At 44.3% G+C, this 144179-nt stretch overlaps 2 long non-coding RNA genes and 1 pseudogene across 3 annotated transcripts; 1 reads left to right on the top strand and 2 right to left on the bottom strand.

Moving 5' to 3' along the window:
- Positions 1-8680: 8680 nt before the first annotated feature.
- LOC133376181 (uncharacterized) lies at positions 8681-18070 on the bottom strand. 2 transcript variants are annotated; one of them, XR_009760421.1, is made up of 3 exons: positions 17908-18070; positions 14327-14430; positions 8681-8953 (listed from the first exon to the last, which is right to left on the bottom strand). It is a non-coding gene; the product is annotated as an uncharacterized LOC133376181 (long non-coding RNA). The 2 variants fall into 2 exon arrangements; XR_009760422.1 differs by lacking the exon at positions 14327-14430 and adding an exon at positions 14194-14298 and having other exon boundaries at positions 17908-18068.
- A 26679-nt stretch (positions 18071-44749) lies between these two features.
- On the bottom strand, positions 44750-137726 carry LOC133376180 (uncharacterized). Its single transcript, XR_009760420.1, has 4 exons — positions 137576-137726; positions 135285-135398; positions 49199-49261; positions 44750-44962 (listed from the first exon to the last, which is right to left on the bottom strand). It is a non-coding gene; the product is annotated as an uncharacterized LOC133376180 (long non-coding RNA).
- Positions 134623-134731, top strand: LOC133375859 (5S ribosomal RNA; annotated as a pseudogene).
- Positions 137727-144179: the final 6453 nt, after the last annotated feature.

The raw sequence follows: 144179 nt of genomic DNA, 5'->3' as shown, positions 1-144179 counted from the left end.
AAATGTCTCTGAATTTACATATTTTTGTATAAAATTTTGGCTAATAGGCACATTTTTTGCAAAGCATTTTCCCCTACTATAATGCATTCTGGTATATTGTTTTCAGTAATATTTGCATTTTATGAACTCTTCACCCCAGTATATGCATTTTTCTGCACATTACTTGGCAGGAGAACTTCTCTGCAAAATTCAGAAAAGTGCAACTTTCAAAGGATGGCACTGTTTCAGTTTTCATATTGTTTAGGAAATTAGGCAGATTTGCCTTTAAATGCAAATTGAATTGAATTTCTCCCCCATCCCGAAGCACATTTCACAGACCAACAGCCCTTTTGCTTTAGGTTCTTTGTGGCACAGGTATGAGCTTCTGATGCCATTTCCGATGTGCCCACATGCGGTGCTCATTATACTCTTCTAGGTGCATATGCAAGGGTTTGGGGGTTCCTTTTTCCTTTGCAATTCCCTGAATATGCCTGGAAAATGTATGCTGCCTTCACTGTCCACTGAGTGGCAACAAGATGGTTTTGGACAGGGAGTTGACCTCTTTGCCCCATGCCAATTCCCTGAGGCAGGGCTGCCAGGTTCATGGCCTGAGACTGATCCTGTATCTTTAGGAGAAGAGAAAGTCAGCCAAGTGCAGGTGTTCTTGCAACCCTGTAATGAGAAAAAAACACAAGGTGGAATTCTCCCTCCCCCCTGCAGGACTTTTAAAGATACAGAAGACCTCTTGGAGGCCGGGCCTGGCAACCAAGAGGACTTCTGTATCTTTAAAAGCTGTGCAGGGAGAAGGGAGAATTCCACCTTGTGTTTTTTCCCATTACAGGGTTGCAAGAACACCTGCACTTGGCTGACTTTCTCTTACCCTAAAGATACAGGAGCAGTCTCAGGCCTTGAACCTGGCAACCCTAGGGTGTGTGAGGGTTTGCAGCAACAAGCCTAACATTTGCACCCATTGCTCTGCCCACTTTCTTATCTGGCTCCATCTACCACTGACCCCCTGGGAGAGAATGCAGTCCTCGGGATGAAAACATTCCCTAACCCTGACATAAACAGTAGTAGTTGGCCTCCATTTTTTAATGTGTAAAATGGGAATTTTGGTGGTGGCTGAGGTTAAAAAATAACAGCAGCCTTTAAGGGTGCTACATGATAAAACCAGGTCTATAAAGAATAATTATAATAAAACAATCCTTACACAGCATCTAAAAGGAAGTGTTTTAAGGTGGCTCAGCTGCCCCGAATACTTATTGTTCTGAAGCATTCTAGTTACTGGATTCCATCAAAAGCAGACACCAGCAGAAAGGCGTACAAGAGATTTCAATAAATCAATCAGTCAAGAGGCAATGAAACAATAGACAACCTTCTCTCTGGGCCGCATTCATTATTTCTCTGTAGTCATTAGGAGTGGAAAGCTGAGTGTGCATGAATTCGTAGAGAGAATTAATGGGCCACATCTGAAAAAGATAATAGCCTAGCAGGGGAGGACAGAGAGAGAGAGAGAGAGAGAGAGAGAGAAAGGAAAGCTGCGAGAGAGCAAAGAGAAATGCCAAGGAAAGATTAGAAGGGAGAACATGGCACTGTGTATTGTGAGCCGCAAACAATTTTAGTTAAGACGTATCATCTAACATTTCTATGGTGCTTTCATTTCCCAAGGACGCTGATAAAGGCATAGAAAAACTGCTGAAGTTCAGGCCTTAAATGTTACCCTTAATGGACAGAGGCACAAATTACGGCCCATTTGCACTTTGATGAACAGAAGTACGCGAAAGGGATTGTCGTCATCATTTATTACCCACCCTTCACCCAAAGATCCCAGGGCACGTTGCAACAATTTTAAAATACAACATGGAAAACAATGTAAAAACAACATAAAACCACAAAACAGAAGGATCCTAAAAATGTATATCTCGGGTGTCAACCATGTTCCTTCCAAGAGGGGAGCAATCACTCAGGGAGACCACAGGAACCTGCAGTCTGATTCACACATTACCTTTCTTGTGTGGGAACTGTTGCTGTACAGCCTGACCCCAGGGTCAGATTATCCATTAGGCTTAGTAGGCTGAAGCCTAGGGGCCCGGAGCTCTTGGGGGCCCATGGGGCACTGGCCCAATGGCCCCTAGAGCTACAGGGGGCCCTCCACTCTCCTTCTGCGATCCGCTGAAGCATCCATAGACCACCATCCCCCCGCTATCCCCCTGCTTTACCTACCTTTCCGTTGTTTTTTGCGGTGTGCAGATTTGCCATCATTAAAGATGGCAGCCGAGGTTTTCTTAAGGGGCTGAAGCCTCTGCCACCATCTTGGCTGATGGCACGCATGCGTGCTACATGTGTGCGTTGCTGACATCAACAAAGATGGCGGCAAAGGCTTCAGCTCCTTAGGGAAACCTTGGCTGCCATCTTGATTGATGGAAAACCTGTGCGCGTCGCAAAAAACAACAGAAAGGTAGGTGAAGTGTGGGGATAGGGGCCCCCAAACACCAATCAGCCTAGGGGCCCTCCTCAGCTTAATCCAGCCCTGCCTGACCCCCTGCCAATAAACGGTGTGGGTGTGAAAGGTGGCAAGGATACTTCCCATGCCAGCTGTGCTTTGCATTAGTGATATATCTGAAGAGGAATGATAAGTGTACCTTCCCTGGGCATAACATGAACAGACCTGCTGAATTAACATCATTTAGAGCTGGCACTTGACAATGTTCATTCTACACTTACAAGAAATCAATTCTTCAAAGTGACAGCACCTTTTCTTTGGAACTCCCTGCCCATTGATACTAGGCAGGTACCTTTGCTATGCTGTTTTCAGTGCACACTAAAAGCTTCTTTGTATAAGCAAGCCTACCCAGACATATAAATCTGACATATATTACATAATGTATATTTTTAAAACAACAGATATTATTTTGATTTTTCTAAGGCTAACTTGCTTTTAACATCTGATTTTACCAGTAATTTTAATGTGTATTTTATGTAAACTGTTTGTGTAAACTGATAATTCAGTGGGATATAAATCATGTATTCTACAGTTGTTCAGATTCTGTAACAATTTGTCATGCTTTCTTTTCACTGTGGAATAAGTAGCCATGCTTTCAAGAGGGTAACGGAAAAGGCAGTTATCAGAGTCTGGATATCTTGTATGCATGAGGGAAGTTGGGGCAGCAGTTGAAGCTTCTCATTGGCAGTTGTAGCTTTATATAATATAGCATCAGACCCGGCACTAGTGAGCAGACGGATTGGGCCCGGGCTGAGGGCTCTTGTGGCTGAGAAGACCCCCTGCTGCTGGGACTGAGCGGGTGTAGATCCTGCTCTGTGATCTACACTTGCATCAGATCGCAAAGCATGTGCCCCATGGCCCAATGCTGGTGCGGATCATGAGCGGAAGCCACCATTCCAGGCAACACCCCCTGGCAATGATGGTGCAAGCTGCCCATGCCACTTCCCACATCACACGGCTGACACTGGGGGGTTAAATAGGCCCAGCAGCATGCCCTGCACACGCATGCTTCCCATCACCCAAGATGGCAGCAGAGGTGTCAACATGGCCAGGTCTATTTAAGCCCCCCATTGCTGCCTTTGAAGGCCACTTCAGTCTGGTGCTAGCCCTGTACAGCTCTTGGATACTTACTAGTGGGGAGAGAAGGAATATCACAAACGTATTTCACTGGACAGCAGCAGTCCTCCTTTTTCTCACATGAACAAGAGACTGAGGAAGAACGCATTTCAAGGGGATTTCTACTCTAATATATATTTGTGTGGCTGCCCAAAGATGGTGCCAGCCCCGTGAATGACAGTGTAGTTACAATTAGGAGGACAAGCAGGAACCGGAAGAGGAAAGGAGGCTCAGGCTGCAGCACAGGAGAAACGGTGGGCGGCAGTAGGGAGACGATGATTCGACGACGAGGAGGGACAGGGACTGAAGGAGGAGAGGAGGCTGAGGCACAGGAGGAAGGACGGGTGGCTGCGGAGGCAGAGGTGGCAGCTGAGAGGGAGCCCAAGAGGAGGGAAGATGTGGGAGGAGCAATGGGAATAGCGACATTTGCTGTTGAATAATGCCGCTTAGTGCGGCTTGCGAAGGGCTCAGTTTGGCTGTGTGTCCCTGTGCCTGGGAACAGGCCTGCGTAGCTGAAGCAAGCTGGCCTTCTTCCTCCCAAGAATGGGGACCCGCTAACTCGGATTGACCTTCCCCTGCATTGCCTGATGCAAAGGAGATCAATCCTGTGTTAACTCAGGCATGTGTAAACCTCCGGGGAGCTCTCTCGTGCACCTGCATCCTGTGCTGAATAGGACTGACTTCCCCTCCCAACTAGGGTTGCCAGGTGCCTGGCAACCAAGAGGTCTTCTGGGAAAGTGGCATTCAAATAAACATGACAATATGCAAAAATACACACAAAGAAAATACATGTCAAGCAGTACTATATTTCTGCAGCGTAAGTTTATATTAATACAAACAGTATGTATTTTTATACAGCTGTATGCATTGCTTATGTATCTGTTTATGTGCTTTAGGGAACCTGGAGTGTATATGTCTATGACATGTAAATAAATATGTGAATAATAATACATATGATAGTTCAAACATGTGAGTTCATATTTTTAGCGGAAGAACCGGGCTGCATGTGGGGGACTCGCTTCTTGTTCAGATTAAGGAGCAAGATGGGAATTAGAAAAAATCTGTGCAGGTAAACTTGACATCAAGATGGTCAGAAAATTCAATTTCTATTTATTTATTTATTTCTATGTCACCATTCAGGACAAAGCCCTCAACGGCAGCTTGCATGAAACGACATGCAATACCACATTTCAGTTAAAACATGAAAATATTGGAAAATAACACGCAGGCCGGCAAAATCGGCGAAAACAAATGAGTTAAAACAATAGCAGCAATCACTTGGCCCAAAAGATTTATGCGATTAAGGGTAGGGTGGCAATATGTCCTGCTTTACAGAGGACAGTCCTCTGTTTGAAGAGTTGTCCAGTCCAAGTTGGACTTAAAGTTAAAGAACCTTAAGAAGGGAGGGCAGCAAAGTCCTTGAAATTGCCTGTTAATAATTAACAACCAGACATTAGACTGAGCAGGCAGATGGGTCACCAGGTCACAGTCTTCCCCACCATGGGGAGATGTACTGTAACGTATGTAAAATAATGACTATTTTTCACTTTCTGTCGTTCATACGAATTAGCATGTGCACGTTTTATACAAGTCTGCGGCCTCTGTTTTCCTCTTTCTTGGCAACACGTCAGTGGGTCATCATAGCCAAAAGGGGTTTTCCCCTCTTTCTTTCAGCTGCCCCCTTCATCTCTGCTTTTTCTCTCCTTGCTATCCATGTGAATTATACTAAAGGCCACATGAAATTAGACTGAGGGGCACAGGTAGCCCTAAGGCCACAGGGTGGCCCACCTCTGGTCAACACTGGCATCAGCTCTTCAGGCCTCAGAAATTTACCTGGGGACACAAGGGATTGAGCCTGATGTCTTATGTCCAAGCCCTGTGCTCTCCCTCCCATGGAGCTTCCCTGTTGATTTGCCAATGCTTGGAAGAGCTGCAGAAAAAGCCCTTTCAGTTCAAACCTGATACACAGATGACATTGCCAAGGCCACTCTTGGTCAGTTTTAAGTATTGCAATGGGTCACAGGTGGAGGTAGTATTAAAATATGAAGACTGTAAGCTGTTTAGGGCTTTAAAAGTCATGACCAGTACTGCTGAATTATGCCCAGGGGGCTAAAACTCTGCAAGTGAATAGAAACTATAGTTGCACGCCTCACCAATCTCTGAGCAGTGAGATTTCCGAGGGTCTCTGCGCTCGCCATGGGTTTGGTTTCCTTGGGAAGAAGGTCAGCGGAGACTGTGGTGTCTTTATGAAATATGGTTTATATATTTACACAACCTGAGCTTAGGATGGAGGAGTTCAAGGCATCAGCAGTCCAATATCCAGCTTTTCCATCAGAGTTACAGGAGGCATCCTAAAGCCATGCTGCAGAGAGCCAGTCTCTCTGCCTGCTTCCAGCTCCCAGACTTTTTCAGACACAACTCAAAACACAAGCCTCTCCTAGGCCCCAGGATGAGGGTTCTCCTGAAGAATTTCAGTGACAAAAGGGTCTTCCTGGCCTATTCAGTAGTTGCTGGGCACCTGGTAGACCCATTAACAAACCTGGCCACTCTATTAGCTTAACAAAAGAAACTCATCTGACCAGCAGAGCGAGTTTCTCACCCCAAGGCATAGGATTCCAAATCAGACACTGGAAGGGGTCTCATAGGAATTATCCATTCCAACCCCCAAACTCAAAACACTATGTAACACTAAGACCATAAGAAGCACTGCTAGATCAGCCTGAAAACCCATCTAGTCCAGCATCCTTATCCCACAGTGGCCAACTGCATGCCTCTGGGAAGCCCGCAAGCAGGACCTGAATGCAATAGCAATTCTCTCCACTTGTGATCCCCAGCAACTGGTATTCAGAGGCATGCTGCCTCTGGCAGTGGATGCAGAACATAGCCATCAGGGCTAGTAGCCATGATGAATGTATGACATTTTAATTGCTTCTATGAATCCTTTTCCCCACACATCACAGCCTGCGCTCCTAAGGTTTTTCTTTCATTTGGATCTCTAGTTCAAGCCATTAGGTAGTGCAGCTGACCAGGACTGATTTGTAGTCACAGAGGGAACACCCTGCAGGAAGAGACCAATGGCCCATCAAATGACGTGCTCCTCCTCTTCCTTTCATCCTAAAGAGGTCCCTGCCAAACGTTGCAGAGCAAGTTATAAAGCGATCATTATGAATCTAATTGCTCAATATGGCCCCTGAGGGAGATCCTCCTTCCAAAGTTTTCTAGTGGGCTTCAAGCTACATATTCCAAATGAGAATTGATCGCTCTCATAATCATCTCCTAACTCTCATTAACACCTGGTGCTACCTTTGTTTATATCATAGTTCAGTTCTACCCTTATAAATTATGTATGAAGTCTGGCACATTACTTGCCATTGTAAAATGGGGGCAGGGAATGGTTTTCTGCCACCCTTCGACCAAGGCACTGTAATGATTATTATTCACAGGATATATCTGATCCAAAGAGGTACTTTGTCCATGCCCAGTTTTTTTTCTAAAAAACCCCCTCAATTCCTATGCATAGATGCACCATGCCTTATTTTACCTTTCCATTTCTTTCAGATATTTCTGAATCACTTTCCCCAGAGCTTGAAGCCATGGAAAGAGCATAAATGCACAAAACCAGTGTAAAACAACATGATTTGTTGTTTTAATTGTTGTAAACCACCCAGAGAGCTTTGGCTGTGGGGCGGTATACAAATGCAATAAATAATAATTAATAAACTAACATCAAAGCAATAAAACAACATAATGCACTAGGAAGAAAGAGAACTGACCCAAAGTTTGCTGGGCAGAAGAATCTGAATCAAGCAAACATTTGCTGGCTGATTTTTATGCTTCCTCAGCTAGAAGATTCCAATGTTTAGGGGCTACTGTTGTCAAGACCCTGCTTCTAGGCACAGCCATGCTAACAGCAGGCAGGATGGACAGTGCTGGCTTTAGGTCTGCATAACAAAGATCGCCTTACCCTTTATATTCCCAGTTAATCACTGACCTCTGCAGGTAAGGGCTTCCTGCAGATACCATCTTATCAGGAGGTCTGTTCCACACAACATAGGAAGTGGACCTTTAGTGTAGTGGCACCGACACGTTGGAATTCCCTCCTCTTCAATATTAGGCAGGCGCCATATCTGTTATCCTCTGGGTACCTTCTGAAGACCTTCCTCTTTCAACAAGCCTTTTAAGTAGAGACCTTAACCCAGTCTGCGTCTGTGCTGGGATTGCTTTTTAAAGATGTTTTTAAAGCTTTTTTAAAAAATATGTTTTTAAATATGTTTTGTTTTAATATGTTTTAAAGTCTGTTTTTAAAATGTTTTAGAATGTTTTGGGTGTTTTGTTTGCTGCCCTGGGCTTTTTCTGGGAGGAATAGCAAAATATTATTGTTGTTTCTCATGATGATGATGATGATGATGTTAACCATAACAACCTACTGGCATGCCTCCTGCTGCCCTGCCCTGTGCCTCCCCCACACCCATTGCAACATGTGGCCTTGGCTCCATCCTCACCCTCCCCTCCACCCTCCCTCTTACATCCTAATAAGCCTCTGCTATTGTCGGACGGGCAAGTATTTATTTATTATTAGATGTAAATCCCGCCCTTCCTCCCAGTAGGAACCCAGTATGAGGGACCCCACCCTCCCCACAGCTGCTACTAAGCTGAGGCTGCTAATTGAATTGAATGGTACTGCATTACAGAGCGGTTTGATGGCGCATAACAGCTGTCTGTTAGAAGTGAACCCCACTCTCCTGGGAGGAGCCATAGAGTGCATTATCTGTATCAAAAACAAAAAAAAGCTTTGCAAACTGGAACTCACTCCAGCCATGTGGAAGAGAGCTTTCAGCTCCATCCATTTAAGATGGTTATCATCTAAACTGCATTTCCAACGAAGAGTCATTCTCATAGCCTCAAGAGACAGGAACAACATAGGCTAGTCCTTTTTCAGTTTTGGGGTGTGTGTGGGGAACTGCTTCATGGATAAATACTGGGAACCTAGAGATAACGTCATCCTCCACGTTTGTAGAATACCTGAATCAAGCAGAATTTCTCTAATGAAAATGCTTCCAATCAAGAAAACAACTCTGCATGCAAGCATGCAAACCATAAACTTATATTCTTCAGTCTGCAGAACACATCTATGACCATGCATAATAACTCTGATAAAACGATTTCAGAAATCACCACGTTCACAGAAAGGAGAAGGGTTGCTTTAGAGCATCAGAGGTGGAACTTGTGGCCCTCCAAACGTTGTTGGACTCCAGCTCCCATCGTCCCTTCCCATTGGCCACGCTGGTTGGGGTTGTTATTTATTTATTGTTAATTCAATTCATATGACGCTTTTCTGTACAAATGTGCCCAAACCTGCTCGAAACACAAAAGAAAAAAAATGCATATCAATGTATGTTATGAACCGCCCAGAGAGCTTCGGCTATGGGGCAGCATAAAAATCTAATTAATAATAATAATAATAACCCTACAACAAGAGTCCAATAGCCATGCAAACACAACAGTCCAAACATAGAATTCATCTTGATAATATAAATCCCACAACAGTTAAAATACATTATGAAATGAAATACATACATATATTCAGTGTGGTCATATTCAATGTATTCTTCAGGAAACAGAAGTTAACATGAGAATCACAAGTTCAAAAAAGCCCTAGCTGAGATATGGCTCTCCCTTAAAAATACCGGCTCAAATATCAAAGAAGATTCACAGTCCTTATTTAACAAATCAGGGTACTGAGGCTCTCAAAGCAACAGCTTGTTCACGGTCACACAGCAGGATGAGTGCAAAGTGGGCACTAAATTTGGATTCCCAGCCTTAGTGTTTGGGTAGCTGACAGTTGGAATCCAATGGTATCTGGACGCTTTAGACATCTCCAGTCCCCAGGTGAGGGAACATTGTCATGTACAATAAAAATGTGGATTAAACAGAAACACAGTCCTCTCATCCTGATGCAAGGTTCCCATCCATACTTCTAGCCACCCCACTGTTGCTAAACACTGAACTACTATTGTCATAAACAATTACATGGGTGCCTATGTGCTGGGTATTTTATTAATTAATTAAAAGGGTTCATATCCCACTACTCCAGGCAGCTGTCTCTCAGAGTAGCTAACGGAAAGACTAAACAACAAAATGCCACCATCAAATTAATCTAAAACAGGGGTCGCCAATGTTGCTCCTTCCATATGTTGCGGGACTCCAAATCTCATAATTCCTGACTACTGCCCACACTGGCTGGGGCTGAAGGGTGATGTAGTTCAACAATAATAATAATAATAAAATTTTATTTGTGAGTCGCCTATCTGGCCAAATTAACAACAACATCTGGGGGACACCACTTTGGCTATCCATGAAACAAAATCAGCATAATACAGCTGCAGCCACCACAGCCTCAAAAAATGATGCCAGAAATCAAAAGTTTTTAAAGGGCCAGCCAAATGAAAATGGCATGACAAAGGCATTAGAGTTGTGCCAGGCAAGCCATTTTTGGGAGTGCATTCCAAAGTTAAGGAGCCACAACCAAGATGGCTTTGTCCCAGGATAGCTTTAAAAGAGGGTTAGACAAATATATGGAGGATAAGGCTATCAATGGCTACAAGCCATGATAGGGGTGCCTGCCTCCACAGTCTGAGGTAGTATGCTGCCAAATACCAGGTGCTGGGAATCAGAAGTGGGGAGAGTGCTCTTTGCACTCAGCTGCTGTTTGCGGGCTTCCCATGGGCATCTGGTTGGCCACTGTGAAAAGAGGATGCTGGACTAAATGGACCATTGGCCTGACCCAGCAGGCTCTTAGGTTCTTATCACCACCTGATGGAAATTCTCCAGGTACTATCTGTTAAGGGGCGGTTTGACAAGGTATGAGAATTATGTATAATGGACCAAGCATCTATGCAAATTAGGGCTACATTTCACCCTATTTTCAAGGATGGAGAGATGATTCCGGTTTCTGTTATATCTTGATTCTAAAAAGGGGGATGTATAAAAGGCCTGCTAAATTCCATGAATTTGATCTCTGGTGACTCTCTGAAAAAGAAATATGCAAGTGATGGAGCAGTATTCAACAAAACATCTGCATGTGCACAAAGATCACCACTAGTGCAGTGGAACTTTATCTCCCTCTCCTCTGCCTGTACCTCCCCAAATCTGTTCCGGAAGGCTGAGGGTACCCCCAGAACAGATTTAGGGGATGCTTGGGGATCGAGGGTGGGAGAACCTGTTTTGTGGCACAAGGAGAAATCCTTGCACCAGTGGAATGTTTGCCCTAGCACTACGTTAAATACAACCCAAGGGCTTAGCTCAATGGTAAAACACATATTTTGTATGCAGAAGGTCCTATGTTCATTATTTTATTTAATTCAAGAATGTATACCCTGCTTTTCACTCAAAGCAGCTTACAGAAAAAAATGAACAATATACAAAAATTGAAAACATAGATTACATCAGAAAAGAGAATAGAACATTCATCATGCGAAAGCCTCCTGAAATAAAGTAACCTGGCTTCTGAAACTTAGCATAAACAGTGCCTGCCTGATATCTAATGGGAGTGAATGCCATACAGAACCATCAGCATCTCCAGAAAGACCTTTGTCTGAAACCTAGGGAACCTCTGGCAGTCAGCTTAGACCAGGGTGAACCAGAGTCCTTCCAGATGCTGCTGGACTGCAACTCAGACAGAATGCACAAAGGAGAAACTAGTTCTCAAAAGCACCAATGATTAAGTGTCGTTCAACCCAGTGCTATCTTGTCTTCTTGGTGGAGCCAGGGAGGCAGCAACACTTGTGTAAGCTGCTTCAGAACATCTAAGATTGCTCCTGAAGAAGGAATTTCAGTTCCAAAATGTGTTGGGCTACAATAAACATTAACGGTTGCCACTTCTGAAAATTAGCTTCCCCTTTTTTGCATTATTTTTGGTTTCTGTCCCTCTCTTCAGCTTTGTTTGTTCATCTGCTTTTGGCTGGATTACAGTTCCCACCATCCCTGACCATTGTCCATGCTGGCTCGGGCTGGTGGCCACTGGAAGTCCAATAGCATCTGAAGGGCCACCGGTTCCCTCCCCTGTGAAGACAATTCTGAGTTAGAAGGAGCAATGGTCTAAGGCAGCTCCTATGAAAATCGGTGGCTATGTTCAAAAGGAAAGCTTCATGTAGTGTTGCTTAATGAAACGTTTTCTTTGGCAACTGAAAAATCTTCAAATAAAGATGTTTTTGAGTAGGAAAAAGGAAGACGTTCTGACTTCCTGTGCCAGATCTCCCTCAACTTTTCTCCTGATGTCATTTCCTATGCTCCCTTCATTAAGTCCTTCCCTGTACCCAATTTATCCTCCCAGTACCATGTTCAGCTCCTGGGAATGTGACCACACACAAGGAGTCCTACTTTGCCCTCTGTGTTCCATCTTTCTCATTTTTCACATGACAGTTACAGAGGCTGTTGTCATTATTGTTCATCTGTCAGAAGATGTATAGCTTGGGCATATTATCAAAGTCACGCTAACGGCATAACACGGCAATGCATTCTCAGAGGACTGTTCCTTTTGATGATGTATTGCTGCAATGCATTAGAGGGGTGCCAAGCGGAAGACTCTAATACTAGACATGAACATAAATGTAGGCTAAATAGGGATGGAACTTCAGAAAGAGCAAATGAGACTCTGCTGCATGGGGCATCATTCCATTTTATGGGCTTCTGCACCCCATTCTTCAAAGAACTTTCTCACCATCTACCACTGTTAAGGTTCAAGCAGGGTGAAATTTGGTAAAGGATGATTTTGTTACCACCTGATACTGTGATCTGTGGTGCAAGGCACAAAGTGGAGAGGTGCATCAGCACAGTGTGGCAAGCCATGGTGTTGCCTGAGGGCAATAAAAATGGCCAAGATGGCTGTGCTCAGGCCCTAACTGCAGTTAAATTAGGGATGGGTAAATCTTTGGTTTCTTTCAGTTTCTAATGTTTTCAATCTTAAATTCAGTGTGCCACATTTTCACATCAGTTTGCTAAAAGTAAAGTGGGCTCCCACTGGGAGGAAGGGCGGGATATAAATCAAATAATAAATAAATTAATTAAATAAATAATGCAATAAAAATAATTAAAATTAAATCCTCATGAAAATTCAGCAGCAGCTTAGTGTGAATTTCTCCTAATACGCACAGTCTTGCATGCAATTTATACACACTTTATCCTAGTATACACATTTGAGTATATATTACTTGGCTAGAGAACTGCATTGCACAATTCAGAGGAGTGCAGATTTTGGAGGATGGCTATGTTTCACTTTGCGTATCATTTCAGGAAGTGCAAATTGGTAGGTTCCCTTTAAATGCAAAATTAATCTAATTTCTCCCACAACCCTAAGATAAACTGATGTTGTTCCACCATGCAAGGGAGTTGTGTGGGTTAGAGTGAGGACAGAGGGACAATGAGGTAAGTGGGGAACACTTTAGTGTATCTTTAAGTAATGATAGCTGTTATGGAAGCTAGGTTACAAGAAGCATATATATGTTTTGCCTCTGTGTTCCTTAATTAAATAAATATTCATGCTTCAGTTCTCCTCTGGGTGGATTCTGAAGTAAAAGTGTGCCTGCCAGTACCTCCCATGGCGTCTGTGAAAAGTCTCAGTAAGTATCCCATCAAAAATACACAATAGACTGTTCTTCCTCTCACTTCCTGTTTGCACTGGATCAGCCTCTCTTACATTGAACACGCTCCCTTAAGCATCCCCACGTTTCACTGGATGACAGGATTGGATACCAACCATATGTTTTGAACAGAGGAGAGGGGCAAAGAGCTTCTCTCAGTCCGTGACCGAGTGCAGTTGTGCCCTTTCCTCCATTTATGGGGCAGGAACATATAGGAACAACACCGGAAGCTGCCTTATACCAAGTCAAAACATTGGGTCTATCTACCTCAGTATTGTCAAATAAAATGCGGAAATTATCAGGTAAAGAAATGTCAGGAAAATGGAATAGACTGCTGCCTGAACGCAGTCTTGTTCTCTAGGAACTGACTAGGCTAGGCCTCATTTCAGATCATGACGTTAGTCCTTAATACTATATTTACTTTCTGTTTCTTTCTGTTTGGTGTCTGAGCATCAGAATCCATTAGGAGAAGAGTTAGTAGCCTGGATGCCATAGAACCATTCTCTATAGACCAGGAAGAATGAAACCCTCCAAATGTTGCTGACGTACAGCTCCCAGTATCCCTGACCATTCTGGCTGGGGCTGATGGGAGTGCTACAGGTTGCCCATCCCTGTTCTCGACCTCCCACACCAGAAGAATCAAGTTAGGTTTGGGGTTTGTTTAGGCCCAGTGCATCTCCCCTACCATGAGTCCTGGGAAGTCCTCACCAGAGCTGAACAAATTTGCAGCGGTTGCTGTGTAGGGGAACAGCTGGCTACCTATCAGCTGTTGCACTCAAGCCTCTGACAACAAAGGACATTAAAAAATGCCACCGCAAAGCAGCCAGGAGCATTAGTCAGCCTTGAAATTTGTTATAGAGTTTCCCTCCTGAAAATGCCATTAATGGCCCTAGTAATGCAAGCGACAACTACATCTGTTTTGGTGATTTATTTAGCCTTAATGTAATACCGCATTACCTGTCACAAAGGGCAGCCTCATATTTCATCTCAAATGGATCCGCAAGAAAAAATGTTTTTACAGAATTATGAATTGTCGATGGCTTCTTCCACTGAGACTGACATCTGGAAGTTTAATAGAACAGTATGTTACCTATTTCATATTTGCATAATGGGCTCTTTTGCATTCCGGGACCCGCTTGTCACTGCTTAGGCTCTCCATGCCAATTAACCTCCATGTCCAGAAAGGAAGGGATCCTTAGGATACAAGCCAGAGAAAAAAAAACGCTTGTGCAAAGTCTCATCAAAATGAACATAAGCATAATGGCACTATGGAATTTGCTCCCAGAAGACATATTGATGGCTACTAACATGGATGGCTCTAAAAGAGGATTCCACAAATTCAAACTCTATTAGCCGTGTTGGCTATGTTCTCCCTTCAGTTTTGCTGTTGTTCATCTGCTGGGCAGGTAGCGTTTTAAAGGGGAAGGTCCATAGCTCAATGGTAAAGTGTCTGCCCTGCATGCATGTTCCCAGGTTCAATCATTGGCATCTGCAGGCATTGCTGGGAGTGTTTCCTGTCTGAAATCCTGGAAGGCCACTGGCAGTCAGTGTAGCTAGATGGGCCCAATGGTCTGACTCTGCATAAGGCAGCTTCCTGTGTACCTGTTGTTCACAAGTAAATTAAAAGCTGAACCCCTCATGATTTCACCAAGAGCCACTAAGCCAGAGATTATGGCTGCATTTTCGCCACATTTCCTTACCTGGCAATTTCCACATTTTATTTGATCTTTCACATGATGTAAAAGCCACTTCTGGAACTCTAGCGGGATCTAGTGAAAGTTACATGCTCATTTCCAAGTTCATTGCTTCCAGAAAAAAAATCCATTTGCAATCCCATTAACCCAGAACATTGCAGGAGTAAAGTGATGAAATTTGAGTCAGTATAGTGGTCTATAGTTCTCTCCCACTGTTTTCATGGGGGAATCATAGGGGAACAGAAGTGTGCATGTGCGGGGAGCAAGTGGCTTCATGTTCAATAATGTTCATTGTTGAGACACACCACGCCCACTGGTGTGAATGAAATTTAGGGCAACATGGCCTAGTGGTATATTGGTGAAAAAGCCACAGTTCCATAACGCAACAGGTCCTGCAGTGCAGAGGGAATGTCAGAAATCAGGACAGAAGCACTACCATTATAATCAGTAAAACTAGTGCAATAAACCCCATGTCTTAAAGCAGCTTAGATGTGTTTAGTCAGGAATGCAGGAAAATATCTTATACTGAAAAGTTCTTCTCCCTCTCTCATAATACTAGAACTCGTGGACATTCAAAGAAGCTGAATGTTGGAAGATTCAGGACAGACAAAAGGAAGTACTTCTTTACTCAGCGCATAGTTAAACTATGGAATTTGCTCCCACAAGATGCAGTAATGGCCATCAGCTTGGACGGCTTTAAAAGAAGATTAGACAAATTCATGGAGGACAGGGCTATCAATGGCTACTAGCCATGATGGCTGTGCTCTGCCACCCTAGTCAGAGGCAGCATGCTTCTGAAAACCAGTTGCCGGAAGCCTCAGGAGGGGAGAGTGTTCTTGCACTCGGGTCCTGCTTGCGGGCTTCCCCCAGGCACCTGGTTGGCCACTGTGAGAACAGGATGCTGGACTAGATGGGCCACTGGCCTGATCCAGCAGGCTCTTCTTATGTTCTTATGTTCTTATGATATCAATAAGATGGGTCCATCTAGCTCAGGATTGCCTACATGGACAGTTAGCAGCTCTCCAGGGTCAGTGATGGGAAGCATTCACAGCCTCATGGGGTTTGAAGCAGAGATCTCCTGCGTGCAAAGTGGATGCTCTACCACTGAGCCACAGCCCTTCAGGCTCACACTCCAGGTCACGATTTGGACATACTGATCCCTGCCCCTGGCCAGTGTAACAGCCATCAGTGGGTTTTAGTCCAAACTTTCAAGGAGCTATCCAAGATGCTGAAATCACCTTGGAGAACTTGAAGGTTTGGACTAAAACCTGGAGAAGATTCATTGCCTCACTGACACTGGAGCCACCAGCCTCCCCAGGTAACAGCTGTTGCAAACAAGGGATTTTAACAGGTGTCTGTTTGCAGAACAGCTTGTAAAAAATGGGAGCCCTGCTCTGCTTTATATCATCTCCACTGAAGACATGAACGTAGGAAGCTGCCTTATGCTGAGCGAGACCCTTGGTTCACACACTGACTGGCAGCAGCTCTGGGGTTTCCGGCAGGGGCCTCGCCCAGCCCTACCCGGAGATGCCAGGGATTAAACACATGAAGCTGCATTATAACATTTGGGCCTTTTTTAATTTAGAGGAAAAAAGGTGAGTAAGAGGAGACATGATGGAAGTGTATAAAATTATGCATGATGGGGAGAAAGGGAATAGAGAAACGTTTTTCTCCCTCTCTCATATCACTAGAACTCTTGGACATCTAATGAAACTGAATACTGAAAGATTCAGGCCAGACAAAAAAAGTACTTCACATAGTGCACGGTTAAACTGTGGAACTTACTCCCACAAGGAGTAGAGATGGCCACCAACTTGGGTGGCTTTAAAAGAGGATTCAAGGAGGGTGAAGCAATTCATTACTGCTAGCCATGATGGCTATATTCTGCCTCCGCTGTTGAAGGCACTATGCCCCTGAGTGCCATTGGCTGGGAAACACAAGTGGGAAGAGTGCATTTGCTGCACTCAAGCATCTGGCTGGCCACTGTGAGAACAGGATGCTGACCTAGATGGACCACTGGCCTGATCCAGCTGGGTTATTCCTATACTGACAAAGATGCTAGATCTGCCTCATCCACTGTTGTCTATAGAAAGTAACAGTAGCTCCCCAGAGTCTTAAGCAAAAGTCTTTCCCATGTCCTGTTCTGCAGTCTGACGAGGCTCAACCCAGATGTAGGGCAAGGTAGGATTGAGACTGGACACAAGGCAAGATGTGGGTCAGACTGTGCCCTGTGAAACATAGGGCTCTGAAGTTGCTCCAACAAGGAGCAAACTGAACCTGGGCCCTTAAACAGTAATAGCAGCTGGTACAGCCTGGTGGTCATGAAATCATCTGAATGACCTCTTTCTTGTAAATCCACAGGATTGAGGGCTTTCACACTTTCCCTTTAGCCCTGTGGCTATTCAGGGTCCTTATATGTCAAACGTCATGCTCACCTAAGCTTGTGCAATCTCCAACAGCAGTTTGTCTGAACAGGCAGGCCAAAGTGGAAACCCCAGCCAAGACTTTCTCAGGACTCAGGATGCATCAGGAAAAATAATGGGAGTTCCACAGTGGAACATCTTTATAATGTTTCTTAAAATATATATTTATTCTTTATACATTCATTTCTTATTTACACAAGGTACATGTATATCTGGCTTCAGCCAGAAAATCAGAATCATATAGGTCAGGATTAAAGTCCTGACTGGTTACAAGCACATAAATGGCATACACAATGCTGACTGTAGCCTTAACTAGTAGCTCTCTTATATATTCTAGCTCAGGATTATATATTAGGCTTATACATAAGTATACATTGCAGTATACATTTAACCTATCTTAATGTATAATGTTCTATTAGTTCCCACTTATACCTTATATAAGTTACATTGCAATCATTGTGAAGTCATCTTGCAAGGAAGCAATATCAAACAAGTTACATTTCCATTTTAGTATATTTCCGTTTCTTATCCATAATAAAATGGGATCATCTCACCCTTGTGGGAGGCAGACCTCTGCTATCGGCAGCAGCACAGCATAACAGAAGTGTGTCTCCGGCCCAATCTCCAAGGAAACTGGCCAAATACTGCTCCTGAACTCCTCTATTTATTGGAATGCCTCAAGGTTGTGACCTTGCTATCTCCTTATCAGCTGTTGCCTTATCAACTGCTGTCTCTGCATGCCGCCTGCTAGAGACAGCAAGTGGGACCAGCTAACCTGTTCATCAGCAACTATTCAACTCTACCAATCAATGTAACCAGAAGCAGGTGTTGTCCACACCATATAAGGAGCTTACTCCTATGGCTCCTAGTGTTATCTCCTTTGTTGATATTAGCAAGAGGACATTGGCTGACTGCCCAGAACTGGACAGGGAAGGCAGGGACCAGAAAAACATTTCCAGTTTGAATTTTACAAGGCTTGAGGAGGTCTGCACACCTGAATATATAATATACTATACATTTGAATTAATACATACCTTATGAAGACTATTAGATGGGAATTTTACATGCATGACAGCACATAACAGTCAGCAGGCCCTGTGGACTCAGCCTGGTCCAGTAAACCCCTACTTCAACAGAGTGGGGAAGGCTCAGGCTTTTCAGGGCCTTCAACAGTGGAGTCCCTAGAGTCAGAGGATGGCAGTGCCACATCTCAGTTTGAGGTGGGGGGGCACTCGCCCCACAGGTTCCTCCAGTAGCAGCCCCTATGAGGCTGGCCCTGCACACCCTTCCCCTTCAGGTTCAGAGTCATCTGATGAATAGGAATCCGAATCCCGGTCCCTGATACCCCACCCTAATACCTGAGATCCTTTCAACTGGAAATGGTGGGAAGGCATCGAAACTGGTACCTTCTGCATGAAAAACATGTGTCCCATCATCATCATCATCATTTATTGCCTGCTCTTCAATCAAAGGTCCCAGGGCAGATTATAACAATTTTAGAAAATAACATCAAAACAATTTAAAAACAACCTAAAATCCCCAAATAAGATGTGTCCTAAAAATACATGTCTCAAGTGTCCAAGGCCAGGGTAAAGAGGTGCATCTTTTTTTTTTCTGTTGCAGGAGAAGACCTTTTCATTTGGCCAGGACCTTTAGAGCAGGGGTGGAAGTACAGCAGGCTGAATGTAGCCCTCCAGGCCTCTCTTTTTGACCCTCAGAACTCTCCTCAGGCCACACACCCTCAACCTAAGCCACACCCCTTTCTGCCCCATTTTGCACCCCAAATATTTTTCTCCTGGTTGTAACGCTCTCCCATCGCTGCTGTTCTATGCTGTTCTTTCGTGTCAGTTCTGATTTTCAAGTGTGTTGGGGGGGGGGCTCTTTCTGATTTCTCTGTGCCCAACATTGATCTTCCCTCTTTCCTTGCTGAAAATGAATAAAACATGACCTCCAAGAACTGTAGCTGTCTTTTAGCAAGCACAACCTGGTAAAATGAACCTGCTAATAAATAAGCAGTGGTTTGGGTCGGCTCCTTGTCTTGAGATGGATCCCTGCAATTAGATCTCAGTTTTAGAGCTAATCCTTTCTACTGGGAAATGAAAACGAGTGCGGTTTAAAATGATGGATTTGTTCTGGAAGTGGCAAGAGAAGTTGGAGAGGTGATATTTAAGGTGGATGATCTATGAAAGAAAGGATACCATCATGACGTTAAAAACAGGCCTTTTAACATGCTGTCGGAAGTGAAATGATAAATGCAAAATATCACTATAATACACTGCTTTGAGATGTAGTTACACAAATGTATGGTGTGACTGCTCTTGGAATACTGTGTACGGTTTTGGTTGCCTCATTTCAAAAAGGATAGTAGAGCAGGGATGGGGAGCCTATGCCTCTCCAGATGCTCCATAGGCTCCAGCCAGCATGGCCAATGATTAGAGTTGATGGGAGTTGGAGTCCAGCAGTGTCTAAAAGGCCAGAGGTTCCCCACCCCTAAAGCTGAAAGAGATTCAGAAAAGGGCAATCAAAATGATCTAAGGGTATAGCAACTCCTCTGTGAGGAGAGGTTACAATATTTGGGGCTTTCTAGTTTAGACAAAAGGGGGGAGAAAGAGAGAGGGCATGATGAAAGTGTATACAATTATGCATGGAGAAAGTAGACAGGGAGGCATTTTTCTCCCTCTCTCATGTTCGTTCTGTACAATATAGGAAATGGACCTTTAGTGTGGCAGCACATACCCTGTGGAATTCCCTCCCTTTGAATATTAGGCAGGCACCATCACTGCTATCTTTTCAGCGCCTTTTGAAGACTTTCCTCTTTCAACAAGCCTTTTAAGTTGAGACCTATCCCAATCTGCGTCTGTGTCAGAATTGCTTAATATGTTTTTTAATAATGTTTTTAACCCTTTTAAAAAAATTTAAATGTTTGTAACGCTGTTTTGTCTTAATGTATTTTAAGATTTGTTTTTATGATGTTTTAAAGTGTTTTTAGTGCCTTGTTTGCCACCCTGGGCTCCTTCTGGGAGGAAGGGCGGGATACAAATTAATTAAATAAATAAATAATAAGTGAACTTGGAGTCGTCCAAGGAACTTGACTGTTGGAAGACAGGCCAGACAAAAGAAAATACGTCTTCACACAGTGCATAGTTAAGGTGCAGAATTGGCTCCTGTGACGCCCATCCCTGGCTCTCCCTGTCAGGTTCCTACCTGCTTGTGGCTACTGCCTTTCACTAGGCACCACCAGGGACTCCACCAGTCCAGACTGTCCTTTTTTATGGTTTCTCTCTCCACTCTAGCACAGATCTCACTAGATCCCCCTGCTAGGCAGCACCACCAGTCACGTTCTATAACCAATGTTCCCAGAGACCTTGCCTGAGTCTCTCTCTCTATCCGGTTACTTTTGTGACTGCGTGCTTATGCTGTTCCCAACCCCCTTGTATCAATGTAGATAACTCATATAATTTGGGGTTGCTCTGGATACTTGTAATGTTATTATTCTCCTCTTCACCGCTGCCACCATTTGTTACTGTTGCCCTTCAGCCTTGGTAATTACCTTACCCTCCCTTCTGGTCTGTGAAACCCCAGCCAAGGATCAGGCCTTCGGTAAACCAAAATAGTATTTATTAAATAACAGAAATAACAAGATTACTTTTCTAATGGTACTTAAGCATATGGTTTCATCTATTCCTGTGATACCTGACTTATCATTAACTAGAACTCCCACTCCCTCTTTCTCCACACTCTCCTGACATCCACCACCTAACACCCACCTCCAAACACCACCAAACACCTCTCAAACAACCCACCCAGATTCAACTGTCATTCTTCCATTTATACTCTCAGCCATTCAAACGCTCAGCCAATCATCCAGCATTCTACTGCTCATCTACTCCCCCCTCCTCTTTCATTCCACTTACCATGTATCTTCTATACAAACAGCACTTACCATATTTACATTAATACAGGAACATCACATTTCCCCCACACTTAAAAATAACGGCAAAGTATTATTCCTGCTCTAGGATTCATATGTCGCGTTAACAATAAAACCAAGTCTTTATGGGGGAAATGTCTCTTTTGTTCCTACGTCTGCGTCACGTCACTGCAGTCCCGGCCACTTGCCTTGAAAGTCCATCGGCCAATACATTGTCCTTGCCTTTGATGAACTTGAAGTCCACTTGATAGTCTTGTAGACCCCAGGACCACCTCTGCAGCATAGTGTTATGATTTTTCATACTCTGTAACCATAACAAGGCCCGATGATCTGTCGTCACCGTAAATCTTCATCCCCACACGTATGGGCGCAACTTGCTCAGTCCCCACACGACCGCTAGGCCCTCATTTTGGACCGATGAATAATTCTTCTCCCTCGATGTTAGCTTGTGACTAAGATACGCCACCGGATGTCTGGTGCCTCCTCTCTCCTGCAGCAAGACGACTCCCAGCGCGAGGTCCGACGCATCCGTAGCCACGATGAATGGTTGCTCATAGTCTGGTGCTATTAATATAGGTCCTTGGCACAAGGCTTGCTTCAGAAGATCAAAAGCCTTTTGACATTCATCCGTCCATACCACATGTTCAGCACACTTCTTCTTTGTCAGCTCATGCAAGGGGGTTGCTATTTCCCCAAAATCTTTCACAAACTTTCGGTACAATCCAGCCACACCTAAAAATGCCCTAACTTGTTTCTTTGTTAAGGGGATAGGCCATGATTGTATTGCCTCAACTTTGCTCCATAAGGGGGTTATTTTCCCACTCCCCACCTTATGTCCTAAATAGATTACTTCATTCAATCCAAACTGGCATTTCTTAGCTTTTATTGTTAGCCCTGCTTTTCTTAATGCCTCTAATACTGTTGTCAGGTGTTGGACATGCTCAGGCACCGACTTGCTGAAAATGGCCACGTCATCTATATAGGCCACTACAAAATCTGACATGCCTCGCAACACAGTATTAATTAGCCTCTGAAACGAACTTGGTGAGTTCCTTAGTCCCATGGGTAAAGTCACAAACTCATATAACCCCTCTGGTGTACTGAAGGCAGTTTTGGCTCTGGATTGCTCGTCTAGTTCCATCTGCCAAAATCCTTTACAGAGGTCTATCGTAGAGATAATGGTTGCTGCCCCCAATAACTCTAACATTGCATCCACCCTAGGCATAGGATACGCATCTGGGACAGTAATTTTATTGATTAACCGATAATCAATACAAAATCTTGTGGTTCCATCTTTTTTCGGGACCAGGACAATACTTGAGGCCCAGGGACTGATGGATTCCCTGATCACTCCTAGTTCCAGCATATCTTCCACCTCCTTTTTAATTTCACTCAAAACTTTCCCATTCACACGGTACGGAACAGATCTGATTGGGGCATGATTTCCAGTATCAATGGAATGTCTGGCTATACTGGTTCGGCCAGGTTTATTGCTAAAGAGATCTCCATAGTTTTTCAAAACTCTCAGAATCTCTTCCTTTACTTCTTCTTTCACCTCCTCCGACCATCCCAATTGATCTACCCCTCCTTTGTCTTTGCTTTCCTGTACCAAATCTGGAAGTTCAGGCCCACTTCCCTCAGGGAATAAGGTAACTTGCAACACCTTTGCATCCCTGGTATGATAAGGTTTCAACATATTTACATGAACCACTTTGTGTTTGTTTAATTGGTCTGTGGTAATTACATACGTCACTGTGTCAAGCTTTTCCCTTATGGTATATGGTCCCTCCCAGTTAGCCTGTAATTTATCGTGTTTTCTGGGTATGAATGCCATAACCATATCTCCCACATCATACACACATTCCCTGGCTGTTCTGTCATACCAGTAACTTTGCTTCTCCTGAGCTTGACTCAAATTCTTTGGCACAACGTCTATCATTTGTTTCACTGGTTCACATTCATTCTCTCTCTCAGCAGGCATCCACAGTCTATATAAAATCCCATTCTCACACACAATTTGATTCCTCAGTTTGGCAGTAAAGGGAATCTTTTGTGTCAGGGCTTGGTCCTTTATTTGCTTCAAACTTGTATCTTTATCCAGCTCTTCCCTGAATTGCTCTGCCTCTTCACTAGAGACCATTTGATACAGTTTGTCTCTTTCAGCAGGCCTGCCAAGAGTTGCTATGGTGACCTTAGGCTCGATAACAGGTTCCACCCTGGTTTCTTCAGCCCCTTTTAACATGGCTTCTGTTTCTCTGCCAAGTTGTCATCTGGTTACCACATATATTTTTCCTTGTGCCCCCATTACATCTCTTCCCAGTATCACTGGTTCTTGTTGTTGGGCATTAATACCTACTCTATATTTTTCCTCTCTGCCTCTCCACTGTATGTTCACTAGGGCCATGGGTAAGCTTTCTGGTCCACCCCTCACTCCTTGGATAGTCACCATTTCCTGAGGTAATATTTCCTCAGATTTTATTAAATCTGGCCTCAGTAACGTCTGAGCGGCACCAGTATCAAGCAATGCCCAATAATTGGCCCCTTGAACACACACTTCCTCTCTTAGACTCGTATCAAAGTCTTTTACTTCTGTCCAGTTTATCTGGCAGAATTGAACCTTTTTCGTTTCCAGCTCTTTTGGTTCTGTTTTCACTGTCCTTCCCTGAGCAGGATTACTAATGGGGTTGGCAACCTCACATTGAAAACGTAGGTGCCCTGGTCTACCACATTTATAGCATAATTTCTCCTCTGTTTTAGGGTACACAGATCCACTCTGGGGTGTCCTGTGCCCTTCAGATTTTATTGGAGGACTCACTCGCTGTGGTACTACATCCCTTCTGCCACCATTATATGGTCTGGGTTTAAACTCTTTTGATGTTTTCCACACCCAGCCAGTTCTATTGGAGGCAAAGTGATCCGCCATCTCTGCGGCCTCCTGCACCGATGTAGGGGAATGGTCTTTGACAAGGAGCCTTATTTCTGGTGGTAACTGATGGAATAATTGATCCAGTATCATGAGGCTTTTCACCTCTTCCACTGACTGAGCTTTGGCACTACTCATCCACTTTCCAAATATATCCATCAACTTTGCTCCCAGTTCAACAAAAGACCTCCCTGCTTGGATCTGATAGTTTCGGAATAACTTTCTAAAATAGTCAGGTCCCAGTCTGAATCTTTTGTATACTGCCTCTTTATACTCAGCATAGGTGACGGGCTTGTCTGAGGGGAAATATTGGTATACCTCTGCCAATTCCCCTTTGATCAGGTTTGATAAATATTGCATATATTTATCCTCCGGTAGCCCCCACATTTGAGCTGCCTTTCCAAAGGTGCTGAGGTAAACCTGTGGATCTTGTCCAGGCTCAAACATTGCAAAATCTTTCGGTGTCACCTTTATTTTAGTTTCATTTCTGTCCTTTCTTGTTTCATCAGAATGAAACTTCTCTCTTTCAAACTTTAACTTTTCCACCTGTATTTCAGCATCCACTCTCATTCTCTCAAATTCCAACTCCCTCTGCTTTTCTTTCTCATCCGCCTCCCTCCTCAATCTCTCAATTTCCAACTTCCGCTGTTTTTCTTTCTCATCCGTTTCAAAGACCCTCTGCTTGTCTTTTTCCTCAGACTCCCTCCTCAATCTCTCAGTTTCCAACTCCCGCTGCTTGTCTTTCTCATCAGCCTCCCATCTTAACTTCTCTCTCAAATACTCTATATAAGCAGGATTGCTTGAACACCCTTCTGGGGTCTCTTCCCTGACAGGTTGTTTTTGCTGGACAGTTGTAAAAGCTATCAGTGCTACCCGCAATTCGTCTACTCCTTTACCCTCGTGAGATAAATTGAATGTTATGCACTTCTCCACCAGCTCCTCTCTTTTCATCTTTATATATTCAGCCATGGTGTTGGAGTTCACTCACTCTTTGCCACACACTCTTTGCCAGTCAGTCTCACAAGTAATCTTTATTTGTTATTTCTTTTTGCCACACCACTTTTAGGGACTCTCTTTTGTCCGTATCCCACCGCTACAGCCACCACCTGTGACGCCCTTCCCTGGCTCTCCCTGTCAGGTTCCTACCTGCTTGTGGCTACTGCCTTTCACTAGGCACCACCAGGGACTCCACCAGTCCAGACTGTCCTTTTTTATGGTTTCTCTCTCCACTCTAGCACAGATCTCACTAGATCCCCCTGCTAGGCAGCACCACCAGTCACGTTCTATAACCAATGTTCCCAGAGACCTTGCCTGAGTCTCTCTCTCTATCCGGTTACTTTTGTGACTGCGTGCTTATGCTGTTCCCAACCCCCTTGTATCAATGTAGATAACTCATATAATTTGGGGTTGCTCTGGATACTTGTAATGTTATTATTCTCCTCTTCACCGCTGCCACCATTTGTTACTGTTGCCCTTCAGCCTTGGTAATTACCTTACCCTCCCTTCTGGTCTGTGAAACCCCAGCCAAGGATCAGGCCTTCGGTAAACCAAAATAGTATTTATTAAATAACAGAAATAACAAGATTACTTTTCTAATGGTACTTAAGCATATGGTTTCATCTATTCCTGTGATACCTGACTTATCATTAACTAGAACTCCCACTCCCTCTTTCTCCACACTCTCCTGACATCCACCACCTAACACCCACCTCCAAACACCACCAAACACCTCTCAAACAACCCACCCAGATTCAACTGTCATTCTTCCATTTATACTCTCAGCCATTCAAACGCTCAGCCAATCATCCAGCATTCTACTGCTCATCTACTCCCCCCTCCTCTTTCATTCCACTTACCATGTATCTTCTATACAAACAGCACTTACCATATTTACATTAATACAGGAACATCACAGCTCCCACCAGACACAGTGATGGCAACCAGCTTGGATGGCTTTAAAAGACATGTGGCACCTAACCTTTGGAATTCCCTCCCCTTAAATATGAGACAGGGGCCATCTCTGTTATCTTTACGGCACCTACTGAAGATGTTCCTCTTTCAACAAGCCTTTTAAGTAGAGACCTTATCCCAGTCTGTGTCTGCGTTGGAATGGCTTTTTAAGTTGTGTTTAAAGCTTTTTTAAAGAAATGTTTTCAAATATGTTTTGTTTTAATATGTTTTAAAGTCTGTTTTTGTGATGTTTTAGAGTGTTTTTCGTGTTGTTCTTTGCCGCCCCAGGCTCCTACTGGGAGGAAGGGTAGGATCGTCAGTGGCTCTGCTTCGGACTGGAAGGAGGTTTCGAGTGGAGTGCCACAGGGTTCTGTCCTGGGGCCAATACTCTTCAACATTTTTATCAATGACTTAGATGACGGGGTGGAGGGAAGCCTTATGAAGTTTGCGGATGATACAAAACTGGGAGGGATAGCTAACACAATGGAAGACAGGAATAAAATCCAAAGGGACCTGGATAGACTAGGAAATTGGGCTGAAATTAATAAAATGACATTCAATAAAGACAAATGCAAGATTCTGCATTTAGGCCACAAAAACAAAATGCACAGGTACAGGATGGGAAATACCCGGCTTAGCAGTAGTGCATGTGAGAAGGACCTTGGAATTGTAGTGGATTGCAAGTTGAACATGACCCAGCGGTGTGATGCTGCGGCAAAAAAGGCAAACGCGGTTTTGGGCTGCATAAACAGAGCTATAGTTTCCAGGTCGAGGGAAGTAATAGTCCCACTATATTCTGCATTAGTCAGGCCTCATCTGGAATACTGCGTTCAGTTCTGGGCACCTCATTTTAAGAAAGATCCAGACAAGTTGGAGCGGGTTCAGAAGAGGGCGACGAGGATGATAGCCGGTATGGAGAACAAGTCTTATGAGGAAAGGTTGAAGGAACTTGGCATGTTCAGTCTGGTGAAGAGAAGGCTGAGGGGTGACATGATTGCACTCTGTAAGTACCTGAAGGGCTGTCACATAGAGGAGGGTACAGATTTGTTCTCTGCTGCCCCAGAGGGTAGGACTAGGTCTAATGGTTTTAAGTTGCAGGAGCGTAGATTCAGATTGGACATTAGAAGGAACTTCTTGACAGTAAGGTGTTGACGTGTGTGCGTTGTTGCGTGAAACAGCATACATTACGTTGGAGTTAAGTTGCTCAAGAAACTTCTCAGATGCATTAGATCAGGTTAAGAGTCTTTTATTAAGACATTATGGCTTAAGGCTTTAAGATCCCCCCCTCTAGGAGAGAGGTTCTCAGTTCAAAGACATTACACAGAAGACTCAGCTCAACACAGATAGCTGCTAGAACTTTTCCCAGTCTATCGCAATGGTTACCATAGCAACGGCCTTGGCTGTCCGTTCCCAGACTCGGCAAAGACATAACTCCCCCTAGCTACAGTTTTTCAGACTTGATGGAAAACAAACTCAGTGACAGTGTGGTTCAATGGTCAACAATCCCCCCTTTTTCCCATCATGTCTGTAACTCATTACAACAATAACAACAATACATTTCTCCAATACTTCTTGTAATACAGCTTACATTTCAGTACAGTTCAGAACATCTCTGCACATTTAGCTAAAACTTTATTCAATCAAACTTTGGCTGTACACATGTCAAATACAAAGTGTCAGGATCCATGTCCACCAGTTTATGCATTCCAGGACTGGTAATTACCCCCACAGTATATCTTTCTGGCGGTTTCCCTATGTTTACTCTTGTAGAACGTCTTAATGGCACTAGGGCTTCTGCTCTCTCTGCCCCCCCATCTGTGCTTGTGCTTGGCACAGCCTGCGCAGGAGATTCCATTTCCTCAGCCTTACGTTTGTTTGATCTTCGTTTCCCACAAATGAGCTCATTTAACGCATCTCTGAGAGGAATATGTGTGCCCTCCACCTTTATGTCTGGATTTGGCTTAAATGTTTGTGATTGTGTGTCATCTGACCCTGTAAGAATGACTGTTTCCCTTTGATCCCAAGGTTTTTTCTGAGACTTTAATGCTTCTGCTCAGAATTAACTGCTGTGTTTCTGACAACCAAACAAATTCTTGTTGTTCTCTGGGTGCAAGCTTGCCTCTTCTTTTTCTCTGTGGAATGTGTACCCGGCTGCTTTGCACTCTCTCAGGCATTAACCTGATGGCATTACATGAAGATTCCATGTGAGCAGTAAATACTGACTGTGTGCCTTTTACAGCTGTCTTTTTACAGCTCTGGCGGTCATTCCCTTTCCGCCCCATTAAACTCAAAGCATCAGCACACTTCACACCCATGGTCATTCTAAACTGCCCCTGTGTCATGAATCCCTGGCAGACAACTTTGCCTCTTCTCTGCACAAAACATTTCCCTCTGTCAAACAAGACTGAAAATTGACAACTCACCAGTTTTCTCACAGACAACATGTTATGATTCAGTTCTGGTACAAACAAACAATCTGACAGTATTCCCAACTTGTCAAATCTCACCAGACCTCGGGCTTCCACAATCTTTTGCGATCCATCAGCTAGTTGCACAGAATCCTGCACATTTTGCTGAAGTGTAAAACAAACTTCTGTCTTTGATTAATATATGGCTTGCCCCGCTGTCAACAATCCAGTCAACAGGTGCTAAATCTTGAGACTTCTGTTTACAAACAAAGTTCACACTTCCCTGCTTCAAGCCTCCGTCCCTGGAGTTTTGCTTGACTGCACAGTCTTTCTGGAGATGCCCACGGGCCCCACAGGCATAACAAGCCTTTAACAGCTGCTGCTTGTAATCCTGTTTGCTTTCGACAGCCTCCTTTGGCACAGCACTCTTCTCCTTTGCCTCCTGCCTCCGCTGCCATTCCTGGGACAAATCCTGCAACGCGTCCCACTTCTGTTTAGCCGACGGCTCATCTCTCACACACATCAGTGGAGAATCCGATAGAGCCAAGATTATAAATGCCTGCGCCCTCTGATCTTTGCGCTTCCAGGCCGCGGTCAATACCGCCGGGGGTGGTCCATCTATAATGTCCCATAAATCCTCTTTTATCAGCAAAGCCCGCATCCTCGGCTTCCAGCTGCCATAATTCTTTTCATTAAGTCGTTCCATCGGCAAGCCTCCCCCAGACAGGTTTACAGCCATGTTGCTCACCTCTGTCTGGTACAATCAATCAAGCTGCCCTCTGGAACTCCGTCTGCCGTTCAGACCAGCAACTTACTCCCGTGTAATGCGCTGTGGATCTGGGCCCATAACCCCTGTTGACGTGTGTGCGTTGTTGCGTGAAACAGCATACATTACGTTGGAGTTAAGTTGCTCAAGAAACTTCTCAGATGCATTAGATCAGGTTAAGAGTCTTTTATTAAGACATTATGGCTTAAGGCTTTAAGATCCCCCCCTCTAGGAGAGAAGTTCTCAGTTCAAAGACATTACACAGAAGACTCAGCTCAACACAGATAGCTGCGAGAACTTTTCCCAGTCTATCGCGATGGTTACCATAGCAACGGCCTTGGCTGTCTGTTCCCAGACTGGGCAAAGACATAACTCCCCCTAGCTACAGTTTTTCAGACTTGATGGAAAACAAACTCAGTGACAGTGCGGTTCAATGGTCAACATAAGGGCAGTTCGGCAATGGAACCGACTGCCTAGGGAGGTGGTGGGATCCCCTTTGCTGGATGTCTTCAAGCAGAGGCTGGACAGCTATTTGCGGGAGATGCTCTAGCTGTGGATTTCCTGCTGTGAGCAGGGGGTTGGACTCGATGGCCTACAAGGCCCTTCCAACTCTATGATTCTATGATTCTATATATATACACATAATTGTGATTAACAAAACAGAGGTTTTTATTGTAATACCAAAACGTTTTTGGCTTCCGCCTTCATTAGCTGCTAACATACAAATGCTGTTACCAAGGTGGCAGTTACAGAGCTTTGAGGATGGAATGCTCAGAGGGGCTTCATTTGCAGAAGCTGTGGTGGTACTGTCCTCCAGGTTCAGGCCATGTGGTGCCAATGTGTCCACAGAGTATATCCAAAAGTTCTCCCTTTTGGTCAATGCTGTTGGATCTGTTGGCATCTCTATCGCTGTTATAGAAAAGTCCAACAGGCTGTGACCCTCAATGTTGAAATGTTTTGCAACTGGTTGCTCCACTTTTTTTGTTAAGATCCCCGATTTGTAGTTTCTGAAGCATGTGCGTAGGTCAGTTGTGGTTTTTCCTACGTATTGGATATGACATCCTCGTCTTTTGCATTCGATGACATAAATTATATGGCAGGACCTGCAGGTGATGTTCTGTTTGATGTAATTTGTCCTGCCTGTCCTAGTGCTTGTAAAAGTGGCTGTCTCCCTGAGGTACACACAGGTGATACAGCATTTGGAGTGACAATGATGAGACCCTGGATTGGTGATAGGTGGCTTAAGCTCAGCTCTCACCAACAGTCTGCGCAAATTAAGAGGCTGGCAAAATGCTACAACAGGAGGCCTGCTGATGGCTCTAGCAAGATGCTCAGAGTTTGCCAGCAATGGGTAGCTCTCCCTGATTGCTCGGTGATAGTTAGGAGGTGCTGGGTGGAAAATTAAATTAAATTCATAGAGGATAAAGCTGTCAATGACTACTAGCCATGATGGCTATGTTCTTCCACAGTTGGAGGCAGTATGCCTTTGAATACCAGTTACTGGGAATGACAAGTGGGGACAGTTACATGTAATTGTGAGGCAGTCTCCCCTGCAGGCTGCATATACAGCCAGAGTTGCTCAATTTTTAGCAATAGGATGGCATTATGCACTATCAGACTATTTCTCTGGGCTCATCCAGATCGATTTATAAAATTTAGGGGCTGCTATTTGCACAGATTTGGGTTTCATTGCTCACTTGCGTGGCCATTCTTTTTCCTTTGTTGCATTGTTCCAGGACATACTGACAACAACAACAGCAACAACAAACCAGTAGGAGCACCAATCACAACCTGACCAATGCTGGTAGTGATGCTATTTACCAGTTAGGTGAGTGTTTTGAGGGCTTGGGTAACTACGTATTTTATCTTTTTAAAAAAACATTTCCTCCCCACACAGCTCAAAAAAACAGTAGATATAACATATGTAAGAACAACAATTAAAATCAGCTAAATATAGGATCAAACATAAACACTTCAGCATGATGTGATATGCCAGACGAGGGCCATATTCAGTTACAAATTTATCATCATGAATTAACAAATTCCTGGGTTTTGAGTTATTTTGGTGCTTTGGGCTGCATTTCAAACCCCTGCTCTGTTGGGCTGGTTTGGATAAGGTGAAGGTGTCCCAGCCCTACCCAGTTCCAGCACCCTCTGCTAGTGGGGGATGCTCCGGCTCCCAAGGGACACCTGGGTGCACTTGCTCAAGCAGCAGGTAGGCAGAAGCTAGCACCAGCAGTATCCCTGCTGTGGGTGGCGAGAGGACCCCCCCCCCAAACTGGGCAGTTTTGGGTATGGGAGGAACCAAACTGAGACGTCAAGGGATCTGTTGCATCCTGAGCCAGTCTTGATGCATTTAAGTGATGGCAATGGGCCTGATCTGGACTGGTTTACTGTACCAGCTTGAAAGCTATCATAGCAAAAATGAGATTTTACCAGCCCCCCACCCACCCACATAAACACACTTTCTGCCCAGGCCAGCACGTTGGGACTGTGGATGCAGCTGTGGCTACATCACTCAGTTAAACCCTGCTGCTGATGGCCAGGGGTTGGATTGCTCAGTCATTTGTGCGAGTACTGATTTGTGTATTACTTGTTTAAACTGATGTACTGTGAACCAGCTTGAAATCTTAATTGAGGAAGTGGAGTCTAAAAATGATATAGCTTGTTGCATCAAGAGGCATGAGCACACGAGAAGAGCCTGCTGGACCAGGCCAATGGACCATCAAGTCAAGCATCCTGTTCTCACAGTGGCCAGCCAGATGCCCATTGGAAGCTCACAAGCACAACATGAGCTCACAGCACTCTCCTCTCCCACAGTTTCCAGCAACTGGTACTCAGAGACATCCTGCCTCCAACAGTGGATGTAGAATATTGTTGCTACCACAGGTGAATACAGCCATTGTTCAGTCATGGTTAACTTGCTACCTATGGTGTACAGGGCTTTGCAACTCCATCCTGTTTGGCTGTGCCTTCCCCCACCCCACCCCCCATGCTAAGAGCAGATAAGGAAAAATGTGAGATCACCACAGCAGGCTGAGTATTCTGTAGTGAATATTAGAACCTAAGAAGAGCCATGCTGGATCAGGCCAGTGGCCTATCTAGCCCAGCATCCTGTTCTCATAAAGGCCAATCAGATGCCCATGAGAAACCTGGAAGGAGGCCTAGCGCTAAAGGGTGGCCAGGTCGGGCCCTAGATGAGGGGCCCTCAGGGGCCCTTCGATAGAGTGGGGGAGGAGTAGCACTCCTCTTCCAGAATCCATGGCAGGGCAGCTGCCGCAGATCACAGAAAGGGACCTTGCAAGCCATCTGTGCGTTCGCTGGTTCCACCTACCTGTTTGTCCAGTCTTTTGCGGCTGCGCGGGCTGTGCATGCTGAGCTTCCATTAACCAAGATGGTGGCCGAGGTTTCCCTAAGGTGCTGATGCCGCTGCCACCATCTTGGTTAATGGCAGTGATGCGTGCACCTAGCATGCATGCGTGCCATCAACCAAGATGGCAGCAGAGGCTTTAGCCCCTTAGGGAAACCTCGGCTGCCATCTTGGTTTATCGCAGCCCAGAGCGCACAGCCGCAAAAGACAGGGGAGAGGTGGGGGGGCATGTGATGCATCCTTCCCTGGCTCTCCCTGTCAGGTTCCTACCTGCGCGTGGCTACTGCCTGTCACTAGGCACCATCAGGGACTCCACCAGTCCGGACCGCTCTCTCTTATGGTTTCTCTCCCCGCTGTAGCACAGATCTCAACAGATCCCCCTGCTAGGCAACCACCAGTAACGTCCCAATACTAGTATTCCCAGAGACTCTGAATACTGGTATTGTTATTCTCTTCACCGCTGCCACCATTTGTTACAGTTCCCCTTCAGCCTTGGTCATTACCTTACCCTCCCTTCTGGTCTGTGAAACCCCAGCCAAGGATCAGGCCTTTGGTAAACCAAATTAAGTATTTATTACAGATAACAAAGCTAACAAGATTAACAAGATTTCTTCTTAAGGCACATAAGCATATGGTTTTACTCAATACTAATCCGAACTCCACCTCCCTCCTGGCAAACAACTCTCTAAACCCCACCAAGCAACCCACTCAGTTCTCTTCTTCCCCCCAGATTCCACTCTCACTCTTCCTTTTATACATTCAGCCATTTTAAACACTCAGCCAATCATCTCGCATTCTACTGCCCATTCACTCCCCCTCTTTCACTCCACTTACCATGTATCTTCTAAACAACCAACACTTACCATATATACATTAATATAGGAACATCACATTTCCCCCCCCTTAAACAACAGCAGAGTATTATTCCTGTTCCAGGATTTATACGTCGCGTTAACAAATAAAAGTCTCTATGGGGAAAATGTCTTTCTTTGTTCCTCTGTCTGGTCACGTCACTGCAGTCCCAGCCACTTGCCTGGAAAGTCCATCGGCCAGTACATTATCCTTGCCTTTTATGAACTGGAAGTCCACTTGATAGTCCTGTAGGGCCCAGGACCACCTCTGCAGCATAGTGTTATGGTTTTTCATAGTCTGCAACCATAACAAGGCCCGATGATCCGTAGTCACTGTGAATCTTCGTCCCCATACGTATGGGCGCAACTTGTTCAGTCCCCACACGACCGCTAGGCACTCCTTCTGGACAGACGAATAGTTTTTCTCCCTCGGCGTCAGCTTGCGACTCAGGTACGCCACTGGATGTCTGGTGCCTTCTCTCTCCTGTAGCAAGACGACTCCCAGCGCCAGGTCCGACGCATCTGTAGCCACGATGAATGGTTTCTCATAGTCTGGTGCTATTAATATGGGTCCTTGGCACAAGGCTTGCTTCAGTAGATCAAAAGCCTTCTGACATTCATCCGTCCATACCACACGCTCAGAACACTTCTTCTTTGTTAATTCATGCAAGGGGGTTGCTATTTCCCCAAAATTTCTCACAAACTTCCTATAAAATCCAGCCACACCCAGAAATGCCCTTACTTGTTTTTTGGTTAAGGGGATCGGCCACGCTTGTATTGCCTCCACCTTGCTCCATAAGGGGGTGATTTTCCCACTCCCCACCTTATGTCCTAAACAGATTACTTCCTTTAGTCCAAACTGGCATTTCTTAGCCTTTATTGTGAGGCCTGCTTTTCTTAAGGCCTCCAATACTGTTGTCAGGTGTTGGACATGCTCAGGCACCGACTTGCTAAAAATGGCCACGTCATCAATATAGGCCACTGCAAAATCTGACATGCCTCGCAACACAGTATTGATTAGCCTCTGAAATGAACTTGGTGAGTTCCTTAGTCCCATGGGTAAGGTCACAAACTCATATAACCCATCTGGTGTACTGAAGGCAGTTTTGGCTCTGGATTGCTCGTCTAGTTCCATTTGCCAAAATCCTTTACAGAGATCTAGTGTAGAGATAATGGTTGCTGCCCCCAATATCTCTAACATTGCATCTACTCTAGGCATAGGATACGCATCTGGGACAGTAATTTTATTGATTAACCGATAATCAATGCAAAACCTTGTCGTTCCATCTTTTTTCGGAACCAGGACAATACTTGAGGCCCAGGGACTGATGGATTCCCTGATCACTCCTAATTCCAGCATATCTTCCACCTCCTTTTTGATCTCATTCAAAACTTTCCCATTCACACGGTACGGAACAGATCTGATTGGGGCATGATCTCCAGTATCAATGGAATGTATAACTATACTGGTTCGGCCAGGTTTGTTGCTAAAGAGATTCCTATAGGTTTTCAAAACTCTCAGAATCTCTTCTTTTACTTCCTCCTTCACCTCCTCTGACCATTCCACTTGATCTACCCCTCCTTTGTCTTTGATTTCCTGTACCAAATCTGGAAGTTCAGGCCCACTTCCCTCAGGGAATAAGGTAACTTGCAACACCTGTGCATCCCTGGTATGGTAAGGCTTCAACATATTTACATGAACCACTTTGCTTTTGTTTAATTGGTCTGTGGTAATTACATACGTCACTGTGTCAAGCCTTTCTCTGATGGTATATGGTCCTTCCCAGTTAGCCTGTAATTTGTCATGTTTCCTGGGTATGAACGCAATAACCATATCTCCCACATCATACACACGTTCCCTGGCTGTTCTGTCATACCAGTAACTTTGCTTCTCCTGTGCTTGACTCAAATTCTTTTCCACCACCTCCATCATTGATGTTAATTTATTGCGGAATTCCAATACAAAATCTACTACAGATGTTTTGTACTCTCCCAGGGTTCCTTCCCATGAATTTTTTAATAGTTCCAAAGGTCCCCTCACTTTTCTAGTGAACATGAGTTCAAAGGTTGAGAAGCCTGTTGACTCCTGAGGGACTTCTCTGTATGCAAACAAGAAGCATCCCAACCGTTCATCCCAGTCTTGTGGGTGATCTTGAACATAGCTTCTGATCATGTCCTTCAAAACGCCATTGAATCTCTCTGTTAACCCATTAGTGGCAGGATGGTAAGTAGTGGTCTTTAGATGTTTTAGACCACAACATTTCCACATACATTGCATCACTTCTCCCATGAATACACTGCCTTGATCCGTCAGCACTTCATGAGGGAAACCCAGCCTCATAAAGATTTTTAATAAAGCCTCTGCCACTACAGGGGCTTCCACGGATCTTAGTGCTTCTGCGTCTGGGTACCTGGTGGCAAAATCCACCACCACCAATAGATATTTCTTGCCGTGCCTTGTGGGTTTGGAAAAAGGGCCCACCAAATCTATTCCCACTCTATAAAAGGGTTGTCCAATTATAGGAAGGGGCTTTAAGGGTGCCTTAGTCTTTACTCCACTTTTTCCCACCTTTTGGCATATTCCACAAGATAGACAATGTTGTTTTACATCTTTGGAGATGTTTGGCCAATAATAGTGTGCAGCCAATCTCCTCTTGGTCTTTTTTATTCCCAGATGTCCTGCACATGGGACATCGTGGGCTACCTCTAGCAATCTGGTTCTGTATTTGCTAGGTACTATTAATTGCTTCACTGGTTCACATTCATCCTTTCTCTCAGCAGGCATCCACAGTCTATATAAAATCCCATTCTCACACACAACTTGATTCCTCAGTTTGTCAGTGAAAGGAATCTGTTGGGTCAGAGCTTGTTCCTTTATCTGCTTCAAACTTATATCTTTTTGCAGCTCTTCCCTGAATTGATCTGCCTCATCATTATCAGAGACCACTTGATAAAGTTTGTCTCCTTCAGCAGGCCTGCTAGTGGTTGCTATGGTGACCTGAGGCTGGTTAACAGATTCCACCCTGTTTGTTTCAGCCCCCCTTAATATGGCTTCTTTTTCTCTGCCAATTTGCTGTCTGGTCACTACATAGATCTTTCCTTGGGCGCCCATTACATCCCTTCCCAGTATTACTGGTTCTTGTTGCTGGGCATTAATGCCTACTTTATATCGGCCCTCTCGGCCTCTCCAAGTCATATCCACCAGGGCCACAGGCAAACGTTCTGGTTGACCCCTCACTCCTTGGATAGTCACAGTTTCCTGAGGTAATATTACCTCAGATTTTATTAAATCTGGCCTCAGTAATGTCTGAGCGGCACCAGTATCAAGCAATGCCCAATAATTTGCCCCTTGTACACTCACTTCCTCTCTCAGACTTGAATCAAGGTCTGTTACTTCTGTCCAGTTTATCTGGCAGAACTGAACCTTTTTCGCTGTTTCTAAAGCCTTGGGCTCTGTTTCCACTGCCCTTGTCTGAGCAGGATTACTAATGGGGTTGGCAACCTCACATTGAAAATGTAGGTGCCCCGGTCTACCACATTTGTAGCATAATTTCTCCTCACTTTTAGGGTACACAGATCCACTCTGGGGTGTCCTGTGCCCTTCAGATTTTACTGGAGGACTCACTCTCTGTGGTACCACATCCCTTCTGCCAGCATTATATGGTCTGGGTTTAAAATCTCTTGATGTTTTCCCCACCCAGCCAGTTCTGTTGGAGGTGAAGTGATCCGCCATCTCTGCGGCCTCCTGCACTGATGTAGGGGAACGGTCTTTGACCAGGAGCCTTATTTCTGGTGGTAACTGATGGTATAATTGATCCAATATCATGAGGTTTTTCACCTCCTCCACAGACTGAGCTTTTGCACTTGTCAGCCATTTCCCAAATATGTCCATCAGTTTTGCCCCCAGCTCCACGAAAGACCTCCCTGTCTGTATCTGGCAGTTTCTGAAAAGCTTTCTAAAATAATCAGGCCCCAGTCTGAATCTTTTAAACACTGCTTCTTTGAATTCAGCATAGGTGACGGGCCTGTCTGTTGGTATACCTCTGCCAATTCCCCTTTGATCAGGTTTGATAAATACTGCATGTATTTATCTTCAGGTAGCCCCCACATTTGAGCTGCCTTTTCAAAGGTGCTGAGGTAAATTTGAGGATCTTGACCAGGCTCATAGACAGCAAAGTCCTTTGGAGTAATTTTTATTTTTGCTCCATCTCTGTCTTTCCTTGCCTCCTCAGAGTGAAATTTCTCTCTATCAAATTTTAACTTTTCTACTTGTAATTCAGCATCCAATGCTCGTTGCTTCTCCCTCTCCTCAAACCCCAATCTCATTCTCTCAGTTTCCAACTCCCTGTTTATCTTTTTCATCTGTTTCAAAGACCCTCTGCTTGTCTTTTTCCTCAGCCTCCCATCTTAACTTCTCTCTCAAATACTCTATATAAGCGGGATTGCTTAAGTATCCTTCTGGGGTCTCTTCTCTGACAGGTTGTTTTTGCTGGGCAGTTGCAAATCCTATAAGTGCTACCCTCAATTCATCTACCCCTTTACCCTCGTGAGGTAAATTGAATGTTATGCACTTCTCCACCAGCTCCTCTCTTTTCATTTTTATGTATTCAGCCATGGTGTTTGAGTTCACTCACTCTTTGCCACACACTCTTTGCCAGTCACTCTCACAAGTAATCTTGTTTTGTTATTTCTGTTTGCCACACAACTATTAGGGATTGTCTAGTATTCGTATCTCACTGCTACAGCCAACACCTGTGACGTAGTCTCCTTTGTCACCACGTGTCTTTGGGACTCTCTTTGGTTCGTATCTGGATTCTCTGTTGTTCGTATCCCACCACTACTCCCACATGTGAGGCGTCCTTCCCTGGCTCTCCCTGTCAGGTTCCTACCTGCGCGTGGCTACTGCCTATCACTAGGCACCATCAGGGACTCCACCAGTCCAGACCGCTCTCTCTTATGGTTTCTCTCCCCGCTCTAGTACAGATCTCAACAGATCCCCCTGCTAGGCAACCACCAGTAACGTCCCAATACTAGTATTCCCAGAGACTCTGAATACTGGTATTGTTATTCTCTTCACCGCTGCCAGCATTTGTTACAGTTCCCCTTCAGCCTTGGTCATTACCTTACCTCCCTTCTGGTCTGTGAAACCCCAGCCAAGGATCAGGCCTTTGGTAAACCAAATTAAGTATTTATTACAGATAACAAAGCTAACAAGATTAACAAGATTTCTTCTTAAGGCACATAAGCATATGGTTTTACTCAATACTAATCTGAACTCCACCTCCCTCCTGGCAAACAACTCTCTAAACCCCACCAAGCAACCCACTCAGTTCTCTTCTTCCCCCCAGATTCCACTCTCACTCTTCCTTTTATACATTCAGCCATTTTAAACACTCAGCCAATCATCTCGCATTCTACTGCCCATTCACTCCCCCTCTTTCACTCCACTTACCATGTATCTTCTAAACAACCAACACTTACCATATATACATTAATATAGGAACATCACAGGGCACCACATATGTGTGCATGTGTGCATGTGCACCAGGGCCCAGGGCAAGCTGGGGCCCAAGGGCCCCGGCATGCCTGGCCGGCCCTGGCTGGAAGCAGGACCTGAGTGCAAGAGCACTCTCCCCACTTGGGATTCTCAGCAACTGGTATTCAGAGACATGCTGCCTCCAACACTACAGGCAGGCAGAGGCCCAGACTGAGGGCCCATTCATACCTAACCATTTTCCACATTTGGTTGATGGCCTCAAGAGCCATACATGTCCTGTTTATGGTCGGATTATTGTGAAAACCAGATTATCAAGCATCTATACATGTGGGGGTTTTTTTGTCTACATTGTTTTAGCATTGGCCACTCCCCAAGTCCACACCTTTTCAGTGATTGGCCCACAACGGTCACATGTTTTTCACATGCTTTTCCAGAAAAGAGCAGAATTTTATTTTATTTTTTAATTCCCAAGCATGAGCAGGTTTATGGATGTGCTGTTGGGTGGGAAGGAGACAAGGGGCTTGGCATATGATAGAAGAATGTCCATGGACCGCCTGTTACAGGAAAGTATTGCATCCAAGTACACATACGTTAATGCAATTGATTATCGATACAGGAAAGCATATCGGGCTTTCAGTGGCATTCCTAATGCAGATTTGTGAACGTGAAAATCCGTACTAGCTCGCAGCATCATATGGACGGCGGGGAATTAATGAGGACACAAAACAATAACATTGCAGATTATACAGCCATATGGATGGGCCTCACAGGCATTTGAGAGAGCCCCAAACTGCTTTTACTGCTTCTTTCAAGGAAGCATGTCCATTTGGTTTGTGTTTTCTCTTTTTGTCTTTTTAAAGATTTCTTCTTTTTGCTTAAGAAAAAGAAAGAAAAATGACAGGTATTTCTGGCAGCTGCTAGCCGTTCATCCTTGCTTGCCTGAAAGGAGATCACTTTCTTCCTCGGCTGAGGAGAATGAAATGCAGAAACCCCATTTCATAACACAGTACACTTCTCTGGAGATTAAAGAAATCACTATCTTTCATAATTCACATATATATAGGGGTGAAAAATAATCTGTTATTATCTAGAGCAAAGAAAGAGTAATTTATAGTCAACTGTGAATATTTAATCATTCAACCGAATGATGCTGCCCATATTAATACAGGCAAAATAAATCCATCTCCAAACGGACTGGAAGAACTTGCCATAAAATGAAGATAAATCAGGAATGTTTGTGACTCAGAAATCTTTCCAGTTTGTAGACAGAGTTAGCAGTTAATTGGTCTCTCTCTCTCCCCCCCCCACGCCCCAACCCAAGTACACAAGCAGACAATGACTTTGAAAAGGCGACTTGGCCAGAGTTTCCCAAAGCAAATGCACCAAAATATGGAAGAACATAGGGATTTTGCAGTGGATGTGGAATATAATCTTTGCAGACTTTGCAGAGAAGTGAGACTCTGGAGTGAAGCTTTATTTATTTGTGCCATTTCTGCACCACTTAATATATGAAAATATCTCTAAGAATTTTACAGAAAACTGAAACAACACCAACAGAAACATAAGAACATAAAAAGAGCCTGCTGGATCAGACCAACGGCCCATCTAGTTCAGTATCCTGTTCTCACATCGGCCAACCAGATGTCTATGGGAAGCACAAAAGTAGGACCTGAGCACAAGCACTCTCCCCTCCTGCAATTTCCAGCAGCTGGTATTTAGAAGTATACTGTCTCCAACTGTGGAAGTAGCAAATGTTACAAAAATACACAATGTTACATATACAGATGGTACCCTACTAATAAATACTGTATAAACAATATCAGTTCCTCCTCCTTCTGACACACCTCCCCACTCACCTTCCTGGCTCTTGCCCAGGACTCCGCACATCCACCCTGGCTCTCACCCAGGACTGAAATACAGTTTATCCCCCAAATCTCACAAAAAAGAGAGGGTTCCTGCAAACTGCCAACATCACCCTGGCATCTCGCTCAAAGCTTGTTTTTATAGGCAGGCCAGACACCAAGGTGGATGGAACTTATCCCAGTCTGTGTCTGTGCTGGAATCGCTTTGCAAGATGCTTTTAAAGTTGTTTTTTTAAAGACGCTTTTAATATGCTTTTAAATGTGTTTTGTTTTAATATGTTTGAAAGTCTTTTGTTTTCAAGATGTTTTCAAGTGCTTTTGGTGTTTTTGTTTGCTGCCCTGGGCTCCTTCTGGGAGGAAAGGCAGGATACAAATTTAATAAATATAGAAATGAATAAACTTCCATTCAATGAAGGTTCACAGCTGTGACGCATTCAGCAGCCAGCTTCCCTGTGCGCACCCAGTCCTAGACTCACAGCAGTTTAGTTTGGTAAGTTTCCCAGGGCATCCCAAGGAAGGCAAATAGGACACCCTTGCACTCACAGTTCCTTTGCTGGCCTCTACATACCTCTCTTCCTCTACCAAAGGATGCATCAAAGTTCTGAAAATCCCTCTCTGCGTGATGGATCTCATTACACTCATGCAAGTTGCATCCATGCAAGCCAATGAAACCATTGACTCATATTGACTTACTGACCATAGGCATTAAGGTTGGGAGCCTCACATCAGGGGTGTGGCCCTCCAGTCTTCCCTGTCTGTCCCCCAGGAGTCTCTACAAACCACATCCTCTTCCCAGTCACATTTGCTACTGGTCCTGATTGGCATCTTCCTTGAGTGTTTTTGCCTGTGTAGGATGTGTCCTTGAACTCTGACAATGCATCTCAGTTCCATGGATGGAGAGGGATGCATGAGCATATCTAGAACTAGTCTACTGTTAAGGTAAAAAATATACATTCATTACTCCACCCACCTTTGCCTCTGGCCCCACCCAGAACTGGCATGTGGCCCCTGGGAGGTTGTCCAGAAGGAAACATGGCCCTCAGAGTGAAAAATGTTCCTCACCCCTGGCCTAGGGAGATTAGAATCATTAACAGACATTTTAAAAGAGTGTTCAATGAATGTATAGGGAGGGTGGTATTTTGGTGGCCGGCTCTACCTCTGACCTCCGCGCATTCAATGAATATTTGAACAGAGCCCCATATGCAGAGGCTCTGTTCAGGCGTTCAGCAAATGCATGTGGGTCAAGGAGGGAGATCCTTTTACCCCTTAAAGAATCCTGGAAAATGTGTATGTGTGTTTCTGTATGTGTGTGTGAGAGAGAGAATGCAAGAGGTAGAAAGGAATAAGCAGAGACCTATTCTGCAGATTACTCAGATTTAATATTTTCTAGGAAGGTCTGAGTTATTCTTGGACTCAAAGTTGAAGAGTTTGCCTAGACTTAACAATAATATGTTACATGCAATGTGTGGCTGCCAATGAGAGTGGTGACCCCACATGGCCTCCTCTCAACCAATAACATTTAACAATGTAAAACTCATCACACCTACAAGTGTTGCAAGACTATCTCCTGAAAGGAGACAAAAATTGGTTGGCCTGCTGTCCTCAGGGAGCAACAGAATGCCAACAAATATTCCATTTAGGTAGGAAACCACCAGTATCAGAAGCAGCAGAAAACAGAGGCTGCTTTCACACATGGGGCTAATAGCGCTAGTTTAACGGATTAAAAAGGTAGCGCTTCTGTCCTGATTTCTAAAATCCCTTTCACACTGCAGTACCTCTTGCGATAAGGAACAGTACTTGTTCGGCCAATATAGCGGTATTTCGCGCAACTGTCTTTCACACAGTTTGTTTTTGTCCCTCACCCATGCACACTGTTCCTCACTGTGTAGGAGGTCTAAGATCTCGTCCCGTCGCCATGCCAGCCCTCTCCCTTTAGGATCTGGCTTTTAAAATTGTTTTAGTTGTATCAAGACGGGTGTGTGTGGGAAATGCTGCTGCTATCTGCGCCGATGCCAGAATACTGGTACAACAAAAACAAAAACCTGTGCAACTAAAGGGCGGGAACGCACTGCATGCTGGGATGCCTGTCATGTGAGCAGCAGCAGCTAGCAAAAAACTCCAGCGATTTTGCGGGTTCCCAGCCTTGCTAACAGATTATTTCTGGTATCATTTATTGCAAAGATTAGTGCTATACTTGCACTACATTCCACCAGAATTCCGGAGCTACCCGGTATATAATGCACAAATACCAGGTAAGAAATCATCAGAATAACGGAATAAAGTGCAGTGTGAAAGCACCCAGAATGAATTGTCATTGTAATCAATGGAAAGATGAAAATGAAGGCAAATGAAAACAAAGGGAAAATGAAACAATTGTGGTTATAAAACTAAGAATAAAAAAACCCTAAAATGTTTTGTTTTGTCTGGGTAACAGTAGTATCAATCATTTGTGGTTGATGGGGCATTAGCATTTACTTGACCTCCCATCACCAGCATCACTGCAGCTTACCAGGAGGGAGAGGGTGAGATGCAAGGTGGCAGCAAGGTCAGCGCAGTGCAAATGCACTGATGGAAGCATCAAATTGGCTCCACTGGCAGATTTGCACCTCGCTGACCTCACCATCGCCTTGCCCCTCCCCTTCTCCCTCTCAGTAAGCTGCAGCAACACAGGTAACTGGAGGTCAGGTAAGTATCACTATCCCACCCCGCTGACCACAGCTAGTAATTACAACTAAGGATGGGATCCATCGGCTGGTGCCGGTTTGAAAGCATTCCATCGCCCTAACAGGCTGGTATTGATTCAAATTTTTTCTTTGCCCACTAGCTGCTGCTTTTACCAATTCAGTTTTTCCCCTCGCAAAAAAATTGAAATTAATATTGAAAGGAAATAACAATTGTAAATAAAATATCAATATTTTGAAAGGAAATATAAAAAAATGATCATTCTTAACATCAATATTTTATAGGTGGATTTCTTCAAAAATCCTTTTTCGAAAATAGCCACAGAAAATAGCTACATAAAAATCCAGTCTGCAACAATAAATAATAAGCAAATTAATGAAAAATTCTGACCCAAAATTGGGTGGAATTCTAGCACATCCCTAGTAGTAAGCATAGGTAAAGCAGCCTCAACTTCAAGTGAACTTTATGGAAGTGATTGAGAAATAAACCCCCCACTCCTGTTGCATAAAAGACGGGCTACCTGTTTTACCTCCTGCTTGTATCTTACTTCCTCTCCAGTTATATCGACCTAGGCTCAGCCAGCACCAATGTGTCTCATAGTGTACTTTGGGGGTAAGGATGAGGGAGAAATTTGGTTCAGTTTACAGTGAAATGTGAGCCTACCTAATCTATTGGAAGGACTGCAGCTCAGTAGTAGAGGATCTGCCTTGCACACAGAAGGTCCCAGGTTCAATCCACAGCATCTTCAGATAGGGCAGGAGAAACTCTTGCCTGAAACCCTGGAGAGCTGCTGCAAGTCAGTGTCGATAATACAGAGTAGATGGGCAAAGGTTTGACTCAGCATAAGGCAGTTTCCTATATTCCTATCTACCACACTTCCCAAAACAATATGCAAACCAAAATGCAGCGCTGCTTTGGTTGCAATGCAGTACTCCAGCCCCCAGCCCTCCAAAAAGGGAGGTGACAAAAATGTGTAAAGTAGGAGTCATGTGCATTAAAATGCACAAATAACATACCGAAATGCATTCCATTATTTTATTTATTCCAACAATTAATTGAAATATATCAATATAACACCTTGCACTGCAAGGCTAACCCCCGCCCAATAAAGATAAATTCAGTTAGAATGAACCATAATGTGATAAAACTTACTTAAAATACCTGCTGAAATAAAAGGTCTTGATAAGGTGCTGGAAGTTCAGAAGGGAGTCTAGTTTGATCTCAACTGGGAGGGAGTTCCATAGGACTGGGCTCAGCTCCTGCCAGATATGAGCCAACCATCCAAGCCATGGGGGACGCTGAAAACCTCAGTGATTGGGCAGAGATATAAGGGATCAGATGGTATCCTGGATCCAAGCTGTTGAGGGTCCTTTAAATTAATATAAGAATGTTGAACTTAGCCCATTTATTGTTGTTGTTGTTGTTGTTGTTGTTAATAATAATAATACCCACCCTTCACCAGCAGGTTCAGCAGGACAAGTTACAGCAGTTTAAAATGCAGTATTAAAAACAATTAAAACTAATCACAATGACAGGAACAGGGCGGGTCCTGAAAGCATACATCTCAAGTGCCAAAGGCCGGGGTAAAGAGGTGTGTCTTTGGCATTCATCAACAGCGGTATAGCAAAGGTGCCAGGCACATCCCAGGGGACGGAATTCCACAATTTAGGGGCTACCACAGAGAATGCCCTCTCCCGGGCCACCATCTGAGGGTGACAGAACTATCAAGAAGGTAGCATTTGGGCAGCCTGTGCAAGCTTTTAAGCACTGGAGTTATGTGTTGACAGTAGTCTGTCCCCGTCTAGCTGCAGCATTTTGCACCAGCTGGACATTCCAGACCAGGTGCCACGGTAGCCTCACATGGAGTGCATTGCAATCATCTTCAAGTCTTCAGCTCCCCAATGCATGAAACACCACAGCTAGGCCACCCCTATCCAGGAATGCCATAGCATCACTGTTAAAATGCAATCCTAGCTACCAAGGCTACCTGAACCTCAAGTGACAAAGATGGATCCTGCAGCATCCCCGAACTATGCACCTGTTCTTTCAGAGAGAGAGAAAGCAACCCCATCTAGAACAGGCAAATGGCCAATCTCCCAGACACAGGAACCACCCACCCACAGTGCCTGTGTCCTCCCAGGGTTCAAGGTCACATTATGAGTCCATATCCATTCCACAACTGCACCCAGACAACACTTCAGACCATGTTCAGCCTCTCCTAACTCAGATATTATGGAGAAACAGCTGTGCATTATCAGTGTACTGATGGCTCTTTGCCCCTAAACTCCTCATGACCACTCCCAACAGGTTCATATACAGTAGATGTTAAACAGCATAGGTGACAGGATAGTGCCCTGATGCACACAGCATAAAGATTGTGGGACTGAGGCACAAGTCCCCAAAGCTAGTAAATGCTCACTGGTCATGCATAAGTGTGGTGAACTGAATGCGTGCTTGGAAAAAATTCTCCCTCCCCCCTGCAGGACTTTTAAAGATACAGAAGACTTCTTGGAGGCTGGGCCTAGCAACCAAGAGGTCTTCTGTACCTTTAAAAGTTGTGCAAGGGGAAGGGAGAATGCCACCTTGTGGTTTTTCCCATTACAGCGTTGCAAGAACACCTGCACTTGGCTGACTTTCTCTTCTCCTAAAGATACAAGATCAGTCTCAGGGATTGAACCTGGCAACCCTACTCATGCTATTTAAAAAAAGACAGGCTTGGAGTCTTATAGGCCCTCAGTTCAAGTCCCTCCGCTTCTGGTCAAAACTGTAGCTGTCACCAAGGCAAATCAGGATAAATGTCCCTTTCATCTCTTAAATGAAATATTCCATATAGGGGAGAGGGGGGAGAAAAGAAATGCCTTTTTCTTTAAGCGAAATTCTATTTTGTAAAATATCTCCCAATGTCTCCTTAAAGACAGCAGAAAGCCTTCAACATTAAAGGGATAGGTAAAGACAGGGTCTACAGTAGAAATTCCCATTTGATTCGGGAGGCTGTAATCTCTCTTGGCAATGAAATGCATTTACTAATAAAAACTTCTTTTGAAAGCAGATTGGTAAAAGTAATAATAGATTCTTGCAAATTTCCATTAACGGGAGAGGATCACATGCTTCAGTCTTACAAAGGGAGATTTAATTAAATGCACGTGCACTCCTCCAAGAGTGAATCATGTTTGCAACTAACCTGCCCGATGGATTGCAGCAGCTGTCGAACGAAGCTGCCTGGCTTTTTGTGAGTGGCAGCCATAAGATTACCAGCATTACCTGCACTGAGTTTCATTCAATGACAGTTTGTTTCCAGATACAACTCAGCATGATGCTTTTGGCCTTTAAAGGCCAAAATATCTAGGTCCCTGAGTACGGCGGAGTATGTCTGCTTCCTTGACTCCTAATATAATCTGCTCAGACCTTGTCTTGTGGGCCTTCTCCATTTGAGTTGAGGCCATTCTTCAGTTGTTTCTATCTTGGTGAAGGCCAAGTTATAAATCTGATAGTCCAAGGAATTGATAGTCACCAACTTAGATGGGTTTTATGACAGCATTAGACAAGCCAGTGAAAGATAAGTCTATCAGTGAATATTATTATTATTAATAATTACATTTATACCCCACCTTTCCTTTCATAATAGAAATCCAAGACGGCTTACATATGGTTCCCAGGCTGTCTTCCATCCAGGCAGTGGCCAGACCTGACCCTGCTTAGCTTCAGCAGAGAGCCGGCCTTATGTGCCTTCAGACCATAGCCTGGGACCATATTAGCAACATTAGCTAAATGAAGCCTCTGTGGACATTTCCTTCATGTCTTGATTTTGAGCTTCTAGAGTAGGGATGGGGAAACCTGGGGCCCTCCAGATGTTGTTGGACTACACAACTCTCATCAGCTCCAGTCAGCGTGACCAAAAGTCAGGGTTGATGGGAGTTGTGGGCCGCTAACATCTGCAGGGCCAAAGGCTCCCCACTCTGATGCTTTAGGCATCTGGCTGGCTGCTGTTGAAAACAGAAAGATGAACTAGATCATCTGATCCAGTAAGGCTCTTACACGTTTGTATTCTAATGGCCCTACGATGTGGCTGGAGCCCTTTGCAAGGCACCCCAAGGACTGCCAGGCAGTGGTGCAATGAAGTGTCCCTGGGGCCATATTCAGTTAACTCATTGAGCTAGCAGAAGCCAACGCAAGGATTCCTGCCAGTGCAACAGGACATCCCCCCTTACTCCCCCTCGTACCGTCCCCAGATCTGCTCCAGAGGGTTGGGAGAACCCACAGAACAGCGGGGAGGGGGAGAGGAGAGGGTAGATCATTCTGCCGGGCAAGGAGTAATGTTCGCGCTTGTGAAATGATCTCCTTGGCGCTATGTTGCATACATCCCCTCTTATTTGTTATAAATTATTTTTACCCTTTGAAAGGAAGTTATTTTTGTTGCCTTGTTGTGCTCTGATCTTCAGCCAGATAAATTATCAAACAGGTTTACAGGTCAATTTAGAAAAAAAATGTTTAACCACTGCCCAGAATCCCTGTCATCAGGCTTACAAAATGAACATGAAATGAAAAAAAGGGAGGAGGAGGAGGGAACAAGCAAACTTAGGCACCCTTTCCTAAAATTCCATTCCTGCTGCGATGGAAACAGACTAGGAAGCCTGATGGAAAGCCCTCTGCTTGGTGACAGACAAGGAGGGGAAGAACCAATGACAGCTGGTCTCTCAGCAGAACGAATGGAATAGACTTGCCTCCTTTCTCTCCCTCTGCCACAGCCTGATGGAATGGCTGCTGCTAGGTGACTGTTGAGGAAAGCCAAAGGCAGTTTGGTCTCTCAGCAGAGCTGCAGGAATAGCCCTGCCTCCCTTCTCTCCCTCCGTTTTCTTATAAAGACTGATGCTTCTCCTAAGCTGTGCCAAACTTCTACAGATGCCCCTAGCATTCGCTGGTTTCAAGTCAATGGAGAGATGCTGGGCTTAGTAACTTAACATCCAGGTTTGGCATTTGTGTCAAATCTCTTCTCTTGCTTGACTTATGACAGCTTCACCTCTGGTGGTGAGCAAAACTTGATACCACTGAGCACAGCAACGTATCTGTGCATGACCCAGTTAACATAGTGGCTGCTTGAACTTTTCTACTGCTTTATTCCGTAGGATACACAATCAAGCTGTGGTTAAGCCAGCTAAAACACAAAGAGCATTTTCAGTGTGATACAGAACATGATAGCTGGAAGAGAATGAAAGGAGATGGTTGGGGCAAGAGATAGGTTTGTCCTCTGGGTCTCTGCCTGAGCCCAGCATCAAAGCTTTTTTTAAAAAAAAGTTTTTAAAGTTGTTTTGTTTTAATGTATTTTAATGTCTGTTTTTTATGATGTTCTAAAGTGTTTTAGTGCTTTTGTTTGCCGCCCTGGGCTCCTGCTGGGAGAAAGGGTGGGATATAAATCAAATAATAAATAAATAAATAAAAGGACTGTAGGAAGTGTCTTTGTCAGAAAGCTCCCAATCTACGCTTGGCTAATAGAAAAAGGGTTGTCTTCTCCAACATTTGACCACTGCCCAGAAGCTGTTGCACTGAAGAATTTGAATATTGGGGGGAAAGGTGGTATACTCCAGAAAAGCCCAAACTTTATCCTTACCTCTTCTTTTTCCATAACACTGCTCCTTTCTCCTTTTTCTCCTGGAGTTGATGATGAATTCCACTAAAAAAATAAAATTCAGGAAAGAAATCAGGGGCTCCATCATGACAGAATTTTTTTCCCCCAAAATGTGTGGATGGCAGTGACATGCCGGTTTTCACATTGCTTCAGTCAGATTTCACCTGGGCTCCTTTAGCTTCGTAACAGTATTTTCACACATTCATGGTGCCTTCGCAGTCACACTGCATGATGAGCTTTGTAAGTCTGCAGCACACATAGTATCTGTAGATTACAAAGCCCATGATACTGCCCTTGAAGACTGCTCGGAAACTGAAATTGGTACAAAGAGCTGCAGCCAGAATGTTGACTGGGGCGGGTTATAGAGCTCATACAACCCCTATGCTGTATCAGCTCCATTGGTTGCCCATTTGTTTCCGGGCACAATTCAAGGTGCTGGTTTTGACCTATAAAGCCCTATAGCTGCTAGCTATAGGGTGACTTAGAAATGCCACTAAATAATAATAAATAAATATACGGCTTAGGTTCAGGCTATCTGTCGGAGCGCTTCTATGAACCAGTCCAGACTCTAAGATCCTCCAGCGACATCCTTCTTCTCACTCCTCCTTTTTCGCAAGTCTTTCTTACAGAGACACAGAATAGGGCTTTTTCGATCGTTGCCCCTAATCTGTGGAACTCTCTTCCTAGCGAGGTTCGGTTGGCCCCTTCATTATCGGCCTTTCGTGCACAGGTGAAGACTGCTCTATTCAGACGGGCTTTTAACTATAGTAGTTAGTTTTTAACTTACTTTGCATCTAACTCACTTAAATTGTTTAAATTGAATATAGTGATGTTTTTAACTGTTTCTGTTTTATTGTAAGCCGCCCTGAGTTCCTTCGAAAATAGGGCGGGGTATAAATGTTTAAAATAAATAAATAAATAAATAAATAAATAAATAAATATAGCCATGGATGCAGGGCACATGGGCAAAAGTATGCAGAACAAGTCTTATGAGGAAAGGTTGAAGGAACTTGGCATGTTCAGTCTGGTGAAGAGAAGGCTGAGGGGTGACATGATTGCACTCTTTAAGTACCTGAAGGGCTGTCACATAGAGGAGGGTACAGATTTGTTCTCTGCTGCCCCAGAGGGTAGGACTAGGTCTAATGGTTTTAAGTTGCAGGAGCGTAGATTCAGATTGGACATTAGAAGGAACTTCTTGACAGTAAGGGCGGTTCGGCAATGGAACCGACTGCCTAGGGAGGTGGTGGGATCCCCTTCACTGGATGTCTTCAAGCAGAGGCTGGACAGCTATCTGCGGGAGATGCTCTAGCTGTGGATTTCCTGCTGTGAGCAGGGGGTTGGACTCGATGGCCTACAAGGCCCCTTCCAACTCTTATGATTCTATGATTCTAAGTGCCCAAGGCCTATGTACCATTATGTATAGTAAGTACAACAACGTTAAAGAAACTAGACAGAAACTAATAGGTCAGTCAGATCTTCATTTTTTTTTTTCAATAATTTTTATTCAGATTTTCATAAAACATACAAGACGAAATCATAAAACATTCAAAGACAAAAAACAAAATCAAAAATAGTTAAACAAAAAAAAAAAAAGAAAAAAAAAAAAGAAAAAAAAAAAATAAAGATAAAAATAAAAATGCCACCTTATGATATCAGTTCAGTTTCCCAGAGCCAAACCTAAGAATGCCCTCTGGGTATGTATGCGTGCGCATGCACATGGCTGTTGATCTGTATATTTTCTATTGGTTTCCGTAGCAAAATTCTCTGTGCAGTATAAGACACAGAGAAAAGAGGAGGTTGATTAACCATTCATTTGTCTTCAGATTTTTATCCATGAGATTCCACTGTATATTGCTAGGGACAGCTGTAGGTAACTAGACTTAATGAAAAATGAGACTTTTAAGCCTTCTTAACAATATCAGGTTACTCTGAGTGGGCAGAATGGTATTTTCATCAGTCTAATGAGTTTCAAAAATGTAAAGGATTAGCAACTACTCACTGGCAGATTACATTGAAGTGAATCCAAAGGGCCTGCTTGGAAGGATTCAGGAACTTCAGAAGAATTCTGAAGATAGCCTGGAGCATGGATACTTAAAAGAAAAATTGAAGCTCAGAGCTGGTCATCACTTGGGATGGCACAACAGAATTCCGAAGGCTGTATCCCTACACTGTATGCACAAAGACAACTGAATGAAGGGAGGCCACCCCAGACCTCTATACAAACCTTCCAGATAACCCTGACCTTCTGTTGCCCTATCATGCATTGCTGCCATCCTGAGCATGTTGTGACACAGCCAGGCAATTCTAGTACAGTCAAGCTCTTCTGCATTTGTGCCAGAAGCATCTAGGAGCACTTTCTTCTGCAGGCTGTTGTGTTAGGGGTAAGGGAATGATTCTGTTGGCAATCTAAACCAATTCTGCATGTGCCAGCCCAAATGTCCAACACGAACCTAGGAAGCTACCTTGTAATGAGTCAGACCACCGCTACACCTTTGTTGTTGTTGTCGTTATGTGCCTTCAAGTTGATTATGACTTATGGTGACCCTATGAATCAGTGACCTCCAATAGCATCTGTCATGAACCACCCTGTTCAGATCTTGCAAGTTCAGGTCTGTGGCTTCCTTTATGGAATCAACCCATCTCTTGTTTGTCCTTCCTCTTTTTCTTCTCCCTTCTGTTTTCCCCAGCATGACTGTCTTTTCTAGCCTACCTCTGAGGCTGAAAGACAGTGACTGGCCCAAGGTCACTCAGTGAGCTTCATGGCTATGTGGGGATTCGAACCCTGGTCTCCCAGGTCATAGTCCACCACCTTAACCACTACACCACACTGACTGTCAATAAATAAATAAATAATAGCAACAAATAAATAAACGGAACCTTTCTAGCATCAGAAAATTGGAGACATTGTCAGTAAGTCTTACACACACACTCTCTCTCTCACACACACACACAGAGGCCTTAACACATATCCTTTGAGGACACTAGCTGCCATCAAGTCAATCATGGGGGAAGAATGTTCTGCCTTGACCTCCTGGTTGGAACATTGCTGTTAGCTTTGCTTATGGATTTGATCTGTGAAGAAGAAAGCTCTAGAGGAGGGACTGCTCTTCATCAAGAGCAAGACAGCTTGACCCACTACTAGGGATGGAAAGATCTGCAATTTCACTTCTCTATATTTCTCCTTTTTCCAGTCTTAACTTCAGTTCTCCACATTTTTGCAGCAATTTGTGACTTTTTTTTAAAAAAAATCCTCATGAAAATTCTTCAGCATTTTAGTGCAAATTTCTCCTAACAAACACATTTTTGTAGGCAGTTATGACTGATGTACACATTTTTGCAACCCATTTCTGGTCATATAATGCATTTTTGCATGTTATTTTCACTAACATATTCATTTTGATGCACACTGTGTTAAGGGTGCTGAGAGTTGTTAGGAGACCCCTATTCCCATCACAGAGCTACAATTCCCAGAGTATTTTAACATTCAGTCTGTCTTCCCAGGGAACTCTGGGAATTGTAGTTCCGTGAATAAGGAATTGGAGTCTCCTAACAACTCTCAGCACCCTTAACAAACTACAGTTCCCAGGATTCTTTGAGGAAAGCCATGACTGATTAAAGGGGTATGATACTGCTTTAAACATATAGTGCAGTTGGGGGCCCAGCACATGCGGCAAGGATATTTAAATCTGAAACATTTTTCTGCACTGTGTCGATATCTGGCTCAGAGTTGATGGGAGTTGTAGTCCAACAACATCTGCAGGGCACCCCATTGGCTAGGCAGCACTCTTAAGGGAATAGACTAGAGAACCTTTTTTATTATTACTATACACTATGCCAAATTGCTATGCTTACAAAGGAGGGGGGAAATAGAGCGAGGGGGTGGTTAATGGTAAATTTGGGTACACAAGGTCTCCAGAATCCACGCTAGCAGCAGCCGTCAAATTCTGATTAACTCTGATACAAAACTGATCTTTTCAATTAATGGAAATGAGCCGCTCTTTTATGTAGTCTATTACCAGAGGCCATTCAACGATATTTTTATTCCTCCACATTTGACCTTAAAACTGTTTTGTAGTCATCAAGGATACAATTTTTCACACAGTGGGGATGTAGGAACAGCTAATTAAATGGTGTTTAATGACATTTGTTCCTTAAAGCTGGGCTGATTAAATGTAGCATGTAATTTTTTTTTTTTACCAAATCAAGCAGTTCAGCCAATTTTTAAATGTGCTTAATAAGCCAGGCCAAAATAATTAGACAGCATCTGATGGAGCACACCACAGTCATAAAGGTTGGAGAGGGGAGGCTGGCATGGTTCATGCTACTTACTGGAAATGTTTAAAGGTTTGGTGGTGGATAGAAATCATGAATATTCAGGCTTTGCTGAACGTTCTCCAGTTTTGATTCCCAGGTCAAAAATAGCCATTTGGATTCAACAGAAATATTTCCTGAAGAAGCATCATCCATGTGAATATTCACTATTTCCCAGACCTATTCAGAGCCATTTTCCCCATGTTGACTTGTTCTCCCTTGCTGCTACTTCACTCTCCTCTGAATTATAGTCACATGAATGCTCCTACCCAATCAGGGATCACACAGTGAACAGAATGATGGCATGATGGTAGGAATCCAGCCTCATTGGCTATGTCACTGGGCACAATTTAAGACAATCAAGAGTGAGAGGAGGAAGGGAGGGTGATGTAAATGAATAGGTAAACATTTTCAAATGGTAAACAAAGAATAATTGGAAAGGGCTAAGGGACCGCCAACACTGCCAACCACCATTTATGAAAAATGATAAACTGAATTATCTCAACCCTTATTAGTGTGTATTTACCCAGAGTCTACTTGAGTACATGCCTACATGTCCAGCTATTCTGCCAATGCAGAAAAAATTAAAACATAATGGTTTGATTTCAATGCAATCACACAAAAGAACTGTTGAGGATCCTCAGTTCTAACCATGTTCAAAGTCCAGCCAGCCAGCCATTCTCCTGTGGAATATTATAAGCCATGAGGAGTTGAAGGAGGAACTGTAAGGAGCAGTGGAAGGCAGCAGGAGAATTTCCCTAGGGTAACAACTGGCTCCGGTATGCAGCTATTTCTGGGTTCCAATCTAGGGTAATGATGGGATGAGATGGTAAGTGAGGGCTAGGAAAGTTAGTGAGGATTTTGCACAGAGGTGAGGGCTACAGAGAGGAACAATATCTGATCTGGGGGGCAGAGAAAAGGAAAGTTGCTTGAGAGAAAGGGGACTTGGGCCCCCCACAGCTATTTTTTGACCCCAGATGTTTACCAGGGTGGTTAGGCAGCAGCCCAGAGAAGGGATATAAGAAGGCATTGTTTTCTGTTCCACCCTGTATGTTTCCTGCAGCACTGTTTCCATTCCACTGGAGTTTGTCTTCCACCAAAAACTACACGTTTCGTCTCACTATCCATTGTGGTGAGGTCGCATAACTAATGCAATTGATGTAATTAATTATGTAAATTGCATTGTCATTATGCTGTTCCACTCCATTCCATTGCAAAGGAAACACCATGCAAAAGTGGAGGCAGGGAAGAGGAGGGACATCATCAATTACATATTGTTTGCAGGCTCAAAGCAATAACGACAGAGAACATTAATCATATTCACCTGATTGATTTCCATTCCTGACATGGAACAAATAAGCAAACATCAGCCATTTATGTTCCCATTCTCCAACTTCCTAGCCCAAGGGGATCCCAAGGTAGGAATGGAGGGGGCAAGTGAACTCTTCAAAGAACACTAGGGACTTAGCCCAGTCTATTAACGTTGTGTGCAGATGTCCAGCTGGCAAAGAAAGTGAGGATTTGCTAAAGATGATGGGTCAGCTCCACCCAACTGCTCCCTTGAGGTCCCCCTCTCGCCACCTGTCACGCCATTTCTTGCTTCGACTCTCATTTCCTTCCTCTCTTCTTTCCCTTTCTTTGCTCTGTTGCCACATTCTCTCCCCCACTTCCCCCTCCACCTCTCATTGTCCTTTCTGCTTCAGCCTAGGGATGGGCAAATCTGTCAAATTCGGTTCCTCTGAGTTTCTCATGTTTCCAGTCTTAAGTTCACTTCTCCATATTTCCACATTCGTTTGCAAATTGTTTTTTTTAAAAGTCCTCGTGTATCAGCATTGAGGTTGGTCCAGCAGCTGCAGCTGGTACAAAATGCGGCGGCGAGACTGCTCACTGGAACAGGGTATCACCAACACCCTGCTGCTAAAAGAATTGCACAGGCTCCCCATAAGCTACCAGACCAAGTTCAAGGTTCTGGTGCACAAAGGTTTTGGAGTACAAAGCCCTATACAGCTTGGGACCAGGATACCTGAAAGACCATCTTATCCCTTATATACCCAGTTGATCACTGTGCTCTGCAGGTGAGGGCCTCCTACAGGTACCATTTTATCAGGAGATCCGTTCCGCACAACACAGGAAGCAGACCTTTAGTGTGGTGGCACCTACCCTGTCAAATTTCCTCCCCTTAAACATTAGACAGGTGCCATCTCTGTTATCTTTTCGGTACCTACTGAAGACCTCCCTCTTTCAACAAGCCTTTTAAGTAGAGACCTTATTCCAGTCTGTGTCTGTGTGGGAATTGCTTTTTAATATATTTTTAAACCTTTTTAAATAAGATATTTTTAAAGCTTTTTTAAAAAATGTTTTTAAAGATGTTTTGTTTTAATACATTTTAAAAGTCTGTTTTTATGATGTTTTAAAGTGTTTATAATGGTTTTGTTTGCTGCACGAGGCTCCTACTGGGAGAAAGGGTGGGATATAAATAGTCCCAGGCCATGGTCTGAAGGCACAAAAGGCCAGCTCCCTGCTGAAGCTAAGTAGGGTCAGGTCTGGTCAGTGCCTGGATGGGAGACCGCCCGGGAACCATATGCAAGCCGCCTTGGGTTTCTATAATGAAAAGAAAAGTGGGGTATAAATGTAATAAATAAATAAAATATATAAATAATAAATAAATAAATAATAAAGAAGACCGGGGGTCACCATATTGGCTGTCTCAGTACCAGACTGTACAAAGGAGTCCTTTTTCCTATTGACATGCTTGCAGTCTTCCCATAAACATCTGGTTGCCCAGGGTGAGAACAGAGTGCCTGGACTAGATGGGGGCTTTTGTCTGCTCCATTGTGTGTGTTTTACCTCCTTTTCTTCTTACACTCTTAGGCATGACCCCTAGTTCAGGGGTGGGGAAACTTTGGCCCTTCAGGTGCTGCGGAACCCCACCAAGCATGGCCAATGACCAGGAATGATGGGATTTGTAGTTCAACAACAGCTGCAGGGCTGAAGGTTCCCCACATCTGTCCTAGTCTGTGTCAGCTCTACACTGCATCAGCAGTGTCAGGGGGGGCTGGAAATTCCTGGGTCTTTGGCAGGGAAGCAAAGTCCTTAGCCAGCAGTCGGGTTGTAAATCTGCCAGGCCTATCCGAAGCGTACTTGCCGAGTCAGAAGTCCAGAAGCGAGGTCAGTGGAGGTCCGGGATCAATTGCCAAGAAGGTCAGTCAAAGAGATGCTGCAGGGAAACTAGGTCTACACAAAGCCACACCTGACGTTGCAGTCAGCAACAAGCTGCAGCCAAGGTGTGCCTTATAAAGAGCAGGATGGACAGCAGGTGTGAGCCCTCAGCGTTTGGGCCTTAAGGAGACAGGCCTGCCTCTCTTCTGCCTGACCTTCTGCTGTCTACGTTCTGCAGGTGAGGGGGGAGTATCCTGTTCACTGTCTGTGTCTGGCTGCAGGGCCTCTGCTGTCCCTGGGGTGCTCTGCAGCTGAGGGGCAGAAGGAGCTGGATTCTCAGGAGGCTCCTCCGTGTCTCCTGCTGCTCCTCGGTCTGCTGCTGTTACTCCCGAGTCATCCTCATCTGAGGAGTCCTCTGACAGGGCCATGACACTATCCCCCGCCCCACGACCAACCCTCCGCCTCCCGCCGGGGCCCAGCTTATCCAGGTAGCGCTGGTGGAAGCGCCGGACCAAACGAGGGGCATGCACCTGCGCCGCATCTTCCCATGAGCGTTCCTCAGGGCCGTACCCCTGCCAGTCTATGAGGTACTGGAGGCGGCCCCGATGCCTCCGGGAGTCCAGGATCTGCGCCACTTCGAATTCCTCTTCCCCATTGACTTGTATCGGTGGTGGGGACCGTGGTTGACTACCCAAGGGGTGAGGCGGGAGAGCGGGAGTCAGCAGTGATCTATGGAAGACAGGGTGAATGCGGAAGGAGGCAGGGAGTTGGAGCCAGAACGCCACCGGGTTAATTTGCTGAGTGATCCGGAAGGGACCTGCATTCCGAGCCTCCAGCTTGTGAGACGGCCATTGCGAACGCAGGAATTTGGTTGAGAGCCATACCTGGACGTCTACCTTCAGCGGCGGGCCTGGTTGGCGGTGGCGGTCAGCAAAGCGCTTATACGCGTCCTTGGCCTGCTCCAGCTGCTCCTTCAGGACTGCCTGCAGGGCCTGCAACTCCTGCAGCATGACATCCGCAGCGGGGACCGGCGACGGGGGTCGCACTGAAGGGAAGAATCGGGGGTGGTAGCCGTAAGAGGCAAAGAACGGGGTCTGGTGCGTGGAGGCGTGCACGGAGTTATTATACGCGAACTCCGCCAGCGGTAACAGATCCACCCAATTGTCCTGTTGGAAGCAGGTGTAACACCGCAGGTATTGTTCGACGGTGGCGTTGGTACGTTCTGTTTGTCCATCTGATTGAGGGTGGTGGGCGGAGGACAAGTGGATCTGGACGTGCAGGGCCCGAAACAGGGCCTGCCAGAACCGGGCGGTGAACTGGGCTCCTCGGTCAGAGATCAGGTGGTCGGGGAGGCCGTGTAACCGGAAAACCTGGGTCAAGAACAGTTGCGCAGTTTCTGGGGCAGAGGGTACGCCGGCACAGGGGAGGAAATGGGCCATCTTGGTGAACAGGTCTACGACTATGAGGATGGTGGTCATTCCCCGGGAGGCCGGTAAGTCCGTGATAAAATCCAGGGAGACCGAGCGCCAGGGCCCGGGGGGGTAGGCAGTGGGAGCAGGAGCCCCGGGGGCTTGCCGGGGTGGCTCTTGGCTCGCTGGCAGGTATCACAGGCCGCTACATAGGCCTTGACGTCCGCATGGACCCGGGGCCACCAGAAATCCCGTAGGACCAGGTGGAGGGTTTTATACGTTCCAAAATGCCCTGCCGGCTGGCTGTCATGGCAGAGGTGGAGCACCTCTCCCCGCAGAGCTCCCGGGGGAACGTACAACCAGTTCCGGTGATACAAGAGGCCCTGCTGCAAGGAAAAGGGGCTGTCCCGGGCGGGCATCCCTGACTGGAGCTCTCGCTGCTGGGCCAGGGCGTAGGGGTCCTTTTGCTGCTGTTCCTGCACCCGGTCCAGGAGGGGTTGCGGCTGGTGGGTAGCGGCGAAGTTCTCTGGGCGAAGAATTGGGCGAAGGGGGCGATCGACCTGCTCGGCTCGGTATTCTGGCTTGCGAGAGAGCGCGTCTGCTAGGGTGTTTCGGCGGCCAGGGAGGTAGGTGACCGTGAACTGGAACCGGGAGAAAAACAGGGACCACCGGATCTGGCGTTGGTTCAGCCATCGGGCGCTTTGCAGGTGCTCCAGGTTTCGGTGGTCTGTTCATACCTGGACCGGATGGCGTGCCCCTTCCAGGAGATGACGCCAGGTCTCGAAGGCTACTTTGATGGCCAGTAACTCCTTCTCCCAAATGGTGTAGTTCTGTTCCGAAGCGTTGAGTTTCCGGGAGTGGAACGCACAGGGGAGCAGGGACTGCTTGCTCCCCACCGGCTGAAGTAGGACCGCTGCCACTGCCTTATCCGATGCATCGGCCTCCACTATGTAAGGTCGGGTAGGGTCTGGTTGCTGGAGGATGGGTTCAGATGTAAAGGCGTGTTGGAGGTGCCGGAAGGCCTGTTGAGCGGCCTCGGTCCAAACAAACTTCTCTTTGCCTCGAAGCAGGTCTGATATGGGCGTGATGAGTTCGGAGAAGTGGGAGATGAACCGGCGGTAATAGTTGGCGAAGCCCAAGAAGCGCTGCACATCTTTGGGGCTTCGCGGAGCTGCCCAGTGGAGGATGGTCTCAATTTTGGCGGGGTCCATCTGGATACCCGAGGGCGAGATCCGATGGCCTAGGAAATCCACGGTCGTGAGGTCAAAGGAGCATTTTTCGAGCTTGGCGAAGAGGCGGTGCTCCCGCAGGCGCTGCAGCACCGCTCGAACGTGCTCCTTATGTTCCGAGGGGTTCCGCGAGTAGATCAGGATGTCATCCAAGTAGATCACCAGGAAGCGGTCTAGGAGGTCCCGGAAGATGTCGTTCATGAAGTGCTGGAAGACGGCAGGAGCGTTGCACAAGCCAAACGGCATTACGGTGTACTCAAAGTGCCCATAACGGGTGCGGAAGGCCGTCTTCCACTCATCGCCCTCCCGCATACGCACCAGGTTGTAGGCCCCTCTCAGGTCTAGTTTGGTGAAAATGCGAGCGCCCCGCAGCCGCTCTAACAGTTCTGGGATGAGGGGCAGAGGGTAGCGATTCCGAACTGTAATCTGGTTGAGGGCGTGGTAGTCATTGCACAGCCGGAGTTCCCCACATTTCTTTTTGACAAAGAGGACAGGGGCGGCTGCAGGGGACGTGGAAGGGCGAATGAACCCTCGGCGCAGGTTCTTGTCAAGGAACTCTCTGAAGGCTGCCAGTTCGGGTTCTGACAGGGAATAAAGCCGGCCCACGGGAATCTTGGCTCCGGGGAGCAGGTCAATGGGACAGTCGTAAGGACGATGGGGCAGCAACTGGTCTGCCTCTTGCTTCCCAAACACATCCGCGAACTCCCGGTACTGTTCCGATAAGGCCTCGGGCACGGAGCTTGCCTCCTGGGTCATCAGGATGCGCTCCTTCGGCCTCCAGCAGTAGGCTTGGCAATAGGGGGATCCGAGGGTCAGTCGGCCCGTGGACCACTGGATGATGGGGTCATGCCGCTGGAGCCATGCCAGGCCCAGCACGACCGGGAAGTGGGGTGCGGCAGCCAGGTAGAACTGGAGGCTTTCCTCGTGCTCCCCCAGGGCCATGTCGAGCGGCACTGTCTCCTGTACTACAGAGCCTGAGGCGAGAAGCCGGCCATCAATAGTCTCCACCAGGAGGGGGTGGTGAATGGGTTGACTAGGAACCCGGTGGAGCTTGGCAAAGGACACGTCCATAAAATTGCTGGTGGATCCTGAGTCCAGCATGGCGGGTAGTTGTAGGGTCCCCCTTCTGGAGACTGTCAGTGCAATCAACACGGTCAGATGCTTGGGCGGTGAGGAACTGAGGTGGCAGGCCCCTTGAACCATGAGGGTGCCCCGGCTCAGGGGCCTGTGAAGGCCGGGGCATGGGCGTTTCCCGAGGCAGGGGCTGTGGGTCGTTTCGTGGAACACTGGGCTGCAAAATGTCCCGGGGTCCCACAATACAGGCAGAGGCCCTGTTGCCGGCGTCGCAGCTTTTCGGCCGCAGAGAGACGTGGCCGAGCCCCTCCCAGCTGCATCGGTTCTGCCGGGGGTGTAGGGTCCTTGCCGACAGGCTCCAAGGGCCCAGCCACTGGGGCTGATGCTCTGTAGACTGGCCGGGGTCGGTTGGCAGCACGCCTGCTTTCCAGCCTCCCGTCAATCTGGAGACACAGGCGTATGAGGGCTTGCAGGGTTCCAGGGCGCTCCACCCTAGCTAGCTCATCCAGGAGCTCATCCGATAGCCCCTCCTGCAACTGGTCCATGAGAGCAGCTTCGTTCCAGCCCAGGGTTTGTTGCAATAGACGAAAGTCTGTTACATATTCCCCCAAGGGGCATCAGCCTTGCCGCAGCCTGCGTATGCGGCGGTTGGCTGTGGCAGATTGGACTGGGTCCTCGAACATAGCCTTCAGTTCTCTGGTGAAGGCGGCTAGGTCGTTGAGCACAGGGCTCCGCTCGAGGAGCAGGGGCGTGGCCCATCTAGCTGCGGCCCCGGTGCAGAGGTTAATCAAGAATCCCACCCGGGTCTTATCATCTGGGAAGGCCTCTGGGCGTAACTCCATGAAGAGCTGGGCCTGGGCCAAGAAGGCTGAGAGCTGGTCGGAAGCCCCAGTAAATTTCTCTGGGAGAGTCACAGGGCACTTGGCTCTCCCTGTAGGGAGAGGGGGTGGGGCTGCTGCTAGCTGGGTTTGCAAGCCTTGGATGGCCAACAGCAGCTGGTCTACTTGTGAGCGCAGGAGCAAGTTTTCCCGCTGGAGTTGCTCCATGGTCAGCACTTCCCCCACTCCTTTGTTGCCTGCTTTGTTTGGGCTGACTGCAAACTGTCAGCTCTACACTGCATTAGCAGTGTCAGGGGGGCTGGAAATTCCTGGGTCTTTGGCAGGGAAGCAAAGTCCTTAGCCAGCAGTCGGGTTGTAAATCTGCCAGGCCTATCCGAAGCGTACTTGCCGAGTCAGAAGTCCAGAAGCGAGGTCAGTGGAGGTCCGGGATCAATTGCCAAGGAGGTCAGTCAAAGAGATGCTGCAGGGAAACTAGGTCTACACAAAGCCACACCTGACATTGCAGTCAGCAACAAGCTGCAGCCAAGGTGTGCCTTATAAAGAGCAGGATGGACAGCAGGTGTGAGCCCTCAGCGTTTGGGCCTTAAGGAGACAGGCCTGCCTCTCTTCTGCCTGACCTTCTGCTGTCTACGTTCTGCAGGTGAGGGGGGAGTATCCTGTGCACTGTCTGTGTCTGGCTGCAGGGCCTCTGCTGTCCCTGGGGTGCTCTGCAGCTGAGGGGCAGAAGGAGCTGGATTCTCAGGAGGCTCCTCCGTGTCTCCTGCTGCTCCTGGGTCTGCTGCTGTTACTCCCGAGTCATCCTCATCTGAGGAGTCCTCTGACGGGGCCATAACAGTCTGTCAGGCAGAGTTATGTTATTTTGCTGCTAGTTTGCGGTTTTAGTTTCGTTTGTCTGGTGTGTTTTTTAAAGCTGGTGCCCCCCCCAATTTGTTTGTTCTTTCAGATGTTTTTGCTTCATTGTTAGCAAAAAGACAGGATCAATTTGTTTTTATTTCTAAAAAGTGAATAAACAAAACAAATAATAAGCAAAATAACAAACCAACTGTGCTCTCTCTCGCTCTGTCAATTTTAAAATGATTTGTAAGCTATCTAAAATGGGTGACTTCTGATGTGGTTATGTTTCATAACCATGTTTCATATTTGCCACAGTGATAACGCTGCCCGAGTGAGAGCAAAAGGGCCCTTCTGAGGCAATTTCAAACCCTGCAAGTTTCCAGAAAGTTCCCTAGTTCCTCTGCATGAAATAAAAGTGTGGTGCTTTTTTTTAGCCACCTTTTCTCATTGTTTTTCTTTTACTCCCCCTCTTGCCCCCACCCCTCCAAGCTCTATGGGAAGAACTTTGAAAGGCAGTGCAATATTTCCTTTCATCATTTATTAACATGTTATTATTGTACTATAAATTTGGCTAAACAGATAAGAAGAGGCTTCAAATTAAAAATTTAATCTCTGAGAACGACAAACAACGGTGACAAAAAGATTTCCGCAAAGCAGTTTTCTGGGCTCTGTTTTTGTTTCCCTGTCTGCTCTGAAATCTCCTAATTCCCCCCCCCCACTGGCAGGGCCGGTTGAAGACCACAGAGAAAGCAGGAGGCTAGGAGAGGAGTGGCATAATTTTATTTATTTATTTATTTATTTTATTTATATACCACCCTAAGCCCGGAGGCTCTCTGGGCAGTGTACAAAAAGATAAAAACCAGCACAATATATAAATACAATAAATCAAGAAACAAAACAAACAAACAACAAAGGAACCAAACAACGTCCAAAATACAGAAATGCTGTTAAAATACACTTTAAAATGCCTGGGAGTATAAAAAGGTTTTCACCTGGCGCCGAAAAGATAGTAGCGTCGGCGCCAGGCGCACCTCATCAGAGAGACTGTTCCACAGTTCGGGGGCCACCACTGAAAAGGCCCTAGCTCTAGTCACCACCCTCCGAGCTTCTCGATGGGATGGTACTCGGAGGAGGGCCTTAGATGTTGAGCGCAGTGTACGGGTAGGTTCATATTGGGAGAGGCGTTCCACCAGGTAATTGAGTTCAGTTCCATTGTGTAATTCACTCTCAGGTGCTTTGGTCTTAAACACATCATACCTGGCTTTTGATAGAAAGACAGCAGGGAGATCCATTTCTCTATTAATATTAATGTGGGGAGGGAAATCCAATCAGGCTGCCTTCTCTGTACCTTGTGAAATTGTTTTTTTCAAAAAAAAGGAAAGAGAAAACATAAGCGGCTGTATTGAAGGGATTCGTGTTCTAGATTCATGCAGACATCCACCCCTCTTTGGGGGAAGTGGTAGATGAAATTTGGATTGTGTTTTCAATAGCAGTTTTATTGATATAAATGAGCATTTTCTAGGGTGCAGGTTTGCTTACTCATAGCTTCAACAACAACAAAAACCCAGTAAAGCTGGGCTTTAAGAACATAAGAACATAAGAAGAGCCTGCTGGATCTGTTTCTCTTTCTATCCTTTTCTTATTTATTTCTATGGCACCAAGCACTTTGCAGAGCAGCTTAAGCAAAAAAAAAGAAAAGGTGGGTCCCTGCCCCAGAGACCCTACAGTCTAAATATTAACAGAAGAGATACCGTTTGGGGAAGGGGAGGGGAATAGAAATGCAGGCCTGGCATCAGCACTCAGAGTACTCAGGCAGATTCTGAGGTCCTAGTTCCCAGCAGGGCTCACCAGTACCAAGCCCCGTTTTATTATTTATTGATTTATTGGTTCAATTTATATCCCACCCTTCCTCTAGAAGGAGCTCAGAGTGGCAAACATATCAATAATAAAACCTTTTTAAAAAGCATTCTAAAAACAGTTTAAACCAGTCTAAAAGCAGTTTAAGCCATTCTGAAAGCAGTTAAAAACATTGTTTCAACCAGCGAGTTCAGCATTGCCAGGAACAGTGTCTTTCAGCCATCAAATGCCTAGGCAAAAGATAGGAATGTTTTTATATTCCTCCTGAAAGTCAGTACTAAGGGAGGCAGCCACCCCTCACCGGAGAGGGCAATTCCTAAATGAGGAAGTGCCCCTGAAAGGACCTTGTCATAGGTCAACGCCAACCGTGCAGCCCCCAATGGCAGCACTGACAAGGCCTCACTTGCTGATCATATGCTCCGAGATGGTTGATATTGCTCTCACACTGGGTGTCTAGGTTTGAGAACTGCGTTTTAAATTTCCCATAATGCTCCAAAGCAACACTAAACCTGGGGCACTGTTGGGAATTAAAAATGATGCTTCATAAGTGCGCATGCAGCCAGAGACCCTTCAATGTGCAAGGAGGTCAAAGCTGGTGCTTGTCCTGATGTGTTTTATGTACTGTATATTTAGGCTCTGGAGATTAGTACTATGGTGGCATGTCCTTCCTTCACACACTGCATGTATTTCATTCTTACCTATTATTTTATTTATTTACTTCTTGTTGTTGTTATGTGCCTTCAAGTCGGTTGCGACTTATGGCAACCCTATGAATCGACGACCTGCAATAGCATCTGTCGTGAACCCTCTGTTCAGATCTTGTAAGTTCAGGTCTGTGGCTTCTGTTATGGAATCAATCCATCTCTTGTTTGGCCTTCCTCTTTTTCTACTCCCTTCTGTTTTTCCCAGCATTCACTTTTCTAGTGAATCATATCTTCTCATTATGTCTCCAAAGTACTTAAATATTTATAAATCACACTTTCATAGAAATTATAACAAGGCAGAGTACAACATCAAAACACAATGCTACAATAACAACAGCAAAAAAAATCAATAACATATCAATAAAAAGTCATTGGTAACAGTTTCACATTGCAAGACCTTTTTGGACAACACATATTTTCAAGGGCATGTGAAAGAAAGCAGGGATGGCTCCCGCCATACTAATGGTGGGAAGGAGCTCCACAGGGTAGAGGGATTGCCACACTAAAAGCTCAGTCCCTGGTAAAGGTCGGCCGAACCATGGGGGACCACCAAAAGTGCCGCATCAGAACATCTCAGTGGTGGAGAATAAGGAATATGCCTGTGCTCCACCTTGATTGTTCCTATTGTATAATTCAAAGGAGAAAACAAGATGATAATGGGCTTTACAGTTAAAAATCTGCGAGAAAAGATAGGATTGGTAGGTTAGGAGTAGAGAGGAATGAGGCCTCTTGTGCTCTTCTCAACAACATCAACAGAGCATAAGAAAAACTGTTGTGTTACTTCCAGTGAAAATGCACAGGGGCTCAGTCACAACCCAGCACTGGTGCTTCAGAAGCCATCAAGACTGTATGCTGGTAACAGCGCTTGTTTCCAATCCCTATCTATTCCAGATTTTGGATGGAAAAATCAGGAGAAAATTGGCTAAGTAAATATATAAATATAGGAACCTAAGGCCAGTGGCCTATCTAGTCCAGTATCCTCTTCTCACAGTGGCCAACCAGATGCCCATGGAAAGCCTTCAAGAAGGACCTGAGAGCAACAGCACTCTTCCCTCCTGATGTTTCCAGGAACTGGTACTCAGGATGCCTCTGACTATTTCTTCTTCTTTGTACTTCTGCAAACCGTTGGGTCCCCTAATCCTGCTGATCCTTCCCTCCGGTGTGTGGCTGGTGCTATTTTGGCTTTTCAGGGATCCACGCCCACAGAATGGGTTTGCTATCAGCATATGTCAGGGATAGGGAACCTCAGGCGTAGAGGCTAATTGCCTCTCTATTTGGCCTCTCTGCCTGGCCCTTTGGACTCCCCCCAGACCACACCCCTTCCTAGCCACAACCCCAGCCCGCAGGTCACATCCCTTGCTGGCTCTGTTTTACACCCTCCTTGAGTGTTTTTGCCTGGCTGGTGGTTCCATGTCAGTGCAGCAGTGGAATCCATTAAAGCACCTTGGACAGCTCCTTGAAAATTCAGACTAAAACCTGGAGCGGATTCCACTGCTCCACTGACATGGAGCCACCAGCCACCAGTCTAATCATTCTTCTTGCTTGCCCAGATGAAGGATAGAGAGGCCTGTGGAAGCATGCATGGAAGCTAACCTACTGTAAAAATCAACATTTCTTGGTCTGCCCACTTTTGCCTCTGGCCTTGCCCACCACTGTCAAGTGGCCCTCAGAAAATTGCCCAGAAGGGAATACGCCCTCTGGATGAAAAAGCTTCCCTCATCCCTGGTATATTTGATATGCTTTTGAGCCATGTAAGGGAGGAGGTGGGATCCACATACGCAAAATGGACTTTGGCAGCCTGCAACCCATTCCTCACGTCGCATGCGACTTTAACGCTAAATAAACCAATCAGTGTGAAAATCGCAGGCATGAAAGGGGCTTGCTAGATTGGCATCGTGAGACATTCCTTTTGCTGAACAGCTCAGCAGGCCTCCACCTAGAGACCCACAAAGCAAGCGTTTGATGAGGATCCACAACAACAAAATGGCCTTTTAAAGTTTTCTTTCTCACGTATCTGGTACAATAGAAAAGCAACTTCTTCTGAGAGAGCTGCACCCATTTTTATGCTTGCCTCCTTCTTCAACCTGGAGGGCATAGCATTTCAGATTAAATGATCTGAACGCACACCAGGAGTTCACATCACTTGTGGACAGTAAACTGTCCACCACTATTTGAGTCATTGGCCTCTTTTGATTCCTCTTTGAGGAAGAGGATTCTCAGGGCAAGATTTGCTATGGCACACATTTAGATAGTTTAGAGGCATTTGACTTAAAAAAAACCTAGTTCAAGTTTCAGTACTGCTTCCCAGCTGACTCCTATGCAGCACACATACGTACACACTGCATCAACACAGCTCCAAATAAATATGTTACACACATATGCACACGGACATTAAAACATGGCTACACTGATATAAAACTTATATCAAGCTCATATCAAGTTAAGTGTCATGGCTACTCCACTCAAAGAATCATGGGGATTGTAGTTTGGTCAAATATAAGGTATGAATTACCAGGTAAGAAATCATCAGAATAACAGACTAAAGGGCAGTGCTAAAGCAGCCTTATTATCTCTAAGGCAGAGCTCGGAAAAGTTACTTTTTTTGAACTACAGCTCCCATCAGCCCCAGCCAGCATGGCCACTGGATTGGGCTGATGGGAGTTGTAGTTCAAAAAAGTAACTTTTCCAAGCTCTGCTCTAAGGTAAACCCAGAAAGTGTTTGTCATCAGGCAGTCCCCCCCCCAAATGCAAAAGACCTTCTCCTGTCATTTGATGCCTCCACTTGAGGGGTCTCCCCCCCCCTTTATCTCGGATAGTGAGGGTCTGTGTCAGGCCTCTTTTTGAAAATCAATATGTGAACCAATTCAGTCATTTCCAATCAATTCATGCCAGCAAATGCTACTTCGAGTTGAGCAAAAGTGATAAAGGAGAACTCGAGGTGCTCTTTCTTTCTTGATTGTGGAACCTCCTTGCTTCTCCCCTCCCTCTTGCCCAATGGACACATCCATCACAGTCTAAGCACATAAGAAGAGCCTGCTGGATCAGGCCAGCGGCCCATCTAGTCCAGCATGCTGTTCTCACGGCGACCAACCAGATGCCCATTATGGGATGCCCACAAGCAGGACCTGAGCATTCTCCTCACTTCATTTCCCAGCAACTGGTATTCAGAGGCATACTGGCAAGCTCCCAGAGAATCCATATCCATGAGCCCCATCTATCAGCCAAAGAACATAAGAAGAGCCCTACTGGATCAGGCCAAAAGCCCACGGAGTCTACAATCCTGTTCTCACAGTAGCCAACAAGATGTCCACGGGAAGTCCACAAGCAACAGCACTCTCCCATCCTGCTGGATCCAGCAACATATTGCCTCTCACAACAGAAACATAACATAGTCATCATGGCTAGTGGCCATTAACAGCCTTAGCTTCCATTTTGCTTTGCTTAGTTGCTTGGTAACTTCTGAAGTTCCTGCAGTGTGTACATTGGCTGCCCTTCCATATGCACACAAACATCTCAATTTTCCCTCTCATTCTTTTTTTTTTAAAATAAACAATAACATGTTCTAAAGCAGGGCAAATTTTCTTTTCAACCTTTCCATGTTTATTTTTGACAGACAAATTCTGTGTGAAGATTTGGAGACGTTAGCGATATGTCGAAAAAATAAATAAGGCAATTTGGAAGATTTCATTTGGATGCCATTGAAAGATGTAATGTTTGGAAATGGCACCCGGCGTTGAGATGCCAATTATTTCCGGAATTGCATGAAATGGCTGGCAGTCTTGTTTTATTTATTTATTTTTATATTCATTCATTCAAATATTTATAACCCGCCTTTTGGCTGAAAGTTGAAATAGCTTGAGAGGGGAGGGAGTCATATGGGGTGGAAGTTATTGTGAAGATACATTTCCAAGGACCACTATTTACTGAGGTTTTTATTGCTCTCATTGTGATGTTGCATTCTTACGTATACAGCCTTGCTGTATTTTATTGAAGCTGTTTCAATACTGGGCTTTGCCACCGCTCGCTTCATTCACCAACCCCATACCCGCACCAACCACCAACCCTCTTAGACCTCACCAGACCCTATACCCCTCACTCCCCTTAAACTTTGCTATACCTCCCCCCACTCCTGCCTCCCCCACACTCCTGCCACCCATTATTTATTTATTTATTTATTTATTTATTACATTTATACCCCGCCTTTCTTTTCATGACTGAAACCCAAGGCGGCTTACATATGGTTCCCAGGAGGTCTCCCATCCAGGCACTGACCAGACCTGACCCTGCTTAGCTTCAGCAGGGAGCTGGCCTCATGTGCCTTCAGACCACAGCCTGGGAGTGTTATACCTCATCAACCCCCACTTCCCCCACACTGACCCCTTAGACCTTCCACTTTCCACCTTATGTCACTGCAGCCAAGCTGAGAGAAGAGTCTGCCCAGCAGGAGTAGCGCAGGAAGGAGGCCAGAAGCTGTGGCATGGGGATCTGCTTCTGCTGCCACCTTTTTTGACTGACTCTTCATCTGAATCAGCTGCAGCAGCAGATTACGAGGCTGGTTGGCCACTGCTTCTGGCCACCTTCCTCCTTCTTGTGATGTGGCTCATGCTGAGCCAACTGTTCGTCCTAAGTGGTGGCGGCAGAAGCAGCGGGTCCTCAACCTGGCCAGGGAGGCGTAAGGTGGCCAAGACTGGCAGACAGAGGAGCTCATAGAGCTAGGGGGCTCTTTCAGCCTATTCTGGTTGTCATTTGAAGTTCACCTGGGTACCCATCACATCACACTGTACTTTGCAGCACCACCTGTCTGTGGCCAAGCAAACTGAAGTGTGACGACATTAAGTGCAAATATATATCAGAGAGAAATGCATTAGTGGAGAAACCATAACTCAATGGTTGAGTGAATGCTTCGCACACAGAAGATCCCAGGGCTCTGTACACACCATACATTCAAAGCACATTTAAAGCACGTGGCTTCCCCCAATGAATCCTGGAAACTGTAGTTTACCCCTCACAGACCTACAATTCTCATCACTCTTAATAAAGTACAGCCCCAAGATTCTTCTTTTTTTTGGGGGGGGGGGAATGTGCTTTAAATTTATGGTATGAAAACAGTCCGGGTTCAGTCCTAGCATCTCCAGCTTAAAAATTCAGGTTCATTTGTCTGTCTGTTACATTTCTGTACAGCATATATTTGAAGAGTTCCAGGCAGTTCATCAAACCACTTAAACAGAGCTTGGAAAAGTTACTTTTTTGAACTACAACTCCCATCAGCCCTAGGCAACATGGCCACTGGATTAGGCTGATGGGAGCTGTAGTTCAAAAAAGTAACTTTTCCAAGCTCTGCACTTAAATGTGATGTGGCCTTCCTCAACCTGGTGTCCTGCAGGTGATAAGGGATGAAATCCAGCTATCTTGTCCCATCAACACAAGGATTACTGTTGGTGCAATGGGACTTTTCCTCCTCGCCATCCCCATGCACACCCTGTGCCCTCCCCAAATCTGTTCTGGAGGGTTGGGGGAAGCCATACAACAGAGGAAGGGGGAAAGTCCTATTGCCCTAGCAGTAATCCTTATACTGGGACCCTGACTTCGTGCTGAATTGGATGTAACCCTTGGACTACAACTCCCATCAGCTGCAGTAGTTGTCAGGGATTCTGGGAGTTAAAGTCCAAAATGTCTGAAAGGCACCAGGCTGGGGAAGGCTGATGTGATTTACATTTCTGTCCTCCAAGGAGCTCAAGATGGTGTACATGGCTCTCCCCTTTCCATTTTATCTTTGCAACAACCCTGTGAGGTAGGTTATTTATTATTTATTTATTTGTTACATTTATACCCCGCCTTTCTTTTCATGATTGAAACCCAAGGCGGCTTACATATGGTTCCCAGGTGGTCTCCCATCCAGGCACTGACCAGACCTGACCCTGGTTAGCTTCAGCAGGGAGCTGGCCTCATGTGCCTTCAGACCATAGCCTGGCACCTCAAGTTAGGCTGAGAGACAGTGACTGGCTCAAGCCCACCCAGAGAGCTTCATGGCTGAGTGCACCTTGGATAGCTCCTTGAAAGTTCGGACTAAAACCTGGAGCAAATTCAACCACCCCACTGACATGGAGGCACCAGCCGCCACTGTTGCACAACCTCTCCAATGGCTCTGCTAAGAGACCAGCAACTTTTGGGTCCTCCTCTCCTTGAACTCTTTCCATTCCAGCTGTTCAGAACTCTGTAGCCTGCTTTTCTCCTCCTCCCTTGCAATCGCTTTCCCTTTTGTGAAGTGTCTTCCAGATTGTAAGTCTGAAGACAGGGATGTCTTATCACTGGTATTTCTTGGCTACTCTGGGAGCCCTTTTTTCAGGTGACGTGGAGCAAAACATGTTTTAAAATAAATAAATAAGTGTGCTAAAGAAGAGCGTCAGAATTGTGGCACACACAGTTCTCTCCCCATGTGAATTCATGCCTTGCTATGGGATGATGCCTCCTATGACAGTGCCAACACCACTACACAAGGGGGCGCCAGATTAATCAGACAAAACTAGAAGCTTTCAGAAGCATTGCTTAAGTCCCAGCCAGGCAATACCAAACAATTTGGCTATGAAATGGTCTGTCTCCAACTACTGTCACAGATTTGTTCTCTCTTTGAAAGACGCGTATGTTGGGAAGCAAAGCAGTTTGGTCTTTACTTTAGGAATATTTTTAAAAAGAAGAAAGAAACATATCAGACTGGTGCAATTTAAAAGACTCTTTAGTAGTCTGTTTCCTCCTTTCTTGAATCCTTCTCAGTAATTCTTTTCTGTTACTTTTTTTAATGAAAAGATCTTCCAGCTGATGTGAAGTCACACAGGATGCCATAATTGATGATATAGCAAAGGCTGACTCTGCATTTTCCTTGATCTTCAAAGCATCTTCCCAGGGTTAACTTGGGGGCAAGTCTGAACTGGTGGGAGACTCTATCATGTGTTGGGCTCCAGCATTCCTAATATAGTGCATCAAACAAGTCCTGTCCTGTGCAGTTCATTATATTTGGGTTTTTTAAAAAATAAATGATCATAAACATACAAATAAACATTACCATGACTACAAATTCACATATAATGAGTACGCAAACAGTTTGTGCATTGTTTTGTAAAGTGCAAATACGGTCACCTTTAAATGTGAACTAAATCAAATTTATCACCCATCCCTTCTTACTGGACAGTGGAGGTGGAGAGTGTCTTTCGGATCACCTGGTCTAGAGTCATTTGGGGCCTTGTATCTACATAACAGGATTTGTAGAACAGCATTCCTGTTAAGATATGACAGGCATCCAGTATCTGCACTTTCCAGAAACAATTGAAGACTTTTTTGTTGCAATGGGCTCAGGAGGGAAAATGACAATTTTGAGAAGGGAAAATGCATTCTGTTGCCTTGCTTTGGTACATATGCCACTTCAGAATATTATCCCGCTGAGAATACATGGCTGCACAATGGCAATTCTCCCCTCTCCTTTCCCCATGCATGCCCCTGCTACCCTCAGATCTGCTCCAGAGGGCTGGGGGAAAACCCTGATCAAATGCAGGAGTACACTGGGGGTGGAGAGGAGGAGAATGCTTTGTTGTGCAAAGAGGAATCCTTGCACTAACTGAACATTCACCTTAGCCCTATGCTGAATGCAACCTAATACTAATACTGCTGGTTTGGTTGTTAATAAACAGCCAGTGCAGATCCCTTAGAACTGGTATGATATGTCCCTGATAAGGAGCACTGCTCAGCACCTGGGTTGCAGCATTCTGCACCAGCGGCACCTTTCAGACCAGCCATAAGGGAGGCTTCATATAAAGCACTATAAAATAGTCTAAATGTGAGGTTACCAACATGTGTGTCATAGTGGACAAGATAGCCCTGCACTAGGTGCAGTTGATGCACCAGCCCAAGCTGGGCCTATATGGACAAAGATGGTTCCAAGAGCACCCCTAAACTGCATGCTTGTTTCTTCAGAGAGGATGACCCCATCTGGAACAGGCTAGTTGTCTGACAGCTCAGATGAAAAACAACAACAGACCAAAACTGGCACTGTGAAAAATATTAGGATAGAAGACAACTTTTAAGAGCCTTTGATAAATTAGTCAAAAGAAACTATCCCTAAATTGCAGAGGTGTGGGGGGGACGGGACCATGGAGAAATAGACTGCAATGATTTACTGTCCTGGTTTTATTTAATCTGTCCATCAGGGCAGCTGTAGACTTTGCTATCAAATAAAATGTACAGGGAATGTATTATTTTATGAGAATTTTAAATTATGTAAAAATATTACAGTTAATGCCATTTTTGATGGGATCTGCAAGAATTCGTGCCATTGCCATAAATCAATGGTCAAATTATTTTCTATGAAATTCACTGGACCTGATGAGGTTGCTCTTGAAAATTTAACTGAAGTTGGTGGAGCTATTACACAGTCATTATAATGATGCATAATTCAATCTAGCTGGCTGGAATCAACTGTATGATTTATATTAAAAAAGAATACAAGAAGAGCCTGCTGAATCAGGCCAGTGGCCCATCTAGTCCAGCACCCAGTTCACACAATGGCCAACCAGATGCCTGTGGGAAACCTACAAGCAGGACCTGGGTGCAAAAGCACTCTCCCCTCCTGTGGTTTCTAGCAACTTATAGTCAGAAGCATACTGCCTCTGCTTATGGAGGCAGACCACAGCCATCATGGTTAGCAGCCAACAATAACTTTATCCACCATGAATTTGTTTAAACTTCTTTTGAAGCCATCCAAGGTGGTGACCATCACTGCCTCTTGTGGGAGTGAACTCCATAGTTTAACTATGTGCTATGTAAAGAAGTACTTTCTTTTGGCTGTCCTGAATCTTCCTACATTCAGCTTCATTGGATGTCCATGAATTCCAGTGTTACGAGAAAGGGAGAAAAGGCTTTCTCTAGCCACTTTCTACATGCCATGCATCATTTTATACACATATATCATGTTGCCTCTGTCTCACCTTTGCTCTAAATTAAAAAGCCCCAAATGCTGCAACCTTTCCGCATAGGGAAGTTGTTCACTCCCCCTGATCATTTCGTTTGCCTTTTCTGAACCTTTTCCAGCTCTACAATATCCTTTTTGAGGTGAGGCAACCAGAACTGTACACAGTATTCCATAGATTTATATAACGGCATTATGATATCAGCAGTTTTATTTTCAGTACCTTTCCTAATGATCCCTAGCATGGAATTTGCCTTTTTCACAGCTGCTGCACACTGGGTCCATGTGAAATCTTCATCGAGCTATCCACTTGTGAGATCTTCATCGAGCTATCCACTTGTGAGATCTTCATCGAGCTATCCACTTGTGAGATCTTCATCGAGCTATCCACTTGTGAGATCTTCATCGAGCTATCCACTTGTTCCTGGATCAGTCACCACCAGTTCAGACCCCATGAGTGTATATGTGAAATTAAGATTTTTTGCTCCAATATGCATCACTTTACACTTGTTTACACTGAATTGCATTTGCCATTTTACCACCCATGCACTCAGTTTGGAGAGGTGCTTCCAGAGCTCTTCGCAATCCCTTTTTTTTAACAGCTCTGAACAATTTAGTATCACCAGCAAACTTCGCCATTTTACTGCTCACCCCAAACGCTAGATCATTTATGAACAAGTTAAAAAGCACAAGTCTCGATACCAATCCTTGCCACACCCCTCAATTTGGGAGAACTATCCATTTATTGCTACTCTCTGCTTTCTGTTTCCTAGCCACTTCCTGATCCACAAGAGGACCTCTCCTCTTATGCCATGACTGCTAAGCTCACTCAGGAGTCTTTGGTGAGATCCCTTGTCAAAAGCTTTTTGAAAGTCCAAGTACACTATATTCACTGGATCACCTCTATGTACTTGTTGACACTCTCAAAGAACTCTAATAGTGTACCCTTGCAGAAGCCACGCTGGTTCTGCTTCAGCAAGGCTTGTTCTTTTGTCTTTAACAATACTTTCTAAGAGTTTTCCTGGGACAGACAGTAAGCTAACTGGCTTCTAATTTCTGGGATCTCCCCTGGTTCCCTTTTTAAGTATTGGTGTTATATTAGCCACTTTCCAGTCCTCAGGTATGGAGGCAGAGCTAAGGGACAAGTTACATATTCTTGTTAGAAGATCATCCATCTTGCATTTGAGTTCTTTGAGATCTCTCAGGTGGATGCCATCTGGACCCATCGATTTGTCAGTTTTTATTTTGTCTATTACGCCTTAAACTTCATATCTCATCACCACTATTTGCCTCAGTTCCTTAGACTCCCTTCCTGCAAAAGTTAGCTCAAGCACATGGTTCTGCCCAATATCTTCCACTGTGAAGACAGATGCAAAGAATTAATTTAGCTTCTCCGCACCCTCCTTATCCAGATTTAGCACCCCTTTGTCGTCTCTTGTTGCCCACGGGTCCAACTGCCTCCCTACTTGGTCTCTTGCTTTGAATGTATTTAAAGAATTTTTTGTTGGTGTTTGTTATGTTTTTAGCAATGTGCTCCTCAAGTTCACTTAAGCATCCCTTATTATCTTCTTGCATTTCTTTTGCCAGAGTTTGTGTTCTTTTTTATTCTCCTCATTCTGACAAGATTTCCATTTTTTTGAAGGAAGTCTTCTTGCCTCTAGAGCTTCTTTGACTCTGCTCATTAACCATGTTGGCATCCTTTTGGCTCTGGTGATACCTTTCCTGTTTATTATCATTTTATTATTATTTTATTACATTTTTAAACCGTCCTATAGCGATAAGCTCCCAGGGCGGTGTACAGCATAATAAAACAGGTTAAAATACAAGTGGGTGTAAATACAATACACAATAAAACATAATTTAAAATTTTTCAAATTTAAATTCAAGTTTTAAATTTTTTTTAAATGCCTGGGCAAAGAGGTAGGTCTTTACCTGGCGCCGAAAAGATAGCAGAGATGGCGCCAGGCGTATCTCGTCAGGGAGGGCGTTCCATAATTCGGGGGCCACCACTGAGAAGGCCCTAGCTCTAGTCATCTTTCTCCGTGCCTCCCTATGTGTTGGGACACGGAGAAGGGCCTTTGACGTTGAGCGCAGCGACCGGGTAGGTACATAGCGGGAGAGGCGTTCCACCAGGTATTGCGGTCCGATGCTGTTAAGGGCTTTATAGGTAAGAACCAACACTTTGAATCTGGCGGTAAACATTCGAGTTGAGCTTCTAATATTGTGTTTCTGAACAACGCCCAAGCATTTTGGAGTGATTTGACCTTCTTGGCTTTGGCTTTCAACTTTCTTTTTTCCAGCCCCTCATTTGGGGGTAGTTTCCTCTTTTGAAGTCAAATATGCCCAAGCTGGATTTTCTTGGCAATTGGCCATTGACATGTTTGTTTAATTTATAGCACTGTGGCCACTGGTTCCATCAGTTCAATAACACTTGCATCTTGCATCAGGTCCTGGGCTGCACTTAAGATTAAGTCCAGGGTTGCTGCCCTTCTGATCAGTTCCATGACCAACTGTTCTAGGATACAGTCATTTAGGATATCTAGAAATGTTACCTTTTTATCATGATATGTAGCTAGCCTACATCAGGGTAATTGAAGGCACCCACTACTACAATATTTTCTAGTCTGGATGCTTCTTTGATTTCATTTTTCATCTCAATATCTCGGTCAACATTTTGGTCAGGGGGATGATAGCTCTACCCTGGGTTAGTTCCACCTGAGCTCCTTCCTTGGCTAGCTCAGGTGCAGAAGCAGAGATAAGCATCTCTGTTATCTTTCTGGCGCCTACTGAAGACAAGCCTTTTAAGCTGATAACTTATTTCAGTCTGTGTCTGTGTTGGAACTGCATTTTAATATGTTTTTAAACCTTTTTTAAAAGATGGTTTTAAAATGTTTTAAAAGATGTTTTGTTTTAATATGTTCTTAAGGATGTTTTTGTTTTAATATATTTTAAAGTCTGTTTTTATGATGTTTTAAGCAGAGCTTGGAAAAGTTATTTTTTTGAACTACAACTCCCATCAGCCCCAGCCAGCATGGCCACTGGATTGGGCTGATGGGAGTTGTAGTTCAAAAAAGTAACTTTTCCAAGCTCTGGTTTTAAGGTGTTTTTTGTGCTTTTGTTTGCCGCCCTGGGCTCCTGCTGGGAGGAAGGGTGGCATATAAATCAAATAATAAATAAATAAATAACCAGCCAACCATTTTTCTACTGAGGACCGCATTTCCTTGAGGGAATCCTGTGGGGAGGCACATTCCAGTGGTGGGTGGAACCAAAGAACATAAAAAGAGCCCTGCTGGATCAGGCCAGAGGCCCATACAGCCCAGTATCCTGTTGTCACAGTGGCCAACCAGCTCACCATGGGAACCTTTTGGGAAGCCCACCAGCAGGACATGTGTGTATTAGTACTTGTGATTCCCAGCCTGCCCTGGATCAGCAGGTCAGCATGCGATTGTGTTCTGTTTATTTATTTATTACATTTATATACCGCCCCATAGCTGAAACTCTCTGGGCGGTTTACAGCAATTAAAAACATTAAAAACAAACAAATTTTAAAACACAAAAAACAATTTAAAAACACAATTTAAAAAAATTTTAAAAGCAATTTAAAAACATATGCTAAAATGCCTGGGAGAAGAGGAAAGTCTTGACCTGGAGCCGAAAAGATAACAGTGTTGGCACCAGGCACACCTCATCAGGGAGATCATTCCATAATTTGGGGACCACCACTGAGAAGGCCCTCTCCCTTGTTGCCACCCTACGAGCTTCCCTCGAGGTAAGCACCCGGAGGAGGGCTTTGGATGTGGAGCGTAGTGTACGGGTGGGTTTGTGTTGCGAGAGGCGTTCCATCAGGTATTGTGGTCCTAAGCAGTGTAAGGCTTTATAGGTTAAAACCAGCACCTTGAATCAAGCTCGGAAACATACAGGCAACCAACGCAAGCGGGTGCATGGAGGTCCTATGGAGTCAGGGGCTGCTTTCGCACATGGGGCTGATTGTGCTAGTTTAATGGATTAAAAAGGTAGCGATTCTGTCCCAATTTCTAAAATCCCTTTCACACTGCAATACCTGTTGCGCTAAGGAACAGTACTTTTTCAGCCGATATACTGGCATTTCGCGCAACTGTCTTTCACACAGCTGCAATGAACAGAGCCTCGTTTTCATCCCTCTCCCTTTATGCACATGCACACTGCAGTTCCTCAAGTAGCAGCACATGCGCAGTGTGGTTGCTCCATTTGTTTGTTTCTTTGTTTTAATTCCTGCAGTGTATTCCAATATACCGGTAGTTCCCTGTGGTTGTGCTTAGAAATGGAGTTTATAGTTCTCATTCAATTTATTCAACTGTATCTTCAGGTTATGATTGTTGTGTTGAAAAAAACAGTCCAAAACATATTATTCCAACAGAGGAGGCAGTGGCAGAGGCAGAAATGGAGACATCAGATTCTCCTTTATGTGAGGAAACATTTCTTTAGGAGACGTGCCATCATAAAGCAGATACAAAGTTGCCCAAGGAATGCTGTCTCCTCAGTGCTTGTTGCCCTCAAATCACTTCAACTTGGCACTGTGGAAGGACGGTGGTGGGTGTACCCAGCAGACTCTGGGTGGTGGGAAAACTTGGTCATGGCATTATACACATGAGCACTGTTCCCCACTGTGTAGGAGGTCCAAGTTCTCATCCCGTCGCCATGAGACCCCTCTCCCTTTAGCATCTGACATAATCGTTGTATTGACACGGGGGAAGTGCTGCTGCTATCTGCGCCGATGCTGGAATACTGGCACATTTTCGTCAGGCCAAAAAAAAAAAAAAACCTGCGCGACTAAAGGGGCGGGAACGCACTGCATGCTGGGATGCCTGTCACGTGAACGGCTTCAGCTAGTGAAAAACGCCTGCAATCTTCCAGGTTCCCAGCCTTGCTAATAGATCATTTCTAGTATGATTTATCACGGAAATTAACACTAACTTGCATGACATTCCACCAGAATTCCGGAGCTACATGGTATGTTCTGTGAAAAGCCAAATATAATGTGTGCAGCGTGAAAGCAGCCAGGGACCGCTCACAATGCAGTTTTTCCTGTCTTCTGCTAATTTTAGACATGGACCCTGCACCCATCATCAGAGGCCCTTCTTGTGTGCTCTCTCCACGTGAGGCTCAGAGGGTGGCAAGACAAAAAAGGGTCTTTTCAGCGGTGCCCCCCGCCGGCTGTGGAGTGCTCTCCCGAGGGAGGCATACCTGGTACCTTCTTTGTCCACCTGTAGTCACCAAGTGAGGATCTTCCTTTTCACTCAGGCCTTCGGCCCTTGAGGTGTGCTGCCTTAAGTTTCTTTTTGTTTGGGTTTTAAATTTTATATTGTATGTTTTTAAATCTATTGTAAGTCGCCTAGAGACGGCTGGGGATCAGACGACCAGCAAATGAAATAAATAAATAATTCCAGAGCAGATATCTTCTAACATAAGAATAAGAACACAAGAAGAGTCAAAGTCCCTTGTAATCCAGCATCTTGTGCAGTAGGAAGTCACAGAACAAAAAAACTTTTTTTTAAAAGGAAGTTATAGAACATACACTAGTAGGAAATGAAACAGTATGTCTACCCTAAAACCTTTTCAGGTGCAAACAATTTTGAAAGGTGGAGCATATTGAACCACCCCAGTGCCATCATGAACACAAACTGTCATGAATGCACAATTGCAAAAGGATGTCATTTCACTGTATTGCTTTATATAAACATTGTAAACCACCGTGGGATTTTCTTGTAAATGAAAAGTGGTATATATTTCAATAAATAAATATGAGCACACACTGAAGTGGCTTAGGAGGTGATTTGGAGTGAACAGGTAGTGATCACTTAAATGTTTAACCCTAACCCTCCCAAAGTGCTGTTCCTGCTCAGTTTTTTTTAAAAAAAACAGGGCTTTGTTACATGAATTTGCATGCAATATTTAGTTAGGCCCTAAGTGTCTTTGCTTTATTATCTGTTTTTTTCCCCCAATTAGAAAACCGGAGCAGTCGTGTACTCACACAGCGATAATATTCTGAAGTGGCAAATGTACTAAAGCAAGGCGAATGAACGCATTTTCCATTTTCTAAATTGTCAGTTTGCCTCATGAGCCCTTGAAGATTCTTTGCAGTCTGGACAACAGCTAAAAACAGTTCCAAACGTTCAGGAAGGTTTATGTGAGGTTTGTGAGGTTTATGTTTATTGCAGGGTTTTCACAAAGGTGTCAAAACTCCGTCCTTCACCTCCACTGCCCTTGAGGTCACAACCTTTTAATATTATGATCATAATGATAAGGAAAGTTTTTATTTCCTTATAATATTTGGCTTTTTTTTCAAATGAGATAAACATAACTGGGAAAATTATTGGACATTTCAACTATGAAATCCCACCGGTTAAAACAGCTAGACTGGTGAGGACTAGAGAGAGGGCTTTTTCAATAGTGGCCCCCACCCTATGGAACTCTCTCCCAAATGATCTCCGCCATGCCCCTTCTGTGATAAGCTTCCGCCGGGCCTTGAAGACCTGGCTCTTCAGGCAGGCTTTTGGGGTGGGTTAGGTTTTTACTGTTATGGTTTTAAATTTTAACGTTTTAATGTATTGTTTTTTATCTTGTACGTCGCCCAGAGTGGCTGGACAACCAGCCAGATGGGCGACTAATAAATTAAATAAATAATAATAATAATAATAAATAATAACTATGTGGCTTTATTTGATGCATCTTACCTCATTCTCGAAAGTAGGCTCCAACATTCTACCATTATGCAAATGCATTGCTCCCTAGTGCATTTTATATGTTATTAATTTCACTAATATATACTTTTTTATGCACACTTTACCCTAGTATATGCATTTTTCTACATGTTACTTAGCTGGAGACCTGCACTGCAAAATTCACACAAGTGCACATCTCGAAGGATGGTTGTGTTTTGGTTTTCATCTTCTTTTGGAAAGTGTGAATTAGGTAAATTAGCCATTAAATTCTAACTTAAATTTCTCCCTCATCCCTACTCTCAAGGGAGAACACACAAGCTGTCCATAGGGAGGTTCACATACCCGCACACCCATGCGGTAAACCCCTAAGTGAGCGGGTCATGGTGCTGCACAGGCTAGCTTTTACACACACACATGCCTTCCATTGCTGGTATACATTATAGAAATACTTCTTTAGCATCCACATTTCTGACTCCATGGGAAAAAGTACTGATGTATGTGGGTGGAGCTCCTTCCTGTGGACAGAGTCTCTGGCCCAATCAGAGTCCCCCTTGGCCAATGTTTCATTTCAGGTGGGGGGAGTGGTACATGAATCTTCCTCAGGTCAATGCCATGTATAGTTTGGCTCATATGTTGGATTCCAGTGGAGTTCACAGAAGGCAAGTTTCCAATGTGAGATAAAGATGGTGGGATGGAAAAAAAGATGAGAAAGGGGTGGGCAGAGGTCTATAAAATAATGCATAGTAAGGGTGTCCACTCCCCCCCAAAAAATTCTAAATGTAATGTTGTGTGGAGGAGGTTGCCAGTGACCTGTAATAACAATACATAGACCTTGCCCCTACTCCCCAACAAATATTTCTGCAGACATTCTGAGTGGATAAATATGACCTTTTTCTCCCACTCTCATAATACTAGGAGTCATAGAGCAAAAAATGGCTGATAGTAGCTCCAATGCACAGACAGACAGACAGACAGACAGACAGACAGACAGAAAGAAAAAGAAAGAAAGAAAGAAAGAAAGAAAGAAAGAAAGAAAGAAAGAAAGAAAGAAAGAAAGAAAGAAAGAAAGAAAGAAAGAAAGAAAGAAAGAAAGAAAGAAAGAACGAACGAACGAACGAACGAACGAACGAACGAACGAAAGAAAGAAAGAAAGAAAGAAAGAAAGAAAGAAAGAAAGAAAGAAAGAAAGAAAGCCTACTTCTTTAAGGAATGTATAATCGACTTATGGGACTCAGCGCCACAAGATTTAGTGATGACATGAGCTCAGATGGCTTTAAACACAAACAAATGAAAGATGGGATGCATTTGCAGATGACTGGCCTATGAGTAGCCATGATGGCTAAGTGGAACTTCTGAATGCCAGATGATGGGGGCAAATAATATGGAAGGGGTGTTGCTTCATGTCCTGCTTGTGAGTTTCTTAACATATCTAGCTGGCTACTTTTGAAAAGGAACATAGGAAGCTGCCTGATGCTGAGTCAGACCATTCGTCCATCTAGCTTAGTATTGTCTACACCAGCCTTTCCCAACCAGTGTGCCTCCAAATGTTGTTGGACCACAATTCCCATCTTTCCTGACCATTGGCAATGCTGGCTGAGGCTGATGGGAGTTGTGGTCCAACAGCATCTGGAGGCACACTGGTTGGGAAAGGCTGGTGTACACTGACCGGCAGGGGCTTTCCAGGGTTTCAAGCAGGAGATGTGTCCAGCCCTACCTGGAGATGTTGGAGATTTAACCTTAGGCCTTCTGCATGCAAAGCAGATGCTCTGCCACTGAGCTATGGCCCCTCCCCAGTGCGCAAAGAGATGGATCTTTGTTCCAATCCAGTAAGGTAGTTCTTATTGCTCCAGTACCTGGAGACTCTCAGGCTCATTCATACATGTATGCATATCAATTGATTACTTGCATCTGAACATGAGAACTTACTCTACTGAAAAACACTATATCTGAGGAGTTATGGATGTTCTGCCTACAGCATTAATCTGTGATGCTTCATCCCACACATGCAGGCAAGTCCTCGCTTGATGCTGAGGTCACCAAGAGATGAATATGTGTGTGTGAACGTAACAACATAGGAAGCCACCTTAAAGTGAGTCAGACAACTAGTTCATCTAGCTCAGTGTTATCCATGCTGACTGGCAGCATCTCTCCGGGGTTTCAGACATGAGACATTCCCAGCCCTGCCTGGAGATGACAGGGGTTGAACTCGGGACCTTCTGCATGCAAAGCAGATCCTCTGCCACTGAGCTACTTCCCCACGAAAGCAGAATAACAGCAAGAAACATCATTCATTCATTGGCGATCACTTGTGCCCGAGTAAGATTGTCGTCCAGGGTAAGGTCTTTAACGGTGGGTCCGTAAGTGACTGTGGAGGCCAATTCTGGATCCACACAGCCTCCCGCAGTGAGGACATAGGTTTCCAGATGGAAGATGGTCACGATGAGGATTTGCTTGACGTGCCGTCCGCTTAGCTCGTTTGTCCCTTTCGCCCTGTATTCATGCTTCTTCAAAGTCCATAGCACCTTTGATAATTGCCAACCTCCAATTGGGACGCTCATGGGCCAAGGCTTCCCAGTTCTCGATGCTTATGTTACATTTTTTAAGATTAGCTTTGAGAACATCTTTAAACCTCTTTTGCTGTCCACCGACATTCCGTTTTCCATCCTTAAGTTGGGAGTAAAGTAGACGCGTCTATATTGGATGCTTTCCATGGTTTGCTTATTTGTTAAGTGCGGGAAAGGATACCTGCACTAGGAAACATAACTGAAAATTAGTCCTGAGTTGAGGTTTGTTCATTTCAGAGGGAGACTCGGGTAGAAAAATCTGGAATGCCCGTACACATGCATACACACACCACTAACCCTAATAAAAGCCAAAACTTATTTAAGTTTCAGAATTGTTTTTCAGAGCTTAACAGAACAATCCTAGCCCTGGCCAGACAGCAGCAGAATGTGGCAGACCGACGTAGTCACCGCCACGTCTGCAGCTCCACCATTCACGTCAGCTGGGCCATAAGGTGGCGGAGGGGAGGCAAAACCCACCCCATAGTAATCACGCCTAGATCAGACCGAATGGCATCAAGTGATGGCCACGAGGCCAGCTCAGCATCCAGCAGATCCCAGGCTCAGTCTGTCTCCCAGGATGCTGCATTTTGGGGCTTTCCACATCCTGCTAGCAATACTTCTGCCCACCCGCACTTTTGACAGAACGGGGAGCTTTGTGCAGAAGAGTGGCACTATTTTGGGGTGGGTAGAAGGAGATCTCTGCTCCACCAAACACTGCCCCCAGCATGGCAGCTGAGAGGTTGGATTGTAGTCTAAATGTCTCAACCTTTTACTTTTTTGTTCCGTGTTGACGTTGTTGGTGATGATATTGTTATGCCATCAAACAATCGTGCATTTAAACTGTGAGTTTCTATTTTTTGTCATTTGTTTTATACTTGTAAACCGCTTAGAAGCCACCTTGGCAATTAAGCAGTATTAATGATGATGATGAAAATCACAATAGTGTAGCATAAACCAGGTACAACTGTTATGAACTTGTTTTGAATCATCCCCCCAAAAAAAATATTAGTAAAAAGGATGGAAACTGATCACAACAGGGAAAACAGTTATAAGTAGCATCTTTGCCTTTGCAATTCTGTGCTGCATCCCAAGAAAGAGGGGGTCATGCTTGTGTGTCACAGTGTTCTAGGAAATGTCAGAAATGTCATAATTAGCAAGTATTAACAATTAATTTATTCATGTAGCATTTTGAAAGCCACTCATGTACTCATCAGCGATGGCAACAAGAGCTTCCCACAGTGCCAACTCCTTAGGAGACTTTGTTCCATTCATATATGGCACCAACACATCCCAAAGGGAGTTGTAGCCCATGATGCAGTGCACAAAGAAAACGTGGCCTGGAGGAACTGAAACAGACCTTTGATACAAACTGGAGACCAGAACCCTTGGAGCTCCTGCATGCACATACATGGAGCTGCCCCATCCACATCTACAAGGGCCATAGCTCAGTGGTAGAACATCAGCTTGGCATGCAGAAGGTCCCAAGTTGAATCCCTGGCATTTGCAGGTAGGGCTGGAAAAGACTCCCTGTCTGAAACCCTAGAGAGTCCCTGCCAGTCTGTGTTGACAATCCTGAGTTAGATGGACCAATGGTCTGAGTCAGTATAAGGCAGCTTCCAATGTTCACTGAAGGAGAAGCCCTTTTGGTTGGTTGTTCTTCAGGAGCACATAAGAGCTCCTGTGCCCAAAGATCAGTGGAGTAACACCAATGGGTACAACATGCAGCATGGTGCTGTTTGGCCAATGTAGTGGACGGCAGTTTTGCCCCTACCCATAATGAATCTGTGAGGAACCTGTGTGGACCTCCAGATGTTGTTGGACTCCAACTCCCATCATCCCCAGCCAGCATGGGCCATGGTCAGAGTTGAGGGGAACTGTAGTTCAACAACATCTGAAGGGCCACTGGTTCCCCCATCCTTTGTCGGATGCAGCACAAGTCTGTAGGGCAGAGACAGGCTTTAACTGGCCACACTGGACGGCCAATGAGAAGTTGCATTGGGAGAAGTTCTCTATATACTTGTTGACGCTCTCAAAGAACTCTAAAATGTAAGTAAGACCAATAGCGTAGTGGCAAATTGAGAAGTAAAGGGTTCCTTCATAATAATCACAGGCACACCTTCTCATAGCCACTCCCCTTTTCCACTTTTCCTCATCTCCCTTGTTCTCCATGTCATCTCCAAGTCCACACTCCACTAAAACAGACGTCCCTAGGAGCCAATCAGCAGGAAAAGGGCAGCTTTGTGTTAGCTACTGAGAAAAGTCAGTGGTTGATTCATTTCCTTTCACTCTGATTGGCTCCAGTCAGCACAAAAGGACACAGACTCTTCTCAGTGGCTAACACACTCCCCTTTCATGACGATTGGGTTGCACATAGCGACCTAGATGGGACCCTGCTCCCCAAAAATGTGAAGGATCTACACAGACGCACACACACACAGACACCTGGATGGTTACACCCCTGAATAGGACAGGACTTGTGCTGTTGTGGGCCTTCATTTAAATCCATGCCTTGTATTTTCATTCCAGGTGTGGAGGCAAAGTAAAACTAGTGGGGCAACTCTACCTGAACTCAATGGACAGGCATGAAAGAATCTGTCCATTCCGACTCTCTTCCTTTCCCATTTTTCCAATCTTAAATTCAGTTCTCCACATTTATGCAACAATTTGTGGTTTTGTTTTTGTTTCTTTCAAAAAAAAATCCTCATGAAAATTATCCGGCATTTTAGTGTGAACTTCTAATAAAACACATTTTTGTGTACAGTTTAGCGTGACTGATGGACACACTTTTGCAGGCCATTTTATTCTCAGTAATATATTCATTTTATGCACACTTTCCCCCAATATATGCATATTTGCAAACATTGGCTGGTTGGAGAACTGCATCACACAATTCAGATAAGTGCAAATTACGAAGGATGGCTGAGTTTCGTTTCTCCTGTTGTTTCAGAAAGTGTGAATTTGCTAGACGTAGCATGGAATGCAAACTGAATTTAATTTCTCCTCCGTCCCTATCAGTGGGTCTTAGGACCATTTTGGATATGATGTCAAACTGCGGTAGAGCAATGCCTTGTGCTTCCTTTTCACCTCTTTTATTCAGGGAACTTAAGCATCTTTGTGTCTGGCATCCTTCTCAACAACCTAGACATGCCCCACTGGCCCCAAAAAAGGTGGCAAGCTTTCTTTCTTTCTCTTTCTTTCTCTTTCTTTCTCTCTTTCTTTCTTTCTCTCTTTCTTTCTTTCTCTCTTTCTCTCTCTCTCTTTCTTTCTCTCTCTCTCTTTCTTTCTCTCTCTCTCTCTTTCTTTCTCTCTCTCTCTCTCTCTCTCTCTCTCTCTCTTTCTCTCTCTCTCTCTTTCTTTCTTGCATCTGCTCAAAACATTTTTGTTTAGGCAAACACGTTGTAATCTCTTTTTAGTCTGTTAATTTTAATTACCTTGTAATTGGTTTTAGTTACTGATTTTAATTGATAATTTTAAATATTTCTTGTAAACTGTTTAGAGGTTTTATTACAATCAAGAGGTATATACATTGCATTCAATTAAAAATAAAATAAAGCTCTTGGATGAGCTACCTGCAGAACTGAGCCTTCTTTGGCACAATGCTCTCCTTTTGCAGTGGTGAGCTTGAGAAGACATTAGTACAGCAGGTGCCACTGAGGAGATGGTGGCAGCTCCTCTCTAAAGAAAAGAAAAAACCACGGGAGCCTGGTTGTGCTTGCCTGACTCTTTTGAAATTCTGCTTGGAACACTAAGATGCTTGAGTCAATATTGTTTTCCCGCAGCAGATGCCAGTATTAATTATTAAGCACTGTGGATACTGATCACATCCATGAAATATGACAGAGTCCCAGGAGTCAGGCAGCAATGAGGTCTTCCAGGCTTTCTCTTTCCCACTGCAGAATACTTAATTAGAATCCTGTCCAGTTCGGTATTAAATAAACCACGAACTTTGCTTGGGAAACCATTCTGTAGTCAAATAACTGTTAAGCACCAGGAAATTTTCATTCTGTTCAGCTGAATGCTGAATCCTGTCTTCCCTCTCTCCATCCTGCTGCATCTGTGTAATTTATTCACTACTATAGTGCCATGAGAACATCAAAAAGTGTCCTACTGTCAGGAAAAACTGTCCATTTAGTCTAGCATTCGGTGTCCAGCACTGACCAGCCAGATGCTTCTGAGAGCCCACAAACAGAGCAGGGAGAAAAGAGCCCACCTTGTCATTTCCCCTCAGCATTTGATTTTCAAAGAGGTATACTGCTCCTGAAGATGGAGGTTCCTTTTAGCTTCCATAGCTGTTGATAGACCGTAGGGCCATAGCTCAGTGGCAGAGCATCTACGTTGTGTGTAGAAGGTCTCAGGTCCAATCTTTGGCATTTCCAGGAAAGACTGGGGGAGACTCCATGCCTGAAATCCTGCAGAGTTGCTGACAGTCATTGTAGACAAGATTGAGCTGGATGGACCAATGGTTTGGTTCAGTATAAGGCAGTTTCCTTTCTTTTTCATATGACCCATGAGTTTGTCTGATTGTTTTTATGGCCAACTGTTGATTTTTTTTTAAAGAGAGACAGATGGGACTTCAAGGCCCTTCCATCAACTCTGTTGAAAGAACAACTCCATCATGCTTCTTCCCCACCTGTCGTGTAGCAACATCCATTCCATCAGGCTACAGCAGAGGGGGGGGACTCCAGGGCCTCTCCTTTGGCTCTGCTGAAAGACCAGCAACGTTTGCCACCTCGTTTCCATTTCAGCTGGACGTTAGGAGAGCTCTTTAACTAAGAACCAGCCCTCTGTTTGCTTTTTTCCTCTCCTGGCTTCCAGTGCCTATTCTTTTTTTGTGTATTGTGTGTCATTTGTAAGTCTGAGGGTATGGAAGGACACTCTAAGGATTAAAATGTGTAAGCCACTGCAAGAGCATTTTGGGGTGGGGTGGTGGGATGAAGAGCAGGGTAAATAATACTTTAAACACAAAACATCACCGCATCTTGGGGCAATTAATTCCTCAAATTACTTGTGCTTCATGTGAAGGGATCCTTTCGGTAGTCTGTCTGTCCTGAATGGACTGTGACTGAGTTAATTTCACAGGATGACTCCGAGATTCAGGGTAAAAAACACACTGTTCTGTTGGTTCCAATGCGTTTCCTCTCTTCTTAAAACAGGAGCACATGACGCCAGTCAAAGCCCACCCCTTTTCACTGTAAAATCTGCTGGGAGCAGACTGAGTGCAGTTTAAAAAAAGAAAAGAATTCAGCTTCACAACTGACCAGCAGATCAACCCATTCCCCCTCCAGGTGTGGCTAATAAAGACTCTTTGTTCTACCGACTAGTGTGTTCACAGCCCTAGAGTTAGGTTCTAGTGGGACTGCCTTCAAGTCGATCTTGACTTATGGCTACCCTATGAATAGGGATTTCATGGTAAGCAGTATTCAGAGGGGGTTTACCATTGCCTCCCTCTGAGGCTAGTCCTCCCCGGCTGGCTACGGCCTGCTCAGCTTGCCACAGCTTCACAAGCCAGCCCCTTCCTTGTCCGCAACTGCCAGCTGGGGGGCAACTGGGCTCCTTGGGACTATGCAGCTTGCCCACGGCTGCACAGGTGGCAGGGCACATCACCCCTGAGCCACTCATTGTGGGGTGATCTTTAGCTGGCCCTTGACACCCAGGAGACACAAGCGGGGATTTGAACTCACAGACTCTGGACTCCCAGCCAGGCTCTCCTCCCCACTGTGCTATACCAGCTGTACAGAATGTGAATGTTTCCCCTCTCTCTTTCAGAGACTGAATTTTTGGTTCAGTCAGAGGCTGGAATCCACAAGATTTCAGGCTGTGAGCCCATACAAACTGTGGAAATTGCTCCCAGAAGAGGTAGCAATGGTCACCAACTGGGATGGCTTTAAAAGAGGATTAGATAAATCATGGAGGATAAGGCTATCAGTGGCTACTAGCCATGAGGGCTATGCTCTGACCCCACGGTCAGAGGTAGCATGCTTGTAAATACCAATTGCTGGAAACCACAGGAGAGGAGAGCACTCGAGTGCTCAGGTCCTGCTTGTGGGCTTCCCATGGGCACCTGAGAGCAGGGTGCTGGACTAGATGGGTCACTGATTCACCAGGCTCTTCTGCACTGAGTACAGAAATGGGTTAAGGTCATTTTCTTGGACAACACTCACGTTTACACTTCAGCCACACTCACTTTGACATGTGGTACCCACAGAGGTGGCAATGAGTCAATGTGTCCTTTAGTCCAAAAAATATGATCCCCCCCCTCCCGCTATACTCACTTACCTGGGCATAAGTCCGCTGAGCTCAGCTGGACTTACTGACATCCCATTTTTGCAGAGCTGCAACCCTGAGATAAACCCCAAGGTAGGGAAGAAAGGATAAAATAAATACAAATAAACCTGTGTCTTTCAGCTAATCATCCATTTCCCTGCTGAAAACCCTCCGGATACACACAGGTATGAGCACAAAGACAAAATCAAACAAATGGAGATTAAACAAGTGCACAGACATTTCTATTCTGAATAATATTCATCTCCGTATGAGCAGTATAAACTAGATGCGGGAAGGGATCATGGATGATGCATCACCTTATATGCACAACTGAGAGTCATAAATTTCTGAATTCTCCCAGGGAGAAAGAGAGAAAGAATGGGATGGGGCTGGCTTGCTCCTCACATTCCTTTTCCCATGGCATGATGCCGCTGGCATTCATCAACCTTGGCTTTCTTGTTTTTAATTCAGACATTTGTATCCCTTTTCAACAATGGCTGCTCTTCTCCATGGCTTGAGAAATCATGAGCAAATAACACAGAGCAGTATGAGAAACTGTTTTTGAAAAAAGGTGAGAAAGGGAGGGGCATGATGGCCATGGAGGAGGTGTAACAAAAGGAGACAGGGAGGGGGGGGGAAACCTTTCCAATATTAGATCTGAAAGTGATCCAATGAGGTTAAATGTTGGCACGTAAGAAGAGTCTGCTGGATCAGGCCCATGGCCATCTGGTGCAGCATTCTGTTCTCAGGGCAGCCAACTAGATGTCTCTGGGAGGCCAGCAGGCAGAAGCACAAGAGCATTCTCTCCTCCTGTGGTTTCTAGCCCCTGGTATTCTGAAGCATGCTGCCTTCAACCATGGAGACAGAACATAGCCATCCTAGGTTGTAGTCACTGGTAGCCTTGTCCTCCATGAGTTTGTCTAAAGCAGGACTACAGCTGAATGTCAAAAAGACTAAAGTAATGACTACAGAAGATGTATGCAATTTTACAGTTGACAATGAGGACACTGAACTTGTCAAGGATTATATCAGTACCTTGGCACAGTCATTAACCAAATGGAGACAATAGTCAAGAAATCAGAAGAAGGCTACGACTGGGGAGGGCAGCTATGAGAGAACTAGAAAAGGTCCTCAAATGCAAAGATGTATCACTGAACACGAAAGTCAGGATCATTCAGACTATGGTGTTCCCAATCTCTATGTATGGATGTGAAAGTTGGACAGTGAAAAAAGTGGATAAGAGAAAAATCAACTCATTTGAAATGTGGTGTTGGAAGAGAGCTTTGCACGTACCATGGACTGTGAAAAAGACAAATAACTGGTTGTTAGAACAAATTAAACCAGAACTATCATTAGAAGCTAAAATGATGAAACTGAGGTTATCATACTTTGGACACATCATGAGAAGACATGGTTCACTAGAAAAGACCATAATGCTGGGGAAAGCAGAAGGGAGTAGACAAAGAGGAAGGCGAAACAAGAGATGGATTGATTCCATAAAGGAAGCCACAGACCTGAACTTACAAGATCTGAACAGGGTGGTTCACAACAGATGCTCTTGGAGGTCACTGATTCATAGGGTCGCCATAAGTCGTAGTCGACTTGAAGGCACATAACAACAACAAGTTGGTGGCCATCACTGCCTCCTGCTGGAGTGACTTCCATAGTTTAACTATCTTCCTCTTCCTCTTTCAACAAGCCTTTTAAGTAGAGACCTTATGCCAGTCTGCGTCTGTGTTGGAACTGCTTTTTAATATGTTTTCAAACCTTTTTTTTTTTAAAAAAAACAATGTTTTTAATCTTTTTTTGAAAGATGTCTTGAAAGCTTTTTAAAAAATATTTTAAAGATGTTTTGTTTTCATGTATGCTAATGCCTGTTTTTATGATGTTTTAAAGTGTTTTTAGTGCTTTTGTTTGCCTCCCTGGGCACCTGCTCGGAGGAAGGGTGGGATATAAATCAAATAATAAATAATAATAATAAATCATGTGCTGTGTGAAGAAGTACTTCCTTTTGTCTACCCTGAATCTTCCAACATTCAGCTTTGTTGGATGTCCAAGACTTCTAGCATTATGAGAGAGGGAGAAAATATTTTCTATTTTCTCTGTTTGCTTTCTCCATGCCATGCATAATTTTACACACTTCTGTCATGAATAGGAGTTGCTCATCCACATCCAGGATCACCACCTGTTAAAATGTGGTTACTTGCTGATGCCTCCAGCTGCATTGTGGCTATAGTACTTCTGTGATCTCCATTGGTTTACAAATGTACAAACTGAGCATGGAAAAGCAGGGAAGCACTCAGGTAGACCGTTCTAACCCAGGAAGCAGTGCCTGTTCCCTCCAAATCATACATCACGCTCCTGCTGCCCATTGCAAAGTGAGCAAACAAGTTCAAGTCTTCCGACTCCATCGTAGGGATGGAAAGGTCTGTTAATTTTAGCTCTCTCCATTTCTCATTGTTCCAATCTTAAATTCAGTTCTCCTCATTCCTGCAGCAATTTGCAATTAAAAAAAACCCTCATGAAAATCCTTCAGCATTATAGTGCAAATTTCTCCTAACACATTTTTTGTAGGCAATTTTTGACTAATGTACATATTTTTTCAAGCAATCTGGCATATAATGCATTCTTGTATATTATTTTCACTCATATATTCATTTTTATGCACACTTTCTCCTAACATATGCAATTTTGTAAACATTGTTTGGTTGGCAAACTGCATCAAAATCCGAATAATGGCAAATTTTGAAGGATGGCTGTGTTTTGGTTCTCATATTGTTTTGGAAAGTGCAGATTTTATAGATTCATTTTTAAATGTGAACTGAATTGAATTTCCTGCCCATTCCTACTCCACTGAGAGTTGCATTCCAACTACCAACCAACCTGTTTGTGTCCAACCTCTGCCGATGCAGCTTGGGTTAAACCATAGTCTCTAGTCACCAGCCATCAAAAGCCATAAGCAAGCAGTCAAGTGCTCCTTCAAAAGAAGAGGTTTTTTTAAACTTAATCTACATTGGCATCTTTCTATCAGCATGGAGACAAGCTGTATGTGTTTGTTGGAATGTGGAATCATATCTGGAAAATGTATCAATATTTTCCCCCTCCCTTTCCTTTATCCCCCTTTTGCATGTAACTTACTTTCTCTTTATTTGTTGTAAGGTTAAAATATTGATGCATAAGATATTTATGAATAATATTAAATGGCATACAAGGTATATAAATCAGGGAATCTGCAGCAGAGGAGATTCCACGACTCTTCTCCCACCTCCCTTAACTACAGTTATAAACAACTTGAACATTGCATTAAGACCAGGGGTTGGGGAGAATGCAGTCAGAGGAAGAATGCATAAATATTTCATCAACACTGTGAACAAATTGAGAATACTATGTCTCACTTGCAACAATCTGTATTTTATATCTTGTCTCTCGACAAGACTGCTGAAAAGAAGAAAATCACAAGAAGATAAAACTGTTGACTAGGAGCTCATCTGCACAATGGTTTACTATGTTTGGTGCTACTCACATCTCCTTTTAATTCGCATGGTTCACATGACATTACTGGCAAACAGAAGCTATCATACAGTTATCCTCCTGTAAATCCATACTAACCCAATCCACTGAAAATACAAAAATGTTACAACAATATGGCTCCACTCTGCTCCACACGTCTTTGCAGGTGGTTTGCTTTTATGGTTTTTAGTGGGTGGGTGAATTGTCACTTTCAGCTACTCTCCTTTCTCTGCTCACTAACTCTCTCATGAATTCCATTTTTCTGGTGTTTTATCCAGCAATTTCTGACTGCTCTATCCTCCCCCCTTCACCGTTTGCTGCAGCCCTTCCTTCTTTCCTCCCTTTATCCCCAAGTAAACTTCCTTCGCTCCTTGTAACTAGCGATGGGAATTGCCATTGGATGTTATCATTCGTTCTCATATTCTCTATCTTTGCAGAGAGAATTCTGAAGTAACATTTCTCCAAGCCTGGCTTCCAATATTTTTCCTAAAAAAATCTGAAGTGGATTTTTTAAAAAATGTTGCCTCAAATATATTGATATTTTGAGAAAATACCAATATTGATATTATTTTCTCAAAATATTGATATTTTATTTAAAATATTGATATTATATTGATTTGTTTTTCCAGCGGGGGGAAATTAACTCAGAAAAAGCAAGGGGCAGAAGAGAAAGAAGGTGCATGCGAGTTACCTTCTTTTCAACCACCAAACTTCAGGAAGCAGTGGGGGGCAGGAGGGAGTGGAAATACTGTGCAAGTCAAAAATATTTGCCCATGCCCAGTAACTGAGCAACAGGAGGGAGTAAAAATGTAAAATTAGAGGGTGGGGCCACAAGGAAACAGCAACACTAATCCTTTCCACAAGAATGCCTGCTTGTGGGAATGGAGAACGGATTTGAAGCTACCATTGAGCACAAAGTATGGATCTTGCAAATCTATTATGATGGTAAAAGCAGTGTATTTGCTATGAAGAAATGCTCCTGTGTGGATAAGCCCAAGGTCTCTTCAGCAACATACAGTTGGAGGCTGTTTATCTTGCACAAGGCCTCCACAAATGGCTGCCACATCAACAGTCCCTGTTTATCAGGTTTTCTGTCTGTAGCAAAACACTATCCTAAGGATACCATTTTGGAGGGATGCATCTTAAAAGATTTTAGTGTTATGGCCCCCTCCTAAAGTCCTTTTTTATTGTGCATTCATGATAATCATGATGCTATCAGGATGATTACACACAATCCCATATTCAATACTGTTTGTGCCTGCAAAAGTGTCAGAGCAGTCACACTGCTTCAATTTCAATCAGTATATACCCTGTAATTTCCTGCTGAAATCCCATGACTTCTTATACCACAAATGTTCTGGTTTATTTTCGTCCTGCTTTTATTGTATTGTAGCCCCTCTGGATAGCAATAATGTGGGAGCATTGGGGAAACAACAAACTAAAGTAGAATAAATCCACCAAAATAAAACACTATTATTGGGTCAAGAACGTGTTGTGGAATACATCTGCAATAAAACTCCAGTCTGGAGGGGCACTCAATCAGGGTGCTTCCAGACAGGGTCTTAAAATGGTGAATGTGTCATTGAGTTGTTGGCAAACTGATGTTTTTGGATGTTTTAACTCATCAGATTTTCCCCAAAATGGGTAAATCTGTATTATATGAGGGGAAACTACAGGCTAAATTTTGGGTGACAATGACATTCTATGGGTGCTGGGGAAAGGTGCATGTGTGAGGAGCACTGATCAAACAATAAACAACTGTCTGTAAGAACCATTACTAGAACCACCATTTTCTGGGTTTGATCCCATTCCACTAGGTCCCTAGTTATTCCATTCAGCATGTGTATAGTGCAGTGTTAGAGCAGAGGTAGCCAATGTGGTGCCATCCAGATGATGTTGGACTACAACTCCCACCATCCTGGCTAGGATGATGGCTGTTGTAGTCTAATAACATCCAGGAGGGCCCTTTCTACTGTTGGTAGGCACTGTTCTGCTTACCTGGCAATGACAGCTTTCAGCACCTTGGATAGCTCCTGAAAAGTTTGAACTAAAACCCAGAGCAGGATCCACTGCCCCACTGACATGGATCCACCAGCCATGACTGCCATTGGTGACCTTTGGCAGGTTATTGTCTCTCAGTCTACCCTACTTCACAGGGTTATTATTGTGAGGAGATAATAAAATTATTTGGGGAGAGCATCTGTGTCACTTTGAGCTCCTTGAAGGAAAAGTGGGTTCTTAAATTGAAAAAAAATACTACAGAGACAAAAAAGGAAGGAAAAGAAAAGAGGAAATCCATCCTTTTCTCTGACAGAATTAGCAGACCACTGAAGAATGGGAAATTTATTTATTGTCATTTGTAAACTGCTGTGGAAACCTGCTGAGGGGCAGGGTATACATCAAATAAACTAATTATTGTAGTTTTAGCTATATTGGGAACAATATGGTGGGGTTGTTGTTTGCCTCAGGGGCCAACATTTATTTCAGCAGCTTTTTCCTGCTTAAAATTGCCAACTTCCTGACTGAACATTTGGGAGGAATAGAGGTGTCAAAAACAGCAGTAGATATTTCCCATTAATTAGTCTCAGACAGAGACAGAGAAAGAGATATTTGGAGGGGGAGTGTACTGGATTTGGATGAATATGAAATCCTGAGCCAAAGCCGGGTGCCTCAAAGAGATTTTGGATTTGATGGACATTTGGGTTTCTGTAAGAGGCAACGTGAGTCAAAGCAGTGATCCCTGAAATGCTTTGTGGTGCCTTGGCAATAGAGGGTTTTTTTTAAAAAAAAAATGCTGCAGACGAGCATCTGCCAAAAGCAAACCTAAATGTCTCTAAGCTTACCATGTAAGGAGAGTGCCAGGTTGAGGGAAGGGACAGTAGGAACCAGAGTGGGGAGATGGAGGGCTCTTTTGTGACTGACAGCTCCAGCTTTTAATCATAGCAAATGAGTTTACCTGGAAAGTGAATCCTTTTTAGTTCTTACTTTGTTCCAAATTAAATTTAAAGGCACCTAGCACAAAAACCACTGGACCTATTTGCTTGAAGTTGGTTGGCCTTATCATCCAGGATTGTATCTCTCATATCTTTAATTTGCTTATTGGTTTTTATGGGTTTTAATTTGGTATGGTTTAGATTTGTATACTTGTTTTTATTGTTCTTAATTGTTGTTATCCGCCCAGAGAGCTTCGGCTATGGGGCGGTATATAAATGCAATAAATAAATAAATATCTCAGTTTTCAGACCAATGGTTCTCAAAGCACATGAGGAGACTGAGTGGTTCCTTTTTTTACCCACCCTCAAACTGTAAATGCTGCTCTGATGGGAAAACCCCGAATAGACAGAGATATTAGGGATATGCATCAGCTATGTGTGTATCCCAAATGAGAGGTTGAATATGGGTGATTTGTGGCAGTCCATACCAAGTCAAATTGCACCATTAACAAAACCTCTTGAGGCAGATCAAGGATTGCCCAACATTCCAAGTAGATTTGTTGCTTTGGTTTTTCCATAAAGTTAAATGCACAGCCATATTATTTTATTGATCTATTACTGATGTTCTATTGATGTATTATTGATATTTTATTGGTGTATCTTTATATTAGTGCTCTTTTGTAAGCTGCCTTGAGGGTCTTTTGGCCGAGAGGCGGGATAGAAATATTAAAATCAATTCTAAAATCAAATTTCCTCACTCCCTCTTTTTTTTCTGACCAATAAAACCAAGCTGATTGGGAAAAAACCCAGAGTTCAAGAGAGGAGGGGGTGTAGTGGGGAGGTAGGAAGGATCTTTCATTTTGTTGGACAGGACTAGTTTTTAATCACAGTGAAGTATTTTCTGAGTGCCCACCAATCACAGTGATTTATGGGGAGAGATTTTGAACTTAACATGTAGTTTGACCTTCCCCTCTGACTTTTTTTTCTTTTTTTTTTCAATTAATTTTTATTCAAATTTTCAAAACCAAAACAATACAAAAAGAAAAAACACAAATCCATAACTAATACAATAAAAAGAAAAAGAAAAAATATATATATTAAAAAAAACTTGACTTCCGATTTGTCGTAGTTCAGCTGTAAGTCTATAATATATAACAAGCCTGTATCTTGATAGATTATAAAATCACCTTCCTCCAGCGGTTATCTTAATTGGTTACAAATCTCATTAACATCATATCATTTTATTCTTCCACAAAAAGTCAAAGAGAAGTTTCCAATCCTTGAGATATATGTCCATCAATTTTTTTTCTAGATAAACATGTCAATTAATCCAACTCATCAAGTCTACTAAGTCCAGTAATTTCAAATCGCTCTTCTTCCATTATCCGTGTTGGTTCCATCTTCCATCTTCCATCTTTAAGCACCCAATAATCTTGCTGTCATAGTCATATAGTAAGAGTCTGATAGGAATATCCTTTATCACAGATATTTCCTTGCCATCAATTCCGAACATATCACTGAAGTATTGTTGCAAAGCCGCATCTCTGTTCCTCTTTTTTACAGATTACACTAGCACATCTCTTGAAGATTTTTCCATTGACACAAAACAGGGATTAATTCTGTTAACTTTCTCCATTTCAAGTTCCATCAAATCCTTCCAGTCCAGGAATTTTTTTGAACTGATAATATCTTTATCTCCAGTCTCTTCATCAATTCCTTCAGGGACAGCGCTGAGTTCCAAACCGTAATATTTGTCTCCAGGATCCATCACAGCCAGGAAATCCAAATCTTTTTCCAGGTCCATATTTAATCCAATCTCCATAGTTTGAACCTTGCCTTTAATTTTTCTTTCATCCTTTTTTGGTTTTCCAGGTCTATCTTTATTCTCCTTTCTCATAGAATCCTGAATTTCTTTCAGCTCCTGTCTCATTTCGTCAAATTCAATTCTCAACGCTTGACTATTATTTCTCAGTTCTTGTTTTACTGAGTTAATCCCATTCATTATTTTCTGAAACATGTCTAAAGATAAAGTCCCTTCTTGTACATCCATAATCTTCTTAATTGTCATTCTTAAAGCCAAAGGAACAAAACTCCTTCAATTTTCAATGTCCCAAGCAAAGAGCAGTTTATTTCTTTATCCAGTTACAAAGGAGTTAATCTTTCAAACCAACTGGCGTCACACTCTAGACAGCCCTTATCTCTTATATGCCCAGAAATGCAAAAACAGCTTTAGTTCACAGCGTCCAAATAACTAGTAGCAGAAAAAATGAGCAGATTCGTCAAAAAAAAAGTAGATCAGAAAAAATAGTCCCAGACATATATTACATAAAAGTCTCATAAATCAAAAAGAAAACCCTCATCTGTTGTAATCTTTATAATGCTATTTTCCATGTCAGCTTTTTGCAATAAAAAAAGATAGGCTATTTTTATTTTCTTCCCCCTTAGTTCCGTGAGTAAAAAAGAAGGAAAGTTTTGGCTCACCCAGGTTTTCTTAATCGCTGGTTCCTTGACAAATCTCTTTAGCTGTGTAGATAAGAAAGTAATAAGTGTAGACAGGAGTATATTTGCCTGTTATGCCGTTTTTCTTTAAAAAAAAATGGGTCACTTTTTCAGCTGAGCTAGCTGGAAATCCTCACTCCGTCCGAGCTGCTGGAAGACCTTCTTTCACAGACAATTCTGACGAGTTCCAGTCTCCAACAATCACAACAAAGCTGTGTGGGAAATCTCACGTTTCTTCCTTATCCGGAAGAAATTATCCCCAGTCAAAAAAGACCCTTCTGACTGGATTTAAAACTGAAAAAGTTTCATCCAAGACGGGAGCCGCCTCAGAGGCTGCACAGGCGGAGGGATCCTCCTGGGAAGTGACCTTCCCCTCTGACTTTTGACAGTGAGATCAAGGTGCAAGAGTTGGGGTTAGACTACTGGGGTGGCCTGCTTCCTTCCCAAATGTTCTTTTTTTCCCCTAACAAACAATTTTTAAAAATTGTTATCTCTTTTTTTCTTGCAGAGAGTACTTCTGGGAAGGGAAGGTGTGGTGAAAAAAAAACAGTGACTTTTTAAAAAAATAATGAAAGTAAAAATCACATAGCACAATAGCCCCAGCACCTATTTTTTGAATGTTGGAAATCTGGACTTCTTACACATGGATACCTCCATATCCCCAGTTTTTAAATTGACCCCCCTCAAAAAAAATATAAAGGATTGAAAGTGATTTTTATTCCCCTCCCCCCAAAAGTGTAGAGTCAGCCCTTCCAGGCAAATGTAGCAGACTTCATTCCTGCAATTTGCGTCTAAGTCCAACAGAAAATTTAAAAAGCTAGCAAGTTGTCTTTTTAAAATAATAATAATAATTAATTAAAAGTTCCCTGAATGAAAACTGCTGGATGGATATGTATGAAATTTGACAGGCTTTAATTTACTCTGGAGGAACTCCTTTGCCTGCAAATTTCATCCACTTATATGAAGGGGGAGATATCTGTTTCTTTAGATTCCCCATTATAATCAATGGGAGTAAAATAAAGCTACACATTTAACAGATCAGATTTGGACCTGAATAATGAACTGAATCATAATGATACAGAGCAAAACAGTCTGCTTCCAAATGCTACAGATGCACATACAAGGTGAATCTTGTGGTCTCTGCATACCCCAATAGAAATTGTACCCAGAGTAAACCCACTGAAATTAATGGAACTAAGTTAGTCATGTCCATTAATATCAGTGGGTCTATCCTGAGTATGACGAATGCCAGATACAACCAGGATTCTTGATCTGTAACAACAGTATACAGAATGGATGGAAATTCTTTTCATTAGATATTCCTCATGATGATCAGTGCTCCATCTAGAAAGTAGAGTAAGGCAATGGATTGGAGGGGGCATTCAAGGGTAGCAAAAAGTGGTTTTTCCCCCATTGAAGGAGGGGAGCAATTTTGACTGTGGCTCAGCCACCAAAATATCCAGGCATTTTCTCCTGACAGACACTGCCATCTTACCAAATGGAAACTTGGGTTGGGGGGAAGAGGATGGGAGAAGTGTCAGAAACAGATCTATGAATCAGTCGTAATTGAAAAAGCTTTCTTGGCCTGCAACAATGGTGACTGAAAGGGATGGGAATTCCATTGTTTCTCCCCTTCTCTCTATCACCAACCATTTTCCTCTTTCAAATGTATCCTTCCTTCCCCAGATTTTTCTATTCCAAGCACTGGACATAATGCAAATCTGCCGCCTTGAATCATCCTAAGGCACAAAAGGCAAATGAGTGCAGCTCCCCAGTGAAAGATTCATGCCTTGTGAGAAAGAATAAAATAATGCCCTCTGCGTTATTTAGCAACAATAGTCTGTCAAGGGGTTTTTAATTTTATCTCCAGGGCTCATGGCAGGCTGGAGAGTCATGAAAGGTTGCACCTCAATGGAATTCATTGTTATTTGAATTGGGGACTGAATACTCTAAGCATGATGAGCAAGAAGACTTATTTAAAGAACGAAGCAATGATTCAGAGGGGGAGGAATCCTGAAGCCTAATTGAACGGTTCAGAATGATGAGAACACTTCTATATATTTATATATTATGTTATTCTTCCAAATTCACAGGTTCCTTATATATATATATAAATAATATTCCGGCTTCATCAGCTGCTAACATACAAATGCTGTTCCCAAGGTGGCAGTTATAGAGTTTTGAGGATGGAATAATCAGAGGGGCTTCATTTGCTAAGTGATGCTGGTACTGTCCTCCAGGTTCAGGTCATGTGGTGCCAATGTGTCCAGAGAGTAAATCCAAAAGTTCTCCCTTTTAGTCAATGCTGCTGGATCTGCTGGCATCTCTATCGCTGTTGTAGAAAAGTCCAACAGGCTGTGACCCTCAATGAAGAAATGTTTTGCAACTAGTTACTCCACTTTTTTTTGTTAAGATTGCCGATTTGTGGTTTCTGAAGAGGTCAGCTGTGGTTTTTCCTACGTATTTGATATGACATCCTGGTCTTTTTATATATATATGACAACATTTCCCACTCTGTAAAACATCATGGCCCCAATCCAAATGGAGGAAAGCTATAAGATGCATCTATATCGTAATGGCCATTTAAAGAGGAGGCATCTGAAGGCACCCCTGTTTGCACTATACAGTTGGAAGGGAGCATACACCCAGGGGAAGGCTGTGGCTCAGAGCACATAGTTATTGCTTAGCATTATCATCTTCATCTAGGAATTGCCTCCTATAAGGTGTCTAGAATACAATAAAGTGTACAAAAAGCAATAAATTACATATATAAAAACAATTGCAAACAAAAAATAATTTAAAAACAAAAAACTTATGTAGAAAACTTTTTAAAAAACCATTTACATATATAAGATCAATTTCAAATCCAACACAGATACCTACTTGGATAACAATCTCCATTTTGTTGAAAGGGGAAAGTTTTCAACAAGCACCTAAAAGGCAAAGAGCGATGGTGCTTATCTGATATGTAACAGGAGGAAGTTGCAAAGGGCAGGTGCTGCTGCAGTAAAGGCCCAATTTCAACACTGTGCAAAAGAGAACTCCTGATAAGATGATATCTGCAGGATACCTTCTCCTGCAGAATGCAGTGATTGACTGGTGTATAGGTGATGAGATAATATTTTATCCTGTTATCCTGATTCCAAGCTATATAGAGCTTTGTACACCGGTACCACCACCTTGAACTTAGCCCGATGGCTGATTGGCAGGCAGTGAAATAATTTCAGCAGTGGAGTCATATGATGGTGATATTCTGCCCAGGCGAGAAGTTGAGCCACCACATTTTGCACTCGTTGCAGCTTCCGAAACTGGACCCACAATGCTGTAGTGGGCATTGCACTGGACACCTCACTGCCGTGAATGTGGATGTGGTGTCAATATTGCTATGGAGGTGAGCGAATTTGCCCTCAAAGCGTCTGTGTCAGAATTGCTTAATATGTTTTTTAATAATGTTTTTAACCCTTTTAAAAAGTTTTTTAAAAATGTTTTTAACGCTGTTTTGTTTTAATGTATTTTAAGGTCTGTTTTTATGATGTTTTAAAGCATTTTTAGAGCTTTGTTCGCCGCCCTGGGCTCCTGCTGGGAGGAAGGGCAGGATACAAATTAAATAATAAATAAATAAAAGTGCCTTGCAGACAAGTCATGGTGGGCTTCCAAAGGATTGAAAACTCAGTTCTCTATAGCGGATGTCAACAGACCCCAGAAAATATAAAAAATACAAATTGTTTGCATGCAAAAGGTCCCAGATTAAATTCCTGGAATCTCCAGCTAAGGTTGGGGAAAACTTTGTCTGAAACCCTGGAGAGATGCTACCAATCAGTGTAGACAATACCAAGCTAGATGACGAGCCAATGGTTTGACTCAGCATAGCCAGATTCCTATTTGCACATCTCTTGCACTAGCACTGTTATACACTGCTACAGCCTTCCAGATGAAGCAGTTTGGGTTCCCCGAACCAGAGCTGTGCCAAAACCTTTTCCAATTCTTTTTGTTTCCAGTCATTTTCCATCACTTAATGAGAAAAGAAATTGCATTCAAAAATGATCAAAGGAGAGGAAATTTTGGCAAAATTCTCATGGATGGGGTGCTGGGTTTTTATTATTGATTTATTTATTATTTTATTTATATCCCGCCCTTCCTCCCAGCAGGAGCCTAGGGCAGCAAACAAAGCACCAAAAACACTTTAAAACATCATAAAAACAGGCCTTAAAATACATTAAAACAATGACGCTTATGTTGCTGCTGAGGTGGCTAAAAGGTGTTTGTGGATGTCATTTCTCTCATTCTACAAATCATATCTCTGGGGATCGAAATTCTGCAACCCTCCCAGTGCCCAGTCCAAGCCCAGGGGAAGACATCATGAGCCAGCTCCTCCTATGGTGCTTTTCAGTAGTGTAGCGGCAAAATCAGAAGTGCAAGTTCCCTTCTTAATAGTCACAGCCACGCCCCCTGATAGCCTTTCCTCCTTCTAAGATTATACAGCCACAAGAGTGGCTGTATACTACAGTCAGCAGCATGGATTTTTCACATTCCGCAATGTTAAATTGAAAATACCCCCCATGCCATTCTGATGCTTCCCATAAGCTCATTTCAAAACAAAACCTTACACAATTTATAGTCCTGAACTCAGAAACACTTGCTTAACAACCCTCTCAGTTTTCATGGCGATCAACAAAACAGTCAGAGAGAATTGAGAGTTCAAAGTGTAAAAAGAAGGAGAAGAAGAAAACCCAGTCCATCCCGTATATGGTGATAGGGTTTTCATGGTAAGAAGTATTCAGATGGGGTTTGCCATTGCCTCCCTCTGAGGCTAGTCCTCCCCAGATGGCTAGGGCCTGCTCAGCTTGCCACAGCTGCACAAGCCAGCCCCTTCCTGTCTGCAACTGCCACTGAACTCAATAAGCATGTAAATGATCAGACCTGCCTTTCCCCTCCTTCCCCTCTACTCTCCCTTCCTCCTCCCCTCCACTCTTCCTTCTTCCTCCTCCCCTGCCCACCCCAGACCTCCCTCCTTCTTCTCCTCCTCCTCCCCCCCCCCGGTCAGTTTTACATATGCAAAGCATGATTGCACAGGAGTAAATCCCATTGAACTCAATAAGCATGCAAATGATCAGACCTGCCTTTCCCCCTTCCCCTCTCCTCTCCCTCCCTCCTCCCTTCTTCCTCCCCTCCCTTCTTCATTCTTCCTCCTTCCCTGCCCACTCCAGCCCTCACCCACAGAAATACTAAAGTATTTTTTTTTTACTGCTTTGGGAATGAGGCAGAAAAATGAAGTCCTCTTTTGCAGGGGAGGAAAGCTGCTGAGAATTTGGAGGACCAATTTTGCACAGCACTATTCCAAACAATCTATTGCTGTCTGCTTCCTCTTCAGTACCTCTCCTATTCATGTTGTCAGTGTAGTTCAGTAAGAAAAAAAATGGTCAGGCAGACAGAGAAATGGAGGTATCAGATGTTCTTATATAAGACTTTGCCCAGCATTTGAAATAAGCAACAATCATCAAAATGACGGAAGCGTGGCAGGCATCAGGGCCAGCCCAAGTCATTTTGTTTCCTGAAGCAAAAGATAAGGTGGCACCACTACCACATCATTCCTCATATGGAAACCAACCAGACTGGCAACTGAATCTCACCCCAACACAGGTGATGGTTCAGCAGGCTAGCTTAGGGAGTGCAGGGCAGCAAAGGTGGTATACCCAACTCTGTCCTCCAACATTTCATCACTGTGGTGTTGGTGGTTGGAGCTGATGGAAACTGCAGTCCAGAATGTCTGGAAGGCACCAGTTTGGAGGACACTGACCTGTGCAGGCGCATCTCTCTTGGGACACTGTGGGGGGAGGGCAATGCCTGTCTTGTGTCTCTGACCCTAGGAAGCATGGCCCATGCTGACATGGATCCATAGAGGACAGTAAAAGCAAGTCCATACCATTCATTTTAAGCACATCCAACACACATTTAAAGCATATGACACCCCCCAAGAATAGTAAGGACTGTAGGGTGTTAAGGGTGCTGGGAATTTGTAGTTCTTTGAGGGGGAAACCATTGTTCCCTGAATTCTTTGGGAGAAGTCATGTGCTTTAAATGTGCATTGGATGCGCTTTAAATGTATGGTGTGGATCTAAGTTTTCTCTGGTCAACTCTGCACAGTAAAGCAGTATTATAGCACTTTCAACTGTCCTGGCAGAGAACTATAGTTTGCTAAGGGTACTGAAAGTTGTTAGGAGACCCCTATTCCTCTGACAGAGCTACAGTTTCCAGTATGGTTTAACAATCCATCTTTACTCCAAATATATGGGTTTACAGTCAACTAAGTCCTACTTAGAGTAAACTCACTGAAATGAATGGATCTAACTTAATCATGTCCATTAACTTCAATGGGTCTACCTGGGTAGGATTAGCACTGAAGATCACCCAAGGTGTGGATGTGACCTCTGTGTGGAATCTGCACTCCATTTCAATATTGTCCCTCTCTCTACACCTGCGGATATGATGGACTCCCACCAGCCCCAGCCAGGATGTTGCAGGACACAGCTACTTCACTCTGCCTAATGGCAGGGACAGCTCTGCTGAGCATTCACACACACGCATATCAGGATGAAAGGAAATCATTTCTCTCCTAAGTACGCTCATTTCTCAGACAGCCAGTCAGGATCTCTAGGCAGAATATTCCATTGCTATAATTCCGTCCCCTCCAGAACATGAAACGCCGAGAGAAACAGAAGTCAATAAGAATATTTAATAAACACAAGCAGCCTAGGAAGAGTACAACTGAATTATTGCCAGCTTGTTATCCTTAAGGGCCCTATTCCATCCAATTTGCTCCCCTTAAAAACTCATTTTCCTTTTATTTCATTTAAGCGCTCGCCCTTCCCCTCCATTTCACAACAATCACCTCTCGGGCGAAGAGAGGAGGAGAGAAAGCTCAGTCAGAGCAAGAGAGAGGAATAGCATTGCTAGAAAGAGTGGAAATAGGAAGCTTCGCAGCTAGAGCAGTATAAGAAAATGGTTTGGATACCATGATCTAGCAAATTTTAAAGGGAATGCAAGGGAGAAAAAAATAAAAGCAGGTGCTTGCCATCCTTCTAATAGCAAACTCGGCTGGCGAGTGCCCCCAGGATTGTAGACAAAATAGGGCAACGCAGAAAGTAAATTGCTGAAGAATTTTCATTAGGATTTTTTTAAAAAAAAAACACACAAATTGCTACAGAAATGTGGAGGACTGAATTTAAGGTTGGAAAGATGCGAAACAGAGAGAACCAAAACTGACAGATTCTTCCACCCTACCCAGAGTATAGTGGAAACTTTTGCAGGAATCTAAAAAAAACCACACATTGCTCTAAATGTACATAATCCTATCCTTAATACCCAAACAAGAACACACGCAGAAAGGTGTGAATGAAAGATTGGTTTCTTATATTAAAAAGGGAGAATATAGCATCAGGTTTACAATTAAATCTGTGGGCAGTGTTATAGCTGTCATAATCACATAGTAAATCTATGAGAGTATAGAGATGCCTTACACATGCTCAGACCCAAAATAGTGAGCACACAGACTCACACTAGAGAAAAAGAAAAGGGACAGACAGAGAATATACATTTCCTGAAGAAATCAGGGCACAAGGTCAGGATAAAGAGTTATAGGCCTGGCAAAAGTTAACTCTCCCCTTCTAAATATTGCCAAGTAGCCGTACATCCAATTCTCACCTGGTGGCCCCTGCTGCATGTTAGATGATCCCAGGGAGCAATGTGATGTCAGCAGGGTCGGTGAAGCCCGAGTGTGCTCATTTGATCCTGGCAAAACCTCCAGTTTAAGTGTCTTTTTTGGGTTTCATTTGGTTACATGAAATTGGGAGAGAGGATGTGTGTGTGAGAGAAGAAGGCATACAAAGGGATTCTTTGAAATAAGGATCTTTACCAGATGGATGCCAAGATAATCTTACTGTCGGTATGTAGCATAAATTCCTGTTTTCGGGAAAATTGGTTCTTATCCTATTGATTCTCTCAGGATGGCACTGGGGATAGGGTTACCATCATTTTTTCATTTCAAAAAGAGTACATTTGGCTTCGATAAGTGAAAAGTAAGAGTATGCTGTTGCACCATCTCAAAAAGAGTACATGTACTCTTAAAATAGTACGGTTGGTAACCCTAACTGGGGATGACTCCCTGGCAGTGTTAACTTTGAGAGTCCTTAGCTTATCAATTCTAAGTCAGGAAGTCTGTTCTGACTCTTCCAAGTTACGTCAAAAGTTCATCAAAGGGGCTTTTCCCCCATAGTTCAGTGCAACTGAGCTCCTGTGTGCTACTCCATTAACATGAAAACAAAGAATAAGGAACCCAAAAATATGTGTGTCTCCTTTACTGCTCACCCCTCTTCCACTGGTGGGCTTAACCTGCAAATGGAAACTTCAGAAAGCAGGGAGAACAACACATGGAGCAGCACCAGGCAGCAGGGCGTTGCTGCCATTTTAATTGTCCAGAAGGCCCCAGAGTGACAGTGCTGGGCTAGAAGCAGCTGATCAAAGCAGTTCAGTGCTAACACACACTTCCAGGCAGCTGGGTTAACGGCAGCATTGGAAGGAGCCACATTGTGGCATTGAGGATGCATGTAGCCCAGAGCGTATGATATACCAGACCCGTAACACCTCCCCTGCCCTGCTATGTGGCAAGGCCCAGGGCAAAGAGTGGCAGAGCATTTGCCTTGCATGCATGAGGTCCCAGGTTCAATGCCTGGCATCTTCAGGTAGGGCAGGGAGAGACCTTGATCCAGAACACTGGAGAGTCACCGCTGGTCAGTGCAGGAAGTTCTGAACTAGATAGAGAACGGTCGGACTCAGTGTAAAGTAGCTTTCTATGATCCCAGGACCAGGCTAGAGAAAGGCTCAGGCTTCTCCTTGAACCACAACATTCCAGCGTTGCTTCAACAAGAAACCAACTGAGACTCCACCCTACATAGTAGTGCTGCTCCACGAGCTAGAGGGAGCCCCAGCTGACGAAGCATCAAGGCCCCAGCTGACAAAACGTCAAGGCGAGTTAAGCAGCAGAGCAAAAAGAGGGTAAGTAGCTCCCATTTATTCCATTACTTAATTGAAGTAAAACAGCTCAGAGCAATAACTAATAAGGGCAGCCCAAGGTCACCCTGAGCTAGGAGCCAAATCCTGAAAGAACCTATATCTTAGGAGACAGATCCTAGGAGAAGGAAGCGTATAGAAAGCTAGTTTTCAACACCACCCTAGCAGGAAAGCTTCAGGGGACACTGTAAACAAGGCTAAATTCCAGTCGGAGAGAAGGGGGGAAAGGAAACTCTACCGACACATACAGGGAGAGAGTCAGCTCAGTCCTTGCTAAAAAGGGCAGCTTCAGCCTTCCTGAAACACAACCACAAGCTCTGTTTCCCTAGGTTAAAGAAAGGTCAGGCTGTTCTAGGTGGGAAAACAACAAACACAAAAGACTTGCCTGGAAGGCGCAGCCCCTTGCTGAGATTAAAAGCAGCCAAAAGCTTAAACAGCCCCGCCCCTCGCTCAAGAAGGAAGCCTGAGAGAATACTAAAGAGTTAAGCCCCAGCTGATAGACATCAGCCTCAAGTAACACATCATTGGCTTGCAGCAGTAGCTGGGAGGAACCAGCCACACATATAAAGTCAGAGCACCCTAGCGAGGGAGCCTGCTCCACGAGCTAGAAGGAGCCCCAGCTGACAAAGCAGCAGGGCGAGTTAGGCAGCAGGGCGAGTTAGGCAGCAGGGCGAGTTAGGCAGCAGGGCGAGTTAGGCAGCAGGGCGAGTTAGGCAGCAGGGCGAGTTAGGCAGCAGGGCGAGGAGGCCAGGGCCCCCCACTCTGCCCGTCTGTTCCCTGACCTCAACTAAACCGCAGTCACCAACCCATTGATGTAATAAAACCTTAAACAAAACTATGCAGGTAAGAAGCCAGCAGGGGTGTGGGGGCTTTCCAGTGTTTTGCACCGAGTGCAGCATGTACAACTATCTGCCTGTTGGACAGAAGTCGTGGGTATGCTCTCGGTGCAATGAGCTCCTGGCTCTCTGGGAACGACTTCATTTCCTTGAGGCCAAGGTGGTGGACCTGGAAAAGCTGAGAGAGACAGAGAGGTGTGTGGAGGAGGCCTTCAGGGACGTTATAGCTGTGTCCCACTCCAACGATGATAGCTCTCCTGCTATCATGGACAACAATGGTCTCGGGGAAGGAGAGCATCCAGCTGAGGAAGAGGGAAACGATCCCTTAGAAGGGACCCATTCCTTGGGGGATGAGCAGCTATCCTCTCGTGCCGAGGATATATCTCCAGGGGGTGGAGGGATCCTTGTAGTGGGTGATTTGATCATTAGGAACATAGACAGTGGGGTGTGTGATGGGTGTGTAGACTGCAAGGTGTTTTGCCTGCCTGGTGCGAAGGTTGCGGATATCGCCCGTCGTTTAGATAGTTTGGTAGACAGTGCTTGGAAGGAGTCAGTGGTCGTGGTGCACGTTGGCACCAACGACATGGGGAAATGCAGCCGTGAGGTCCTGGAAGCAAAATTTAGGTTGCTAGGTAGGATGCTGAAAGCCAGGACCTCCAAGGTGGCTTTCTCTGAAATGCTACCAGTTCCACGCGCAGGACCAGCCAGACAGGCCCAGCTTCGCAGTCTCAATGCGTGGATGAGACGATGGTGTCGGGTGGAAGGGTTTGGATTTGTTAGGCACTGGGGAACATTTTGGGACAAGCTGGGCCTGTACAAAAGGGACGGGCTCCACTTGAACCAGAATGGAACCAGACTGCTGGCACTTAAAATTAAAAAGGTGGCAGAGCAGCTTTTAAACTGACTGAGGGGGGAAACCCGACAGGAGCTGAGAAAGATCCGGTTCGGAATAAACCTCCCCCCTGGGATAAAAACCAAAGAAATGATGAAATTTTAAAAGGGGTAGGCCTAGAAGTAGGCATTGTGAGAGCAGGGGCACAGGATATAAATTCAGAAGAGCAAAATTACCACAGGCCTAACCACAAGTGCCAAAGACACTTGAAGAGAGACACTGCTTACAAGTGCCTGTACGCTAATGCTAGGAGCCTCCGAACCAAGATGGGAGAACTGGAGTGCTTGGTCTTAGAGGAGAGCATTGATATAGTGAGCATAACGGAGACCTGGTGGAATGGAGAAAACCAGTGGGATACGGTTATCCCCGGATATAAACTATATCGGAAGGACAGGGAAGGACGTATTGATGGCGGAGTCGCTCTATACGTGAAAGAAGGCATTGAATCCAGCAAGCTCGAAACCCCAAAAGAGGCAGACTCCTCCACAGAATCGTTGTGGGTGGTGATACCGTGCCCCAGGAGGGACTTAATACTGGGAACGATCTATCGTCCCCCTGATCAAAATGCTCAGGGAGACCTTGAGATGAGATATGAAATTGAGGAAGCATCCAAACTAGGAAAGGTGGTAGTAATGGGTGACTTCAACTACCCGGACATAGACTGGCTGCATATGTGTTCCAGTCATGACAAAGAAGCAAAGTTTCTAGATATTCTAAATGACTATTCCCTAGACCAGTTGGTCATGGAACCGACCAGAGGGACGGCAACCCTGGACTTAATCCTCAGTGGGGACCGGGACCTGGTGCAAGATGTAAGTGTTGTTGAACCGATTGGGAGCAGTGACCACAGTGCTATTAAATTAAACATACATGTAACTGGCCAATTGCCAAGAAAATCCAACACGGTCACATTTGACTTCAAAAGAGGAAACTTCACAAAAATGAGGGGATTGGTAAAAAGAAAGCTGAAAAACAAAGTCCAGAGGGTCACATCACTCAAAAATGCTTGGAAGTTGTTTAAAAACACTATATTAGAAGCTCAACTGGAGTGCATACCGCAGATCAGAAAAGGTACCGCCAGGGCCAAGAAGATGCCAGCATGGTTAACGAGCAAAGTCAAGGAAGCTCTCAGAGGCAAAAAGTCTTCCTTCAAAAAATGGAAGTCTTGTCCAAATGAAGAAAATAAAAAAGAACACAAACTCTGGCAAAAGAAATGCAAGAAGACAATAAGGGATGCTAAAAAAGAATTTGAGGAGCACATTGCTAAGAACATAAAAACCAACAACAAAAAATTCTATAAATACATTCAAAGCAGGAGACCATCTAGGGAGACAATTGGACCCTTGGATGATAAGGGAGTCAAAGGTGTACTAAAGAACGATAAGGAGATTGCAGAGAAGCTAAATGAATGCTTGCATCTGTCTTCACAGTGGAAGATATAGGGCAGATCCCTGAACCTGAACTAACATTTGCAGGAAGGGATTCTGAGGAACTGAGACAAATAGTGGTAACGAGAGAGGAAGTTCTAAGCTTAATGGACAATATAAAAACTGACAAATCACCGGGCCCGGATGGCATCCACCCGAGAGTTCTCAAAGAACTCAAATGTGAAATTGCTGATCTGCTAACTAAAATATGTAACTTGTCCCTCAGGTCCTCCTCCGTGCCTGAGGACTGGAAAGTGGCAAATGTAACGCAATCTTCAAAAAGGGATCCAGAGGGGATCCTGGAAATTACAGGTCAGTTAGCTTAACTTCTGTCCCTGGAAAACTGGTAGAAAGTATTATTAAAGCTAGATTAACTAAGCACATAGAAGAACAAGCCTTGCTGAAGCAGAGCCAGCATGGCTTCTGCAAAGGAAAGTCCTGTCTCAGTAACCTATTAGAATTCTTTGAGAGTGTCAACAAGCATATAGATAGAGGTGATCCAGTGGACATAGTGTACTTAGACTTTCAAAAAGCGTTTGACAAGGTACCTCACCAAAGGCTTCTGAGGAAGCTTAGCAGTCATGGAATAAGAGGAGAGGTCCTCTTGTGGATAAGAAATTGGTTAAGAAGCAGAAAGCAGAGAGTAGGAATAAACGGACAGTTCTCCCAATGGAGGGCTGTAGAAAGTGGAGTCCCTCAAGGATCGGTATTGGGACCTGTACTTTTCAACTTGTTCATTAATGACCTAGAATTAGGAGTGAGCAGTGAAGTGGCCAAGTTTGCTGATGACACTAAATTGTTCAGGGTTGTTAAAACAAAAAGGGATTGCGAAGAGCTCCAAAAAGACGTCTCCAAACTGAGTGAATGGGCGGAAAAATGGCAAATGCAATTCAATATAAACAAGTGTAAAATTATGCATATTGGAGCAAAAAATCTGAATTTCACATATACGCTCATGGGGTCTGAACTGGCGGTGACCGACCAGGAGAGAGACCTCGGGGTTGTAGTGGACAGCACGATGAAAATGTCGACCCAGTGTGCGGCAGCTGTGAAAAAGGCAAATTCCATGCTAGCAATAATTAGGAAAGGTATTGAAAATAAAACAGCCGATATCATCATGCCGTTGTATAAATCTATGGTGCGGCCGCATTTGGAATACTGTGTACAGTTCTGGTCGCCTCATCTCAAAAAGGATATGATAGAGTTGGAAAAGGTTCAGAAGAGGGCAACCAGAATGATCAAGGGGATGGAGCGACTCCCTTACGAGGAAAGGTTGCAGCATTTGGGGCTTTTTAGTTTAGAGAAAAGGCGGGTCAGAGGAGACATGATAGAAGTGTATAAAATTATGCATGGCATTGAGAAAGTGGATACAGAAAAGTTCTTCTCCCTCTCTCATAATACTAGAACTCGTGGACATTCAAAGAAGCTGAATGTTGGAAGATTCAGGACAGACAAAAGGAAGTACTTCTTTACTCAGCGCATAGTTAAACTATGGAATTTGCTCCCACAAGATGCAGTAATGGCCACCAGCTTGGACGGCTTTAAAAGAAGATTAGACAAATTCATGGAGGACAGGGCTATCAATGGCTACTAGCCATGATGGCTGTGCTCTGCCACCCTAGTCAGAGGCAGCATGCTTCTGAAAACCAGTTGCCGGAAGCCTCAGGAGGGGAGAGTGTTCTTGCATTCGGGTGCTGCTTGTGGGCTTCCCCCAGGCACCTGGTTGGCCACTGTGAGAACAGGATGCTGGACTAGATGGGCCACTGGCCTGATCCAGCAGGCTCTTCTTATGTTCTTGTGTTCTTATGTTAGTAGCAACCACCACTGCATCCTAGTTGTTAGCCCCACCCATCCTGGAATAAGCTGCTTTGATGAAAAGGGCCCGACCCACTCCGTCAGTCTCTTACTGCAGTGGAGCGGAGGAGCCTCTGATCTCACTGGGTCTTCAGCCGAGTCCACCAAGCTCAAGGATGGCAGTGCTGCATGATTCTTTGGCCAAGGGACCCTGGCCCTGCAAGCTGGTTGTGGAGCAGCACTTCCAGCTCTGGCTCTGCATGCCTTTTCCCTTCTGGTTCGGAGTCCTGAGCTCCATCACCTGGAGAGGAACCTGACTCCTAATCTCTGACATCACCCATTGCTGAGGCGGCATCAAGAAGAGTCTGCAGCAGAGAGAAAGTTGTCGTTTTAAATTACCTTTATGTTCCTGAAAGTAATGGAAATGCCTCTTTCTGTCCACAAAAGCCAGTCTAAGTAGCACTTCTGCCTTAGAAATGAAAAGCCAAACCCACCTTTGAAAAGCTGACCTACATATGTGAATGCAAAAGTAAAAAAGAGAAAAGGGAAAAAAGAGGGAGTCTAGAATGGCACATACTAAGGCACTGAAGCTGTTGTCTTCCTTGCAGTACTTGTATCCAATAATAGCTTTGATAGCAAGTCGTTTTCATCTCTCTCATTCCCTTTTTTCCCCCTCGCTCTCCATCCTGTTTTAAAAGTCAAAAGAATAAAGGCAGAAATTTTGAGGTCTGACTTATTAAAAGCTCTTAGATTTTTTTTTTAAGCGTTTCAGGAAAACTCATCCTGAGATAAAAGTCTATCATCAGAGAATGAGAATTACAGCAGACTTAATCGATTCTGATATAATCAGATTTCTTTTTAGTCTTCTTCTTTTTCCTAATCCTGCTAGACTTCTATTTAAAAAAAAAACCATTTTCTGTGCTGGCAGCAAAAGGTATATTGTGCTGAATGCAATGGCAAATGAGAAACTTATCTTTTCACCTTCCTTTGTCTACAAACCTCTGAAGGGAACCAGAGGTCATCAGTCGTGACTAGAAAAATGTTCCCAGATGGGCCAAATATTTTTCCCCACCTTCAATTCCGTGTGGGAATTGTGAGTGTAAAGAACTAGAGGAGGAAGGGGGGATGTTGGATCTTAAAGTGCTGTTTTGCAAACCATGACTTAGCCATGCAGAAGTGGGAAAAATAAATGGTTTTCCTAGCATAACAGACAGTCTGACAGTTTTATATTAGATGAGAAGATGAAGCTGGCTCTGCAGAAGATACCGGTTAAGAGCAACCCAAAATGTCAGCAGCCTACATATCTCTTTACAGTAGGAGAATCTGTTTATATATATTGCAAACATACACACACTTTATCTGCTAAATGCAAATAACACATTCCATTTATAGGGGCAGATTCTGGCGATTTCTTCTTGCCTCCCAAAATGAAGCACAAACAGGAGCAGCATCTTTAATTTACAACAGGATACAGGCACTCAGACCTGCCTGTATTAGAACCCAAAGACAGCAAGAAATGTAGAGGAAATCAAACTGGATCTTCCCTGAGCGTAAGAACCGCATCAGAGACTTGCAATGACCTTCCGGCAAGAAAATCTACTTCTTTAGAAAGATGGAAATTTAGAAATTTACTGTCTGGTTCCAAATAAGTCCACCTTTTCACAGCAGATTTTTTCAGTATTCAGCCGGAAAGCTTAATGTATCCCAGGCCCACATTATTATTTTGTGTATGTGTTGATCTTCCCATGGAAAGGAATGGGGTTGTCAAGGACGGCGACAGAAGTGCAAATTGATGCCTACTGGGTCAAATGAGTCCAACTTCATCCATATATATGAAGTTGGACTTATTTATATCACAATGTGTGTGTCCGTGTGTGTATGGCTGGATGGATACATATAAATATATACACACATACACAGATACATATACTGTTGAGCTATAAATTGGTTGTAGATACCACTCAAGAGTACCTCAGGATTATATTTGTGAATTTAGTAAAAATGGCCCTATCTGCACTGTACATTTAAAGCAGCATTATGCCACTTTAAACAGGCCTCTACTCCACTCACAGAGCTACTGTTCCCAGAATTGCTTGGGAGGGGCTGACTGTTAAACCACTCTGAGAATTGTAGCTCTATGAAGGCAGTAGGGGCTCTCCTAAGAACTCTCAGCACCCTTCACAAACTACACTTCCCAGGATTCTCTGGGGGACATCATGACTGTTTAAAGTGGTATGATACTACACTAAATGTATAGCACAGATGGGGTCAATGTCAGTACAATGTGATGTTGTGGCAAACTTGAGAGATGAGTATTATTAGGAAAAGGACTGAAAATAACATTATCTACTGTCATGCATTATGTACATTTATGGGGTGGCCACATTTAGAGTGCTGTGTATGGTTCTGGTCACACCATGTCAAAAATAGCAGTCTCACAACATATTAAAGTAGAAAACATTTATTATGGCATAAGCATTTGTGGACTAGAGTCTATTTCATCAGGTGTGTGCAGTATTACCTAGTGGAGGCTGGTGGATCCAATGTCAGCGGGGCAGTGAATGCAGCCTGGGTTTTAGTCTGAAGTTTCAAGGAGCAGAGGGTTACATCTCCACTACTTGCATCTACGGGACTGAGTCAGTGTATATCCTGTCCTTATTGGGCTGTTAGTTAGGAAGCGTCAGCAATGAGACTTCGAGATTAGCTGCGACAGCAAACAGCTATTCTAATAAAGTCCAAGTTTATCCCCATTTGGGATGGATGGATGGATGGATGGATGGATGGATGGATGGATGGATGGATGGGTGTCAAGCTCTCCCATTTCTGGTCAATTTTGGGGCCATTGTTCACAGGTGAAGCCTCACTTGACTTCTTCCTAGACTTGAGTGGACTATTCCTCCAGAGGAGATTGCTGGCAATAAAGCCCCCTGGCAGTCAAATGAGTGCTTCTGCATCAACTCTGGGACTTATGAGGCCTTGGGGTAAAGGGGGAGAATCTGTGCTTAAGACAGGGTCCAGGGTGTGGTTGGAAGGGTTTTTGGGGGCCCAGGTTAGATGTCCATGAGATTAGGTGTATTGGGCTGTCTTAGAACTATAACTGGTTCTACTCTGTCCCCGGCTATGCTGGGGTTCTCTGTACAGTCCCACACCTCTTCCTACAGAGTCCTACTTGAGAGGGATCTTGACACCCTGCAGCCATCCACATCGTCTCCCACACTCTTTTGGAGGGTTTCTCAACTGGAGCAACTTTTTGGAAAGATGAAGTGGCTGCAGGGTAAATGAAAAATAGATAAGAATCTTATTCCTCCTGTGGGAGCATCATGTGTGCAGGGATTCAAAGAGAACTAAGATGTATGCATAAAAAAACTGAGCTGTATTTATGTAGCCGCGTTTCATTCTTAATTTGATTTTACTGTAATAACAATAATGAATGTGTATGTAAAAACCTGTCCCCTCCTGTTCCACCCAGCGCTGCTGACCACTGCAAAATGTAAATTGTTCCAGCAGTTTACAGCAATCAATGCTTAATGGATATATTCCTCCTCGGCTCATCTATTCATTTAGAATTTTGCTACATCCAATGCTAGAAGCAAAATTCCTTCTCTCTCCAATAGCCTTAACTCTGTGCTACTATTGTGGCTTGAATTATCATTCAGGCTTCCCATAAGCATCTAGTTGGCCACTAGATGGGCCGTTGGCCTGGTCCAGCAGTTATGTTTTATCATTCTTGAAATGATAATTATAATTGTATAATTAATGATTGTAATGGCTTTGTCCTTTAAAGCCCTAAATGGTTTGGGACCTAGGTATCTGTCTGTCTGCCTTCCTCTCATTAGTCATACCCATCGCACAGTCATTAGTCATACCCATCGCACAGCCAGGGAAGAAGGCAGGCAGGCAGGCTTCTATCTATCTATCTATCTATCTATCTATCTATCTATCTATCTATCTATCTATCTATCTATCTATCTATCTATCTATCTATCTATCTATCTATCTATCTATCAATCATCTCTCTCTCTCTCTCTCTCTCTCTCTATATATATATATATATATATACACTACCCCATAGCCGAAGCTCTCTGGGCAGTTTACAGTAACTAAAAACATTAAAAACAAATATACAAATTTAAAACACATCTTTTAAAAACAATTTAAAACACAATTTAAAAGGTTTAAAACAATTTGAAAACACATGCTAAAATGCCTGGGAGAAGAAGTCTTGACCTGGCGCCGAAAAGATAACAATGATGGCACCAGGCACACCTCGTCAGGGAGATCATTCCATAATTTGGGGGCCACCACTGAGAAGGCCCTCTCCCTTGTTACCACCCTCCCAGCTAGGCACCCAGAGGAGGGCCTTAGATGTTGAGCATAGTGTATGGGTGGGTTCGTATCGGGAGCAGCGTTCCATCAGGTATTGTGGTCCCAAGCCGTGTAAGGCTCTACAGGTTAAAACCAGCACCTTGAATCGAGGTTGGAAACATACAGGAGGTCAGCTTTTCACTGAGACAGTAGCATCGGTGGGGGTGCAGGCAAGGCTGGAGATTCCTTGGTAATTGCCAGGCTGTAAGTCCTCAGCCGGCAGCTTGGCTATAAATCTGCCAGGCTAGCAAGGAGGAAGCAAGATAAGGGCAGGGGCCATTCCAAGCTTATGTGCCAAGCCAGAAATCCAGAAGAGATGTCAGTGAAGGTCCCGGTCCTGTTTGCCGAGAGATCAGTCCAAGTCAAGGTTCAGGGGATAGGAAGACACACGGTGGTCACGCCTGATGTTGTAGTCAGCAACACGCTGAAGCCAGAGTCTGTCTGTTAAAGAACACCTCTGCAGACAGGTGGGAACAATCACCCCTCTGGCTTCTGCAAGCGTGCCGGCCTTAAATGGACAGGTGGGAGGCTCCTGGTCACTGTCGGACTCTGGCTGAAGAGCTTCAGCTGTGTCTTGGACGCTCTCTAGCTGAGGGGGAGTAGGAGCTGCATTCTCAGGAGTTTCCTCTGTTTCCCCTTCTGGGTCTGTGGCTGTTACTCTCAAGTTGTCCTTGTCTGACAAGTCCTCCGAAGGGGCCATGACACAGGCAGCCAATGCAAGTGGGCCAGAATTAGTTTTATATGTTCAGACCATCTGGCCCCTGTTACCAATCCGGCTGCTGCATTTTGCACGAGCTGCAATTTCCGAATCGTCTTCAAAGACAGCCCCACGTAGAGTGCATTGCGAGTGCCTACTATATCTGAAGCCCAATTGGTGAATACTCACAACAGAGCCTTCTCCGTTATGGCCCCTAGACTATGGAATGCTCTCCCCTATGAGGTAAGATCAGCCCCCTCTCTTCCCATTTTTAGACAGCTGCTGAAGACCTATCTTTCTATTCAAGCATTTGGTTAAATTTCTACCCCCGTTGTACTGATATTTTTAAGGATTTTATGGATTTGTTTATGTATGGTTGTTTGCATGTTTTGGTATTTTTAAATTTCTGTATGGTTTTAGATATGCTTTGTATTTTTAAATCTATATAATTCATCTTGGAATCCAGGTGAGAGACGGACATCAAAAATAATCATCACTGGCAAAGTAGGCCCATCAGCCTTATAAACAAACCAAATGTGATCTCTAAACCAGGGGTTTCCAAACTGTGGTTCATGAATCACCAGTGATCCATGAGCTTCATTCAGGTGGTCCCCAGCAAATCTGTAAAAATACAATTAAAATCACATTTAGATGTGCATCTTTTATATAAGATTACATATTTCTGTGGGCAGTTTTTGCACACTGAAAATGTAATGCACAATCAGTAGAAGTGTGTAATTGGAACGGGAGCTGTGCTCCAATCCACAAGCAAGATTGGGAGCTTCAGATCAGTTCAATCCTCCGTGAAAAGCAGACCAGACAAATTCCGCCTTCATCCCTAGGCTCCACATTCAGTGGTGCAGCTTGTTAGAAGGGCAAGGGGAATCATTGTTTGGGGGCTATGGGTAGTTTTGTTGTTGTTTTGCTAAGGTTTCGATTGTATTGTGCTTGTCTGTGTTGCAACCTGACTTGGGACCTCATGCTGAAGGGTGGATCAAACTATCATCATCATCATTCTATTGCAATTTGGGAAAGGAGAGTTAGTGGACTTCTGAAAACATTCCTCATGTAAAGGAGGTGGTGATTATGTGAAAAGAGTGCCCCTTGTGAGAAACTGCGTGTAGGGATGTGTGAATCTGTTAATTTCAGTTCCTCTCAGTTTCTCATTTTTCAAATCTTAAATTCAGTTCTACATATATCCACATCAGTTTGCAATTTTTTTAAAAAAAGATCTGATGAAAACTCATCAGCATTTTAGTGTGACTGTCTCTCAGTATACACATTTTTGGATGCAAATTTGCCTAATAGGCATGCTTTTGGAAAGCAATTCTCCCTAATACAATGTGGATTGTTATTTTCAATGTTATTTTCACAAATATATGTATTTGTATGCACACTTTACCCTAGTATATGCATTTTTATAAACACAACATGGCTGAAGAACTGGATTGCAAAATTCAGCGAACTGAATTTTGAAGAATGGATCAGTTTGTGTATTATTTTGGACTGTTGTCATGTTTCAAAAATGCTCGTCGCTGGGCTGATTGCACCTTTAAAGATTTAATATCTTTACTTTTAATATTTATTCATGCATTTTCTCTTACTCAAGGATCCAGCAGATTTTTAATTTTGATTTTGTCACTGTTGAATATGATTTACATCTCTTGGTTGTTGTTTTTTTTTCCTGATGTTACTTTAGGGAATGCTTGGTTTGAATGTTCATAGAAATGTTGGCATCATGCTCAATGAAAGGAAATGCTGATCCTTTGTTTTGAGGCTATGAAGATAATGACTCTCCACTGTAGCTTTCAGCCGGTGGATCACAGCCTTAGTGGCTAAGCAGCAACGAGCCTGGGCAAAACCTGGAAGAGTTTATTGGAGACACCTGGGTTTTTTTGGGGAACCCCTCCCAGCTTGTGGACTTGTAACCAAGTGCTACTGCAGACCACACTGAGGGTGAGGGCACCACACCTTTTTTGTTGTTTTTATCTTCATTTGTATTGTGGGGTGGGGGTTCAAAACTATCCTAATGAGGACTGAATCTGTTACGTGGCCATGGAATGCTAATTGACTTGGGGCGATGGGGGATGGACAGAAAATGGGTGGTGGTGGAATGGAGCTGCTGGAACACTGAAGAGGGAGAATTCAATACTGCAATGTTTTGTTGCAGATCCTTCTTGTAATAATAACACTATCCATGCTGTGCTTTCTACAGCATGACATGTTAAGCCCTTCTGAACATTAACAAAATTACACATTTTCCCCGTTTCACATGGAAGTGTGAAACATATTGAAGACTAAATGATGAGAAAAAGTAAAAGGGGGAGGGCTCCAATTCTCAGTATTTGGCTTGTTTCCCTCATCTTTTAACTAAAATGCAATCATGACAAGGTGTCACTCCAGCAAAAATATGAGCATATGGATGGGATTGATTTAGTATGTGCTAGAGGGACATTAATCCAACTCCTAATTTTCACTGTGGAGACATAATCCCATAAATTTCACTCACACTGTAATACTAGAGTTGATGTCACACAATATATGGCTGCCTCTCCCTCTGTAAAAACCATGTTCCCTGTGAGGAGATACTATTCATATCTATTCATATTCATAGCTTAAGTTCAGTAATTTCTAGAAGAAAACTAGAAACTTGTACAAAAAAGTAATAAGTGTGTTGGCCAATAAGCAAAATCCCAAAATCCATATTAGGGTGATACTTTTATTAGGCCAACCAAAATAGTATGCAGACTTTTGAGTTCTCCGGAACTCTTCCATCAGATTAGATCAGCCTTCATCAACTCCCATCTGCCTCAACCAGCATGGCTGCACTAGCAGCAGCTGATGGGAACTGCAATCCAAAACATCTGAAGGGTACCAGGTTGGCAAAGGCTGGGCTAGATCGTGAACAGAGCAAGTGGGGAAAGGAAAAATGGTTGATGGTAAAGCCACGACATCTGGATCTGCATCTGGTCACAGTCTTAAAATGGCACGTGGGAGGAGGAAGCAGACATTCAGAAATGGCTGCCATCTTTAACGTGGGGTAGCCAACAAGGTGCCCTCCAGCTGTTATTAGACTCCAGTTCCCATCAGCCCCAGCCAGCATGGCCACTGGTCACGGATCATGGGAATTATAGTCCAACAACATCTGGTGGACTCCACATTGACTATCCCTGCTTTTAACCTTTTTAGGTTGCAGTCCTATGCCATTTCCCTGGGAGTAGGGAAATTCTATTCAGTTTGCATTTAAAGGGGAAACCACCTAATCTGCACTTTCTGAAACAATGCAAGAACTGAAAGACAGCCATCCCTCGAAATTCACACTGCTCCAAATTTTGCAGTGCGGTTCTCCAGCCAAATAATGTGCATAAAAATACACATACCGGGGTAAAGCGCTCGTGACAATTCGCAAATTAGTGAACGTAACTCTCAAAAATGCATAATGTGAGAGAAATTTGTTTTGCAAAAGTTTGTATATTAGGCAGTTGCATAAAAATAGTATTTGCATTAAAATGCTGATACATTTTCATGAGGACATTTAAAAAAAGAAAGAAATGTCAAACTGATGTGGAAATGTGGGGAACTTCACTTTAGATTGGAAAACTGAGAAAGTAAAAGAAACCAAAATTGACAGATTCGCCCATTGAGACTTACTTCAGAGTAGATATGTATAGGATTGCACTATTAATTCACTGAAAAAAATCCCCAGTTAATTGGGATATATATTTATCTCCCATAAATAAACGGTCTGAATGTCAGTGCCATCTCAAAAGGGAAATTCCCTTTCACTAGATGAGGCAATGCCTGTTGTAAGATGACATCTGGTGAGATATATTCCTTTCCCAACATCAGGGCTGGCGCCAGGCATGACTAGGCCCTTGAGCACCAGCCTGCCCCAGGCCTGCTGTGCCATAGTCCAAAACCCCTCCCAATATAGATGGGCTGGGTCTAATAAGCCCCACCTACCTCTAGTGTTGTGTGAATGACATGTGCACATAACACACATGTCTGCCATCAACCAAGATGGCGGTTGAGGCTTCAGCCCCTTAAGGAAGCCTCCACCACCATCTTTGGTGATGGTAGGCATGCATGCTCAGCACGCACAACGTTTACCCTGATGGGAGAGGTAGGTGGGACATGCGGGAAGGCTTATTGAAGCCCACACTGCCTATATGGGGGCAGTGCCTGAGAGCTCCTTCTCCACAATCCGCTGCACCGTTGGGTTGCAGGATCTGCTGCTGCTACATATTGCAGAACAGGAGCGCCACCCTCCCACCTAAGGAGGGGCCCTTCAGGGACCCCTTCTGGGTCTCAGAGGCCCTTAGCCAGGGCCCAACCTGGTTGCTTTTTGGTGCCAGCCCAGCCCAACATGTTGCACTCTGATGATGTTGGACTCCATCTCCCAACAACCTCAACCAGCATGACCAATGTTTAGGGATGATGGGAGTTGTAGTTTAGCAACATCTGGAGGGCATCAGGTTGGGGAAGGCTGGCACACACAGTCTAAAAATAAAGTATATTTTAAAGAAAACCATTGTTTCAGTCATATGCAAATTTATGCAGATGTAATCAAGCCTTAATAGATGAAAACTCATTTGATTAATCAGCTAAGATTTCTTTAATCAGGCACCAGGCCCAGTCAGAGGACCCTTCCCAGGTGTACAGAGACAACACATGGACTGAGTCATCCTGGTTTAACAAAACCATCAGGTGGGTAAACTATTGATGCTGAACCTATTTTTAGCTTGGCAAAAACTGAAGTGCTGATAAGAAAGTGCACTAGGTGTGTTGACTTGAGGATCTCTATTTTGTACATTTTGACATCCGTTGTTTACAGCCTGTGTGTGTGGAGTGAATTATCTTCTATTGGTAAGTGTGCCTTCTTGTCAAGCTTCTCCTGTCACGTGGGGCAAAGTCAAGGTCAGGCAGCTACACTGAGCATCCAAACAGATTTTTCAAAATGCTTACAAGGCCACAATTTCCCCCAGGTGTTAATAAGCCCATTGTTGAAAAGGACCACTGCAGTCTGTTAAAATAGCAGAATAGTACCAAGCGAAGATAGAATTGGGAAACATTTTTCAGCCCAAGGGCCACATTCCTTCCTGAACAACCTTCAAGGTCCACATACCAGTGGTGGACAGGGCCACAGGCAAAAGTGGGTGAAGCAAATAATTTATTGCTGTTGTTGTAATTGTTTAGACTTGTTTGTTGCTTATTACCCAAAAGTCTCCAAGCAACTTAAAATATTTAAAAACCTAAATATAAATACCTTATCCCATAAAAGCAGAAGAAAACAACCTCCACAACAGCCACAAGAAGTTTTGGCATGACACTACTAACAAGCCAATGTCTTCTCAGTCTATCAAAAGCCGGGGGGGGGGGAGATAAGTCTTTACCTGATGCTGAAAAGATGTCAATGAAGGTGCCATGCGGGCCTTGCTGGGGACAGCATTCTACCACCAAAAAGGCCCTCTCCTTTGTCACCACCCTCTGAGCCTCCCCCAGAGAGGGGAGGTGAAGGAGAAAAATCTGAGGGTCTGGGCAGGTTCATATCAGCAGAGGCATAAATGTAAGCGTTGCCTTTGTACGGTAGGCTAGTTTCTATACATACACACACTCATACACTTCTTCCTATTCTCCATCCAGACATGCAAAAGGCATGGCCAGAGTTCAAAGACATCTTGCATCCAGGCAAAGCCACTCAAGGCGGGGGCGATGCTGGGCCAGTGAGGGGTGTGGTCTGAGAGAATTCCCAGGCCAGATAGAGAGTCCTGCAGGGTTGCATTTGTCCCCTGGCCCCGAGTTTCCCTGCCTCCCATTCTAAGTCCTTCAATGTTGCTTGTCCCAGAGCAATTATTATCCAGAGGCACATTGCCTCTGAGCATGGAGGGTCCATATCTAATCCTCTTTTCAAGGCATCTGGGCTATTGGCCCCCACCCCATCTCAAGGCCTAAATTGATTGGCGTTTTAAAAAAATGCACAGTGTTGTGAAGTGTGTGTGTGTGGGAATGGATGCTTGCATGTGCCAATTGGCATGAGGAGGGCCTTGCTGATGTTGTGGCAGAAGGTGAGAGGAAGGAACTGCACCAGAGGTGTGGAACCTCAGGCTCAGGGGCCAAATGCAGCCTTCCATGCATCTGATCAGGCCCCCGGAAGTCTCCCCATGCCACACCTTCACTGGCCTTGCTTCACACACCTGGAATGGGTTGTGGAACTCCGATAATGCCTCTTCCTTGTCTGGATGGAGGATAAAGAGGAGGGTGTAAGTGTGTGTAGAAACAACCCTACTGGACAAGATAATGTTTACATTCATTGCTCCACCCATATTTTCCCTCCTGCCGTGCCCACCACTGGCATGTGGCCCTCAGAAGGTTGCCCAAAAGGAAATGTGGCCCTTGGGCTGAAAATGGTCCCCCACCTTACCTATATGAAGAACAGATTTCATTTCTTTCTTGCTAATATAGGTTCAAAAACAGCCTGTCTACCAGACTGTACCATTCCGAAGGGCAGATGTGAAAAGCTGTATTGAGGAGTAAGTCCCACATTAAAATATCCCTGACTGTAGAAAGCAAGCATGTAATAACCATAGGAAGGAATAGTGCCATACACCTAGCACAGGGACACTTACTTATTTATTTGTCTGTTATTAAACTTCTATCCCACCCTTCCTCCCAGAAGGAACCCAAGATGATAAACAAAGGACAAAACACTAAAAACTTAAAACATCTCAAAAACAAAACATCTTAAAAACATTTTGCAAATAAAGCATCTTTTAAGAACATCTTTAAAAACATCTTATAAAGCAGTTCCAAAACAGACACAGACTGGGATAAGGTCTCTACTTAAAAGGCTTGTTGAAAGAGGAAGGTCTTCAGTAGGTGATGAAAAGATAATAGAGATGGTGCCTGTCTCATAATTAAGGGGAGGGAATTCCAAAGGGTATGTGCCACTACACTAAAGGTCCATTGCCTATGTTGTGTGGAACGGACCTCCGTTAAGATGGGATCTGCAGGAGGCCTTCACATGCAGAGCACAGTGATTGACTGAGTGTATAAGGGGTAAGCCGGTCTTTCAGGTATCCTAGTCCAAAGTTGAGTAGGACTTTGTAGACCAAAAACAGCACCTTAAACTAAGCCCAGCAGCTAATGGGCAGCCAATGCAATTCTTTCAGAAGCAGGATAACATGCTGGTGATATGCTGCCTCACTGAGCAGACACGCCACTGCATTTTGCACCAGCTGCAGCTTCCGGACCACCCTCAAGGGCAGCCCCACATAGAGCACATTACAGTAATCCAGCCTGGAGGTTACCAGCGCATGGACTACAATGGTCAGGCTATCCTGGTCCAGAAACAGCTGCAGCTGTCTTAACTGCTGAAACTGGTAAAAGGTACTCCTAGCCACTGAGGTCATCTGGGCCGCCCTGGGCTTCTCCTAGGAGGAAGGGTGGGAAATAAATAAATAAACAGTGACAAACATGGATCCAGGAGCACCCCCAGATTATGAACCTGCTCTTTCAGAGAGAGTACAACCCCATCCAAAGCAGGCAATTGACCAATTATCCAGAGTTGGGAACCATCTACCCACAGCACCTCCATCTTGTTAGGATTCAGACTCAGTTTACAGGCCCTCATCCAAGTCCAGGCACTGGTCCAGAGCTTGCACGGCCTCCCCCGATTCAGATGTTACAGACAAATAGAGCTGGGTATAAAATCAGCATACTGCTGACATTTCACCCCAACCTGAAGAAGTTGTTCTTTGAGAATTCCAGTATGATCTGAGCTGAGCTGCACTCTGCAGTCATCCTTTAGATTTCACACTTCACATTTTGACTTGCAATTCTTGGCTAAAAAAAAAGTATCAAGATTTGTATAAAAACGCATTGTTTGGGATAAAATGCATTTCAAAAATACAAATTTAAATGAAAATGTTCATATGATTTTTTTTTAAAAAAATTGCAGATTGATGCAGAAACAGGACTTTTGAATAATCATATTGAAAAGTGACAAGGATCAAAACTAGACTGATGTGTCTGTCCCTAAGCTAACACTGGTGCAAAATTTCACCAAGGAAAATATGTTTACCACTTTACTTCATGTAGGATACTGTTATAGCTGAGCTTGCACTGCAACAGCTGCAGCTAAGACTGGGCTGCATTTATTTTATTTATGTTTTAATGCTTCCAAATTCTTACACAATGTATTCCGTTTGCAGAATTAGGGATGCATTCAAAACTGTCCTTTGAGATATATGTGCACACACACATACACAGAGTGCTTTTTACGTGATAATATCCATTATTTTATGCTGGTACCCAGGAGACTTTTATCAAGATATGAGTACTGGCACCTCATTTTTAAACCCCTCTCTCTCTCTCTGTATGTGTGTGTGTGTATTGTCTTTCCATCTTACACTGAATGAATTTTACCTGTGCAGCTATATACGTGTGTGTTTGTGTGCGTTTGTGTGTGTGTAATTTCAGCATTTCCCAATTAATAATCTTGCTGGCCACAAATGTGATCACAGACATATGTTTGATGAGGGAGATAACTAAGTGGGTGCTGAGCTCATAATATTCGTGCATTCATCTGCAGAAATTGGATGTGAACCCAGCATCAAAAGATAATGACAAGCAAACTCTACAAAGCACATTATGTGAGTCAAATAGCTACATGGTAAACATTCAGATCTGCTTTATGTTTAGAGCTGTTGAATTACAAATACATAAAAAGCAAGGCTGCAAAGAGACATGTCGAGCTATTTCCGTAAGATAATAATAAATTATGCCAATAAATGATAAAAAGGCAATAAATAATGTTAGGGAGGAGAGAGAGGAGGAGGAGGCAAGAATATATTTTGTCCTTGTTTTGTGTTAACCACATGCAATTCTTCATAACAAACTGAGGCGAACTTTTCGCAACCTTGTAAGCACATGGAACCTGCCACTGTGGTCCAGAATAAAGAGAATGTTGACCTTTGACCTGGAGAAAGTGCCTGTTTATCTCCCTACCTCAACAAGAGAACTGGCCGGTGATCATGGAAATCAAGAGAATTGGCAGGTGATCATGGGAAATCTGTCAGCATAAATTTCCCTGTCTAAATAATAAACACCTCTCAGCATTGATTGGGCAGAGATATATACTCTTTTTATTTATGCATTATTCTTCTGTCCCATTCTCCTTTCAAGGAATTTGGGGAAAGATACAATGGAGGGATATCCTACCCCTACCCCACTCCTTCATATCAATCCTGTGAGGGTAAAAGATTGTGGACAGGCCCGAGGTCACTAGTGAGCTGTGCAGCTGAGCTGGAATTCAAATAGAGGGGTTGTATCTAACACTAATCACACCCAGAGTAGATCTATATTGAAATTAATTTGTGTGACTAACTGAAGCCACACTTGCACTACACATTTGAAACACTATTATTCCACTTTAAACCGTTGTGCCTCCCCCCCCCAAGAATCTTGGGAAGTGTAGTTTGTGAAGGGTGCTGAGTGTTGTTAGGAGAACCCTAATCCTCTCACAGACAGAGCTAGTGTTCCCAGGGTGCCCTGGGAAGAGTGATCGATGGTTAAACTACTCTGGAAATTATAGCTCTGTGGGGGAAGTAGGTATGCCCAAACAACTTTCAGCACTCTTGACAAACTACAGTTCCCAGGATTCTTTGGTGGAAGCCATGACTGTTTAAGATGGTATCGTAGTGCTTTAAATGTATGGTGTGATTGGGAGCTAAGGTCCATTAACTTCAGTGGGTTTACTCTGAGTAAGTTAGTTGAATGCAACCCCATGTCTCCCTTGGCCAGCTCTAACAGTTTGGGCTAGGGCCCAGTTGAAATGACACCCCTCCCATTGCTACCCCATTTGCAAATGGCAAAATGGGGAGGACATCTTGGTAATTCTTTAGGTGAACAAAATGTAGATTGCTGTTGTGAATACTTGTATCTTAAAGCACAGTTTTCTTAATGCACAAAAATTCAATGTACAGTGAGAACACTGAAGGCAAGAAAAGATTTCATGTACTGTCCCAATGCCCAGCCTCTAAGCATTGATTGGGCATCTGTGTATAAGCTGTCTTCAGAAGACCTGGTCATTGCTTGGAGGTCACAGGTGGGCAGAGCAGCACAATCCCATGCCCAATGTGCACAGATTGAATTGTCTGCACAAGAATTCTGAGTGCTTGCATATAATCTTCTCATTGTTACAGTGCGTGACTTGTGACCTCACAGGTTTCTGAGAGGGGATGGCCTCAGATTAAGTCACTACAGTCCAAAACAGCTCTTCTCCTCCTGGCCTGCAGAGCAAGTAACTAACCACAGAGATGCTTTCCATATAAGAACTGAAAGCAAGAAGGGGGGGAGAAAACTGAGTTTTCAAGTGAGAAGGAAATTAGTACACCAAATTGTGGAGCTGGAAGGGAAGCTGCAATTGACAAGGAAGAACACTTAGTCTGAAACAGTTCCAAGAACATGAGAAAAGCCTGGCTGCTGGATCAGGTCAGTGGGCCATCTAGTCCAGCATCCTGTTCGCACAGTGGCCAACCAGATGCCCCAATGGGAAGCCCACAAGTAAGACCCGAGTGCAACAGCAACTCTTCCCACTTGTGATTTCCAGAAACTGGTATTCAGGAGCATAAATCCTTCCACTGACAGCATACCACTTAGTATTAGTATTATTTTAAAGATTCAGATTAGCCTGTCAAAGAAGGCAGATGGGTTTGCTACCAGATGATGTTAAGATCAGTGGCTGAGAGGCAATCATGTGTCCTCTTCAGCTGTGATTTATTCACTTAGAGCAGTGGTTCTTAACCTCTTTGGGTCATGGACCCTGTTGAGAATCTAATAAAAGCTACAGACTCCCATAAATAAATAAATACAACTTTTTTTATTGGATTTGAAATTGATAATTTTTTTGCACCTGGTTCACAGCCCCCCTGAAGCCCATCCATGTACTACCTAGGGGGTCCATGGACCGCAGATTCAGAACCCTGACTTAGAGCCTTTGCACCCTGCTCTCCAACTGAAAAGGCTCCCTGAGTGGCATGTAAGCAATCAAATAGAACAAGACAGTCTCTACCCACAGGTTCACAGTCTAAAAGATATGGTAAAAAAGGAAAAAGGGATGGGGAGAGAAGAGGGAAAAAGAAATCACAGGGACCAATTTTTAAATAGTAGTTCTTGCAGTGGGCAGCTGGAATAGTCACAGGGACAGATGGAGCCCAATGGAAACAGTTCCGGCACAGACGGAGCCTGATGGAGCTGGTCTTATGGCAGAGCTGATGGACTGGACTCTGATTCTCATTTCTCCTGCTGCTGCAGCCAACACACACACACACACACACACACACACACACTGTGTTTACCAACAGATGGAACTCAGGCTAACAAGATTCGCAACAGGTAACTTTGTCCATCATAAAGAATTCAGGAAGTTTGAAAGAAGCCGACATGGTACCAGCATTAAAAATGGATCAAAATGATCCAAAAACACCATGAAGCAATGCACAGACAGATGGGCTACCCAACAGAGATCCAACTCTCTCGGTAAGAGATGTCACTGAATTAAAACATTTGGGCACAGGAGATGTTTCTGGATGCTAAGTTCCTTTCCCTGCACCTCCACCTGGGGACGTGGGGTGGGAGGAATTGTGTCATGCTCAGAAAGTTAGTAAACAAGCAGGAGACTAACTCTACCCAAGTCCTTTTTTTCTGGCAGGGCAGAGGGGAGGTTCCATCTCCTCCTTACTTCATCTAAACCCAGGACATGTGGACCAGGATAAATCCTATTTTATCTCCCCAGAGAGGGCAAGCCAGGAGCAGCCCAAGATGTTTTCTTGCCCGAGCCGAAGAATAAGATGGCACCTCTCACCCATTATTTATTCAAAGCTTTTTTAAAGTCCCACTCTTCAGCCAAAGAAAGGCTCCCAAAGTAGCTTGTCAGTAAGACAGTCCCTGCTAAAAAGACATGACTGTTTGAAAGGTGCTTGCTTAACTCAGAGAAGACAGAAACCTGCTTCCTATGACTGAAGCTTTATTAAGAGAGCTGTTACAAGATCTACCTACCGTGCTTGCTCAGGCTCCTCCCACCTGACCTTCACCCTGGAGCTCAGCCTCCAGATCTCCATGACAGTCTCCCTGCAGTTCCCCCTGTTGGATGGAACTGCTATCTATTATAACAATGACATGACACAAAAAGAAAAGGAACTGGAAGGAACGAGGGAAAAAGGGAACCCAAGCACTATTTTTTGGATGTGGAGTTCTTTAATGACCACCTGGACGGGCAAAGATGCTGAGGAGGAGCCAAATGGTGCTAGATGGAGCAGCCCTGCAGTCCCATCTCTCTCCCTCTCTGATGGAAGGGCTGCTGCAGATGACAGCTGAGAGAGAAGCACATTCCACATACAAAAGCTGACGGGACTGGCTGCTGCGTCTCACTTCAAAATGCTGGCAGCGGGACCACGCACCCGAGGCGGCAGGCTTGCTTAGGAGACACCACAGGGCAGGCTTCGTGGCGCAGACAGCTCTGTCCTCTAGGACTCCCCATCTCCCAGCAGCATCTGCTGCCTCACACTGACAAATAGTAGGGCCGGCCCTGGCCCAGAAAGCAAGGGTGTGGATGGTGTAGTTGGAACAGGGGGAAAGCCAAGGATAGGCAGGGTGGAGAGCAGGGATGCAAATGGAGCAGGGTCCAGGGAGAAGAAAGACTGAGGAAGCCGCCTCATACCGAGTCAGAGCAATGGTCCACGTAGCTCAATATTGTCTGAACAGACTTGCAGTGGCTCTCCAGAATATCTGTCTTGTGCAGGCCTAGCATGCACAGCTGATGCTCGGCAACTGAGCTACAGCCTTCCCCTAAAGAAGCTCTGAGAAGGAACTGTTGGCCGGCCGCCAAGCAGACTCTACTGCCTGCTTCCTTTTGTTCTGTACCCTCTCTTGCTTCCTGAAGCAAAAGCAAGTGGGGAAGCCAGGTGGTCTCAGGGGAGTTTATGTTCCCAGACTGGTCAGAGCTGAAGAGCTGTTCTTGAGGGATCTACCACTGCTCCCCTTGAAGGCAGGGACGTTGGAGTGAGGGACAGGGTAAAGGCTGCAGTGCTCAGGTCCTTGTCTAGGCAAATATCCCCTGTTCAAATTTGAAAAGTGGCATGAAGAGGAGGCCGCACAGAGGATGTGAAACAACCTTAGCTTCAGAGCTTGGGAAAGTTACTTTTTTAAACTACAACTCCCATCACCCCAGCCAGCATGGCCACTGGCTGGGGCTGATGGGAGTTGTAGTTCAAAAAAGTAACTTTTCCAAGCTCTGCTTAGCTTTAATATAAAACAGTGATAGAGGGGACAGGTTGCTGCGTGAATGCAGAACTGAAACTAAACAGCACACAGCCAGAGAGCTGACCCAGCAGTTTCTGGTAGGGCAAGGCAGGAGGGCCAATATGCTACAGAACTGCTGCAGGGAGAAGCGAGGTGGGCACAGTCCACCTCCGGCGAACCTTTTCCTCGGCTCTGTTCTCACCCATCCAGCCCTCCTCAGGCTTCTACCTCTGCCCACACTCCCAAGAACAAAATGACTCATCCTGGGGAAGGGGGGGCTGGATAAGTAACTGGAGGAAAGAACTGGGCATGTTTAGCCTGGAGAAGAGAAGACTGAGGGAAGATATGATAACGCTCTTCAAGTACATGAAAGGTTGCCACACAGAGGAGGGCCGGGATCTCTTCTCGATCGTCCCAGAGTGCAGGACACCGAATAATGGGCTCAAGTTGTAGGAAGCCAGATTCCGACTGGACATCAGGAAAAACTTCCTAACTGTTAGAGCCTTACGAAAATGGAAGCAATAACCTAGAGAGGTAGTGGGCTATCTGACACTGGAGGCATTCAAGAGGCAGCTGGACAGCCATCTGTTGGGAATGCTTTTATTTGGATTCCTGCATTGAGCAGCGGGTTGGACTTGATGGCCTTATAGACCCCTTTCAACTCTACTATTCAATGATTCTATGAGAGATGCAGTGAAAGACCTTTTAGACCTTCTGCCCGGCAAGGGATAATGCTCTCTTGAGCCTCTTTTCCCATAGGGGATGATGAGGGTCGGCCTATAAGCCCCATTGCCCCTTGCAGGAAGTGACATGAAGAACCTAATCATATGTCTGGTTGCTAGAAATAACATTGGTGTTTTCTGTGATGGGGCTTTTGCGGAGAGCATCATTCCCCCTGGAGAGCCTGATTTCCTGCTAAATGAGAGGCCAGATGAGCCTCTCCCATCGTATATGGAGCTCCTCTCCACCTGCTACCCACTTCCCCTTCCTCTAGGTGGCTTTTGTTGTTGTTGTTCTGGGTGTAACAGGAAGGGGTAGGAAGAAGGGGAAGACTGGTGTAGGACAGGGTAGGAAGTGGCGGAGGGCTGGAATGAGAAATGGTAGGAAGTGGCAGAGGGCAGGTGTGGAAAGAAGTAAGAAGTGGGAGGGCCTGGCATGGGAATGAGTAGGAAGTGGCAGAGGGCCAGCACAAGAAGTGATAGGAAATGAGGGACAGCCAGTCTGAGGAGCAATAGGAAGTGGGGAAGGGTTGGCACCGCAAACATTAAGGATCACACTGAATCCATGGAAACTCTCGTCAAGGGTTTCCAAGCATTTGACATGAGTAGTCCAAGTGTACAATGCTTTTTTCTGGGCAAGCACAACGCTTCTGCTTGCCCATCTCTAATATCAATGTTAGCTGGAGAATATGCCACTGGAAGAGGCTGGCAATTTCCTTTTGGCCCCATTCAGACAGTCCAGAAGAGACATCTTAGAGCATAAAACCTCCTTGTAGGAAGGTTATAGATACAGCATTGAAAACCCAACAGCCTGGGTGGTAGAATTGCCAACCCTTGGAATAACAATTCCATCTCCATCTCCATCCAGAGCCAAGGAGACAGGTTTATTTGGCAGATCTGGGGACCTTAGGTTCTCGGGTCTAGCTCTTGCTCCTGGCTCTGAGGCTGAGCCCAGTCAGCATGCTCCTGAAGCTATGCCACTGCAGAAACATTTGGAATCACAGAATGATGGATAGTGCCTAGAGGTAATCTAGACCAACCCCATGCTCGGTGCAGGATCCCCAATGCAAGATGCAACTGCCACATCCTTGGCAGATGCCCATCCAACCTCTGCTTAAAACATCTCCGCCAAAGAGATCTCATCACCTCCCATGTCCATCTGTTCTGCTGTCAACTAGCTCTTACCATTAGGAGAGGAGCAACCACCATGGTGCTCTTTAGATATTGTTGGACCACAACTCCCATTATCCATGACTATTGGTCATCCTGGTTGGGGCTGATGGAAGTTGAAGTCTAACAGCATACGGAGGGCATAACGTTGGCGACCCCTGCATTAGAAAGCCTCCCCTTATTGTTTAGCTGAATTCTGCTTCCTTGCAATCTCCACCCATTGGGTTCTACTCCTCCCATCTGGAGTGACAGAGAAAATGTTTGTGGAGATTGGTTGATTCATTGCTATTGATTCTATTGTTTGTTTTATGCTGTGATTTTATTTATTGTATTAACAGTCTCAGGCTACTGTCATGGGAGTGTAATAAGATGCCTTGGTTAGCAAAAGAAAAACAGAGATGAAATATATTCAATACAAAAGAAATAAAGCTTTCCACCTCCATACTATGGTTAGCAGACACAGGGCTGAAACATGACACTGCAGGTTCCTCTGAGAGGTGGGGTGAAGGCACAGACAGCTACCCACTACACACAAACAGTTTGGGCAGTGCAACATAGGGCATATAAACTAGGGGTGTGCAAAAGATTTGGACCATCCTGAATCAAAACACACAGTGGGGGTACTTTAGACAAATCCTGAATTTGTCCAAGCTGAAGCACCCCAAACTGAAGCAAAAACCACCAAAGTGCTTCAGAGATTCAGATGTTAAAAAATGCTGCAGACATGTGCCTGCAAAAATTGGGAAATTCCCCCCCCCCCATAGTTTGCTATATAAGGAAAACACCAGGGTGAAGAGAGGGGAAGGAGGGCTCTTTTGTCATTGACAGGTCTAGGTTCTAATCAGAGGGAATTGTTTCCCCAGGGCTCTCCAATCACAGAGCAGTATTCAACTAAACAATTGCACGGTGCAATGATTACCACTAGCATAACAAGACTTGCTCCCCTCCTCTCCTGCCTGCACCCCACGCCATCCCCAAATCTGCTCCAGAGGGTTGGAAAAAAACCCAGAAAAGATTTAGGGGACAAGTGGGATGAGGAGAGAGAAGAACATTCCATTGCACAAGGAGACATCCTTGCACTGATGGAACGTTGATCTTAGCACCTCAGTGCTTTGGGGAAGGGATGTGAAATTAAAGTATCACCTTGTTCTTGTCTGTTCTGTGCTCTTCGCTAGTTCTATGAGTGCCACTTGCATGGAAAATTCTGGACATAGAAGCCCTTCTTCCTCTGTGCCACAGGCCCACACATCCACTCCTGTCAAATCAGTTTTGCTGTGACTTTTGGTGCCAACTGAACAGAGCATGAGCATGAACCTGTTTTATTAATTTATCATAATTCCTTAAACACTGTGCTGATCCTTCTGAATTTTTGTAATTACCTTCCTAGGGAAACCTCCATGATGTACACCATTTTTATGATAAAATCATTGCCCATGAAACCATAAGAAGGGAAGTAAATCCTTCCCCACAACTCCCCTCCCCCCCAAAATCACGTTAAAAACCCTAGTAGAAAAATCCTTGGATTGTTTTGTCCATAATTGGGCAGGTTTCTTACCTATGGGTAGGGATGTCAGAGAATTCTGATGAAAACAGCAACAGGAGAGGAAATTGCTGAATTTTGCTTATTCATCCCATGTCCACAATAGAAATCAATCTAGCAAATATGATCGGTATTCACTGCTGGTTTTGCTTTCAGTCCACAAGCAATACATAACTGATTATGTTTTTCCCCCATTTGCATTGTTTCCTTTTCATTGAAATGAATGGAGTGGAATACTATAATGACAATCTAAGTTATGTAATTTACATAATTAATTATGTAAACTATATAATTTCACCACAGCGAACAGTGAGATGAATAAGGTAGGTTTTGGAAGAAGACAAATTGTAGTGGAATGGAAACAGTGCTATATGTGACAAATGCATGGTGGAACAGAAAATTATGGGTCCTTAGTGTCCATGGGTACCTCTCTTGTGTGTGGCATCTGAATACAAATTTCCCATAAAGCAATAAGGGAAATGAAGTGAGCAATTTTTAACTTCTCCAAACTCTAAAAGTTGTTCTTGTAGGGTATCTACTACAGCTAAACTTCTGAAGTTTGGTATGGTTTATGCCCTAAGAAGGATCTACCGTGTCTGTACAGTTCATACAATTCTGCCAAAAAAATAAAAAATAAAAGTTATAAATGGTTCCTTATTATTGTTGTTTTTTTAAAAAGATATGATACTTTAATGGTACCCAGCACAAAAATCTGTGGACCTATTTGTCTGTGATTTGGCAGGCTTTACCTACTGAAGGCCTATGGCCATACTACCCTGAACACACCTGATCTCAGAAGCTAAGCAGGGTCAGGCCTGGTTAGCGCTTGGATGGGAGACCACCTGGGAATACTGGGTGCAGTAGGCTTAAGAGGAAGGCAATGGTAAAGCACCTCTGAATATCTCTTACCATGAAAACCCTATGAATATATCCAAAAGATTAATAGGGTCACCATAATCATAATCAACTTGAAGGCATATAACAACAACAACATACCTACCCAAAAGGGACTAATAGACCTACAAATTTCATTCAATTCTGTCAAAAAGAAACAAGTTGTAACCATTCTTTGATTTTGCCATAATGGGACAGGCACAAGTTTTCCAGACTGGGGTTCAGATCATAAGCTGAATTGGACAGTCTCCAACATGCTTCAGATCCAATCTTGCTCTTTTCTGACATGCCTAAGCAAAGTCCAAACCAAACCTTGTGACTGGTGCGCACCCCAAGTATAAACACTTATATCCACCCCGATTTACAGTGCTGAAAGAAAACCTAATTTGCAATGGACAACTGCCACCAAAAATGCAATGACAGGAAAAGAAAATCCAATTTCTGTGGATATGTTTAATGGGCTCTCCATCTTTTCTCCTGATGAGATCTCAAGCACAATAAAAGAATACGTATGTAGAAATCTCACCTTAAAATGCTCATGCACTCCAGAAAATTACAATCCTCAAAGCAATTTGGAGTTCTTCCCTTTTTTTATGAAGCAAGTTTGTTCACAATCCACTTTGTGAAATGTCAAAACCACCTGTAAATCCCAATTGCACATTAAAAATACTCATCTACTCCCGAAATATTAACCAGAGTTAAGAGAAAAATAGTCTCCTCCCTCCCTGTGCTCTCAGCCAAAACTCTCTAAGGGTTTCCCACCCCTCCTCTGACTTTTACTAACAGCCTGCTTTGATGATGTCCTTTTTTTTGTTTTACAGCCATCAAAGAAAAAAATTAATGACAGTTGGCAACCTTGCAAAGACACAGTGATCGAATCTGACATGACCACCAATATTTTTCAGATACACTCTACTTGGGAGGCCATAACAGGCCTGTTATCATTTCAGAAACATATCCAGTCCCAATTGTGCAGAATTCAGAGTAATACATATAAAACTTTATATCTTTAAGATGAGCATTCAGAGTCAAATTGCATATTTTATTAAATACATAGATTACATTTAATGTATTTATTTGTTTGTTTTTATATAGGAGCTGGCCAGTGTGGGGAACTGGTCCAGACTGGGGAGGTGACACCATACATAGGAAGCTGCCTTATACTGAATCAGACCATTGGTCCATCTAGCTCAGTATTGTCTACACCAGCCTTTCCCAACTAGTGGGCCACCAGATGTTGTTGGACCACAACTCCCATCAGCCTCAGCCAGCATTGCCAATGGTCAGGAAAGATGGGAATTGCGGTCCAACAACATCTGGTGGCCCACTAGTTGGGAAAGGCTGGTCTACATCAACTAGCAGCGACTCTCCAGGGTTTGAGGTAGGGGTCTCTCCCAGCCCTACCTGGAGACGCTGGGGGCTGAACCAGGGACCTTCTTCATGCAAGGCAGGTGCTCTCCCACTGAGCTACGGCCCTTCTGATTGAGCGATGAATAACTTCCACAAGCTAATTGAATCTTTTAGCTATAAGATCAGTTAATGCTGGGCTGTTGGAGAAGGACTTTGGAGCATCCAGATAAATCTACATATTGCTAGATTAGGCATTCTGCAGCATGTAGGCCCCATCTGCAATGTCATGGCAAACTGTCATGGCTTCTCCCAAAGAATCCTGGGAACTGTAGTTTGTAAAGGGAGCTGAGATTTTTTACAAGACCCCTATTCCCCTCAGAGAGCTACAGTTTTCAGAGTTCCCTGAGAAGAGGAATTGATTGTTAGACCCTTCTGAGGACTGTAGCTCTGTGAGAGGAATAGGGATCTCCTAATTACTCTCAGCACGCTTAACAAACTACAGTTCCCAGGATTCTTTGAGAGAAACCATGACTGTTTAAAGTAGTATGACACTGCTCAAAATGTATAGCGCAGCTGGGCCCTTACTATAATTTTAGCAGAGCTTTGAAAAGTTACTTTTTTAAACTACAACTCCCATCAGCCCCAGCCAGCATGGCCACTGGATTCCATTGATGGGAGCTGTAGTTCAAAAAAGTAACTTTTCCAAGCTCTGAATTTTAGCTTGTGTGTGTGTGTGTGTGTGTGTGTGTGTGTGTGTGTGTGTGCGTGCGGTTTGATTTTTTTTTTATTGCTATTACTTGTGTATTGATCTGCATGATATGGATATGGAATTTTATTGTGTGGATGCTTTGAGGGTCCTGCTGGGGTAAACATTTAAATATCATAATCGAAGCTGGATCATTGGACCAGAGCTTGGAAAAGTTACTTTTTTGAACTACAACTCCCATCAGCCCAATCTAGTGGCCAGGCTGGCTGGGGCTGATGGGAGTTGTAGTTTAAAAAAGTAACTTTTCCAAGCTCTGCATTGGACATAGGACTTCCGGTCGAGGGAAGGATGGCATCGGCAGCACTTTAATTAAGCTCCTTCCTCCAATAAGTATATTTTATCTCTCCAGGGTCATTCCTAAACCTCCGAATGACTAACAACTGGTTTTGTGCTTATGAAGAATCCCCTCCTTACATGACAGACTGAGACTCTTATCGTTAAATAGAGATTTTTTCTCTACCCATGTGCTTCAACTTCTGTGGCCGCATTTTTAGTTGTTTGCCCTGTGAGCTCCCTCAGTCGAACAGGGAAGTAAAACAGTAAATTGGAAGACAGAAAGCAGCCAAGGACAAAAGATAAGACAAGGAAATAAGAGATAAGACATTTTCTGGCATTTTTACAGGCAGTTTACTGCGGGCCCTTAAATCCTTGCAAAAATAACTATTACAAGAGCCGTCTTTTGTATAAGGTATGGTTCTTACCAGAACTGGGTATAAGGTCCTGGGAATCTCTCCCCTTTCACAGGATGGTTCATTGCAGAGGACAGACACCCAGACGAAGATCACACAGTTTTTCGCGGACAAGCAACTAGAAAAGAATACGGAGGAGGAACCCTATACAAGCCATGACTGGACGCTCAGTAGGAAACTTGATGTTCCCGAGTTAAAGGGGAAAGACAATACTCCCAGCCTGGCTTGCAAGATCTCTCAAGCAGATGCAGTCAGTTCACGTATGCCTGCTAGAGTACTGGATTATACAAAGATAGATCCCCAAGGGATCTCGACCGTTGATTTAACAATGCAGGAAGTGTGTTCAGTGTCGCCTAAGCATGAAGACCCCACTTTGGGATCTATAAACAGGGCCGGTTTTAAAGGGCGGCCAGGTTGGGCACTGGCCTGAGGGCCCTGGAGCTACAGGAGCCCCTCAGGAGCCCCTGAGGGGCCCTCCGCTCCCCTTCCGTGATCCGCGCCCCCCCTGCATGGCCCCCCTACTTGTCTACAGTAGTCTTTACCATTGCCCTTAATTAAGATGGCGGCCGCAGTTTCCCTAAGGTACTGAAGCCGCTGCCACCATCTTAGTTGATGGCAAAGATATGTGTGTGTGTGTGTAGCACGCACGTATGCCATCAACAAAGATGGCGGCAGAGGCTTCATTCCCCTTAGGGAAACTGCAGCCGCCATCTGCATTAAGGGCAATGGTAAAAACTAATGTAGAGAGGCAGGGGGGCCGCGTGGGGGTGCGAGGGGGGTGCGTGTGTGTACGTGCACATGCGCACACCCACCCACCCACCGGGGGCCCAGGGCAAGCTGATGCCCAAAGGCCTCTAGAGCGACGCTCCATAACGCTGTAGCTTCTCCTGAAAAGGAAGGAATTAACCAATCTGAGGTTGCTCAGGATTCGAATTGAGTTGCTGTGGACCTCCCAGATACGCTACCCTTCCAAATTTTGGATGATAATTTCAAGAACAAAGTCTCAGGATTGAATTCTTCACCAGTGGAACCTGTGGGCCAGAAGAAGATCCACAAAGTTAAACACTGGAACCTGGTTCTAAACAGTAAAAAGGTGGTTCTTTCTAACTATCCAAAACCGTGGGGCTTTCTCTCACAGGTACAGCAGAAAGTACATCTTTTAAATTTTTTGAGGGGTATTTCTATAAGTACTTTCTCCGCTGAGGACTTTGATTATGTGAAATATTTATTTTACTCTGGGGTTGCTGCTCGGGCAATGTTATCCTTCAAAGAGGACAATGCAGCTAAGAAATTATATGCCTGTAGGGACGTCTTGCATACTCACAACATCGAGGTGGAAAGTGTTTTTGACAATGTGGTACCACCTACGCCCCTGGTATCTTGTCGGAATGTTTGCCCCTACTTCCCCGAAGTCAAGTATACACCTAGACATCGCCTTGGGACTACAACGGAGGAGTTGACTGCTCCAGCTCGTGAAGGGAAAGAAGATCAAATATATGCAGAGCATGACCAAGTTGCGGTACCTGCTCAGTGACCCTTTGAATTGCTGAACAATTAATTGGCTAGTGATTCATTCGACATGGAGGAGTACGGACTACTTGAGTCCTATGGGGCCCTTCCTTTACAAGCCCAAGAGAATATTATATCGAGATTGGACTCTCTTAAATCTCGATTGCTTGCATCTGTACAAATTGTTAAGGAGCCATCTACCCACAATGGCTGTTGGGCCTCAGAATCTCCTTTAGTACCAAACAACAAAGTCAGTGCCTCGCCTTGCTGAGAAAAGTTGGAAATTCAGGTGGTGGCGGAAATTAATCTTTCTGTTGATAATCTTTCCGCCCCGGATCTGTTGAGCTCCCCTGGGTATAATGCAGTTGATAGCCCCTTTCCTGTATTGCCCAATTCTTCCAAGCTGTTGGATTCGAGGGGTGTGGAGACCACTGAGCAAGATAACATCACAATTACAACCCCTTGCCTTGCTCCTTTGAAGAAGCTTCCTGCTAAGGTCATTTCTAATGTCAGCTGGTGGAGTCCTACGTTAGAGGAGATTTTTCCTCTTGAGGAATTTAACAAGGATCAGGAGGTCAGAGGTCTGCCCAATAGGATCATGGGTAAAGAGAAGGCTCCAAAAGCCTCTACCCTGCAGGGCGCTTCTTCTACTTCAGCTAGCGCCCCTAGTGCGCTGCTGGATAATTTAGTCCAATCCGGGCCCTTAACAACACCCCCTGGCCACTCTGAGGTTAACACTTCTCCCGTAGGTAATGTACGGATCTGACATGAGGTATCACGGCCAGATGACTTGTTATCTATACTTTCCTGGAATGTGGCGGGTTGGTCTAACAAGCGTCTCAACCCTACTTTTTTCACTTTTCTTAACCAGCATCATATTGTAATGCTCCAGGAGACCTGGCTTACAGAGGAATTATATCTAAGAGGTTTTGTAAACTACTCCCTCAAGGCTGTCCCAAGTACCGGAGGTGGCCGGCCAAAAGGTGGCCTAACAACCTTGACTTCAACCAAACTAGGCATAACAGCATCGAGAATAGAGGGGTTGGAGGATATAGCACTTGCTCTATCATTTAACCTACAAGCCGATCTTTTTGTGGTGATTAATGCTTATCTCCCCCCCATAATTAAAAAACAATCAGAGAGCTATGGTCAAGATTACAAGAGTACGTTACCAAACTTATGGTTAAGTATCCCTCAGCCTATGTTATTCTGGCGGGGGATTTTAACGCAAGGACTGGTGCTAACAATGAAGTCCTGTATGAACATTTTCATCTAGTCCCCCCAATAGTGGAACTGCCCCTTTTTTTCCCCAGTAGACAATCTAAGGACAAAGGATGCAATTTCGCTGGCCTTTGCCTTTCGCAGATGATCCACGCCCTTGACTTAGTTATATTAAATGGAGGCGTGGTGGGGAACTTGCACGGCGAGTTTACTTACGTTTCGTGCCATGGGGCATCCACCATTGATTACATTGTGGTCTGCCCTAACTTGCTGAAGTGTGTCTCTAGATGTAAAATAGGTGTAAGGGATGAGAGTGATCATCTCCCTCTGATTCTCACACTTAATTTGGGACATAATAATAATAATAATAATAATAATAATAATAATAATAAAATTTTATTTGTTAGTTGCCCATCTGTCTGACTTAACAGACACTCTGGGCGACTTACACAATATAAAATACAATTTAAAACATATTCATACAACAGTCGCCATATTAAACAACAATACATCTAAACCACCCGTTAGTAATACAACATAATAGCCTAACCCACCCCAGAAATCCTGTAGGCCTGCCTGAATAACAAGGTCTTTAAGGCTCGACGAAAAGCCATCAGGGAGGAGGCATGTCGAAGGTCAAAAGGAAGCAAGTTCCAGAGGGTGGGGGCCACGACCGAGAAGGCCCTCTCTCTGGTCCTCACCAGCCTAGCTGTCTTCACCGGTGGGACCGAGAGAAGGTCTTGTGAGACCGATCTTGTTTGGCGGCATATTTGGTGATACTGGAGGCGTTCCTTCAGATAAACTGGGCCAAAACTGTTTAGGGTTTTAAAGGTTAATACCAACACCTTGAATTGGGCCCGGTATACAACTGGCAACCAGTGTAGCTCCATCAACACTGGGGTGACATGATCCCGGCGACGGATCATAAATAAAAAGTTATTATTGGCCCATGAATCTCTGTACAATCTAGTGGTGGACAGAAGGGCCACCTGCATTAGGTGGACCTCTGCTATAGCTAATAAATTATCTAAATCCCTATATTCTGCTGAGGGTCTTGGCTTTAGGGCCAAGTTTTTACTCGAAACTGCCACGACGTCCGTTTGCATACTGTATCAGGACTGCTGGGATCCATAAGTAATTCTTTAAATATTAAAAATCAGCCGAGTCCAGGCGCCTTAGAGCGGGTGTCCAAGCCCTGGTTTGACCAGGACTGTGTGGCATTGAAGAATACCCTTATGGATATTTATAAGAGATATAGAGCCTCTGAATTATCAGCACTTCCTGCTGAATATCTAGATATTAAAAGACGCTATAAAATTCTAATCAAAGCGAAAAAGAAATCCCACCAAAAGGAAGTCTGGCAAAGTTTAATAGAAGCCTCCCGACTAAAAGACTCAGGAAGGTTCTGGAGGCTGGTTTCAAGGGGGTGCCCGTCTGTCCCATCGTGTATTGAATATCATATATCGGCCGGTGAATGGGAATCATACTTTGCTGGCATCTTTGCTAAGAGCCACAAAACTGATAGTTTACCATGGGATGATTTTAATAATAAATAATAAAATAATAACAATTTAATTTTTAGGCCGCCTATCTGGCCGAAGCCACTCTAGGCGGCGTACATAACAAATTCAATAAAATACAATAATACAGTAATTACAGTAAATACAATAAAATGCAAATAATCAACAGTGACAAATAGCAGCAAATGTAATACATAGCAACGGGCATTGAGTATATAATTAGCCCATCCCGATAGTCCCAAAGGCCTGACCAAACAGCCAAGTTTTTAAGGCTCGGCGGAAGGTATCCAGGGAAGGGGCATGTCGAAGATCAAACGGGAGGGAATTCCAGAGAGTGGGAGCTGCCACCGAAAAAGCCCTCTCTCTAGTCCCCACCAACCTAGCCACTTTTGTTGGTGGGATTGAGAGAAGGCCCTGCGTGGCTGATCTTGTCGGGCGGCATAGTTGGTGACGCTGGAGGTGCTCCTTCAGATAAACCGGACCGAAACCGTATAGGGATTTAAAGGTTAACACCAACACCTTGAATTGGGCCCGGAAAACTACTGGAAGCCAGTATGTTACCCAGCTGGCCTCCGGTCTCCATTTGTGAGATTGTTGCATTTATTAATAAATTAAAGATGGGCAAGGCGCCTGGTGTTGACAATATCCCCCCGGAATTTCTTAAAAAACATCTAGATTTGTGGGCACCTATACTAGCGGCTTTGTTCATGGCTATAGATCAATCAATTTCCATTCCCGATGACTAGCGGATGGCTATTGTTGTCCCCCTCTATAAGAAGGGTAAAAGAACAGATCCATCAAATTATAGACCTATTAGCCTCCTTAGTGTCATCAGTAAACTTTATGCTAGCCATCTTTTAGAGAAGCTAAACTCTTGGATGGAGGATGAAAACATCTTGGCCGATGAACAGGCTAGTTTTAGATTGGGTCGCTCCACTGTGGACCAGGGTCTTGTCCAGCATTTGGCTGAAAAATATTCCTCACGTAAGGGGGGGGGCATTTTTCACTGCCTTTATAGATCTCAAATCAGCTTTTGATGTAATACCCTGGGAGAGACTGTGGGCGAAATTAATGGATACAAACATTGATAGACGTCTGCTCTGCTTAATTCGCTGTTTGCACGAGAAAACCCATTTAAGGGTAAGATGTAATCAGGCCTGACATTTGTCTGCACCGATCCCATCTTTCAATGGAGTGAAACAGGGTTGTGTCCTTGCACCCTTTTTATTTAATTTTTATATTAATTCATTGGTTAAACGTCTGCTGATAGTAAAGTCCAACCCCCCCGTTCTGGTGAGGAGACATATTTCCTGTCTACTGTACGCTGATGATATTGCCCTTCTATCCCAAACGCCGATTGGATTGCGTCGCCTATTAAAAGAGCTTGCTTCTTTCTGTACTGATGAACTTCTAAAAATTAATTACGCAAAATGTAAGGTCTTAAGTTTTTTCTAGAAGGAGACACAAGTACCAATGGCAAATTGATAATCACTTTATCGATCAAGTTAATGCTTTTAGTTACCTTGGCATAGTATTTCACTCCTTGGGCTCCTGGAAGGCACATCTCGCTAGGTCTGCTGAGACTGCCCAGAAAACGGCAAAGGCCTTACTTTCTTTTTTTTATACAAATGGCGGTTCAAACGTTCCCGCAGCTGTTCAGGTGTTTAATGCCAAGGCTCTCACCGAATTACTTTATGGGATACAGATTTGTAGTGGGGGTAATTATACAATGCTGGAAGTGGTCCAATCCAAATTCCTGAGGACTGTAATGGGTGTCCCGAGCTGTGTTCCTAATGTGGCCCTACGTTTAGAACTGGGTGCCCTTTCAATCGAGACCCGAGCTTGGATGCTTAGACTCAGCTATTGGCTGAAGCTATTATTCATGCCCACAGAACTGGCCCCACTAACTTTGGTAGACCCTTTCCAGTCCCAATGGAAGCAGGCACTGACCAAAAATTGGAAACTCTCGGCTTCTCGCTTTTAGCGATTGGGGCCCTAGGTTCATGAGGGCCAAAACAACTATTACTCAACGTCTTAAAGATATTGAATTTCAGAATAATTTGAGCCTGGTTGCTGCATATTCCTATTGTCACATTAATGTGAAACCTTTTGTTCCTGCTAATTATATTTCAAACCTGTCTATTCCTAAATTCAGGAGAGCATTTGCCTTAGCACGATTTAATGCCCTCCCCTCAGCACTATTGGAGGACAGGTATAAGGGTGTTGCCCATCGTGAACGAACCGCCCCTGCGGAGCTGAGGAGGTGGAGTCTGTATGTCATGTACTGCTGTGTTGTCCTTTCTACTCAGACCTTCGTCACGAGTTTATTTATCCAATTTTATCCCATTTTTATCCGAGCTCCGAGG

The sequence above is a fragment of the Rhineura floridana genome, chromosome 1 (genome assembly GCF_030035675.1).
Source record: "Rhineura floridana isolate rRhiFlo1 chromosome 1, rRhiFlo1.hap2, whole genome shotgun sequence".
Classification (NCBI taxonomy): Eukaryota; Metazoa; Chordata; class Lepidosauria; order Squamata; family Rhineuridae; genus Rhineura; species Rhineura floridana.
This window is presented reverse-complemented; position numbering and strand designations above follow the sequence as displayed.